Source organism: Dama dama, chromosome 10, assembly GCF_033118175.1.
Source record: "Dama dama isolate Ldn47 chromosome 10, ASM3311817v1, whole genome shotgun sequence".
Lineage (NCBI taxonomy): Eukaryota > Metazoa > Chordata > Mammalia > Artiodactyla > Cervidae > Dama > Dama dama.
This window is the reverse complement of record NC_083690.1, coordinates 39,334,379-39,448,275: the sequence shown is the minus strand read 5'-3', so window position 1 is coordinate 39,448,275 and position 113,897 is coordinate 39,334,379. Positions and strand designations below refer to the sequence as shown.

The window sequence follows — 113,897 nt, the reverse complement described above, 5'->3', positions numbered from 1 at the left end:
CTGTTCCACAGAGCTGTGACTGTGGTGTGCTCACAGGTCCTTATGCTCTGCCATCCTGGCGCACTCCAGCCTGGCCGGGGGAACTCTCTGCACTGACAGACACAGGCCAGCCCCCACCCGGTAGCCACTGACCATGTCTGCCGACCACCATCAGCACCGACAGCGTCGGTGCGGCTAAGGAGGTTCCTGTTTCCTGTAGACTGGCTGATTCGTCTCCTCCCGGAAGTGTCAGCCTCCCTTCAGAGCTGCGTCCCAACACCAAGCGCACCCCGGCCCCCGAAATGAACCACGCCAGACAACCGTACTTTTCCAATTATAGCTTTTTCTTTTTTCTTTTTTTTCTTTTTTCTTTTTATGAAAAAGATCACACAGAATTCGCCAACAAACAAAATTCCAAAAGAAACTTAAAAAAAAAAAAGGAAAACAACAATTCCCCCAAAAAACAAAACCGAAGTCTGGCTTTTCCTTCCCTTAAGATTGTCTGGACGAGGCCTCCCGTCCCCTGGAAGGCGCAGGGGGCTGCTAAGTGCTTCCGTGGGCTGAGCGGGGCCGCTCTGCTCTCCCTAGGTCCTTCTCCATCGTGGGGGCAAGTACAGTACACCTGGGCCGGGGGGTGGGCGGGGGGGTGTGCTTGGGACAGGAGCGGGGCCTGTGAAGCGGGGTGCTAGACACTCACAATCTAACAGGAAATAAAAAATAATATTCTGCACGTCAGAATGTGTTCGCTTTTTTTTTTATAATTTCGTAGCTATTTTTTCACAGTTTTAAAAAGTTTATATTTATATATATTTATATATATTTATCTTTATATATATAATTAAAAAGTTGACTCCATTTAAAGGCGTATGATACAGGGGAGAGTCTCTTGGTACAATAAAACTGTACAGGCTAAGAACTGCCGCCTCCCTGCGGGCATGGGGACGAGATTTCAGCACCATGGGGTTGTCTGTAGTGTGAGGGTCTGGACCGGCGGGTGGGCCCTCCCCGGGGCCTCAGGGCATGTAGCCCCCTCCCCCTGGCGCCTGGCCAATGCTGCTGGACCACCCCCCTGCCTGGCTCTGCTCCCCGAGTCCAGGCCATCCTGAGAGGGTGGAGGGTGGAGGCTGGACCCCAGGCAGGTGCCCGTGCAGGCCCGGCCGGGTCAGTGAGGCTAGGGGCAGGAGGCCACCCTGGCCCCACGGCGGGAGGCTCAGGGTGGGCGCTGTGCTGAGGGGGCTGGGCACCAGGAGGGCCCACCAGCGGCGGGAACCTCCGAGCAAGCATGAGTTTGGTTGCTCAGACACCCCCTCCCACCAAATCCCCAGCTGGCGTCGGCCTGCGGGTCCCGGGGCCTGGCCTGGCCAAGTGCTTACAAGGTGCTGGGGGGCCCCGAGGGGCCGGCAGAGCCATACCCTGATCGCTCAGAGGGGAGGGGGGTCTGGACGTGTGCACATGTGAGCACGCACGTGCATGCATACGGGCACACACATGTACACACTGCCGCGCTGGGGCGTCCACGGGCACACCTGCATGCACACGACCCGCGCACGTGGCCGCCGAGCCCTGGCAGTGGGGCAGGCGGGCCGCCAGCTCAGCAGAGCACGGGCACGCCGTCGGTGGAGAAGATCATGCCCGTGGTGGGCTCGTAGGTGCCCGCCAGGTAGTATAGGCCCTCGCTGTCCTGGTACTTCTTGGTCTTGACCATCTGCTCGTACTGTTCCAGGCCCACCACCAGGCACTTGTGCGACACCGTCTGCACGTCGTTCTCGTCCACGTGCGAGGACTGGTACAGGGCGCGCTGTGGGCACACGGTGGCATAAGGGGGCGCAGGGGAGCCCCGGAGGGAACCCAAGAAACACGGGGGGTGGAGGACGAAGGCGGCCAGCGACCCAGAGAGAGCCCGTGGGACAGGGATCCAGGCAGAGGCGGAGAGAGAGCCCAAGAGACAGACAGATACAGAGACTGAGACACCGAGGGAGGAACAGATGCACCCAGAGACCGAGGGAGAAGACAGCAAGGGTGACAGAGACCGGGAGACAGCAATCAGAGATGCAGGGTCGGGAGAGGGAGTGGGCGGGGTCACAGGAGGCCCCACCCCCGCGCTCCTACCTCCATGAAGTCCTTCCTCTGGCTGGAGGCCCGCAGGGAGGCAGGGAGGCTGCGGCCGGACTTCTGGTCCCAGGGCTGTGTGCGCAGACGAGGGGCTGCTGTGAGCCTGGGCCCTGCCTTGCCTGACCCCTGGCCCCTACCCCAGCCCCCAGCCCCCAGCCCCCAGCCCCCAGCCCCCAGAGCGGGGCAGCCCGGCCCACCTGGCCCTCGTGGAGGCGCTTGCCCGGGCTGGTCTCCTCGGGGTGGTAGAACCACTTGACACGGACCACCATGTTGCTGCCCCAGGACTCCCACATGCTCTGGATGCGGCCGATGTACGGCAGGTTGGGGCGGCCGGCCGACAGGAAGACGGCGCAGTCCCCAATGCGGATCATCTCCTTGCCGCGCACGATGGCCTTGTAGAAGAGCTTGCGGGCCTTGCCCTTCATGCCACGGCGCTGTGGGCGGGGGGGGGGGAGGGGGGTGGTCAGGGCGGGTGCGCCACCCCCACCCCAGGCCCCGGGTTCTGCAGGCGCTCCTGATCCGGAGCCCCCGCTCATCCCCGCGGCAGAACAGGGACTTCACATGAACTAAGGCTCCGCACTGAGGGCCACGTGGGCGACGATGCAGGTGGGGGAGGGCCCCGGGGACGCCCCCCGCAGGAGCCACCGCGCTGCAGCCACACCCACTGCTGGGGTTCTGACACCAGCCCCTGAGGCAGAGCCGGCCCCTGCTGACCCCCAACTTCCAGACAGGGGTGAGGAGGTCGCCTCGGCCCCGTGATCTCCGCTCCACAGGACACAGATTCCACTCAACACACCCAGAGCCCATCACTCTCCCGGCAGCCTCAATCTACACACATCACCCGGAGCGGTCTCGGCACCAGCTGGCCCTACCAGGCGCCAGGGAGGGGGGCCTGGGCAGTGTCAACCCCCAGGCAAGGCTGACTGCCCCCCACATTACCCCACGGAAGCCACTGGCTGAGGTCAGAGCTTGGCCGACAGGATCCAGCCCTGGGCTCGTGGCTGCCAGGCCCAGGCGGGGCTGGATTTCTCTTAATTCTTGCAACACACACTCCCTGACGCCCTCTCAGCGCTCCCACCTCGGCAGGCGCTGGGAGAGACCAGAGTGCAGGCTCCAAGGAGGAAACAGACCAGCCATCGGAGCCCAAACTCTGTCCCAGGCAGCCCCGGAACCAGTCATTGCCCCCAGGCCAACGCTGCCCAGAAGCCAGGCCCGCGCAGCTCTGCTCTGCCCTCCAGTGGAGCCCGCGCGCCTTCCCTCCAAACCGACTCCTAAAACCCGCCCCTCCCTTCTTGGATTGGCCACTAGGCAGCGCCAAAGGGTTTTTTTTTTTTTTTGTATAAACAAGAAAAACCTGCAAGCTTCCTACCTTACCCCCCCTGGCCCTTTTCTATTTTTAATTCACTGAGTCTCTGGTGAGACTTTTTTGTTTGGCCACATCACAGCAAGTAGGATCTTTGTTCCTCAACCAGGGATCGAACCTGTGCCCCCTGCAGTGGAAGCAGGGAATCCTAACCACTGGACAAGGAGGGAAGTCCATGACAGACTTTCTTACCTGTTCTGTAAACAAATTATTTTCAGCTCAAGGCATGGTACAAACTGATTCAAGATGAGATGGATGGCTAAGACCTCTAAGCCAGCTCATCTTTGACAGCAGGTATGTTTTCAGGCCTCCATGGCTACCTTCCTCAAAGAGATGCCCCCTTATCCATGGAGTGCCCAGTGGGGCTGACCCCGCCCCTGTGGCCAACACGGGACCTGATCTGGCCAATCCAAACAGCCCATCCTCCTTCTGGCCACTGTGATTGGTTCAGGTGTGTGCTCCTAAGCCAAAGGAGGCTCCACCTACTTTAGCTGGAACCCTAAAAAAAGATCCTTCCTTCCCACTGTCACTTCTGAGTTAGCAGGTCAGCTGAAAACTATGGGGCTGCCTATTGCGAAGAGGAGAGCAGGACAGAGAGAAAGGAAAAACAGAAGCTGGGAGCACAGGCCTGAGAGGGATCTGAAGACAGCCTTTGGGCTGCTGGACCCAGCTGGACCTGAAGCTGAAAACCACACTTTTCTAGTTAAGAGTCTGGCCCCGTGCTCCGACCTCTGCAGCAGTAAGCGCACTCAGTAACAGTGACACTGGGATGTGCAGAGAGCAGATGCTAAGATAAGGAACTGGCCACCGCCCTGGGGACAGGGCAGTGAGAGTGGGCCTGTCCTTGGCTCAGAAACCACCGCTCCTTGATACATCCCTGGATAAAGTGTCTGTCAGGATCAGCGGTGGGCCTGGTCAGGAATGTCCGCGTGTGGCTCATCAGCAAAGACCCTACAAGAATCCATACACTCTGGTTCGCTGTCTTGAGTAGTGGCCTTGCCAAGAGAGGCGCTTTCAGCCTGGAGCCCGCAATCCGGGGTGGGTGAAAGTCAGATAGCTCACGCCCTGCAGGGTCAAGAAGCAGATCTTCTGCCCCAGACAACCCCAGGTGACGAGTCAAAGGCAGGGACGCTGGAAGGAGAGCACGAGCTGTGGGAGTGGGGGAGGACGCCCCCTTGTCTGACAAAGGGGGATCCCCCACCCTATCCTAAACAGCCTCTGGGGGTTCAGACTGGGGCCAGGTAGAGCTGTCTGCCTCACCCCAGGGGATCCAACCGCCCCAGGGTAGCACAGTGGCTAGCCCTAAAAGCTGCTGCCAAGACAGAAACCCCCAAGCTAGTCTGCATACATCACCAGAGAACCAAACCCCTAAAGCCTGCCTGCCTGGCAGCACCGGCATTACAGAGGCCCACACCCAGCAGGGCGCCTGGCTCCTGCGTGGCCTCAGAGGACCCTGGCTCAGGGCAGCAGATGCTGTGGGCAAACCTGACCTGACCGGTTGTACCCATGGACCAGGAGCCCGGCTCTTCCTGCCCAGGGGCGCGGGGTGGACTGGTGGCCTCTGGGCTGTTCCCCTTCTACATACAGAAGCTTCACGTATGTGCATGTCTATGCAGATGTGTGCCTGTGCGTGTCCAAGTGTGTCTGTGTGTACATACGGCGTAGGGTGGGCCAGGAAGGGTCCTGCAGAACTGACCCCCACCCACTACAGGGGCGGCCATGTGCCTCAGACCCAGTCAGCCAGAACGCTGGGCCTTCTGGGCCACCCTGACTAGCTCAGGGCGGGCAGGGACCCAGCCAGGCCCAGGAGACTCAGCCCTAGACTTCGACCTGCAAAGAGGGAAAGAAGTGCCTCTGCTATGACTGCTAACCTGGCCAGCCCGAAAATGAAGTGAAGACAAATAAACTCAGGCCACGTGGCTTTGAGACCAGCCGCACGGTCACTGCAGGCCTGCCACAGGACTGTGTGGGTCAACCAGGTGCCCCCGAGGGTGGGTCTAGGTCCCTGGGACCAGGGGGCAGCGCTGCTCCGGGACGGGCAGGACTCAGGAGTCACATGGACTCCACGTCTGTGACCCAACCCTCCGCCGTGGGGCTGCTGGGACGACAGAGAAAGACGACCCCCCGCCCCACCTACCTGGGTGGGCTTGCCGAACCACTTCCAGAGCTGCCGGGCGGGCAGGAAGGCGGCAATCTTGGGCCGGTTCTCCACGGAGGGCAGGCGCTGCCGCTTGGCCAGCTCCTTGGTGGTGGGGAGGTGGACACCCTCCCTCTTCTTGGGCCGGCTCTTGGCCCCGGCCTGGGCCTTGGGTGGCAGAGGCGGTGTGGGCTGTGGCGGGGGGGCCTGGGCCGCGGGAGCCGGCGCCTTCTTGCCGGGGGAGTGGGCCGAGGAGCGGGCCTTGCCCGCCTGCTTGGGCGCCTTGCTGGGGAGGGCCGGCGGGGCGGAGGGGCCGGCGGCGGGGGCGGGGGCGGCCTCGTCGTCCGAGCTGCAGGAGGAGTCGTCTGTGGTGGAGGAGGAGGAGGAAGAGGAGGAGGAGGAGGAGGATGAGGAGGACGAGGAGGAGGAGGACGAGGAGGAGGAGGACGAGGACGAGGACGAGGATGAGGACGAGGAGGAGGAGGAGGAGGACGAGGAGGAGGAGGAGGACGAGGAGGAGGACGAGGAGGAGGACGAGGACGAGGCCCTGGAGCTGGAGGCGCTGCAGTTCCGCCCGCCGCCCTGGCCGTCCTCCTCGCCCTCCGTCTCGGAGCTGCTGCTGCTGCTGCCGCTGTCACTGCTGCTGCTGCTGCCGCTGCCGCTGCTGCTCTCCGACTCCTCCGCCCCGTCCTGCTCGGCCTGGCCCTTGTCCGGGCTCTTGGCGGTCCCCGAGTCCTCGAACGCGAGCCCAACCGCGGGCTCCTGGGCCAGGTCACCATCCGCGGCCTTGGGCCGGGCGGCCTTGGGCTCGGGGCTCCCGGCTGCTGGCGCGTAGCCGCCCAGGCCAAGCAGGCCCTTGGGCTCCTCCCGCAGAAGCAGGGCCTCCTTGGCCTTCTTGCTCTTGGGAGACGTCACGCCCTCATGGTCCAGCTTGACCAGCAGCTCGGCCTCCTCCCCCGGCCTCCGGGCGCCCTTGCTGGCTGACTCCTCGGCAGCCCGGGCCTTCTTGGGCTTGGGGCGGGTGGCGGGTATGGTGATGGGCACGGTGACAAGGGGGGTGGGCGCCAGGGCTGCTGCAGGGGCCGGCAGCTCCCCAAAGGGCTCGGGAGCCGGGCAGCTGGCAAAGGTGGACGGTGCTGGGCTGGGCTGTGGGGGTGCCGGGCGAGCCTTGGGGGTCTTGGCCCGCTTGTCCACGGGTTCCGGGGGGCTCTTCTTGGAACCTGGGGTGTTGATGGGCTCCAGGGCCAGTGGGGTACTGGGGACGTCATCTGTTGAGCCCCCCTCCTCCAGGACGGCAGCTCTGTCTGCAAGACAGGGGGGGGAGCCCCGTGAGTCAGGGCTGGGGGGGCCTCTCGGGGCTTCGGGACGAGCAGCTCTCACACCCCACTGTCCCCACGTGCTGGCAGCAAGGTGGCGCTGCCCCGGGCACCCTGCACTGGATTGGGGAAGGACACACCTTCCTGGACCTCAGCTCTGCCTCTGAGAGACTCACGAGTGCCCTGAGCCTGCTTCCTGTCAGCATTTCTGCACAGGCGGGAGGGGGGTCTCTGTGCAGACACCCCAAGAGTGCGGCAGGCCCCAAGTCCTGACGGGCTGGCCCCCAAAACATACCACTCTTGGCTTTGGTGCTGGGTTTCCGCCCGCGACCCCGCGCCTTGGCGCCGGGCTCCTCAGACCCTGGCGCAGCCCCATCCTTGCTCTCCCCGGTGTCTTTGCTGGTCTTCCGGCTGCGGCGCTTAGCGCTGGGCACCAGGAGCGCCGGGGACGGCTCCGCACCTGCGGGGCAGCACAGAGGGCGGCTCAGGTCCAGCCTCCACCCCCGACCACTGCGGGCGCGTCACCGGTCGTGAGCGGCGGGGCCTGGACCAGCTGCGTGGTCGGGCAGGAGGCCCGTCTGCAGGGACGCAGCTCAGGGATCTGCACCTGCGTGCAGTGGGGCGTCCTCGAACAAACGAGCAGGGCGGGGCTGACTGTGGTTTTAGTGGCCCTTCTGGAGGATTCCATGAACACCCTGGAGCCCTGGCAGTTCTGGGTCAGTGTCCCGGTCCTAACTCTGACTAGTCAAGGGAGCCGGGATGAGGCATCTCCCCTCCGAAGCCCGGGTTTCCTACTGGTCAAAGGGCAGGGGGGGTCCCAAACCACCACTCACACTGGATCTTATAGTCGGGTGGCAGGAGGCGGATGTGCGAGAGGGGGATCCTCCCAGTGTCCCCATCGTCGAACTCCACGGTGATGAGGTCCCCATCATCCTCCAGACCCAGCAAGCCTGTTGGAGGAGGGTGGGGTCAGGGGAGGCCCGTGGCCTGGGCCCCCTGGCAGATGCGGGGCAGAGGGAGCAGACATCAGCCAGCGAGCAGCCCCAGGCCCAGGACGCATGAGGGCAGGTGGGCGGTGGAGCAGGACGTGGGCTTTGCGCCCGGCAGGCCCAGAACCGTGGGCTCCCCAGGTCCAGCCAGGCATGTCCACCCATCCAGGGCCCTCCCCAGAGTGACAACAACGAGCGTGGGACCACACAGCAGAGGGAGCAGGCCGCAGGATGGCGGCTGCAAGAACACGGGTCTCTCGGAAGACGACACCCGAGTGGACGAGCGGGACCCCTCCAGGCTAGGCCCGCTGTGCCACAGGGAAGGAAGCCAGCTTTCAAAGGGGAGCCCCGGGGTCCCCTCTCCTGATCGCCGCACACCCCTGCAGGCAGGAGTGCAGGGGTCACTGGGCAGACTGGGGGTCACACGGCAGCGGCGAGCTTTATGCCAGGACACGGCACAGCAGAGGAGGGTGGTGGGCACCATGCCAACCAGGGCGACAGTGAAGTCCAAACCCTGGATGGTGACCCCCAGCCCCACTCCTAGGTGCCGGACACGGAGCCCCGGGCCCCGAAGGATGGCACCACAGGCCAGGCTGGTGGGAGAGGAGCCGCCAGCGCTGGTAGTTGGCACCCCCCGCTGTCAGGCCCTGCCCACGCACAGCTTCCAGTCCCCTTGCTGAGCATCGCCAGTGATGAAAGAACAGCCTCCAGCAGAAGAGAGCAGAAGGACAGAGAGGTACAGACAGGAGCCCGCAGAAAGAAGGGAGGGGGGCTGCAGAAGGAAACAGCTGAAGAAACCTAAAATGGAAACAGTATGTCCTCAGGGAAAAGAGGAATCCACGGAACAAAAAGAGATCACTGAAAAAAGAAAAAATCAAAGAATAAGAAAGAACTTTTAGGAATTTTATAAACAATAGCAGACACATCAAAAGTGCAACAGAATAGAAGGACCAGAAGGCAGGGGTGAGGAAATCTGCCAGAAAGTAGAACAAAAAGATAAAGATGATAATGGGCAAAAGACAGCAGCAGAGGGCCACCAGACAAGTGTGAGACCCAGGGAGAGAGGGCGAATGAGGGAGGAGGCTCTCCAGGAAGAGACATGAGAAAAATCTCCAGGGATTGGAAATCTACTTTCAAACCAAAGCGCCCTTCCCCCAGATACCCAACAAAACACACACAGAGAGACAGAGAGAGACAGAGAGAGACAGAGAGGAATAGAGACACGGAGACAGAGAGAGAGACACAGAGGAAGGGACAGAGACACAGAGGAGAGAAAGAGACAGAGAGAGACAAAAAGAGACAGAGAGGAATAGAGACAGAGACAGGCAGGAAGAGACAGAGACAGAGAGAGAGACACAGAGACAAAGAGGAAGGGACAGAGATACAGACAGAGACACAGAGGAGAGAAAAAGACAGAGAGACCACATGATTCCAGATCTGGGAATAAGGGGATGGTGCCAAGTCTCCTATGACGATTCGGGAATAACCCTGGTGTAGGATACCTCCAACATCAGAACCCAAATAAAAATAGAATGCTGACTTCAGAAAAAGCAATGGAAGGTGATTTCCAATGTAGAATTTATACCCAGATCAACTATCTCTAAAGACCAGGAGAGAATAAGGAGACTCGGACGTGTGTGTACTTGAGGAGTTTCCCTCCCATGGATCCTTTCTCTCCGGAAGCCGTGAGAAGGTCCTCTGCCACAGGAGGGAAAGAGACAGGAAGAGACAGACACGAGATGCAGCACAGGTGAGGTGGAATTCTCAGCAGGGCTGCAAGGGCAGGTCCCAGAAGTGACGCCTGCAAGGCAGGCCTGGAAAGCCGCCAGTCCCTGGGGCTCAGGAAGCTGGAGCCCCAGGAGAGCTGGATGGGGAGGCACGGCTCCTTTCGTCAGGGGACTCCAGCCCAGCGCCCATGCCCCCATCTCCTGGGCACACGGGTGACTTAGGTGGCCGACAGGTGGACTCCCTTGGCCCCCAGGTTTGACTTGGGGCTGTAACACACGCCCAGACTCCTGGCTCACAGATGCGTTGGTTCTGCACTAGCTGTGTCCACCACCTGCCCACCTGCTCGTTCTGTCTGCCTGCATCCACACCCACGTCTTCTGGGCTACTGTTACCCTTTGTCTGCCCAGCTGCCAATCTCTTATTTTGCTCACAAGGTCAGCTTTCCTAGGGAAGCCACCTTCCCATCTCTTCCAGTCCACAGGCAAAACCAGGAAGCTGCCTCACTCATTAGCAAGGACGAGCATAAGACCCGTAACCCAGGTGACCCAGGCCAGTTCAGTGCAACTCCATCCTGGGACTCAGATGGGAAAGCGGGGCATTCCATGAGGACAGGGTCTGTTGAGAAGGTGAGAGAGAGTCCTCGGGAGTGGGGAGTGAAGCCAGCACAGCTGAGAGCTGACGGACACGGGAACCCTGAGTCCTGATGCCACCAGGAAACAGTCCTGGTTCCAACCATGCGCAACGCTCTATGCTTAAGTCCATCTGAGCTGGCCTTCAGGAACCAAATGGATCCATGCTGACACACTGGGAAAGGGGGTGCTGGGAGGGTCTCGAGGGCGGCTCTCACCTCGGACCACGGTACCGGGGTACAGGCAACGGTACTGCTGGCTCCAGTAGGCCGCGATCCTGGTCCCTTGCGGCAAGTAGCGCGTGGAGGCCGGCCTCACGTCGATGATCTGAGGAGGGGAGGAGTGAGCGCCAGGCTGGCCCCGCCCAGGCCCCGCCCTCACCGCCTCCTGCAGCAGCCCCGCCCCCGCCCTCACCGCCTCCTGCAGCAGCCCCGCCCCCGCCCTCACCGCCTCCTGCAGCAGCCCCGCCCCCGCCCCGCAGCCCCGCCCCGCAGCCCCGCCCTCACCGCCTCCTGCAGCAGCCCCGCCCCCGCCCCGCAGCCCCGCCCTCACCACCTCCTGCAGCAGCCCCGCCCCCGCCCTCACCACCTCCTGCAGCAGCCCCGCCCCCGCCCTCACCGCCTCCTGCAGCAGCCCCGCCCCCGCCCCGCAGCCCCGCCCTCACCGCCTCCTGCAGCAGCCCCGCCCCCGCCCCGCAGCCCCGCCCTCACCACCTCCTGCAGCAGCCCCGCCCCCGCCCTCACCACCTCCTGCAGCAGCCCCGCCCCCGCCCTCACCGCCTCCTGCAGCAGCCCCGCCCCCGCCCCGCAGCCCCGCCCTCACCGCCTCCTGCAGCAGCCCCGCCCCCGCCCCGCAGCCCCGCCCTCACCGCCTCCTGCAGCAGCCCCGCCCCCCGCCCCACAGCCCCGCCCTCACCGCCTCCTGCAGCAGCCCCGCCCCCGCCCCGCCCTCACCGCCTCCTGCAGCAGCCCCGCCCCCGCCCCGCAGCCCCGCCCTCACCGCCTCCTGCAGCAGCCCCGCCCCCCGCCCCACAGCCCCGCCCTCACCGCCTCCTGCAGCAGCCCCGCCCCCGCCCCGCAGCCCCGCCCTCACCGCCTCCTGCAGCAGCCCCGCCCCCGCCCTCACCACCTCCTGCAGCAGCCCCGCCCCCGCCCTCACCGCCTCCTGCAGCAGCCCCGCCCCCGCCCCGCAGCCCCGTCCCCGCCCTCACCGCCTCCTGCAGCAGCTGCTCCAGACAGTAGATGTGAGGCCGGTTCCCGCGTTCACCCTCCACCACCACTCGGTATCTGCAAAGCCGGGGCGACGGTGGGGTGACGAGAGGCCCCCCGGGGACCCCGCACAGTCCACGCCAGCTCCACCTCCCGGGCCACTAGGATGGGGTGTGCAAGCCAAGGGGTTGCTGACTTGCTGCACAAGCTTGGGGCACGTCTCCCCACTCTGGGCCCATCTCCTCGACATGACCAGGCAGGGTCACAGACGCAGGGAAGGCCAGCACAGCCTCGCCTGCTCCCCCCCACTGAGCCCTGTCCACCTGGGGGCCACCTGGGAGGCCGCTCTGCCCCCAGCCCGCTCACAGAGTGTGCTTCCTCTGAGCTTGCCCGAGCCCCCATCCTATGGTGGGGGAGCGGGGAAGCCACAGCTCAGAGAGGTGAGGCAAGGCGCCCACAGCGGCCCAGCAAGGCTCTGGGCGGGGGTCTGAGGCTCTGCGCAGGACGGCCCGTCCCCACTCACATGTCTGGCGAGTGCAGGGTCTGCACGTGCCCCGCGTACAGCAGCTTATCGTCCATGGGGATGAGCACACGCAGGCCGTCCTTCAGCTCATCCTTGTCGATGATGCAGGAGCGAGGGGCTGCGGGCGGGCGGTGAGGCGGGGCTGGAGCAGGGGGCGGCCCGAGACCCCCCCCAGGCCCACCTGGCCACCCTGTCACCCCTCTCTGCAGTGTGCCCGCGCGCACGCCTGCCCACAGCGCACAGGCCCCCTCCCAGCATCCGCAAAGACCCCAGGCAGGTGGGAGCCCAGGTGACGCCCATGCAAGGACGAGCGCTCGCTGAGCCTCAGCCGGAGGCTCCGGGCCACCCACTGCTGCCCCTCAGTGGCAGTCCCCAGCCTTTCCCATCAGCTCCTTCCCGACCAGGAACGCTGTCTGTCTGTCTGTTCTGCCGGCAACACCCCCACGGCTGGGCTCCCTCTTCTGACCAGGCCCCAGCCCGAGGCTGCCGCTCCCTTTCCCCTCCATTCTCCTCCAGGCCCACACACACTGCTTCAGCCTCCAGGACCCAGTCTTCTTCTCTGTAGGGCCCTAGACCCAGCCCCTCACTGCCGTCACCTCACTCAGAGAAACCCAGATCGCTGGCTGGGATGGACAGAGTGACGGGCTCAGGTCTCGGTCCCTGCCTGCACCCACATCCCTGCCACAGCCTCACGGTGGCTGCAATGGGCTTCCCACCTCTTGACCTTGGGCATGGCCATGTGACCTGCTTTAGCCAGTGGATGAGGGGAGAAGCACTTGAATCTGAAGGGAGGCCTCCCTCCAGAGGCCTTCTGGTCCCTCTCGAGCCTCTGGCAGCAGGGCCGTGAGAGAACAAGCCCTGGCCAGCCCAGCAGGCCAGGTGGGGCAGACCTGTGTCTGCTGTCAGTGGACCGCTAGACACCCCATTAACACGAGAGTCAGCCCAGCTGAGGTCACCCCACCGTCCTGCTGACAGCCCATCCCAACCCATCACTGAGTATGCGTGCCTGGTCCTTACACAGCAACAGCTGACAGATATGCTCCCCAGCAGACGACAAAGCTTCGCAGGGCTGGCCCGGCTCTTCTCACTGCACATCCCTGGACCCACTCCGCGGTCCACCCACACCGCTGCTCACCCAGATCCCCCAGCAGCCTCCTAACTCAACCTCCTGGCCCCCACTCCCTGCCCCAGCTCTCCAGGTCCCTGTCTACACAGCAGCCAAAGAGCGCACCATGAAATCAAGCTGACCACACTGACCTCCCTCTTATTGTTCAGGAAGAAGTCCAAGCCCCCACCAAGGCCCTCGAAACAGGGGGGTCTGCCCTGCCTGCCCCCAGTCCAAGGCTGCTCTCCCGCCCTGACTGAGCAGCCCAGACTGACGCGGCCTTCCTGCAGCTCACCTCAGGCACCGTGCTCCCGTCTAACCGCGGGGCTTCTGCACACGCCGTCTCCCCCACCACCCTGCCCCCTCTCTGTGCGAGCCCAGCCTGGCCCACTTGGGCCCCGCTGGCAGCTGCCTCCGGGAAGCCCCTGGCACCCCCACACTGCAGGCCGGGGCCCACGCGGCACGGCAGGTGCTCACCTGGGGTCAGTGGCCGCTCCGCCGCCCCGCCGCGGGGCAGGTGCTCGTCCTCGGAGAAGCTTGAGTCCTGGTTGGGCTCGAAGTCCTCCTCAGCGGCCATGCTCTCCATCAGCTTGCTCACGGCTCCCCCCTTGCCCCGGTTCTGAGAAGAGAGCAGGAGAGACCGACGGCTAAGGCCCGGCCGGAAGCCCAGGGTCACCATCAGGCTGCCATGCAGCTTGGCGCAGGGAGCAGCCAGATCCCACCTGGGCGCCAGAGGGAGGACAAAGCGGGCCGAGGGAGCACTTCCAGCCGCACACGGATCTTAGAGTGGGGATGGGGCCATGCAGGGTCGCCCCCATCTGTCAACCAAGCAAAGCAACTCCGCCGTGCCTGGGCCTCCAGGGAACCTCACCTCCTTCTTCACCTCCTTGCCCTTGGCCTTGGCCTTGCTCCTCTTGGTGGAGGCCGGGGAGCTGGTGTGAGGGGCCCGGGCCTCGGCAGGCAGGGCAGGAACACGGGGCGGGGGCAGCGAGGCTCCGGACCCGGCTTCCTTGCCCTTCTTCTTCTGGGGATGAAGCCAGAGAGCAGCTGTCAGAGGGCAGCACGGGCCCAGGCCCCACACTCGCCCTCCCACCCCCGGCAAGCATTTCTGGTTTTAATCTTGCTTTATTACCACTATATATTACTTGTTATATTAAAAAAAAAAAAAAAGAATATCGACATGCATATAACTGAGTTCCTCTCCAACGATCCCACCAACCGCAGAGGTGACTAGAGGGAATAACGGCGTGGCGTGTCCTTTCCAGAACTTTCCGCAAGCACACACAACCATGTAAACTCACAGGCTAAGCAAACACATTTGTGCATACACGGTACTTTCTTGTTTTAAACACAGACGGGAATTTACCGAAAATTCCACTGTGCAACCTTCCTCCCCCCATCCTCTGCCACCTTCCTCCCCCCATCCTCTGCCAAGTGTATCTGGCAGACACAGAGGAGAAGCCTCCCTTTTTATTGTGACCAGCTGCCCAAGGTGCCTTGACATGCAGACCTGAAATTCATCTGACTGCCCGCCTGTTCTTCCCTCTGCTGAATGACGCCAAGAATAACAACAGCCTCGCTCAGTGAGGCAGACACATTCCTGGAAGGAGCGTGCAGAACCGTGCCCGCACTGTCCGGGGCGCTTCTGGGGACCAGCGGCTACCTTCCTCTCACCCCAGCAGTGGGGGACACCCAGCTCAAAGCCCCCAGCGTGGATCTGGGATGCTCCCTCCAATGGGGGCATGGAAAGTGGGCCAGTGCACGGGGACTGTGCAAGGCTCCACTTATCAGAGCCAAGGAGTGGGAACAACCCAGATGTAAAGCAACCCGGCGTGTCGGTAGATACAGTTACAAGCTTCGATCCCAGGGGCCAAAGGCTCTGTTCCAAGGAAGAGGTGACAGCATGGGCAACACATGATGACACTCGGGGCAGGAAGTGGGCTCAGGCCGCAGAGGGGACGGGAGGCAAGGGTAGGGGTCACTGTGTGCATTTCAGAAGTGGCGTGCCGGATACCAATGACCAAGTCACGGGCCAGGGGAGACGGAAATTAAGACAGAGAAAAAAAGAAGACTGGGCAAATGATACCGAGACAGCAGCAGAAGTCCCAGCTTCCACAAGAGACGAGTGGGATTCAAAGCCAACAGGGTTAAAAGGAACAAGTGGGGAATGTTACAAGGATAAATGCGTTCATTTTAACCTCTAATTGGGGGGAGACATATATATAGGTTTATATACATATATACAAGTTTATATATACTGAAGCAACTTGGCACACACGCGCGCGTGCACACACACACACACTCTATTTTCTTATTTCTGATGCATCTTGTAATCCTGTTCCCATTTCTGAAATCAGAAGGCATCTTGGGAGTGGACGGACAGTTTTTCATGTGGTTATGTCTCCTCTTCCACCTGACTTCTATTATTAAATAGACAGCTTGTCTTATGGGGCACGTCTTTGCAGTTGCACACTCAGGAGAAAAGGGAACTCAACAGCAAAAAAAAAAAAAAAAAGTTATCACTGCGTGGAATTTAATTTTCTTCCTTTTCTTTATCATCCAATTACTGTTATAATAAGATAAAACTGGTAACTCTTTCTTTCCCACTAACCAGAAAGCCCATTTCTAAGAAACATTTCTTCTTTTAAAAAAAGAAAAGACCTCCAAACGTGCCAAGTTCTGTAGCCAGAGCAAAGCTGTCCATTGCTGGGATGATTACCATGGCAAAACACCATCATCAACCAAATCACCGATGGCCAGCATGGCTGTTGGCAGGAGATACTGAAAACCATGGGATGGCCAGATGGTGGGATACTATTCCATCACTTAGTGAGTTTAAAAAAAAATGAAAGAAAAATAAACTAAAAAGTTCATGGCATATGGGAATGCACAAGATCTAACTCCAAAAAGCAGGATACAAAAGTGCATCCCACAAAACTGTGAACTCTGGCCCTAGAGCGATTTCCTTTGTGTCTGACATCTTAGACAGTTAATCTGTTCTGTTCCATCTCTGACTGGACCGTCAGAAGGCTGGGATCAGGTGAGCCCCTGGTCCTCTCCTAACGGAAGCTGCCTTTTTGGGAAAGGCTCAGAGAGGCTGCGGGCCCTGCGGTTAAGGGCTCGGGCACTAGACCTCCAGTGTTCTAAGCTCAGCTCTGACGATCATTAGCCGCTAGGCTAACTGGGAAGGTTTCAGGGCTACCTGTGAGGTGCAGTTTGTAAGACTTCCCTACATGGCTTGTAAAACCCGCCTTACATGGCCTTGTAAGGACTCAACTGTGATGTCAAAAGCAGTATGTACTTGGTCTCTCCCCACTCCTTGCTGTGTTCCTGATACAGCGCTTCTATGCGCCCTGGCATTTCCGGGGTCACAGGAGCATCTTCTATTCTAAGGAGGGGACACGTGATGAGCCCATGGATGGCCTCAGGATGAGGCCTGGTCCGCAGAAAGACCAGCCACGACCCAAGCTTGAACCTTGCTGCCTCATCCCCGTTCTTGGAAGAGGAGCGAGGGGCTGGATGGAGCCTGAGTGACTGCTCTCCATCATGCCTCTGGACGAAGTGGCCACGAGAACCCCTCGGCACTGGGGCTCCGAGCACCACAGGACTGGTCCACATACCGAGGAGGGGGCACAGGGCTCAGCGCCCCTTCACACACACCCTGCCCCGCACGTGTCCTCCACCTGGCTGTCCCCGGGCTGCATCCTTCACGATAAACTGGACCAGTAAATCAAGTGTCTTCCCGAGTTGTCATTCTAGGGAATTATCGACCCGGGGGTGGTGGGGAGGGGTCATGAAAATCCTTGATTACAGCCAGTTGGGCAAAGAGCACAGGTGACCACCTGGGATGTGGGCCCGGCCTCGGGGGTGGGGTGGGCTGGGGTCTGCGCCAGCGCGGGGGAGTTGGGAGTCAGATGTGTTTCAGCAGAGGACATGAGCATCCCTCCCCCAGTACATGCAGCATACGTGGCGGAGCGATTAGGACATGCCTGGCCCCCATGTGGATCCCTCGGTATGGTCACCATCATTATGTATTATTCCAGCACCTTCTCTCCCGGGACCAGAAAAGCCCGAGGTGGCTTTGGCTGTGAGGGGTCATGAACAAGGGGTCCCTGCCGATGCCACTCAAATGCAGCCCCTTCCTCACTACCACCCGATGCCGAGTCCCGTCCCTTTGGGTGGCTTTCTCAAGAATGACATTGTGGTGTGGGGGACACGGGGCAAAGGGGCGTGAGCCAGAGACCAGCGTTGTGAGCTGGCGGTGAGGTATGCAGGCAGCCACCCGAAGCGGGAAGGGCAGCAGGCCTCATCAGTACAGAGTTCTCACAAAGCAGGTGTTCCCTTAGACAGGGGGAAAAAAAATCCCATCTCTCTTGTCACTACCTGCTCAAGAAATGAGGCTTTCCTTCCGGGCAAGCCTCTGTCACCGACAGCAGTCACCGCCGCGGAGCGCGCGCCAGTTCCCACAGAGGCCTTGGAGCACCGCCTGAGCCCACCGCTGCACACCAGGCACTTCTGGCCCGGCTGCTGGGTGCCCTCATCAAAGACGCCCAGCGAGGGGCACCCAGAGGAGCGCCCACCACCCACGGAGGTCTCGGCGGGTACCTGCGTCTCAGCAGCACGCTGTCCCCCAGGGTCCCGGCCACCCTGTGCGTCTGAGCACCTCGCTGGGCCCTGAGGTCCGGGGGGCCCCGCCCCGGGCCTACCTTCCTGGGGTCCTTTCTGTCCTTGGCGCGGCCGGCGTCCTTGCGTGGGCTGGGCAGGCCGGCCTTGGCGCAGCGGCCGGGTTTGGTGGCGGCGGGCGCGGCGCTGCTGGGTGCGGGGGGCGCCGAGGCGTCGTGCAGGAAGATCCGCTCACTGCGCCGCCGCGTCCACAGGTCGTCGTCGCTGGCCTCGGGCCCCGCCTCCAGGCCCGGCTCCTTGGGGCCCCGCGACTTGCGAGCCTTGCGCCCCTTCTCGGTCGCCAGCTTGGCCTTGTCGGGGCTGTTGGGGCCGGGGGCCCGCGCACTGGGCGCGGCCAGGGCCGGACCTGGCTCCCCCAGCCCCTTCTTGGGCCGCAGCAGCCCGGCGGGTGACCGCTTCCGCACCTTGACCTCGCTCTCCGAGTCGGTGTACTCGAACTCCGTGCCTGCACGCAGGTGAGGGGGGCGCTGTGGACGGGGTGCTCTGCGGCCCCCACTTCCCACCCTGGCCAGCCCATCCCTGCTGCAGGGACTGGGCCACCCGGGGAGGCTTCCGCCGCTTCCAGGGAGGAGCCCGAGGCCTAAGGTCAGGAGGACTGTGGCCCACTCCCATCCCGAGTTCCCCCAGGCTGCCCAGACTCTGCTCTGGACCCTTCGCGCCTGAAGCACCGTCTGGGAATGTGGAGTCTCCTGCCCGGGGATGTGTGAGCTTCCCGGCTCTTCCTGGGCCCCCTCGGGAATCCCGGAGCCCTGCGAGGGTGAGCCATGGAGGGCCCACACCTGCATGGGCAGCAGCTCCAAGGGAGGCGGGCGGGAAAGTCCACCCAAAATCCCCGAGCCCCAGCAGGGCCTCGCCTCTGCGTCCTGGTGCCACTTCTCACTTGGAGGGTCCTAGACACCCACTCCCCTTTCGAGAGGACAGCACTCCCCAGAACCCACACAGATCTGGGGCCCGGCCCCTCCCCACAGCCAGGGGGCCGCCTCCCTCTGCCGCAGGGCAGCCCCAGCTCCCCCCCAGCTCCTGGGTTCCTTGAATGCACAACCGCTCCCGAACATCTGCTGTCATCTGTCCTTTTAAGCCCCTGGGTCTTTGCTCGTTCTGGCCCCTCTGCCCAGAGCACCATCTCTCCCTGCCCTCCACCTGGACTACTGCAGCCTCCTTTCTGAGAAGACCCACTCCACGCCCTGGGGAGTCCTTGGGCCACCCCTCCTCACCACAGGTACACGGCACACTGCAGAGGTCCCGTCTGTGTTTGTCTATCTTGGCGGGCTCCGCCCCCCCAGAAGTAGATCCCCACCTTCTCCCAGAGGCCCCAGCATTGTACAATGCAGCGCTTGGCCCAGAGCTGGTGGCCAAGAAAAGACTCTAAATGGGGATGAGTGGTGCTTCTCTCCCCATCAGGGGAATGAAGAGGGCCTGCCTCCTCCAGGCAGACCCCAGGGACGAGATGTCTGTGACAGTAGGGGGCTGACCGCCCCAGAGAAGGACTTGCCCTGGGTCAGCCTACAAGCCAGGGCTGAACCTCAGGGCCTACTGACCCTTGGGCAGCCAGCAGCCTGGCCACAAAGGCTCCTGCGGGAGGCTGAGACCCATCACCCCAACAGATGCAGCCTCGGTGGCAAGGGCAGGGCCAGGGGAGGGGCCACACTCCAGGGGAAGGATCCACTTGCAAAGAATAAGGATCCTATTAATTCCTCTTTTGTTAACAGACTTCCTGCTGCAGGAGAGGCAGCTGGGGCTTTCAGGGCTGATTAGGGTGCAGGCCATAAGACACTCTTGGCCCGTGAGCTCTGCTTCTGGGTATGAGGGAATGAGATCCCACCTGATGAGGTCCTTGCAGAAAGGACCTGAAATCCTGGACGCACACAGAACACTGCAGGTGCACTGCACAGAGAGCCGGCGCAGGGCAGGGCGGTGACCAGGAGTGGACACTCGCCTGCAAGGGCGGAGGTTGGAGCCTCTTGGCTCATGGTAAGATCGGGTAGGAAGACAAACAGTTACGAGCCCAGCGGGGCAGCACAAGCAGTGCCTGGAACAGAGGACGCGGTCTCCGTCAGGGCCCTGCGGTGGGGACAAGCACGAGGCCCGCAGAGATGGAAGCATCTTGCCGCAGCCTCACTGCCGGACAGGCCCAAACAGGGAATAGAACCCCCATCCTGGATTCCCAGCCAGTGTCCAGTGAAATGCTTCCTCCCCCCAAAAACAGGCAGAAAGGAGGAAGAAAGGAACAAGGAAATAGGCCGAGAAAACAGACAACAAATAGTAGAGAAAAGAATAAGACACAAATAGGCTGAACGTCAAGGGATTAAAAAAAAAAAGACATATGATACGAATAATAACCAAAGTCGAGCTGCAGCGGCTGTACAGACATGCACCACTTAATCATGCTCTGCGGAAACTGCCCCTTTTTACCGACTCGAGATCTGTGGCAACCCTGCGTCGAGCCAGTCTATAGGCAATACTCTTCCAACAGCATTTGCTCCCTCTATGCCTCTGTGTCACATTTTGGTAATTCTCATAAGATTTCAACTTTCTTCATTATCATTATATTATTATAATTTGTTGTATCTGTCATCAGTGATCTTTGATGTTACTACTACAACTCACTGAAGGCTCAGGTGATGGTCAATGATTTTTAGCAATAAAATATTTTTTAACTGAGACATGTGCTTTTTTTCTTAAGACAGAATACTATTGCATCCTTACAACTACAATATAGTATAAACATAACTTTTATATGTATTGGGAAACCAAAACATTTGTGTGGCTCACTTTACTGCAATATTGGCTAAATGCAACATTGTGTTTGTCTGGAATTAAACTCACGTTATCTCTGAGGTATGTCTCTACTATTATCAGACAAAATAGGTTTTAAGACAAAAATTGAGAAACAAAAAAGGACGTTTTGCAATGATAAAATGATCAATCCATCAAGAAGACATAATTATAAGCAAATGTAAACACAATGCAGAAACATACAGAAAAGATTATACACCATGACCAAGTGAGACATAGGCCAGGAATGCAAAGTTGGTTTGACTCTTTACAAAACCAATATAATATACCACATTAATAGGATAAAACATAAAAACCACATGAACAACACATCAACAGACAGAAAAAGCAACAAAATCTAGTACCCTTTTGTGATAAAAATCACTCAACAAACGAGAAACAGGAGGAAACTTCCTTAACCTGACAAATGAAAAAACCACTGTTAACATTATCTGTGGGCTTCCCAGGTGGCTCAGTGGTAAAGAACCCACCTGCCAAGCAGGGTACTTGGGTTCAAGGAAGAGATCCTGGGTCAGCAAGATACCCTGGAGAAGGAAGTGGGAACCCACTCCAGTATTCTTGTTTGGGAAATTCCGTGGACAGAGGAGCCTGGCAGGCTACAGTCTATGGTGTCGTAAAGAGTTGGACGTGACTGAGCAACTAAACAACATCATATTTAATGGAAAAAGTATGAATGCTTTCTCACAAAGATATCTATGGGGCAGGGAGGACAGGAAAAAAAAACAAAGATATCTCTTCTCACCACTGCTGCTCAGCATTGCACGCAAGATCCTAGCCAGAGCAATTAGGCAAGGAAAATAATGGGAATATACATTGGAAAGGGAAACATAACTACCTCTATTTGTAGATGAGATGATCTTATATATAGAAAATCCTAAGGAATCTACTTTAAAAAAATTATTAGAACAAATGAGTTTAGCAAGGATGCAAGATATAAGATCAATTTACAAAAGCAGTTGCATTTCTATACGTTAGCAGCAAACACTCCAAAAGTGAACAGAATTCCATTTATAATAGCATCCAAAAGGACTTCCCTGGTGGTACAGTAAATAAGAATCTTTCCTATATACCAGCAATGAACAAGTGGTAATCTGAAATTTAAAACATGGTATTACTTACATTAACAATCCCGAAAATGAAGTAAGTTAAATTTAACAAAATATGTAAAAGATACATATGAGGAAAACTATAAAAAAAAAATCTGATAAAAGAAATCAAAGAAGATATTCCATTGTCAGGGACAGGAAGAACTGATACTGTCAAGGTGTCATTTCTTTCCAAATTGATCTATGGATTCAATGTTAATAAACCCAATAAAAATAGCAGCAAGTTATTTTGTAGATATCAATTCTAAAGTTTGTATATTGAGGCAAAAGACCCAGAACAGCCAACTCAATATTTAAGGATAAGAACAAAGTCAGAGGACTGAAAGGTAGCTCATTTCAAGACTTACTGTAAAGCTGGAGTAATCAAGACAGGGAGATATTGGCAAAAGAACAAACAGGTCAATGGGACGGCATAGAGAACCCAGAAACAGACTACCGTAAGAACTGTCAGATGACACTTGACCAAGGAGGAAAGGTGAGACAATGGAAAAGAGAGAATCTTTTCAACAGATGGTGCTGGAGCCAGTGGACATCCACATGCGAAAAAAAACCAGAACCTGGACGCAGACCTCACGCCCTTCACAAAAATTAATTCATGGTGGACCACAGGCCTAAACTTAAACTGCAAAAATACAAGATTTCTAGACGATGATGTAGGAGAAAATCTAGATGACCTTTGATATGGCAGTAAATTTTTAGATACAAAACCAAAGACACAATCCATTAAAAAAGAAAAAAAAGAACTGATAAGCTGGACTTCAGTAAAATTAAAATTTTCTGCTTTGTGAAAGGCACTGTCAAGAGAATGAAAAGATGAGATTTAGGAGAAAATATTTGCAAAAGACACATCTGACTGTTATCTGAAATACAAAAGGAACCCTTAAAACTCAGTATTAAGATTTAAATTAAATAACCCAATTTAAGAATAGGACAAAAACCTTAAAAGACACTTTACCAAAGAAGATATGCAGATAGCAAATAATAAGCATATGAAAAGATGCTCCACAGCATATCAGTAGGAAAAATGCAAATTAAAACAATGAGAATGTCCAGAATCCAAAACACCAAACGCTGGTGAGGATGCTGAGCAGCAGGAACTCGCATTCACTGCTGGCAGGATTGCAAAACCATACAGTTAACTTTGAAAGACAGTCTGGCAGTTTCTTAAAAAACTAAGCGTGATCTTAAGATATGCATATAATCCAGTGATCACACTCCTTGGTATTTACCCAAAGGAGCTGAAAACATGTCCAGGCAAAAACCTGCACACGGAAGTCTAGAGAAGCTTCAGTGAAAACCACCAGAACTAGGATGCCACCCAGATGTCCTTCGAAGCCCTTGAGCAGGTCAATGAAGAAACAAACTGCGGTCCGTCTTGACAGTGGGACGTTTCTCGGCACAGAAAGCACTGGGTTGTCCAGCCCTGAAAAGACGTGGTCCCGGGAGGTGGTGCGGGCCACTGGGAATGGGCTCTGGGTTGCATGAAGTCAGGGCAGCTAGGGGAGGCTGGGGGTCAGGGTGGCAGGGTAGCAAGCAGGGCCCATTTCCCATGCCCCAGCCCCTGCCAGGAGGGCCTCACGTGTACCTCCAAGGCTCAGAAAAGGGCAAGGGGAGCTCACAGCCCAAACACATGTGGAGCCATCTTGGTTTCAAACATCAACCCCTGGTGAAGGTGAGCTCGGTCCAGGAGACAGTCCCAAGGTGTCTGTCCATCCCAAGAAGACAGAGATACGACTGGAGACGCAGAAAGAGGAGGGACGCAGGGCCAGGACACAGCGGGGCCTCCGGTCCGAGTGTTGGTGCCTGCTGCCTCTGTCCGCCCACGCGGGCAGCGGGACAGTAAGCCGGCACCTGGGCACCACCACTAATGACCTCCACTGGGCTGCAACCCCAGGCCAATGAAATCTGCCCTGTCTGGGCCAATGCATCTCACCGAATAAACCGCCCCTCCTAACTGCCCTGAGTATAAAGAGCTTCCCCTTCTTCCAGACCTTTGTGCGGCCTGTTCCTTTCAGATACACCTCCATTTCTCCTCCATCACCTTAGCCAACTCCCATTTTTCTCTCCTGGCTCAGCCTACGTGTTAGCAACCTGTAGTGGTCTCCCTTACCCCCGGGCTGGGTCAGGGGCCTCCTGTGGGCTTCCACAGCCCCCAGGGTGTGTATCCGAGGCCTCTGCAAACCCCAGAGCTGCCTGACACTGGGCACCTGAGGTCCTGTTTGCTGGAAGCATCAACAGTGAAGGTCACAGCACAGCTCTGGAGACCCCTCCCCAGGGAGTGGCAGGCTGGGGGAGGGGGGGGTTGGCCCCATCACTGGGGCCGTCCGCCCAGGCCCAGCCCCAGAGGCAGAGTTCCTGTCCTTCTCTTGAGCCCCACCTGAAGGCCGGGCAGTGGGACCCGCCGCCCCGCAACCCACCACCAGGACTCACCCATCAGACTCTGGCGCTCCTCCTTCTTGCGGGCCTTCTGCTTGGCCTCCAGCTGCACCACGGACAGGGACGGCCCCACAGTGGGGCTGGGCAGGGCGCTGGCTGCAAAGCGCGCCAGCAGGCCCAGCCCGCTCTCCTCCAGGCCTGGCGACATGGCCCGCTCCCGGGAGCCCAGCCTATAGCCGCCGGCAGCCTCGTCCTCCTCCAGCTCATCGTCCTCATCCTCCTCCTCGGAGCTCTCATCTGGCGTGCAGAAAACAGGGCGCGAGTCAGAGCCTTGGCCTGGGCCAGCGCCGCCCCCCACGCCGCCGCCGCTGCCGCGCCAGCGAGGGGGGTGCCACGGCTCCAGCCCGGCTCCGGACTCCTCACCAGCCCAGGCACCTCCCACCCTGCCGCCCCCGGCCATCAAAGCGAGCCCAAGACCTGGGCATCCTAGAGGTGGGCGGCGGCTTTGGGAGTGTTTTCTGCAGGGGAGCACCGACATGCACCTGTGCTGTGGGGGGTGGGGATGGACACACGGACGAGGACTGGAGACAGAGCTCTCCAAGGTCTCACACGCACACACGCGCACACACAACCCGACGCACAACAAGAAAGCCGGGGGAGGAGGCGGGAGGGAGGAGGAGAGAGGTGAGGGCGGGGCGGGGGGTAGGGGGCGGGAGGACCCTGCGGGCACAGACCCCCCAGGGGTGTGGGGGCGGGCAGGGGGTGGGAGGCCTGGGGGTTGGCAGGCAGCAGGAGAAGGTGGAGTTCGGTTTCATCTCGGAGTGGGGGTGGGGGGGGTGCTCCCTTGACGGGAACCCTCAGCAGACTCTGGGGGTCCACAGCTGGGGCCCAGCACCCCGGGGAAACCTGGAGCAAACGTACAGTCCTCTCTGGGCTGCTGTTTCCTTATCTGTGAGAATCTCAGCTCAGCTCAACCAAAGGAGCCACAAGCCGGCTACAGCTCCCAGGCCAGGAAGTGGGAAGGGAGCGCCCGGGCGGGGCGGCCCACTCTGCTCGACATGGTTAGATGCTCAGGCGGCAGAGCGGGACTTGAACCTGGGGCTGGCAGCTCATTGCCCATGGCCTAGTGGGAAAGAGACTCTCAGGGAGCCCCAGCTTGCCTCGCTGGTTGGTGAGACAGAAAGGTGCTTCTCCCCAAGAACTGGCCCAGCTCGGACCATCGGCACAAAGGCAGGGTGGGTGGTGGGGCTGGAGGCCGCACCAGGGAAGGCGACTTTCCATGCACATGAATTAAGTCCTCCGCCAAGAAGAGAGACAGCCTGGAGGTACAGGCCAGCTCCCCCGCCTTTCTCGGGAGATGGCTCAGCTAACCCCACAGGGTGGTGGGTGGGAGGGCGCCCGGCTTGCCTGCCCGCAAGGTGCTGTGGCCAAGGAGGTGCCCGTCTGCCCAGGGGCGCTGGGAGCCTGGAGGGGACTCACCAGCAAGAAGAGGAAGGAGGATTATGAGCTACCGCCTCTCTGCACTGTCTGGGGGCCGGGAGTCTGGGTCCGGGGGCGAGCAAGCCCTAGATGGTGGCCAACTCCACATTCTCCTGCCAACGCCCCCAAGCCGCCTACTTGCTGCGCTGCAGTGAGTGGCCCAAAGAGGCGGCCCCGGGGGTGCCAGGGAGGGCGGCGGGGGGGGGGGTCTGGTCTGCCTGTCCCCGCCGAGTAAGCCCTCGGTGAGGGAGGCAGACGAGAGCTCGAAGAAGGCCTGGAAGGGGCTGAGAGAGGAAGGAGGCAGAGAAAGAGAAGGGCTGTTAGGAGGGGTGAGCGGACGGAGACCCGGCTCCCTGAGCGATGGGGGCAGCGGGATGGAGGCCGGCAGGGCGGGCAGGCGGCAGGCAGGCCGTGCACACTTGCGATCCATTCACATTGCGGACGTCACATGGTTCTGTCTCCGCCCAGTGGGCCACAGCGGCAAAGCAGGCTAAGTGTAGGCAGACTTTTGGCAGCACCTGGGTCCCCTGCTTCGGGCAGGCTCCCCCCCAACCTTGGGGCTGACCAGTCTGAGCAGGGTGGCGGGCAGGGGGGCTGGCTGGGCTGAGGGGGGCGTGGGGTGGGACATGGGGCTGCTCAGGTGTGGAGACTCCGGCTCTCTCTCCCACCCAGGATTCTCAGTCTGGCTCTGGGTTTTTGGCTGTCTGGAATGTCTGCATTGGATCCCAGAAAGCCAGGACTGGCCCAAACCCATCACCGCGAGATGGAAGAATGTTTGGAAAGCAAAAAGCCAAAAGAAAGGGTGTGTCTCCCACAAAATAAATGCTGACTGGGTTACCCTGGTCTCCTGAGACCCTTCCCCACCTCCTGCTCCCGCGAGCCTGCGGGCCCACCCTGGCTTCCTCCCACGGTGGCCGGTCTGCTCAGGCCAGAGCCCAAGGCAGTAGGGGGAGCTGAGAGAGGGGAGGTATCTCGGGACCAAGAAAGCCTTTCTGGAGTTGTCCACACCTGAGGCGATATAGCTTGCCAAGGGCAGGGGGAAGAAAAAGTCCCAACAAAGAAACCCGAGGAAATGAAGAAAAACTTTTTTTTTTTCCAGAGGGAAAAAAAAAACCTGTTGGCTCAGTATGTGGGGGTTGGCTCTGGTCACTTGGTTTTTCAAAACCTGATCCATAAATGCCAACTTGATCCGCTGCTGCCATAGCCGATGGGGGCAAACCCCGAGGGGTGGGGGGTGCAGAGGGGACACAGAGAAAGGGGTTGTGCCTACCTACGGAGCAACGAGCCCGGCTCGCACCCAAGCTCAGTGACCCGCTGCGCGTCTGCCCTACTCCCAGCCTTCGCTGTGCGTCCAGAGTGCAGCGTGAGAGCAAATGCGAGAGACCAAAACAGACATTCAAAGCGTCATGGGAAGGGGTCAAGGGTGAAGGTATGGCCAAGCTGCTGGGGGGAGAAAGCAGACACACCAGAAAAGCCAAGCCAGTTAGGTGTTTTAGTACCAGGCGTCAGGAAGGCCCTATTACCCAAATATCCCTTTCAAGACCTGACCAGTGGTCTGGGTGCAGTGGGGAACCGCCTGCCCCCTATCCGGGCTCTGTCTGATGGTGGGTGGGGCCCTGGCTACCAGATCTGGGATGCTGCCTGCTTCTCTACAGGGTCTGGGCTAGGGCGAGAGAGCTCCAAACCTTGGAAGCTGTAACTCTGGCCTCTGAGGGGGAAGGAGGCGTGGGGACCCAGCCCCGGGGAGGCGAGAGGGGAATGGGGAACCAGCCAGACGTGTCCACAGAGGCCGGGGCTGGGGAGGCCTCACAAGACGAGGCCGGCGGGAGACCTAGTGGCCCAGGCTGTGCTCACTCAGGTGTGGGGGCCACACAGGGAGCCTGAGCACCGAGGCCCCGGCTACATCCTCTCCTGATCATCCAGAACGCCTCCCAGTCAGCATCAGGATGTAGGCTTGGACCCCTGGGATGCTGCGACCCCCCCCCCCCACCTCTGGGGTCCCTGAAAGGGGTCCACCCTGAAGCAAACCCTAAGCCAGGATGGAAAGCCTCACCCCCACCCCAGGACATCTGGGAGTGGAGGTCCTGGGAGACTGAGACAAGGCAGTCTACCAAGGAGCTCACAGGGATCCCTTACACCAACCCTCTCTGCCTAAGTGAGGCGGGGGGCAGACCAGCCTGGGACTCCTGGGGCGACTCTGAGCTCTGCCCCTAACACGGCAATGAAGCCTTTGAATTTCACAACAAACTCGGGGGACGCAGAGTGGTCTTGACCCTGCACTGCCTACATGCCCTTCAAAGCAGAAACATGTGTTAGAAAATGAGTATTTACAAGTGTTTTTTAACCACTGTTGCATAAGAAGCTTTAAGAAAACAAAAGACAAACAAGCAGCTTAACAACAACAAAAAAAAAAAAGGATGAAGCTTGAGGTGAAAGCAGTTGACTTTAAACCTGGAAAATGAAAGGCATGCCAACAGCTACCAGGGATATTTGAATAATAGAGAGAGTGCAGACTGCGTTATTCCATCTACCCCTTCTGGGGTGGGGGTGGGGTGGGGATGGGGGTGGGGTGGGGGCGGGGAGAGGGGAGGGGGGAACAAATGAGGGAAGCGGCAACCTAATGGTCCAGTCAGGACACAGCAAGAGAGACAAGGCACACGGGTTTAGTTAAAAATGAACTCGGTATGTTTAATAAAGCTTGGTATTACCAAAATCGCGGTACAAACATCAAGTCACACGCCCACACGACAGAATTCCATTTACAAAACGTCCCCTGGGAGGCCTCCGCGGCCACGCCAGGAGGATCCACCCAGGCCTGCGGTCCAGGGGGCAGGGAGGCGAGGGGAGGGGGGTGGGCGGGCGGAGAGGGAGAAGGGGAGGAAGACTAAAAACAGTCCATATAAAAGCTCAAAAAGAGCCAGCCAATGGTATTATCACAATGATACAGGTACAAATAAAAACAAAAATGAAAGGACCCAGGCTGATACGGCAGGCTACGCTGCCAAGAACCGGACGGCCGCCCTGGCCGGGCCATCCTGGCGGCGCCTGGCCGCCCTCCCTGCGCTCGCGCCCCGCTCTCGCTCTCGCACTCACTCGCTCGATAGGAAACACGGAAGGTTATTTTGTGTTTGGAGCTAGTAACCTTGGTCAAACGAGTCCTCCGAGGAATCGCTGAAGGAGGAACGGGGCTCGACCTCTTGAAGCAGCAAACAAAACGGCTGCTTCCTGCCTGCGGCCGGCTTGGGCTTCAGAGTCCGGGCGCCCGCCAGGCCCCTCTTGGTCAGCTTGGGGCCACCGGCCGGCTTGCTATTCTTCGCCACCATGCCGCACAGGAGGGAAGGTGTCAGTTTGGAGCTGGAGGGGCCCTGGGCAGCCCACTCGTCCTTCAGGAATTCCTCCTCTTCCTCTGAATCCGTATCTGCAGTCAAAGTAGTTTTTAATAAAGGTAAGTCACAGAGCCGGGGGAGGGAGGGGGCTGGGGTCTCTTCCATTAGCCTTGGCGCCTTTGAGGACACTCTGCCACGCACCAGAACCGAGGTCCAAACGCCCACTGGCTGTGGAACCAGCAGAGCTGCACCACCTGGCGTGCTCCTCCCCATCTGGGCCTCGCCTCTCACCTGGGAGGCCTCTGAGCCACAGGCCCCACACAACCCATCTTGCACGGTTTGGACCCAGACCCTGGCTGGGCCGCTGCTGCCAGCACCACCCACCACACGGCCACAGGGCGAAGTCTTTCCTGGCCCTGCAGGAGGCGGGAGCCCCACTCTTTGAAGGTCTCTGCCCTGCGTGGGGAGGTCACTGCCGAGGCCAGTCCACCTCACGGGAATGCAGCCAGCCCATGGGCTCCTTGTGGGCAGGGAAACAATCTAGGAGGGGAAGGACTCACATAAAGCCCTTCTTTCCTGAAGCACCAACTCCCAGTGGTATTCGGGGCAAACGTGTAAAGACTCACAACCCAGCTTCCTGCTCGGCAATGTCGGGACAGCGGTGTCTGACAAATGATACTGTGGTTCCCAGCTCTACCCCGTTCCTTTTCCTATCAGAGCTGGGTGACCAGCACGCTGGTTCTGGCCTCCCACATGTCTCCAGCCTTGGAGCTGCATGAGGCTTTGGGGAGGAGGCTGTCAAGTGGGCACAGCTCTGGCCCCTTCCAATCCCTCCCCAGGCACACTCACACCACTTTGGTCTGTTCTACACACGAGGCTGGTGAGCAAGATTCCATTGGACAGAAAGGCTCTGCAGCCAAAGGCTGTAATCCCTTCATCTCGTCAAATCCGTCCGAACTGGGAGCATTAACAAACACAGCTGCCCTCCCGAAGTCCAAGAGAAGGAATGAGTGAGAGAGAGTGTGTGTGTGTGTGTGTGTGCGCGCGCGCGCACGTGCGTGTCTGCTTGGGGGCAGGGGTCCTCTGGCTGCCTCCTCCAGCATCTATGCTTTCCACTCAACACCCAACAGCAGGGTGGTCTGGCAACTCTGGGTGTGACGAGGACACGCCTCTGCCCGTCCCCCAGCCACAGCTCTCCCTCCCGTGTGCTCCATCCTGTCCTTCTTGAAGCCACTTGCCGGGCAGGACAAGTCCGTGCGTGACAATGACAAACTTGGCTTCCCACCAGAACCCACCACGCAAGCCACCAGATCCCTACAACCCACAGTGAAAACGCAGGAGGGCAACGTTCTCTCTGCCCATCTCCTGCCAGTACAGCATCTCAAGGCTAGGAAACACCTTGACCTCCTCGTGACCCTGCATGCACGCATTTACGGGGAAGACAAAAAGACTACTGTGAAAAATAGAAGAGACGCACTCTCTCCACAGCCAGCCACTCTCTCCCACACCATAGCCACCAGCTAACTGCAGACAAGTCTTTTGACCACCCTGTGGCAGCATTAACCCACTTCTCTCAACTGAACAGTGCAGTTTTAGACAAGAACGTAACAGAGATGAGCAATCTGGACACTGCTTTGCATGCGTACACACATCTGCCGCAGTGGACGTGGCAGCTTAGAGGCCCCCCCGACCCCTGCAAAGACCTCAGCTTATCTGTGGACTCTAGCCTGAACAGCACTCTAGCCTCATCCCCCTGTAAGCAGGGCGAGCAGAGGATCCTTCTGCCACCAGCCAGGCCACATCCACTGAAAGATCAAAGGAAAAGCAATCCCTACTCTCTCTGTGACATTCCAAAACAAGCAAAGGAAAGCCCTTCCCTTCTCCTGCGGAGCTACAAGTCTCTAGAACTGGCGCAGAGCGGCCAGGGGCCTGGGCAGTGCCGCTCAGCTCACATCCATCTGAATCTGAGGTGTTTCGGCCACCGATCCCACCCAGGGGACATAAGGCACGAAAGCAGATCCTCGCCCCCACACCCATCTGAGCATCAAGGCTAGAGACCCAGGGCAACCAAAACCAGGAACGTTAAAATCCAAAGACACCAGCAGCAGCTTCATCTCCTGCCAGGCGCCTTCTCCCAGCTGTTCACCCACACAGCGAGCTCACGTAGGGCTCTGGACAGCACTCGGGGGCAGTCCATGGCATCTTAACTCCACAGAGACTTTCTTTCCTTAAGAACACACACCATTTCTCGCCTTTAACAGTCATCACCCTCGCCCCCGACCCCATAAACTAGGCAGAGGCGATCAAAGGCCCAGTCGCCCAAATGCACGCAGTCACCAAGGAGAAAGCTTCCTACCCGAGTCACGGCTTGGGGTCCCCCTCAAAGAAGCCCGCGGACAGATGTCAGGAGGCAGGCAGCGCCCCCCGCCCCCACCGGCCTTGCTGTGGCGGCCAGCCCTTGGCACCCACCCATCCTGGGCATTACGTGTTCCGCGCGCAGGTACTTACTGAGCACCTATTACGTGCCAGGCGGCGGGTTCCAGGCCAGCGGACGGGCGTCAGGGCTGGGGGTGGGGACAAGGCCGTCCGGGCTCTGGAAACCCACGCTCCCCCAGTTCCCAGACAAGAAGCGCCAAAGGCCGCAGGCTCCGCGTAAATTCGGTCCCTCAGTACCACCAGCTGTTACGTTTCAGGGGCCCAAAAGCCGCATGGGGCTGGCAGCTGCCATCCGGGCAGCAAACAGGCTGCGCCCATCGTGACAGGCCATCCCGCGCCGCTGAATCTGACAGGCTGGGCCCTGCCTCAGCATCTATCCTTGGAAACAAACCGGGTAACCACGTGGAGGGCCGTCGCAAAGACAACGGGAAAGGCCGCCCTGGTGTGCGCTTCATAGACGCTTTCCTCACAAACACGGAGCTAGAGGACTGGCTGACGCCTGAGGGCCGGAGCGACCGCTCTAGGCTGAGTAACCGCCAACTCTGTACCACAAGGCCTTCACACCGATGGCCTTAGCGCTGACCAATGAAAGGCAGGTACGGGAAGGCTGGCGGACTTCCGCTCCCACCTGCCCGCCAATCACGAGCACCCACCAATCACAGATGGCCGCCCAAAGAACAGCATACATTCATCACAACCACTTCCGTTTCCGGCCTGGTACCGGCGCCAAAGCAGAAAAGAGACCGTCACCAGAGACCATCGAGCGTTCGAGGCCGAAAGAGGAGGAGGAAAGGAAAGAAAGGGAGGAAGAGCAGCCCTGAGGCGGCACGGCCCACTACTTACTGTAGGAGTAACTGCTCACTTCCGAGGCGAAGGGGGAGTGGGTCGACTTGGGCTGGCCTCTGGCCTTGAACCCCACCTCCATCTTCCTGGCTTTGGCAGCCCTTTTGTGTTTACCTTCTCGCGAGGCTTTAAGAGACAGGCTGAGGCCTTTGGCCAGCGCTTTCCTGTCCTTGCCCAGCAGACTGTCGTAGGGCGTCAGGTACCTGCCGCAGCCCCCGCTCGCTTTTGATTTCCCCCCAGAACCGTCGGAGAACTTGAAGGGCGACTTCAATTTGTCCTGCTTTGTGAGGGAGAGGGCTTTGTCCAGCTTGCTTGCCAACTGCTCCTGGTCACTAGCCATCTTCTTCTTCTTAATCTTTAGCTGGAAAGGGAAGTTGGGAAGTCACGGGTTAAGACATTTGACACCCACAGTGGGTCTCAGTGCATGAGCTCGGACGAACCCAGGCTCCTTCTCCCTGCCTCTGTGGCTTTCTGGCACGTTGCTGAATTCCTCTTAGCCTCAGTTCCTCTACTCTGTAAAATGGGGGTGATTACGCACAGGCAGCGCTGGGTTGTACTGAAGAGGAACTGAGAAAAGGCACGTGAAGCACTTATTAAAGAGCTGTTACTGTGGTTACAGTTATCATCGCCACCGGCTGGCTGTGGCGCTATGCTTCCTACGGGGCTGCGCCTTAAACAAACAGCGCTGCCAGGGAGCCAAGGGGGGAGAAAGGTGGCTGGATTAAGGGAGGACGGATGAACCCAAAGATGGAAAACCCAGATCACAGCACAGCTGATCTGCTTATCTCAGCTGCCTAAAGCAGGTGATGAAGACGGCCTCACAGCCTAAACCAGGCCATCCAGCTAAATGGGCTGAAGCTGCCAAGAAAATGCCTCGAGTGTGCCTTGGACGCCTGAAGCAGAAAGAATGATTAGAGATTTCACAGATAAATTCCTGCTTGCGCGTCTCCCGTCAGCTGGAGTCATTTGCTGTTGAAACGTGCAGCTTCAATGGCCCTCATTTGAACATTTCATCGCTATTTTCTCTCTAATCAGGTAACATTTCATAAGGAGAGAAAAAGTTGGGATAGTGTCAATTAGACAACAAGAGTGCCCTTCACGGTTCGAGAGTACAAAGGATGCTGACGTACAAACTACAAACTGGCTCTCTTCCCCTCCCCAAGGACCCACTCTCCCCTATGTAAGTCCTTCTCTCTGACACCTGAGTCAACTGTAACAGCCCCCTCCCACAGGGTTTTTCTGGGAGGGACGACAAGGTATGTTAGTATTCAGCGATGAGGGCCTTCAAGTGGGTGATTTCAGTGCTCTGCAGAAACAAGAAAATTCAAGGCACTGGCGCTCGGCCCTTTACCTCAGGAGAGTTCCCAGAGGAAATTACAATGGCATCAAGCCCTTGTTTCTTCAAACTCCAGAATGGTGAAGCTGCTCATTAAATAATTATACCGTGAAACAACTGAGTAATTGCACTCTTGGGTTAAGAACTTGCAGCCTCTCCTCTGCGCTTCAGCAGAGGGTCACGGAGCACGCAGAGGATGGGCTTTACAGCCTCCGCGCCACCTGGGGCCGTGTTACTTCGCCAGCTCTCTGACCTGCCCTGGGCCTTACTGTCCCGCTCTGCACAATGACCAAGACTGCAGGAGTGGCTCTAGCAGTAAGGCAGCCACCCTCAACAAAAAGCATTCGCGCCTGGGTTACTATTCCATTTTATCCGTAGTGATTCCACACTTAAGTGTAGCTCAAAAAAGAAAAAAAAAGTGTAGCCCAAAAGTGTGTGCGCAACAGGGCCAGGAGACCCGCAAAGGGAGTGTGTGAGCCCCAGCGGCCCCTCCAGACCTTCCACCTCGAGCCGCCAGTATTCCTGAGAGATGGGGCGACCAACCTGACTCATGAAGTCTGACGAGGTTTCGTGCTCGTCCCAAGGCTGGTTCCTCCCCCTGGCTTTCCCCGCTCCGCCGAGGGCGTCGTGGTCCTCCTCAGGCCCCTTGTGTCTCTTCCTCATCCCTGCTCCCAGCTCGTAGTCATCTGAGGTCAGCAGGGGCTTGCTGCTCAGCCTGAAACCCAGACGTGGAACCGGTCAGCGCCCCAGCCAGGCAGCATTCACGGGCCGGGGTCCGCCCTCATGGCCCTGAAGGGTGGGCTCTGGATGCTGAAGCACAGACTGACGAGTCAAGCACTGTGGTGCCAGGACTCTGGGACACTTGTAAAGGAGGGAGAATGAGCGTTTAATGGGGAAAAAAAGAACTCAAAAGCAGCGTCTCTGCTGGCCCCTCTCTCGCGCGCTCCTTCACATACACACACACACAAGTAACCTGTCACGGTCAGAGACCTCTGTACCCAAGCATGCCAAGAACACGGATCAGAAACACCATGGACATCCACCAGGATGGGGCAGGGATTACAATCAAGAGCTGCTCTGAAGGAGGAGCCGCCCACTGTTCTGTACCCGAGCAGCACAGGCAGTCAGGCCACGGTCTCTGACGGCTGCTTCACGCTAAACCCTCACAAGTATAAGACAGCAGTAACTTTTCCCTGGTGTTTACTATGTGTCTCATTCCATGTCTGTGCTTTGTATTTTAACCACAAAACAACACTTGGTTCCACATACTGCTCTTTATAGAGGAAGGCGCTCACCTAGAAGAGCTAACACCTGGCCCAAGGTCACAAGGCGCAGCAGACCCGGGACTCGGCAGGAGGCACACCCACCTCCGGGGTCCGCGCTCCTACGAGGCGGCTCCACGTGCGGGCAGTCCCAGCCTCTGCTGGCTCCTCCAGGAGCAGCGTTCCCCACCCGCCTGTGGCTGGTAACGGTATTTCTCTCTGCATCCTCTGGTCAGTCAGGGACATCCAAGCTTAAGTGCAAGACGGGGGGCTCTTGGGGCTGTCTTCTGAGAAGACCCACAGCCTCTCCTGCGGCTGTGAAGGTACCCTGTGGCTCCCCTGCTTCCTCACCCAAGCCTTGCTGGCCCAGGCTGAGGCGCGCTCTGGAGGCCCGGGGGAACCACAGCATCGCTCCTCTATCCACACCTAACCCAGAGGGAGCGCTCTCGCTCCGGCCACTTGTGGCTCCAAGGAGCCTCTCCCCAGCGTGCGTGGAGGCGGAGGTCCCGGCCACAGGGAGTATCCCGGGAACAACACACCAGGAGACCGGGAGTGAGGCCGTCCAGCACAGAGGGAAGCGGGCCCTAGCCGCGGAAGACACCGGTGCGGCAGGAAGACGGGCCTGACGCTGGGGTGACGCTCGACTTGCTGGCTGGGGTGGGTGTGCCTGTCCCTCCACGCTCGCCCTCCTGGCCGGCCCAGGGCAGCGCGCCGTGCTGCCCGTGAGCCGCCGATCCCGGCGGGTCAGAGCCTGAGGGACGTGAGGGTCCCCGGCGCCGACACAGGCCCCGCGCGGGCCCGCACGCCTCCCCTCCGAGCTCTGTGCCAGTCCCCGACCCACCGAGGGGCCAGCCTTACTTTCCGCTATGGATGCGGCTCTTCCCTCTCTTGCGGGGGGGCGACAGGGCGCTCAGGGCGTGGGTCCGTTTCCGCGGCCTGCCAGGGCCTCTGCGTGCCAAGCTTCTATGGGGTTCCTCGCGCCTGTCCCTTAAAGAGAATCACACGCTGGGCTGTGAACCCGGGGGTGGGGGGGGGCGTGGAGAAGGGGGCGCACAGAGCGCACACGTCACTTGGGGCCACGCACACCTGGCGGCCTGCACGGCGGACCTCCTGAGCGCCGCGCCTACAGAGCCCGGGCCGCGGGCGGCGGGGCGCACTCACTCGGAATCGCGGCGCCTACAGAGCCTGGCTGCGGGCGGCGGGGCGCACTCACTCGGAATCGCGGCGCCGCTGCAGCTTCACCAGCTCGCGCTGCTTCTCCTTGTACTGACGCTGCACCTCTGCCAGCCGCATCCGGAAGTCCAGCTCCATGGCGTCCATGCTCTCCAGGGAGGATTTCATGGCGTACATCTGCGGGGAACGGTGGGTGAGCGCGGGGGCTCGCAGCAGGGACGCCACCCTCCCCCTCACCAAGACGCCCTGTGTGCATGCCAGGATCCGGAAAGCCAACCCTGTGGGGCCGAGTCCAGGCCGAGGTGGCCCGCAAGCACCTCTCGGGCAGGGCTGGCGTCTGTCACGCGCACATCTGCTCTCCCCGAGCCCCCAAGCCATTGCCCACGGGACACACCCTTGACACACGATTAGGTGACACACTGAGGCTGGGGAAGAGGAGACAACTCTCCGGGGACCACCCAGCAAGGTGGTGGCGGAAGCTGGGCATGCAACAGGTTCCCCCGAGCGTGCAGCCTGCCAAGGCCCAGGCCAGGCGGCCTCTCTGGGGTCACCCCGTCCTCCCCCAACCCCGCTTCCCTGAGCCACGCCCGGGACGCCTCACCCGCTCGTCCTTCTTTTGCATCCAGCTGTACTTCTTGTTGGGATTCAGCTCACGTGGAAGCCGCAGGTTCTTGAGTGGATCCACGAAGGGGCCGTCCAGCACCTCCTTCAGCACATGGCTGCTGGCCGCCAGGAGGCTCTCCAGCGATGGCCGCACCGGCAGGCCCCGCTCCGCGCCTGCGGAAGGAGGCAGGTGAGCCTGTGCTCTTGGGGGCCGGGCTCACGGGCACTACGGCCGACCCGCCTCAGACCCCCACCTGGGAAGGGGACACAGGCCAGAGTTCCTGTCCATCACAGCACGTCTGTGCACAGACGGGCAGGAGGTCACCAGAGAACGGCAGAGCGGCGCTCTAACAAGGCGACTCTCTCTCTGCTTATCTGTCCAAAAAATCTTCCACAAGGACTATGCGTGGTTTTCACGATCAGAAAAAACAGAACCTCATGATAAGTTCTGTAAATTGCGAAAGTCACATGTGTACATGATAAAAACCACAAACCAAGCAGAGAAGAGTCATGAAACACACACCTTCCTCTGCCACCAGGCCCCTCCCGGGAGGATGCCTCAGCCAACACTGCGTGGCAGGTGGTTCCAGAAACTTTTACACACATTCAAACATGGGTAACACCCAGGCATCCTTCACAAGCAGAAATCAGCACCAAATCAATACACACCACATCACACTGCTTGTTGCTACTCAACATGTTTCTCATTAGCACAAAAATACACACACGCATTCATACTGTAGCTTGAACCCGAACAGAAAGTGCCGTTTCTGTAAGTCAGAACCACTAGAACATCAGCAATTTTATGCAGCGAAACCGAGTAACAGAAGCCTAGTTTTTCTCTCGGATCGATAAGCTTTAATTTACCTAAACAATCCCCCACTGATGGCATTCAGGTGGCTCCAGATTTTTTTTTTTTTGGTAGCAAACAGACAGGAATTTTTCAGAGACTGTGCCTGTCTGTGCAATTAACATGATCAAGGTATGTGTGTTCATCTCTGATGAATATTCCAACTGCCCTTCAGAAACACTGCAGCAACTCAGGATCTCAACAGTGGTACCTGAGAACCTACTTCTCCATAGTCTTTCTACGAAAATAACATGAGTTTTCATTTTCCAACTGATGTTTCCTTTGTGATCTAACATATGATCAATTTTTGAGAACAGTCCAGGTGTACTCGAGGAGAAAAATATGTTCTCTTTTTAAAAAGAAAGTTTTTGAAAGTATTTATTAATTTAGCTGCACTGGGTCTTAGTTGTGGTACGCAGAACCTTCGATCTTCCGTGTGGCATGCAGGACCTTTAGCTGTGGCACGCCAGCTCCTAGTCGGGGCATGTGGGATCTACTTCCCTGTCCAGGAATCGAACGCGGTCACCCTGCATTGGGAGCGTGGAGTCTGAGCCACTGGACCGCCTGGGAAGTCCCGGGAAAGTATATCCTTCACAACCAGCATGCAGAGTTCAACACGCAGAACTCCCCAACGTCGACATTAACGAGCGTATCGCCCAGATCAGGGCTTCTGAACCCTGGCGCCATTCACATGCTGCAGGGCGGCTCTGGGGCATCGTCCTGGGACACTGAGAGGCGTCCTCGCCTTCACCACTAGGTGTCAGCAGCGCTCCCCTCAAGTCCCAACCACATGTCACCAGGGGCGTGAGTTGAGTCCCTGTTTTGCTTTTCTGGGTCTTTACAGACACCACACAGCAGTGAGCCCCACCAGCCTCAAGCAGCCGGCACTAGACTGAAGCATGTGGCCCACCCCCCAGGTGCCACACCCCACCCTAATCCCTTCCAGGTCCTCCAAGCCGCCAGCTTCTCAGTCACTGGGTAAGGCGGGGGAGAGCTGCTCCATCAGAGGGGACCACGCAGCGACTCCATCGCCTGCTTCACCCCACAACGCACCAGCCTCGCTGGGGCACCCAGGACAGAGAGGGCAGCCTGGTGGCCCGAGGCCAGAAACTGTGTGCCCCCAAGGCCACATGGAAAGCCCTAACACCATCACACCTCAGGAGTCAGAGCCTTTAAAGAGGGCGTCAGGGTGGGCTCTGTCTGATCCAGCGAGACTGCATCCTCATAAAAGGGGACGTTTGGAGACACAGACACACATGGAAGAATTCCACAGGCCTGCTGAGGAGAGATGCCTCAGGAGGAGCCAACCCAACCCTGCTGACCCCTGGATCTAGAGTGCCCAGCCTCTAGAGTCATGAGAACACACTCATTACTCGAGACTCAGCCCCCCGCCCCACCCCGCCGCGCTTGTATGTTTATTACAGTAGCCAGAGCTAACACCCCAGCCCTGCGGCTGTACCAACGCAGAGGTGACTGGGGAACGGGCCCGACACGCACTGGAACCTCCATGGGACCAGGCATCCCTCACAGAGACTATGGTGCCAGAGGGCGGGAAGGACGGCCGCTCGCCTTGGGACACCGGGCTTGCTGCCTGCCGGCAGAAGCAGGAAAGCAGGAGGGCCAGCGGCGCCAGGAAGTGGCCGGGCCGTGGGGAAAGCTCCGGAGCCCGGGGCCTGCCGCATGACCGGGACCACTCATGGCCCAGGCCTGCAGGCACTCTGCAGGGCACCGATGCTCAGGGTCCATCTGTGACTATTGGAGGCAAAGGGCCCCCAGGCCCTCCCCTGTCCGTGTGGTGCCCGCACCCCTGCACACCGGCGTCTCCAAGCGCCCGCTCCAGCCCAACGCCGCCCCCGCCCCGGGATCACAGAGCCCACGCTCAGGCCGCCAGACCCGCACTGCAGAGCGCCCAGGGCAGTGCAGGGCACCACCAGGAGCATCCGCATCCATGCCAGCCGCCGGGCTCCCCAGACGCGCGCCTCCTATTGCTTCCCCGCCTCAGAAACCTTTCTTCTCTTCCAGCAACTCGGGTCAAAACCCTCAGCCTCGTCCTTACACACCCAACCGCAGTCCCTTCGCAAAGCCTGCTGGCTGCAACGTCCACCCAGAACCCACCTGCCCGCACCTGTGCGCCCCTCACCACCCTGGGCCCGGGTGCAGATGGGAGCCTCTACTGGGTCTCCCCACCTCGGCCCTCGCCCCGGCATCGGCCCCCCACACAGCCCCCAAAGAGACTGCAGTTAGGTCTGATCCTATCAGTGCAACTCAAATCCACCTTCCAATGGCCCCTCATTTCACTCCAAGTGAATAAAAGATGACCTCCACCCTCCCCAGTGATCCCACTTCCTAGCAATCACTCTCCCCTCGGGGCTCCCCTCCAGGCCCTGGCCTCCTCACCTTTGTTCTACCCTGGGGCAAACAGTCGCCCCAGGGCCTTTGCACTTGCTCTTCCTTGAGCCTGGCATAGTTTTCCCCAGAAGAATCTCCCTCCCCCACCTATTGAGAGGGGCTTCCCTGGCTATCTGCTATGGGAGACCACCTTACCACCCCTGCCCTGACCCCCTCCCACTGTTTGGGCCTCCCACTTGTCACCCGAACAGTGCTGAGGGCTGCACGCGGATGGCCTGGTTCACTGCTGGTACCAAACACTGCTGGGCATACAGAAGGAGCTGAATGAGTGCATGAATCAGGCAGCAGTGTGAAGACAGGCAACAGCAGGCAGAGGCCCCCAAACTTGGTGACCCATCCTCAGCCCTCTCCTTTCCAGAGGCCCCTTGGCCTGTGTGGTCCCCACTGAAAACCCACCAGCTGGCAGGACATCAAGAGGGATTTGTCTTCTGGGGGAAAAAAAAAAAACTTGTACTCAACTATTTAAATGAAAGAAAAGAAACAATGAACTTGAACAACAGGACTCCCCTGGTGATCCAGTGGTTAAGAATGCACCTGCCAATGCAGGGGACACAGGTTCAGTTCCCGGTCCAGGATGATTCCACAAGCCACAGAGCAACTAAGCCCACGTGCCACAACTGCTGAAGCCTGTTCGCCCAGAGCTCATGCTCGACATCCAGAGAGGACACCGCAGCAAGAAGCCCAAGCACTGCAACCCAAAAAAGAAAAAACCCACAAAGCAACATACGCCTGCAGGGAGGTAGGTGTCACTCGTCCAAGCTTCCAGGAAAGGGGCATTGGACCTTGATGATGAAAAAGATCTGGTTCTGACCCAGCAATTCCACCCCTGGGAACAAACCCCCGAGGAAAGCAGAGGTGTGGGCAAAGATTTTTCTCCAAGAGGAATCATCACATTACTTACAACAGCAAAAGGAAGGAAGGAAAATTACAGAAAAGAAGGCAAATTAAAATGCCTGACAATTGAGGGTTGGGTCTCAACTGAAGGCTGGGGCCTCCACCAGGCAGAAAACTGCATAGTTCCAAAAAATGTTTTAAGAATGCACAGTTTTGAAAATGTTTAATAAAGAATATACTTAGGGGAAAAGAAGGCTGAGCGCCAAAGAACTGATGCTTTCAAACTGGGGTGCTGGAGAAGAACTTGAGAGTGCTTAAGAGTCCCTTGGACTGCAAGGAGATCAAACCAGTCCATCCTAAAGGAGATCAACTCTGAATATTCATTGGAAGGACTAATGCTGAAGCTGAAGGTCCAATACTTCGGCCACCTGATGCGAAAAGCTGACTCATTGGAAAAGACTCTGATGCTGGGAAAGATTGAAAGCAGGAGGAGAAGGGGACGACAGAGAATGAGATGGTTGGATGGCATCACCAACTCAATGGACATGAGTCTGAGCAAACTGCAGGAGACAGTGAAGGACAGGGAAGCCTGGCTGCAGTGCATGGTGTCACAAAGGATCGGACAAAGAATCCGACACAAGGTAGCGACTGGAACGACAACAAAGTGGAAAAGGCAGGTAACAAAAGTTGCTTACAAAATGATCTTAATTTTAGAAACTTGTGCAAGTGTAGAACAAGTTCTAGAGGAAATACGGCTGAACACCCTGCACTGCTCTCATGACCCCCCCCCAGCTGTGCGCCACCCCCGCCCCCGCGAGTGTTCTGGCTGGAGTGCAGGCTGGCCAGGCTACGCCTGACCCTTTGGCGCTTTACGTACTTCGTGGAGCACTTCGATTTCTATGTTGAATGTCAGTGGGTTTGTGCCAGTCCAGAAGTCACTGCAGGCACTCCATTCCTTCTGAGGATGACCACCTCCCTACACACACACCTACATCCTAGAAGTGACTGCTTCCCCATCCAGGGCTGGGCAGGACCAGCCCAGTCCATCCCATCTCCTGTGATACAGGCTTTGCTTCTGCAAAAAGCATGAACCACAGTCAGCCAACTAATGAGTGAATCACAGCATCTTCGCCAGAGCTACCAGCAGAGAGGTGGCCTCTTCTGTGTGTCTGCTGGCTGCAGTCCATGGGCCCGTGGGCTTGGGAGGAAATATCAGTGACCCCCATGAGGAAAGTGGACCCACCCTGCATGAAGCCAGTGGAAGGCGGTGAAGCTATGAGAGGGAGGGACAGGGAAGAGGCAAAAAAGAACTCCTGATGACTTGGCTTGAGCACCTGGATCCAGCCGTACCTGAAACATTCCCTCATTACTGACACACTGTGAATCCACAAGCCAAAAAAATTCCCCCCGACTTTTCCTAAGCCAGTGAGTCTTGTCGCTCCCACTGCAACGCATCCTGCTAATCCACCACAGACAGAACAAGGAGGAGTTTCACCACTAAGAAACCCATAAGCCGGCTGCATGACAAAGTGACTGCATAACACCACTGCCCTGTACGTTTAAAAATGGTAAAGGCGGGGCTTCCCTGGTGGCTCAGTGGTAAAGAATCTGCCTGCCAATGCAGGAGACATGGGTTCCATTCCTGATCCAGGAAGATCCCACAATGCCTCGTCCAACTACAGAGCCTGGAGCTGCCACTACTGAAGCCCAAGCGCCCTAGGACCTGTGCTCTGCAACAAGAGAAGTCACTGCAGGGAGGAGGCCATGCTCCCCAACTAGAGTGTAGACCCCGCTCGCTGTAACTAGAGAAAAACCCATGCAATGAAAAGCTAGCACAGACCCCCCCACCAAAAAAAGAAAAAAAACAGTTAAAGTGGTAAAGTTTACGATAAGTGTATTTTACCACAATTTTAAAGAATTAATTCACAAAGGGAAAAAAGTGAATAGAAATAAACCATATTCTAGAGATTCTGAAACTTTAAAAATCCCACTTTAAAAAAAAAATTTTTTTATAGGAAGGGAAAAAGCAGGAGTTTCTCAGTGGCCTAGTGGTTAGGATTGTGTGCTCTGGTCGGGGAACTGGTAGGGTTAGGGTGAGGGTTCCCCAGTGCGCAGCAAAAATAAATAACAAAAAATAGGCCAAGGGGGGAAAAGCAACCCCCAGAAGCCTCACCTGCCGCCTCCTGGCTCCTCTTCTCCAGCTCCAGCTCGGCGATCTCGCTCAGCAAGGTGATGCCGTGCAGGAAGCTCTGCTCCAGAACGAGGCTCTGCGCGGCCTCCAGTGTCTCCAGGGCCGGAGTTCCAGTGCCCGGGGAGGGCAGGGGCCGGGCCTGGGGCAGCTCTGCGGCCGCCGCCAGGGCGTTCATGCCGGCCAGCGGGTCCTCCAGGCTGGGCAGGAACTCCTCAGAGCCCGCCTCCTCCAGGAAGCAGGCGCCGCCAGGCACAGCGCCAGCCTCGGGGGCCTCCAGGCTTGGGCACTCGCCCTCCCCAACGGGCATGTCACAGTCCGGCAGTTCCAGGCTGGGTTGGGGCTCAACTGGGGCCGCCTGGGCCAGGTCCTCCTCGCCGGGCACCGCCTCCGCCAAGGGCACGGCCACGGGCACATCCACGGGCACCTCCACCGGCTCCTCCTTGGCCTCCACCAGCGGCTCTGGCGTCAGTCGCGGCCCCAGGTCCGGGGCAGCCGCACAGGACTCTGTCCGGCCGGGCGAATCGACCCCCTCGGCCCCCTCGGCAAAGTCTGGGCACCCGGGGGGCTCCTCGGGCCCCTGGCCACCGGCACTCAGTGCCTGGGCCTCCAGCAGGCCGCCCGCCGGGCTCGGGGCCGCCAGGGCATCCTCAGGGGGCAACGTCAGTGGGGACCCCAGAGAGGCCAGCTGGGCGGGTTCTTCGTCCATGTCCTCCACCTCCGCCTTCACCTCCCGCTCCACCAGTGGCTCTTCGTCCGGGATCTCACGCAGCGGCTCTGGGACCTTGGACGGGGACAAGCGCAGGGGCTTGTCCTCAGGGGAGAGCGCCAGGCGCTCGGGCCCATCGGCTGGGAGCGGCACGTCAGGGGCCAGGCCGTCGGCGTCGGCAGCCGCCGTGGGCTGCAGCAGGAACGGGTAGGGCCTCCCATAGTGCGGCGGCAGGGCTTGAAACGGGTACCGGGCTGGGATATCTGCAGAGGACACGCAGGTCAGTGGGGGCCCCCTCCAGCCCCGTGTCCCCGTCAACACCCACCCACCTGCCACCCTCTCTCCTCGGCCGCCCTGCAGGGCTGGAAGCCCTTCCCAATGGCTCCTGATGAACCCCAGGACCTCTCTGCACATCTGGGTCCCAGAGAGAAAAAAATCCGCCACCCTGCAGTCCCCAGGGGTCTTCAGGTCTCAAAGGCAGAACCCATCCACGGCTCTGTCTCTGGTGCCCACAAACTGAGCATCCGGCACAACGCTGGACCAGAAGGATCTGGTAATAAGACCCTACACAGGGGGCTTCCCTGGCGACTCAGTGGTAAAGAAACCACCTGCCAATGCAGGAGACATGGGTTCGATCCCTGGTCCGGGAAGATCCCACATGACACAGAGCAACTAAGTCCATGGACCGCAACTACCGACCCCGCACTCCAGGGCAGGGCAGCCGGAACAACCGCAGCCCACGCACCCTAGGGTCCGAGCTCCGCAACAAGAGAAGCCACCGCAACGAGAAGCACATGCACAGCAACAGAGGAGCCCCTGCTCCCCGCAACGAGGGCAAAGCCCCAGGCAGCACAGCCAAAATAAAGTTATTAAAAAGAAAAAAGACCCGAAACGGTACCCACCCAGCCTGTCCTCCATCCCGCAAGAACCCACCAGCCCCACCTCTTCTTTTTCAGCAGAGCTGGGGACATTCAAGTTGTTAAAAAACTGACAGTAACACTGTGAGGCCGCCCACCTTGTTACCTCTGACCTCCCCCCGCCTCAAAGTGTGATCTCCCGGAGAGCAGGGTCGTGTGCAGCTGACTCTGCAGCATCAGGCCCCGTCAGGGGGGCGGGCGGGCGTGCAAGCAGTAAGAGCTGAACAGGAACCAAAGAGGGGAGACAGATGCACGGAGCACCCCACCCGGCACTGCAGCCTGGCCTGTGCTCCACACTTGACTCGACTGTCAACAAGACATCGGCTCTCCCCAGAGAGCGGCGCGTGCGGCCCAAGACCACACAGCATCCCAGCGGCCGAAGTCTGAATTCTGGAATTCGAGCTCACGTCCTCCCACGGGCCGAGGCCACCCACTGCGTGTCCCCATGGACACGGGACACGGAAGAGGGCGCATGCGTGCCACACGTGGGCGGGGGCACGACCCGGAAGGTACTGTCATCGTCAGTATGACAACGCAGCACCTGTGAGCCAGGCGGCGTGGCGCCGAACACCTTACGGGCGTTGCTTGTTCAATGCTCAGAACAAGGCCTCCTGACCTCAGGACCTACTTCTAACATTACACCCATTTCCCCTGACCTACAACCGAGGGAAGACTCTAGAGACGATGGCTGACAGCTCGTTCCAGAGCTTGACAGCAGGCCACGTACTGGTTTGGCCAAAACACCAGAAGGAATTTCCTGGCTGAGCCAACATGGCAGGCGCTCAACAGGGAAAGGAGGAATGGCCGGCTGAACCGATGAGTGAGTGACGCACGGGACACCCGTTTCCCCAGCTCCTACCTGAGAACAAGGCCTGGAAGGGGCTGGGGGCTTCCTTCTCCAGCTCTAAGTCCTTCTTCTCCACGACGTTCTCAGGGGCCTCCTCCTTGCGGGCAACCCCCGGGGTGGGTGGTGGGGAGGCGGGCGGCGGGCTGCTGGGGTGGGAGCTGGGCGTGGCGGGGTACGCGTAGGCGGGCGGCTTGGACACGTCCTCCAGCTTCTGAATGACTTTGGCCTTCAGGGCAGCCACAGGGGACGCGCGGGGAGAAGGCGGCGGGCTCATGGCCTTGCCGTAGGCGCCCGTGGGGCCGGTGCTCAGGCCAGGGGGCTTCCGCGGCAGCAGCCCCGGGCCCGCGGCGGCCAGACCTGCCTTGCCTGCGGCCTCCAGGCTGCGCTTGCTCACCTTCTCCTCCATCTCCACCCGCTGCTCCTGGGCCTTCAGCCGCTCCTGCTGTGGAGGGGGCCGACAGGCGGGGTCAGCGCGCCAGGACCCATCATCCAGCACCGGCCCCAGGCTACCCCGGCCCACGGAGAACTCCAGGTGGGGTTGGGGGCTGCAGGACCCTGCCAGAGACGGACATTCCGTCCCGGCTCGCGTAACAAGCACAGCATTCCTTGTAGAATTCCAGCAGACGGGGCTGGGGAACCTCTGGTCTAGACCCTGATCCCCGCCCCAGGACCCCCAGAGACAGAGCGCGGGGGGCCAGGCAGAGGTGGGGGGCTCCTGAAGACGCAGGACTGTCCCACCCCAGCTCCACCATGGGACAAGGACAGCTGCCTGCATGGAGGGTTCACTACCTGAGGACCCTCCCCTGCTCTATCACAGCGCGCTCTTAAACACCACCACGGTGAGCCTTCCCGGGCCGAGAGGAAACGGTTCAAGAGCAGCCTGGGCCCGTGGGCTGTCCGCACACAAATACGCCGTGCAGAGGGCTCCAAGCCCCCACCCTCACCGCTGTGAAATCTCAATAAAGAATTCGATGACACAGAAATGACACAGAAATTAACAGCTGCTCCATTTCCACAGGAGGAAACCTGGAGCCCAGAGAGGTGAATTCACTCGCCCAAAGGCACTCAGCCAGGCGTGGCAGAACTAAAGGTTCAAAACCAGGGCCCCATGCGCTGTATGTCATCTCTGTTGAGTCCTTCAGGGCGGCTGCTGCACGAAAAAGGAGGGACGCGGCCGGGCAGAGGACAGGTGTGTAGGAACACCTTCAAGAAGGCAGGAGGGCTGTGGGCTTTAGGGAGTCACTACACAGGGGGACACCAAGTGCCACCCACCTCATGGGACCAGGCAACGTAGGTGGAGGCCAGCCCTGGCCCGAGAGGGGAGCCCAGGCCATCAAGCGCCCAGCTGGGCCAGGCTGGGCTCAGGAAACAGCGGGAGCCCACTGGGATCCCTTCAGCTCCCAGGCAAACACCTCCCGTCCACGGGTCTGCCTCTCCTGCCTCGGTTTCCCCATGGCTCCCTGCACCCCCCACGCCCCCACCAGGCTCTGTCCGCCTCTAGGGCTTGCTCACCCTGTCCCCTCTGCCCAGAGGGCTCCTCCACAACTGACTTCTTCAGGTCTCTGGGCAGATGTCACCACCTCCAGAGGGCCCTCCCTGACTACCAGCCTCTTCTTCTCCCTCCCAGTCCAGAACTGGATTTTCTACCAGCTGACCCCTCTGCCTCGCCATCAGTGGGAGCGGGCTCCCAGAAGGGTCTCCACGGCCCCCACGGCCCTCCTGCGACCACGCGCCCACCCCAACTCACCACCAGCTGGGCGCTCCTCTGCAGCTCCAGGGCCTGGGCCGCCTGCTGCTGCAGGTAGAGGAGTTCCTGCTGCCGTAGGAAGTGCTGCTGCGAGAAGAGCTGCAGCTGCTGGGCGTGGTGCAGGGAGGCGCGGCCCGGCGGGTACAGGGCGGGCCAGAGCGGCGGCACCGCGGCCCGCTCCATCAGCTCCGCTGTGGGCGAGGGGGCCCTGAGGCTGCGCCCGGCGCCCGCCGCCCGCCGCCCCACTCCACAGACGCGGAAGCCGAGGCCCAGGGAGGGGCCGCGCGCTCACACGGCGGCGGAGCGGGCTCAGCCGGGCCTCCGGGGGCTTCCCGGGGGCCGAGAAGCTGGTCCCCTTCTCCTCAGCCACACCCCAGGCCCCGGGGCCCACGCGGGGGTCCCAGAGGCCACACAGCGGGAGTGGCCGACGTGGCGACTCCACACCTCCCCCCGCGACACCCAGTGTTCTGCAAACTGGGCTGCTGAGGGCTGGGGCACCGCGCAGCCCCGCCGTGGCTCTCCACACAGGCTTTCTGGGTAGGAGCTCATCAGAACAGGGACCCCTGCGGCTCCGTGACACCCCCTCCCCACCACAGGAGGCCCATGGCGTTTGGGACAGCCTCACTGTATGAGGCCATCACAGCCCCTGCCCCCAACCATGGACCACCACTTACCAAAATGAGGCAGGTGGTCGCTGGGAATGACCACCAGCTGGCCCGACTGGGGGTCCCTGACGAACTGGTAGGCTGAAGGCAGGGAGCCCCCCAGGCCAGGCGGAAAGGCAGGCGCCATGCCCTGGTGCAGAGAAGGGGGGCCCAAGCCTAGGAGAGACCCAGGCCCAAGTCAGTGCCAGGGGCCACTCCCCACGCGCGCTCCCTTCCTGGGCCTCCGTGGAGGAAGCCGAGGGTAAGGGCTGGCTGGCTCTGAACCCTCTCCCCCTTCTGACCACTGTCCACCAACAGGCTTGGCAGAGGAGCCCCACGAGGCTGAGGCCGCTAATGATGACCAGGGGTCCCCTGGTGGCTCAGATGGTAATCTGCATGCAATGCAGGAGACCTGGGTTCGATCCCTGGGTTGGGAAGATCCCCCGGAGAAGGGAAGGGCCAGCCACTCCAGTATTTTTGCCTGGGAAATCCCATGGACAGAGGAGCCTGGTGGGCTACAGTCCACGGGGTTGCAAAGAGTGGGACACGGCTGGGTGACTAACCCTTTTTCGCTTCGGACAAGCGAGAGAGGTCAACTACAGGGACGAGAGAGGAGGGGTCCCACCCCGCACCAGCGCCCAGGACCTTGCTCCGACGGAAACACCTTGCTCAGGCCTCCGCTATCCCCACCCCCGACTCACCGTAGGGGTGTCCAGCGAGCCACATGGATGTGCTACCCGAGCGGGGCAGCCAGGGGTGAGTGGCCAGGTGGGCCGCAGGGTCGGCGGACCAGCGACCAGAGCCCGCCAGCGCCGGGCCGCCGGTCACCATGAGGTTGGGGTTCAGGCCGTTAGCAGCACAGCTGGTGGGGTGCAGGCGGGCCAAGTCGGCCAGCTCCTTGCTTTCTCTGGAAGGGGAGCGGAGGCGGCAGTGAGTCTGGGACGGCCCCGGGGCGAGGGGGAGGGAAAAAGGGGCGCCCCACGGGACCGGGGGACACCAGGCCACTGCTCGGCACCCGGGGGCAGAAGAGCCGGCTGGGGCTCAGCAGGGGGCCCCAGGCCTTCCCCAGGAAGGCTCCCACATGTGCAGGACCACCCCGCGCCCACACAGGGCCACCCATCCCGCCCCGGGGGCCCCCCAGGCCTCACCTGAGCAGCTTCTCCTGGTCTCGGTCCAGCCGCGCCCCCAGCAGCCTCTCCTCCCGGTGCCTGGCCCGGTCATCGCCACAGTCCTCGTCGGCTCGGCCATGCCCTGGGCGGGCGGGAGAGGAGGAAGTGAGCCCCACTCAGGGCCCCCAACAAGCCCTCAGCGTCTGAGCGGGTCCGTCACCCTGGCCAGACGTCCTCTGTGCCCAGAAACGGCCCTCCACCGCCCTCAAAGAGCCCACCTGTAACTCTCCCAGGTAACCGGGAAGGTGCAGGAAAAGGTCGTAAAACGGACAGCGCTGTAACCCAGGATGAACCGAGAGGCACTCGGGGACAGGGTTTCCTCCTTTAGCGCCGGAAAGGCAGGTGCCGGGGGCGGGTCAAGACAGATGGAAAACCACAACCCAAAGGAGCGGTCGCCATGCAGAGGCGCAGTCAAGCCCGGGTCACGGGGAGCCAGCCGCCACCCGGAGGCCCCGCCATGGTTCCGGCGGTTGCACACGTGTGGCTGATCTCTTCAAAATCAAGACAGAAAACTGAAACCAGAGGACCCTATGCACGTGGGGTGGGGGGGCGACTAGAGGGTGTGGGGCTGCCCCCCGGCTGGCCCATCCCTGCCCTGGTGCCCAGGAGGCACCCCCCAACCCCCACAGCTGGTCACGCTGCACCTCCCCTGGGCTCCCTGCCCCTCCCAAAGCAGAGAGGGCAGGTCCCCAAGCCCTGACCCATTCCACAGGAGCTCAGCCCTCCTCGCTCACCACCTTCCCCAGCCCCTCTTCCCCGGGTGTCTTCTACACCATGAGTCAAAATTCAGAGTGTGCACAGTTGCGGAGGCAGGCCAGGGCCCAGGAGGCGGGTATGGCCACCAGCGGCAGAGACCACTCAGTCGGCAGCCAAGACTTTTCTCAAAAGCGAAACCAAGGACTTTGCTGGTGGTCCAGAGGTTAAGAATCCACCTGCCAATGTGGAGGACATGGGTTTGATCCCTGGGCCGGGCAGATCCCACATGCCACCGGGCAGCGAAGCCCGTGCACCACGGCTATTGAGCCCTTATGCTCCAGAGCCCTGGAGCCCCAAAGACCACGCCCACGTGCGCACTAGAGTCCTTGCTCTGCAACAAGAGAGGCGACAGCAATGAGAAATCAGTGCACTGCAACTAGAGAGAAGCCCCAGCTAGTCACAACGCGAGGAAGTCCACAGGCAGCAACCAAAAATAGAGAGAAACCCACTGAGGCTAGACTAATTCCTTCCCTAGGATCAGCCACCCTGGGGCCAGTGTCCACCCACCCGGGGCTCCAGAGATGCACTCGGGGAGGAAGCCGCCCCCAGGCCCGCCAGCACATGGACCTTGTCAGTTACTACTCTGCTGCAGACCCGTGTCCTGGCCCCCTCTCCGGGGTCCACCAGCAGGCCCCCCACCCCGGCACAGCCCCCGGGGGCAGGGATCCAACCTGGCATGCTGCCATCAGCCTCTCCCCTAGTTTCTTCCCTCCTGCACCCCTAACACCAGGAACTCCCAAAGACCTCCTGAGAACTGTTCCCCAGGAGAGGCTCTGGGTGGCAGGCAGCTTCCCCTTACTTTCAGGAAGGTGGGAGCCCACCGCCAGGAACAGGAGGCGAGCGGGCAGGGAGGGACAGCCACGAGCCCATGTGCCCGATGGACCAAGCAGGTCGGGGAAGGGATACCCCTCAAGAGACAGCTGGAGATGGGCTGGGGGCCACCAGGGGCAGCCCCAGGAGTTCCAGAAGCCCCTGGGGCAACAAGGAAGCAGCATCCGCGGTTAAGCAGAGAAGAACCAGCGAGCTGGGGCACCAGGCGGGCGGGGTGAGAATGGGTGAAGTCTTCCCCACCGGCCCCCGTGGGTCACAGAGCCAGGCCGCCCGCCACCTCACTGCATGCAGGTGCAGAGTAGACCCTCTGTGTGTGCCAGCGCCCCGTCCCCGCGACTGTGCCCGGCTCGTGGCAGGAGGCCAGGAGGCAGAGGGGACAGGTGGGCAGTGGAAGAGCAGGTGAGACCCAGCCAGGATGCCCAGGCCCAAGCCACCAGAGTCAGTGTGGTTCCCAAGTCAAAGGGGACCCCGCGCCCACCCTCCCGCCCACCCCTTCACCAAGGGCTGGAAGGGACCCTGCTCGTGGGCCCCACCCCGGAAATGAGGCCCTAAAGGGCGGCCACACTTCTGGGCAGGGCCACTCAGGGTCCTGCAGCTGGACTGAGAAACCAGAGCCACAGCTTCCCCGGGGGAGGGCCGCCCAGGCCCACAGAAACCCCCAGGGCCCTCCGTGCATGGGGCCACGCTGCAGTGGGGGACAGGTTTTGGCAAAGAGCTCCTGGTGATCCCAGAGCACACAGCTTCCCCAGGGGAGGGCCGCCCAGGCCACAGAAACCCCCAGGGCCCTCCGTGCACGGGCCCACGCTGCCGTGGGGGACAGGCTTTGGCAAACAGCTGGTGATCCCAGAAGGGTCACAGGCCTGGAGTGTGGCCTGTCCCCAAGAGTTCAGTCCTCAGGCCTGACACCTCTCCATTGCCCTGGTTGTCACTGCATAGGCCTCAAGGGCTTCCCACTGCAGGCCCCACCAGAAACCTGCAGGCAGGCCAGCCCAGCTTGAAGAAGCCACCACCCGCAGGGTCCGTCAGGTCAGAGCCCCAGACTGCTCCTTCCACATTCAGCTGGTGTCCAAACAAATGTGACACGCCCTCCACCACGGTGGCCCAGCGGCCCAGGCACCATCCTGACCTCCTGCATCAACCTGTTCCCTCTAACCCCTGCTCACCCCATCCCTCCTACTCCAGGCTGCCCAGCTGTCCCGTCACCCGTGCACCCCCAGCCACACTCAGGGCCACACACACGGTTCCCTCCGCCTAGAGTGCGCGCGCCCGTCCCCTGTACTCCTCAGTCTCCCCAGTAAGACCTCAGCCCATATGCTGCCTCCTCCAGGAAGCCCTCCCAGACCACCGCTCCTCTATCACGCTCCCTTATTCGTCTCCCTCACTGCACTGAGCGCATCACACAGCCACTCTGCCTGGTGGTTATCCTTCATCTCTGGCTTGAGCAGTTCCACTCCGAGGTATCTACCTCTGCCCTAACCCAAGGCCTGACACAGGAAGAGCTCAGCATACATACGGGGAGTGAATGAAGGAATTCATGAGAACATCTAGAGGGCGATGCAGAGAGAACAAACAGCAGGTGCAGAGGCCCTGGGGCAGGAGTGTGCCTGCCTCATCCAGGTGAGAATACCAAAGAAGAAAGCACGCAGGGGAAAGAGGGGGGTGCAGACCGCACTCAGGGCCTTGCGGGCCGTGGAAGGGAACGTGCTTGAGATTCCGTCCAAGGTGAAAGGAGAAGCCAGAGGAAGTGCTGAGCAGGGATGAGACATGATCCGACTAAGGCTTTGAAAACCGCCTGGGAACAAGCAAACCAAGAAGGCCCATAGCTTGTCTCTGCTGAGGTCCAGGTTGGCGGGGGGCCAGTTCCTCCAGGAGGCAAGTATGTGGGGTGGAGGGGAGCCAAGCCCAAGCTCCCACACACACAGAAGACCCTCCCTCCCCAGCCCTCAAGGCATGAACTCTGGTGATTTTCAAGCCACCCCTGTGCCCAGCAGGGTCCGAGGGCCGCTCCATGCACACATTCATCCAGTGGTCATCAAGTGGGAGGGGGGTTTCAGCCCTCACCCCAGCTGCCCCAGATGAGGAAACCGAGGCACGAGCAGGCAGAGGAACTGCCCAGGTCACACTCCTGACTGCCGAGGAGGCACCAGGCTGGCGTCGGGGTCTGAGTGAGTTGTCCTGCCCGCCTGCCCCGGGGTGCATGGCCCCCAGGCAGAGAGCCCGCACAGGGTGAGCACCCGGGAGACGCAGCCCTACAGCCACTGCCTGTCTGCAGCCCCGCCCCGGGGCCCGCGTCCCCAGCAGTGACAGCTTCTCTGAGGGTCACAGACTCTAATCCCAGCCATTATTGCCCAGGCTGAGGCCCGGTTCCCATGGCAACCTCCTCCTGGACTCCGTCTGTGCCTCTCCAAGGCTGCGGCTGACGACGTGCTTGTTCGAGTCTGGGGTCAACAGCACTGCTTACAGCCAGCGCGACCCCGGCTCTGCCGGGCGATATGGGCAGTGGGGCAGGGTTCGGGGGGCACCATCACAGCCCCCCAGATCTGGTCCCCAGTTTGACGCCACCGCAGAGTTGACAACGGGCAAGGGGGAGAGGCAGGAGGCACAGCCCTGGGCTTCGGGTGCAAGCTCAGCCCGCCTGTTCTGGCCCGAGTGACCCAGGGCACGTCACTCCAGCTCCACAGGCCCTGCTCTCCCGTCTGGAAGCTGAGGGATGAACAGATCCTCCGCTGGGGGCCGTGGGAGGAGACGCTGGCTGGGGCTATGCGGGGCTGCCTGCACCCACCCCCGGCTAAATGGCAGGGACAGTGCTAGTCTGCTGGCCTCTCAAGCATCGGCAGTGCCGTCCAGGGCTCACAGGCATACACGATGCCGTCCTTCAGCCATCTCAGGGTCCGAGACCCCTGAAGCCAGACCAGACCCTGAGGGAGCCCCCTTGGGACATTTCTCAAAAAGGATCTCAGGCTTAGGGCAGAAACTCTGAGCCCTGAAGACTCTGAATGTGAGCAGAGAAAAGGCAGACCTGTCTATGAAGCACCTATTACGTGCCCATCAGCCCACCAGGCACCAGGGAACGAGGCAGCCCTCCTAGCGCCACGCAGTAAATGCAGACACCAGGGCTCAGAGGGCTTAGGCCTCTGCTTCAAGGTTGCATCGCTGCAAGAGGCAGAGCCTAGACTTGAACCCACTGCCAGGGAAAGGGCTCACTCCACCAGGAGGAGCCAGGAGGCTGGGAGGGCCCAGCGGCACCAGGCTGACAACTACCACTCAGTTAGGATGATGCCAACTCCTTCCTCCCTTGAGGCCATCCAGATTAGGGGGAAACCCGCTTCTTAGGGGGACTTCTTTTTAAGGAAAGTTGGTGGCTCAGTCAGTAAACAAAAAATTGCCTGCAATGCAGGAGACCCTGGTTCCACCCCTGGGTCGGGAAGATCCCCTGGAGAAGGGAATGGCAACCCACTCCAGTAGTCCTGCCTGGAGAATCCTATGGACAGAGGAGCCTGGTGGGCTGCACTGTCCATGGGGTCACAAAGAATCAGACACGACTGAGTAATCAACACTTCACTTTTTTTCACATCAAGGTTCCAATCACCTACACTCCAATTGTCATCAGGAAACAGGAAAACAGGCTCAGCCCCAAGATTCCTGAAGCCCTCATCCCCAGACCATCCCCTCCTTGCTCCCGGCTCCCACTCTCTCACACTGTCTCTCTCTCTCTCTCTCACACACACACACACACACACGCTTAAACACACATGTTCTCACCTACACTGACACGTTCTCACCTACACTCTCTTATACACGCACACACATTCCCTCATACACATTCTCTCACACACACATGCACATTCTCATCTACACTCTCTTACACATTCTCACACACTCACACACACATTCCCTCATACACATTCTCACACACACACCCTCATACACAAATTCTCACACACACATTCCCTCATACACATTCTCACACACACACACGCTCCCTCATACATTCTCACACTCACATTCCCTCATACACATTCTCTCTCTCACACACACACACATATTCCCTCATACACATTCTCTCTCTGTCTCACACACACACACACACACACACACACACACACATTCCCTCATACACATTCTCTCTCTCACACATACACACATTCCCTCATACACATTCTCTCTCTCACACACACACACATTCCCTCATACACATTCTCACATACACACATTCCCTCATACACATGCACATTCTCATCTACATTCTCTTACACATTCTCACATACACACTCACACACACATTCCCTCATACACATTCTCACACACACACATTCCCTCATACACAAACATTCTCACACTCACATTCCCTCATACACATTCTCACACACACACATTCCCTCATACACATTCTCACACTCACATTCCCTCATACACATTCTCTGTCTCTCTCACACACACGCACCCCCTCATACACAAATTCTCACACACACATTCCCTCGTACACATTCTCACACACCTTCCCTCACACACGAACATTCTCACATACACACACTTAAAACACACATTCTCACCTATACTCTTTTACACACATTCCCTCAGACACATTCTCACACACACACTCACAACCACAGACACAGATCCCGGGGGCACAGACAGGTACGCTGGATATCAGGAAGAGATCCCAGCCGGAGGGCCATTATCGCATCTCATGAGCATTCTTCTACAAAAAGGACCCCCAAAAGGTCTTTTCTTTCCCAGAAGGATCTACCTAGTAAGAGGGCTTGTCCACCACCCAGCCAGCCACCTCCAAGCCAAGGGCTGACATCCAGACTTTTGACTGCAGACTAGGTCAGGCAAGGCCTCAGCGAGCTCCGAGGGTCTGAGGGCAGGCCTCTCCGGCTCCAGGCAGGGGTGCTCCACACAGAACCGCGGCTTCAGTCAGTCATTCAACAAAGGTTCCCTGAGTCTCCCGGGCTCTGAGCCCAGCTGGCCACGCCCACACCTCCACACGCTAACACACCTGGGCCAGCAGAGCGGGCCGGCGCCCGACCTGCAGGTGGGGCCTTTGGCTCAACGCTGGGCGCTCTCTCGGCTTCCCTGGTGGCTCAGAGGGTAAAGCATCTGCCTGCAACGCGGGAGACCTGAGTTCAATCCCTGGGTTGGGGACATCCCCTGGAGAAGGAAATGGCAACCCACTACAGTACCCTTGTCTGGAAAATCCCATGGACAGAGGAGTCTGGTAGGTACAGTCCATGGGGTCGCAAAGAGTCGGACACGACTGAGCGACTTCACTTTCACTTGGGCTCTCTCTGGGCAGCCCAAGCCCAGAGTTCCACCAAAATGCCGTAAGTATCAACTATGCAAAATTCCAGGAAGGAATCCAACTGGGAAAATATGCAAGGGACAAAACTAAATGTAACCAATCAACCCCCTTCCGACAAGATATTCAACTTCACCAGTAATTAAAAGAAATGTACCATTACTCCCTACCCAGCTTAACGACATTTGTTTTTTTAATAAAACACAACTCTGAGTAGTCTAAAATGAAACAGACTGCAAACAAGCATATAAAATCTCTAGCAACCTAAGAAGTCACAAAGGCATCCATCGTCGAGACCACAGGGATGCTGGGGGGCCCTGACTTCCATCGGTCACACTCAGTCACTCATTCCCCCACTTATCAGACACCTACCATGCACCAGGCCCCATGCTAGTTATTGGGAACACAGAACTAGGTAAGTAAGGCATGATTACCTCCCTCAAGGACTTAGAATTGAAAGCTTAAAGCTAATCTATTCGTCGGAATCTATTCTTAGAAAATGACTCAAAATATCAGGGAGGCGCAATGCACAAAAATATTCAGAGCCACTTCCTAAACACAAAAACATCAGAGGGAAAACTGAAATGCCACTAGGGAATGGCGAGGGTAGCTATGGTGAGTGCTCTGGATGGAACAACAGAGGCCATTAAAACCGCTACTTATACAGAGCTTGCAAAAGCAGAAGCCTACCTACCTGGGCCAAAGAAAAAAAAAGCAGAACCCAAGATCACAGTGCACTGCGGATCAGATGGGAAAATGAATCTGGCAGAAGATCTCTAGGTGTTCAGGGTTACGGAAACAAATGTAACGGTCCCTTTATGTCCCTCTCTTTTCCTGCATTTTACACCTTCTTCTATGTGCATAACAGAAAAAGCAATAAACCCTAAATAGCAGCCACAGTCCACAAGGGGGATAAAGGACAAATACAACCAGGACGGCTGGGAGAGAAGGGTGTGGAAGAGGGATGGGCAGGGAGAAAGGATCCCAGAGGTGGGGAGGTGACGGGGAATTAAAGGTGCGGGGGTGGGGGTGGGACTCAGGACTCACCTTTGACGTTGCTCAGTGACAGGGATCGCTCCTGGTCCGCCAGCCCAGGTGCCAGCCGGCCACTTCCGCCACTGTCCTTCTGCCGGGCCACAGCCACCGCGATGCCCACAGGCGGGTGTCGCACTTCCGCCTCACCCTGGGCCCCGGAGCCCTCGCGTCCAAAGGCCTTGGCGCTCTCGGGCCTCTCTGGGTCTCGCTTCAGCTGTCGGCCGCCGGATGCTACAGGGCCCCCCGGGTGTGGGAGGCGCGTCTGGGCGCGGGGGGCAGCTGTGGGCGCCGGCTCGGGTTTCATGGTGCCCAGGCCGCCAAAGGGGCTCTTCTTGCCGCAGCCGCCTGGGCGCACGGTCACGGCCTCGCGGGCGAAGCTGCCGCTGTACTTGATGAGGCTCTGCATGGCGGAGGCCTCTCCGGGCCCATGGGCCGCTGCATGGATGTCGGCACCTGGCCTGGCGCAGGTGACTGCGGCGCGGGGCAGCGTGGCCCCGGGGTCCAGGTAGGCCTTCTTGGAGGCGGCAGCAGCGGCCTCCTCCTCGGCGCGGCTGGCGTGGTGGTGCTGCGCAGCCAGCACGGCCATCTGCGTGGTGGCAAAGTTGCCCAGCTCGAAAGGTTTCCACTTGTGCTCAGGGCCGGCAGGTGGGGGCGGCCGCCCGGGCTCCAGGCCGAAAAGCTTGGCGGCCTGCTGGGAGGCGGTGGCGGCGGCGGGGCCGCGCAGGGCGCGCTCGCAGGGCCGCTGCTCGGCCTCAGGTTTGAGCAGCTCCTTGGCGGGGAGGTAGGCCCGGGAGTCCGGGGAGGCACGCGCGGCCCGCGCCGGTGGGGCCTCGGTGGGCGGCGGCCGCTTGAGCGAGCGGATCACGGAGCTCTTCTCGCGGAGGCTCTCCGGCCGGTCCAGGGGTGGCCGGGGAGACCCGGGCGGGCCCTGCAGGACCCCGGGCCGGCCCACCTCGCGCTCCCGGGCCCGGGCGTCGCGCGCCTGCGACGCGATCTGGATGGGCCCTGGGCGCTCGTCGAAGGCCTCCACGGAAGGCACGAAGGTGGGTGCCACCACGCGGTGCTCGCGGCCCGGCTCGCGCGCGGCCGCCGCGGGGAAGATGGTGTAGACGCCAGTGGGGGTGGGCTGCGGCGCAGCGAAGGCCCCGGAGGCAGCGGGGGGCGCAGGCGGACCCTTGCTTGGCGGCGGTGGCGGCGGCGGGAGCGGCGAGGGGCATGGGCAGGGCCCGGGCAGCAGGGCCTCTGCGCGCCGCAGCCGCGCGCTCTCGTCCTGGCGTGCAATGTCCTTGGTGCCGCGGGCCCCCTCAGCCACCAGTGAGGGGAGCCCCAGGTCCCCGCTGCCGTTGCAGAGGCTCAGCGGCAGTGGCGGCGGCGGGTTTTTGCTCTTGGACTCAGCGGCGGCCGTACCCGGCGCCCGCGGGAGCCCCGGATCGGCCAGGAAGGGGGACAGGCGTTCGAGGAGGCGCGGGGGCCCGCGGTCCTGGCGGCCTTCCGCCCTTGCCTCCTGGGTCAGGTCCACCACGCCGCGCGGCCCCGCCGCCTCTTCGCGGGCCCGCGGGTCCTTCTTGCCAAACAGTGGGGGCGGCTCCCCGCTTCGGCCCGACCGCTCCTTGGCTGGACCTTCCCGAGAAGAGCCTTTGGTCGAGGCGCCCGAGGAGTGGCCGCCGCCGGAGGTTCTGGAGGAGGGCGTGTGAGAGTGCAGGGCGCCCGGAGCCCCCGGGGCGGGCAGGTAGAAGCCGTCTGCAAAGAAAGAGCGCAGCCGTGAGCCAATGCCCCCACTGCCTGGTCCAGAGCCAAGGGAGGCCTGAAGGACTCCGGGCCCTGGACTCTGGGGCTCGGAGGCAGGGCCCGGAGGAGGACCACACACTGCTTGCAGTGTGGCTCAGGACAGGGCAGCTCTGGAAATGGATGAAAAACAAGTTGAAACCTCCATCTCGGCCCCCTACTAACCTTTCTGAGCCTCAGTTTCCTCATCTGTGAAAGGGGGAGAGGCCAGAATTAAGAGCTGCCCAGAGGGCCCAACAGGATTAGATGAGGACCCAACAGCTAGGAGGTCCCAGAAGGCTATGGGTGGGCCCCAGGAGCCTGTGGGGGCCTCTCGGGGCTGGAGTCTTGGGAAACACAGTCAGGGTGGTGGTCTGGAGTGCTGGGGTAGTGGTTGCCCCCCATCCCATTCCACAGCCCACCCCCAAGTGTCCCCACCACTCCTGCCGTCTGACCTTTCTGGGTATCGAAAATGCTGGGCTGGCCCAGCTGGCTGAGGAGGGGGCTCCCGCTGCTGGGGGGCTCCAGGTGGTTCAGGTGGAGGTAGGACGGGTACAGCCCACTGGGCAGGTGGGAGAAGCCTGCAAGAGAGAGAAAAGACCCCCTGAGACCCCTGTGCCGCCCCCCAGGGGGCTCCTTCCATCCTCTCTGCTGCTCGTGGCTGTCAGGCCCCGCGCCCTGGTGCTGGAAGCCCTGAGGTTTAGCGCCAGCTTCCCACAGCAAGGACTGCCCCCTCCCAGTCCTGGCATGCCAGGCCTCCTTGCAGTCCCAGGCAGCCACTGGGACTCCTGCATCCCCCGGGAAGGGAATCAAATTGGCTCCAGGGGAGGGCGATGATGACGATGATGATGCAGGTGGCAGTTCTCATCAGAGACCAAAAGCCCTTTCAACTGCTTTGCCTTTGTCCAATTCCCATTCACATTTCAGAGAAGGGGAAAAAAAAAAAGACTTCTGTGAGGCAGATACTCTTAATATCCTCATTTTACAGATGAGAAAACTGAGGCTCAGAGTGGCCCACTTGCCCAAGGTCCCCTTTCCCCCACCCCACTGAGCAGAGGAGCCTGCCTTTGAACTGAGGTCACCAGGACTCTTAACCTCAGGCCAACGTGGACCTTGTTTGAAGGGTGTAATGGTTAAACTTCTCTGCTGTGTAACCCCAGCAAGTCGCTAGCATTCTCTGAACTTCAGCCTACCCAGCACAATCTCCAGCTGCTGGGACTCCCAGGCAGGTGTTGCTAAGAAGGAATTCCTCCTGCCGGGGGTCCTCCTAACCTCTCAAGCCCCCTCCACTCCCACCCATGATGCCCAGAACCAGGGCTGTAAGTTACAGGGCACAGAAGACAGAGAAGAGTGGCCATGGAAAAAGAAACAAGAGGCCTAAAAGGGTACACAAGAAAAGGAGGCCCAGCAGGCAAGCAGGTGGGCAAGTGCTGGGGCCCTGGGGGCGGGCCCAGCCTCTCCGCCTGGGCTGTGGGTGATACAGGACCCCGGGCCCACTGGCCACCCCTGAGGTGCTTGGGTCTCCTATGCCCCCTTGTTACACCCTCCTGAGGCCAGGGAGGCAAGACTATCCCCGGCCACACTGGGCCCGCCTCTCCTCCCGCAGCCCCACCGGCAAGGACACTGACGCATCACGAAACAATGAGGGACATGATACAGGTCATTTCATCACTGAAACAGCGCTTGGTCCTGCTGCTTTTGCATCTGTAAAATGGGTATAACGGTCCCTCCCTCACGGCTTGTTCTGAGGATGAAGAGTTCAAGTGTGCTGTGCTCCGTTCATAGGAAGCACACTGCGTGTTCGACAGCGTTACTATGGTTACTGGTATTTGTTGGCAAAGGAGAAAAGTGAGTCAGGGAATGCAGTGCTCAGTCACTTCAGTTGTATCCAGACTCTTTTCAAACCTCTGGACTGTATGTAGCCCGCCAGGCTCCTGTCCAGAAGATTCTCCAGGCAAGAATACTGGAGTGGGTTGCCATGCCCTCCTCCAAGGGATCTTCCCGACCCAGGTATCAAACCCGCGTCTCTTATGTCGCCTGCGTTGGCAGGCGGGTTCTTTATACCACTAGCACCATTTGGGAAGCCCCAGGGAAAGCAGGGGGCAAGCAGATAGCAGAAGGCACCAGAGGTAGCCCCCACCTCACCTTCACCCCCACTGCCCCAGGGCTGGTGGAGACAGGAAGCTCAGATCGGACCCCAGCCCGGAAGGATTGCCCAGCGTCCCAGACCTAGAGGCAGATGGCCCCTGTGTGTCAGGACAGTGACGGAAGCGCTCAATGACAAGGCACAGAGGAGGAAGCGGGGAGACAGTGGGTGGTGAAAGGCCCAGGAAAGCCTGAACCTGCAGCAGCTGCTCCCAAGACCCCAATCTTCCAGGAGCCGGGAGCACACCCCAGGGTGCCCAGGAGGCACCAGGAGCCAGTGAACACCCAGCATGTAAAATCCACCCGAGCACCAGGGCAGGGAGGAACGCAGCGTCCCCCCAGGCCCATCCCTTCAGTGACAGAGGGGAACCTGAGGCTCTAGGGAGGCCTGGCAGGGAGCCAACCGGTAGACAACCCCCCCACGTTTAGGGACATCACTGCAGAACGACAGAGAGAGCCCCGTGGCGCCTGGCCCCACTGCTCCCACAATTACAGTTACTGTTGAGCTACACGCCAGGCGGGTAGGGAACACGGCGGTGAGCAGAACAAACTAGGCCCTGCCCTCAGAGCTCGCCCCGCTGGGAAGACAGGTATTTCATGAAAAAGCACACAGATAAAATGTGTGGTCACAAGCGAGTAGGAGAACGGGAATGGGGGTGGGGGAGGTGAGCCAAGCCCTGGAGAATGAACAAGAGACAGCCCCTGAGCTGGGGTGAGGGGCTGCAAGGGAACAGCACCTGTAAAGGCCCTGCGGCAGCAGCCGGAGGGATCGCTGAGCGCCTGAAGCAGGGAGCGGAGGCCAGAGGCTCACGGCTGGGCCCCACAGGCCACACGCAGCACGGAGGGGTGACCGTGGGGCGAAGGGGAGAGGGCAGACTGAGAAGTGCTGGGGACAGCGGCCCGGGCCCGCCCGCCCGGCTCACTCCTTACCTTCGTGGGCGTGCGTGGCCCACAGCTGCACCATGGGCAGGTTGCTGGGGGTGGGGGAGCGGAAGGAGAGGTCAGAGGGCAGGGGCACCGGGCTCCCATGGGATGAGGCCGCCGGCCCCATCCCGCCGGCCACAAAGCTGCCCAAGAAGGCCTCGCCTGCAGAGAGAAGGGGGCCGTCAGGCAGCCAGCTGGCCCCCGCCGCCCAGCCCACAGCCCCAAATTCCCCGCCTCCGCCCCACCCCACCCCAGCGCCTTGGAATTTAGCACCAGCCTGGGTCAACTCAGCAAGACTCCGGGCTGGAGAAAGAGACCCCAGGTGCCTCCAGAGCACCCAGCACTCTTGGCAGAAGGACATTTTCTTCCCCAGACCCCAGGGGGTGTGGTTCTCCTCATCCGCAGCTGAAAGCTGGGGCCCGGCGGGGGAGGACCTCCAGAGGACACAGAATGAGGAGGTGGCAAGGGACTCAGGTTCTGAGTGCCTGGACCCAGGGGAACCCCTGGTTCAGTTGGAGCAGGACCTCCGAGGACCCCACGGCAACCCTGGACAGGCGCCGGGATCAACTCTCAGCCAACCCTGTATGGGAGGAACAGTGTGCCCTCTTAACAGGTGAGGATGCTGAGGCTGAGGCTCAGAGATGGGACATACCTGACCCCCACGGCCTGTGAGTAGGGACTCTGAAGGCAACCCAGAACCACAGGAATGAGCCAGTGGGTCGGGGAAGAAATGAGAACAGCAAGCAAGGGAGTCCCGGGAGCCCTCCACTGGGGTCCCTCCTGGGGAGGCAGGCGGGACAGCCAGCCAGCCCGGGTGGAAACCACACCCACCCTGGCCACGCCCCTCTTGGCCAGGCCCCCGCCCGCAGGGAGGCCTCCTCCTTCCTGCCCCACACCCGCCTTTAGGGAGAGACCCTGGCAGGCCCCCTGCTCACAGCCCAGGGGGATTGCCTACAAGACCTGGGCCGGGGGCTACCCTTCTCTGGCCTTGGTTTGCTCATCAGCAAAATGGAGAGAGTAAGACCTCCCTTGAGAAGCACAGTCAAGCAAGAAGGGTGCACTTAATAACTATAATAAACAGCAGCACTGCCCACGGAAGGTACCAAGCGCCAGCTCTGGCCGTCCGAGATGAGCGCTCCCCATGTGCCCCCCAGGTAACCTCTCCAAGCCCGCGGTTTACATCGGCCCAGAGTGAAGTGGCCGTGGGGACCCAGGCAATGTAAGACTAGGGGTACCCAGGGGGCCCCAGCCCAGACCCCATCTGACCTGAGCCCTCAACCCACACCGAGGGCCTCTGGACCCCCCTCAGCACCTCCTGGGGGGCACAGGGCACCCTGAATGGCCACCGCATCCCCCCAGGGTGCAGGGGCAGGGCCTCCTCCCCGTCCCCCAGAGCCACGGGAGGACACCTTCTGACCACACGTGGCGTGAACACCTCCCCATCGGTGTCCCCAGTGCCAGCCCCGCCGGCCCCTCACCGGACTCCAACGCCAAGCCCTCGGGCCCCAGGGCCATGGTGGCCGGTCCGGTGGCCCGTGTGGCCCCAGCCTGGGCAGCGGGGCCTCGGGGAGCCCAGGCCCCGGCTTCCTCCTCGGCAGGTGGGCGGGCAGCCAGCTCCGGAAGGGGTTTGCGCAAGGGCTTACATCAGCCCCCAGCTCTTCCTGCCCCTGCCCCAGCTTGTGAAACCCGCCCAGCGGCACCCCAGGCCCGGCAGGGCGTTGGGGCCCGGATGCCACCAACGGCTCCTGCCTGCCACAGGGCTCAACGGCGCCCCGAACTGCCTCCCCGGGGGCCCCCAGCCCGGGGACGCGGGCAGGCCTGTGTCCCCCACCTCCCCAGAGCAGCGTGCAGCTCTGTAAGACGGGCTCACCAGCCCCGGACACTGGCCTTCATCTGCACAACTCGTGTCCCCACCCGCTGCCCCAGTGACGCCCCTGAAGCAGAGGGTCAGATCTCAGAGCCCACAGGAGACAAACCCGGCCGCTACCTCCTTTTCCACCGGACCCTCTGCTCATTCCCACCTCGGGGGCCTCCCCCCGGGCCTCGGAGAAGCCCCCTGCCCAGGACAGCCTGGCAGTGGAGATGCTGTGAGCCCAGGGGAGGATGCCCTCCCGAGCGAGGCCACAGGCTCTCCAGGGGCGCCCAAGGCCTGGCACATAGCAGGCATCAACTCTTGGCCTAGGGGGCCGCGTTGTATGTAATCCACTCAGGGCCAAAGCAGACAGACACGTGTTAGGGTTGGGGGAGAAGGCACACACAGCCCTGACCCCCGAGGACACAAGTGCCAGCTTGGACATCCTGCTGGTCCCCCTGGGGTCGAGGTCAGGCGGCTGACCCCCACCCCACCCCACGAGCTTCTCCAGACTGCCTCTGAGCTCTGCACACACCCCCCAGCATTACCTTCAGCTCTCCTGAGAGTCTAGGCACGCGTCTTCCACTCCTCATACCCACCCCCCTGGGAATACAGCCATGGCCTCCTGGGTTCCCCGAAAAGGTTTGGGGGATCCCCCAAGGCTCCGGAGGGGGGTGGGCAGTGAGAGTCAAACAAGAGCCCACTGATTCCACCAGAAATCCTCCAGCACAGCCTGCAGTGGGGGGCTGGGGGGTCTCCACCGCTCTCATCACAGACTGAGGTTGAGGGGGGCCTGGTCCCCAGACGCCCCCTGGTGACTAGAGGCCTCTGTGCCACCTGCCCACCCATGCAAGCGTCTTAACTCCAGGCCTGTGGCACACGCAGGGCACCCATCATGAGGTATCATCGTTCACAATCAGAAAGAGGAACCCAGCCCAACTCCAGCGAACCCCAGGCTTCACGAAGATGCTGAGTCTCCTCCCAGGCCTTCCACGGGGCACAGAGAACAGCCCCAAAGACACACAGCCCTGGGCCGGGGGGCAGAGCCAGGGCTGAACCGGAGCCCTGCAGCCCATACCCCCTCCTACAGGAGGGCGGCCACTCGTGGCCCCCAGGACCCCTGTGGTAGAGCCTTCCCGCTGGCCGGCCCGCCACCCCGGACAGACCAGGACCTGGGCAACCAGTGACACCTGCCGGCCAGTGACCCACAGGACCCGCACCTGTTTCAGATCTTTGCTGGACACTCAAGGGCCACCGAGCCCTCGAAACACGTGGCTGATGAGACTGAAGAACTGCATCTTCAATTTTATTAAATTTTAATTAATTTAGACTTAATTTAGCCACAGCCTGGGTGGAAGGCTTCCTCCCTGCCAGAAACTGGAGCAGGCCAGGCCCCCACCAGAACATGGAGTGACAGGGGGCCCCCCCAGGAGACAGTGAAAGGCGAACCCTGGCCCCCACGCCCAGGGCTCTGGGACTCTGCCTTTACCTCCCCAGGCTGAAGAACAGGGTGATGGGAACCTCGCCCCCTCCAAGGGGGCATGCAGATTAAATGAGTTCACATTTGCAAAACACTTTTCATGAAGCGCCTCATTATTTATAGTACACAACCTGTGGCGCTTTTGAACTGTGGTGTTGGAAAAGACCCTTGAGAGTCCCTTGGACTGCAAGGAGATCCAAACCATCAATCCTAAAGAATCAGTCCTGAATACTCATTGGAAGGACTGATGCTGAAGCTGAAGCTCCAATACTTTGGCCACCTGATGCAAAGAACTGACTCATTGGAAAAGACCCTGATGCTGGGAAAGACTGAAGGCGGGAGGAGAAGGGGGCAACAGAGGATGAGATGGTTGGATGGCGTCACTGATGCAATGGACATGAGTTTGAGCAATCTCTGGGAGTCGGTGATGGACAAGGAAGCCTGGCGTGCTGCAGCCCATGGGGTCACAGAGTCAGACATGACTTAGCAGCTGAAGAGCAACAACCTCGGGTTCAGAGAAGGCCAGCAACTGCTCAAGGTCAGGGTCTGGGGACTTCCCTAATGGTCCAATGGCGAAGACTCAGTGTTCCCAACGCAGGGAGGCCCAGGTTCCATCCCTGGTCAGGTCACTAGATCCCAGATGCTACAACTAAGACCCAGAGCAGCCAAATAAATATTAAAATAAAAAGGGCAGGGTCTGGGCACAGAACCACCACCTCTACCCAAATTCCATCTGCCATTCCTTAAAATAAGATTTTAATTCTGAAACCCGAGAGAACTGGTGGTCGCCCTTTATGAATGCACTAACTTCCACAAAGCCTCCCAGGTGGTGCAGTGGTAAAGAACCCGCCTGCCAATGCAGGAAATGCAAGAGACACACATGTTCAATCCCCGGGTCAGGAAGATCCCATGAAATAGGAAATAGCAACCCGCTCCAGTATTCTTGCCTGGAGAATCCCAGGGACAGGGGAGCCTGGAGGGCTGCCGTCCACAGGGTCGCAGAGTCGAACACGACTGAAAGGCTGAACACACACACAGAGCTACCACCGAACCACACGCTTTCAAGTCGTGACCTGCATACTGTGTGAATTTCACCTTAATTTTAAAACACACACACACATATATACAAAAGCTCCTCTCTGCCTCTGAATCCCGCCCTGGGTCTCCCTGACCCTGCTGCCCAGACCCCACTGCCCAGGGTGCCTTGGGGCTCAGGGGTCCCCAGACGGGCACCTTCCAATCCTGGCACACCCTCCCACAGACCTCAAAGTACGGGAATCTCATTACACCCATTTTACAGACTAAGAAACTGAGGCTCAGAGAGAGGACCCAGCATCACCAGTCCTGGGCAATCAAGTCCCTCGGGTGACGCTGCAAGCACACCGTCCACCAAGGCCTCAGCTCAGGAGTCCCAGCTGGACCCTGAGAGAGGGAGCCCCCCCCAAACACGCAGGGCCTGGCCTTCGGAGGTCTCCTCTTGTCCCGTGAGAGAGGAAGGACGCCCCGGGGGCAAGAAAGGAGACACTGAGGCCTGGCTATGGGGCAAAGCGCTCCTGCCACTGCCTAGGGAAGGGATCCAGGGTCCCTCTGGAATGTGGACAGCAGGGAGCTGGGCACTCCAGCCAGCCTCGGTGCCCCCAACCCCGTCTGTGTCCCCTCCAGCACTGAGCTAACAGCCCCGCCCCTCGCTGGGACCCACCACCATCCCAGCCCTTCCCACCCCAGGCAGTGCACTGTGGGAACACAGCAGAGAGCCATGAGTGGGGGGGTGACCGGCCCCCCCTTATCAACACCCAGAACACAGGGAAGACTTCAGGGCTTTGCAAGTCCAAGGCTGGCCCAGGTCACCAGGAGACAGAACTCGAATCCCGAAAAGACGCTTCCTTCCTCCCGTCACAGCTCAGGCGGGGCGGCTCCTGGATGCTCGGGGCTGGGGAGCAAGGCCACCAGGATGCACCCCTTAAGGGGCTGCACAGTGCTCACCTGCCGGCAGTCCCCAGAGAGGACGCCGGTGAGGCCACCCGAGCCGGCCAGTGGGATCGTGACTCTGCAAGGCATGGAGTCCCTGAGGATCCTTCCAGAAGCTGACTATATAACAGGCACCAGAAGTCCTGGCTGGTGGGGGCGGGGAGGGGACTCAATGAGATCAGGGTGGGTACAAGAGGTCTGGTAAACAGAGAAGGGCTCAGAGGACTTTATCATAGCCCAGACTGGAACATGGAACAGCAAAGCCCCACAGCCCCAGGGCCTTTGCACCTCAGCCCGGAATCCATTCCTCCTTCCAGATATCTAGAAGTTTATCTGTTTACTCCCATCTGTACATGCCTCACCCCTTCTCTTACAGTCTAGGTGATGCCGCCTTCCCTAACCAGGGCTGTCTTAAACTGCAACCCACCCCGCCCTCCACGCCCTTTCCTGAATTATTTTTTCCCTCATGCTTATCACCACTTATCAGACTATATCCATGCTAGTTCCTTCTTTACTGTAGTTCCTTGTATATTGTCCCTCTCCACCCACTGGAACAGGAGTCGGCAGGCTTTTTCTTGAAAGGGCCAGATAACAAAAACTTCAGGCATTGCAGGCCTCTTCTGCCTGCCTGACAATACTTAAAAGGACTGGGCTTTGTCCCAATAAAACTTTATTTACAAAAACCAGGAGATGGGCCGGATTTGGCTGCAGTTTGCAGACCCATGCATTACAGTGAAGGTTTACTCCATCCCCGGAACCCCCCTCCCGGACCCCCCACTGTACACAGTAGGTGCTCAATTAATATTTATGGGTGGGAGGGGTGGGCAAGGTCATGATCAGCTAGGACTGAATGAAGGACGAAGAGGAGACTTTCTCGGGCCCCACTGTACAGCCAGAGGACAGTTTCCACCCTTCATTTGATTCTGTCTCTAAGCCACCCCCCCCAGCCCCACCATCAACTCTGGGGGTGGGGGGTGGATTCTTATCCCTTTTATAGAGGAAGAAATAGGCTCTGACCCCGAAATCTACACTTTTCCACTCAGCCACACCACCCAGAATCAAGACCCTGTTTTCATCTTTTTACTCAAGAACCCTCCCCAACCAAACACAGAACAAACATGTTTCTTTTTTCCCCTTCCTATCTTAAAAGGTTTTGGCCTCACAAAGGAAATTACATCCCTTAAAGATGTCACCAAAGGCTATCTGAACATCTCATGAGCCCGTTCAGATCAGGGTTATCATCTGAAAAAAAGAGCCCGTTCTAGCCCAGAGCATGGACATGTGACTTAGCCGTTTCTATGACAGCGGTGGAAAATAGTTTGAGGACCCTCTGGATAAAATGACCTTCAGACTCCCATTCACCCAAGAGACTTCTGGAATATCTAGGCGGGAGAAGGGGTTAATGCTCTATCTTATAAAGAAAAAGCCTTATCATTCAGTAAAAACCCCGAGCAAGTCACAGATGAAGAACAGTAAATAACATCAGAATTCAGGTAAAGGCATCGCTATCGAGACAGGATGACATCATATTTATCTACCAAATCAGCATATTTTTGGTTCAGTTGTGGGGAGGGTGGGGGTGGAGGTGAGCAACCCAGGGGGAGTAAGGAGGGAGCCAACATCCTCAGCTTTTGGAAATAAATCAGCAGATTATCAAAAGCCCGGACCCATTTCCGAGGGCCCCTCCTGAGAATGCCCACTGCAGCCAAACTGACCCAGAGATGTAAAGCAATCCCAATCCAAACCTCAGTGGGGCAGAGGGGTGTGCTGGGTGGGGAAGGATGGAAACCAAACACCTGTCTCTAAAATGACATAGAAATTGAAAGCAGGGTGAAAATTTGTAGAGATTCCGGCGTACCCATGTTCATAGGAACATTATTCTTACAACAGCCAAAAGGTGGAAGCAACCCAAGGGTATATCAGATTAAAAATTTTTTTAAATGTGGTCTATCTTTATTCAGCCTTAAAAACAAAGGAAATTCTGACACCTGACCCCACGTGGATGAACCCTGAAGACAGGATGCTAAGTGAAATAAGTCAGTCAGGCACGAAGGGCAAATATTGTTACAATGATTGCACGTCTAGGAGGTCCCTGGAGGAGTCAAATTCATGGAGACAGGCAGTGTGTGCCAGGCACTGGGGGAGGGGGACTGGGAGTTAGTGTTTACGGGGGAGAGAGTTTCCATTTGGGACGGGAATGTCCTGGAGATGGATGGGGTGACGGTCATGCAACAGTGTGAAAGCCCTTAATGCCACTGAACCGTCCACGTAAAGATGGTTAGAATACTAAGCATTATGTTCTATGTACTTTACCAGTTAAAAGAGCAAGTGATACAGAGACAAAGTCAAGAAGGCAACGCTGCCTTCTGGATGAAGGAAAAGGCGGGAGGACTTCGGTTTCTGCTCTTGTTCATTCGCTCAGTCAAGTCCCACTCTGCGACCCCATGGAGACGTAGGTTATCAGATGCCAACAATGCAGCCGTCGTGGCGTGGGCATGTGGGTAGGGACAAACGGGACTAGGGGACCGGAAACAGGCCCCCAGCACACGAGGTGGAGAAAGATGGTCTTTTCGATAAACACGGCCGGGCCCCTTGGCCACCCATCTGGGAAAAGCCATGAATCCCGACCCCCTCCACACCATACATAAAAACCCACTCCAGGAGCACAGCAGAGCCACACAGGAAAGACACAAGCTTCCAGAAGAAAACACGGGACAAGTCCTTCGTGGATCAAGGGCAGCCAAGGCTTTCTTAAAGACCCCAGAGAAAGCACTGACCATGAAGGGAAGACCGATATACTGAAGTCTATGAAAATGAGGAACATCTATTCGTCACGTCACACTATTGGAAGGATGAAAACGTGAACCACCTCGTGGAAAAAGACCTGTGCCCTGGGGATTTCCCCTGTGGTCCAGTGGTTAAGACTTCGCCTCCAATGCAGGGGGTGCAGGTTCGAGCCCTGGTTGGGGAACTAAGATCCCACATCCCTCATTGTCAAAAAACCAGGACATAAAACAGAAGCAATTATTATAACAAATTCCATAAAGACTTTAAAAATTGTCCACATTAAAAAAAAAAAAGACCTGTTGCCCCCAAGGAAGGGCTTGTATATATAAAGAGCACCTGCAAATCAATAAGCAAAAGACAGACAACTCAATGTAAAAACTGGTAAGCTTCAACAAGAGGATGGCAAATAAGTATGTCTGAGTTAACAATAAATCCTCAACAAGGTACTCAGCCTCTTAAACCATGGAGAAAGTGTGAATGAAAACTTCTACACACCCACCGGAAGGGTTAACATGTCAGAAAAGTTAAAATGGACAATATGAAAAATACACAACCAGAGGGGACATAAATTATTAGTGCAACTGTTCTCAAAGAGTTTGGCAGACTCTAGACACCTTTCTGACCCAGCAGGGCCCTCACAGGTATGTAGAGAAAAGATTGCAAGTTGGAATTCAGAGATCTTCCCCACTAGTAATCACCAAAACTGGGAAATAACCCAAATTCCAACAATGAGCTGGGTAAACTGTGACAATGTCATAGGAGGGAACCCGTTCAGCGAGAGAAGCCACTACAGCAACCAGAACAGGATAAAGCTCACGACCTCACAGGGAAGAGAACACACTATATGCTTCCACAAACGTGAAGGGCACCGGTTTCAGCCACAGTAAGGGTCACCTTGGGACAGGACGCCTGGGTTTCTTTCTTAACCTGTTTCCGTTGGTGAAAAAACTAACTGAACTGTACATGTATGATCCCTGCTTATTTCTGTGTGTCCCTTAAGCCCCAATAAAAAATACCCTTTAAAAAATGGAGGGCAGAGGGCGGATCCGAACACAAGCGTGCAAAGTGCTACTTTCTGAGTAATTTCCATGAAACTCTGACATGCACAGAACTTGCAAAATCCAAAGCAAACAAATAAATAAAAAATGAGCCCCGAAAGGAAAAGGGGAAGTGAAAGAAAAATTTTTTTTCATACCCACTACCTCTGCTACCCTGGTGGTTCAGAGGTTAAAGCGTCTGCCTGCAATGCAGGAGACCCGGGTTCAATCCCTGGGTAGGGAAGATCCCCTGGAGAAGGAAATGGCAACCCACTCCAGTATTCTTGCCTGGAGAATCCCATGGACGGAGGAGCCTGGTGGACTACAGTCCATGGGATCACAAAGAGTCTGACACGACTGAGCGACTTCACTTTCACTTTCACCTCTGCTAAGCCCCTGGCTCTCTTGCCAGAGAGCTCAGGTCTGGCCCCTAGATCCCACACTTCCTGGCTGTGTGACCTTGGGGAGGTGACACAACCTCTCTGAACCTAACTCTCCTTCAAAGTAAAACGGGGAGTTCCCCTGTGGACTAATGACGCCAGGCTTCCACTGCCACGGCCTGGGTTCAATCCTGGGTCGGGAAACTGAGATCCCGCAAGTTGTGCAGTGTGGCTAATAATAATCATGCAAAGCTCTCCCCTTCTAAAAATGAAATTAAAAATAAGTAAAATGAAGGGCAGGCAGGAAAGGAAGGAATCTGTGACTGGGGCCATGCCTGTCTCCTCCATTTGGCGTCACTCCCCTTTCCCGGAGGACGGTGACCCCAGACAGACCAGCAAGGCTTGGGGGTCAGAGCGAGAGGGTAGGGGGGGACTTACCCTGCACGTTCTTGCCGCTGTGACTGGCCCACAGGACCCGTGGCCACGGCCGACGTCCCCAGGCTCCCATCCCTACGGTAACTGGCTGAGAACCGTATTTCTCCTCTAATCTAAGCAGAGGCTTACAAGCCAGGAGATCAACCTGCCCCGCCCCCTCTAGGTAGGGAGGGGTCTGGCTGGGCCTGAGGGCTGGCCCGAGGGAGGCAGGAGGGGCTTTATTCATCCAGCTCCCCGATCCAGCCTCCCTCCCCTCCAGCTGGAACGTGCCAGGACGCCCAGACGGTCAGATCCCCAAGGGCACCTTTTAGTCGCTCAAGACCTCCCAGCCCCTCCCCAGCAAGAGTAGGGCGATCTGGGTGGAACCCCAGCCCCTCCCCCAGCCCAGAACCCACCACAAGCCCAAAGTAGAGGCTCAAATCTAAATAAGGGAGTCCCGGGGCAGCCGAGTGGTCCAGGCCTCAGCCCGGCCAGTGATATGCAAATATATCCAGCCCAGCCTCGCCCCAGGGCTCCAGACGTTCCCAATTCGAAAGCAATTACAGAGGATTTCCCCATTGATTTCTCTTCCCCCCCAACCGAGGTCCCAGCCGAGAGGAAGTAGAGGCAGGGATGGAGGGAGGGCATTCTAGGAACCGTGGGGGCGTCTGTCCCAGCTGGGACGGCGGAGACAGAGAGGGACAGGGTCTCTTGGGCACCCAGGAGGACAGGGGGCTGGCTCCCACGGAGACCGAGCAGGACAAATTCTGTCCCAGGCTCTTCCCTGGCCGTCCAGGGGTCAGGACTCCTGCGCTTCCCCAGCAGGAGGCAGGGATTCGTATCAGGTTGGGGAACCGAGATCCCTCCCTCAAGCGACACAGCACAGCGCTCCCACCTCCAAAAAAAAAAGAAAAATCCCCTCCCTAATGCTGGAAGGTCACAAAAATAACAGTAACAAAGTTTAAAAAGAGAACATGTTGATCACTAGGGAGCCCTTGAGGGGCTTGGCTAGATTCTCAGGGCTGGTGTGGGGACCAAAACACAAATGCAACCAGAGTACAACTCTTCATCCTTGAAATGTACACTCAGTTCTTGGAAGAGGGGCGGCCAGTGTTCAATTCCCTGCAGCCAGTTAGGGCTCCTGCCTGAGAGACGGAGAAAGACAGCAAGGACCTGCAGACTCCGTCAGAAAGTTCCACAAAGGTCAACGAGTCCCACACTTGGATCCCAGTTCCATCAGCTTGTTAGCATTGCTCGCTTTTTTTTTTTTTTTTTTTATGATGTACATTTTCTAAAATATTTTATCTATGTGGCTGCTCCGTGTCTTAGTTACCAGAATCTCTGAACTTCATTGTGCCGTGCAAGATCTAGTCCCCAGACCAGGGATCGAACCCGGACCCCCTGCATTGGGAGCTCAGGGTGTTAAACAATGGATCACCAGGGAAGTCTGGAGCTCTTGTGCTTGACTATTATGTGGTTCTAAAAGATTTTAAGTACTTGTAAAAGGGAAGACTGAAAGTTCACATACAAAGAACAAGAATCAAAATAACATCACACCCTCAAAGAGCTGCACTGGAATTTAGGAGGTGGCATTGTAATTCCTTCAAATAATTTCCAAACTGCCAGTCAAGTGTGAAAGTAGAGTAAAGACATTTTCAGGTACATGAGGCCTCAATAAAATGGGCCTTCCGTGTACCCTTTCATAGAATGCTACTGCAAGATATGCTCCAGCAAAACAAGGAAGTAAAGCAGAAAAAAAACGGAGGAATGAAAATCAGGAAACAGGAGATGCAACACGGCACAAAGGGACAGTGAGTTTGAACAGACCTAAGCACCAGGCAAACCAGACTAGAGCAGGAAAACAAAGTGCAGAACGGAAATCCCAGGAAAAGAAAGAGGCGGTTCATCCAACAGATCTAACCAAATGAAAAGTACGCCAAGAAACGAGGAGACAGAGATTCCAAGAAAGCTCTGCAAATGAGGGGTGGGGGTGGGGATGCAATTAATAACTCAAGGAAATAAGAAATGAATTTTATCATACCACTTGACTCAAATATCAACAATATTTACAAACCCAAAGCCGTAATAATAAAACTGGTTTAAACAAAATTGTATTTCACAAATATTGGGAGGAGAAAGGAAGTGGAGATGGAGGCAGGGGAGATGGTGAGGCAACAAAACAATAAACATTTACTAAGTGCTTATTATTTCCCAGATACTGTTCTAATGCTTTACACGTATTAACGATTCATGATGTAGATACTATTATTATCCTCATTTTACAGATGAGAAAACCAAGGTAGGAGAGGCAAAGAAACTTGCCTTTGGTCTCATGCTAATATTAATAAATGGGAGTCAGAAAAGAAATTTGGACAGTCTATGCAAAATCCTCATCTTCCATAGGAGTCAGTAAAGAATCTCAAACTCTAAAAAATAACCAGCAGTAGGTTATTACACAGAAATATGGATGAAAAGGCCAAAAGAAATAGCCAAGAGAATTAAAAGGGGGCACCAGGAATGGGGAGGCAGAAGGCAAGAGATCGCTGGTTTTCTTTATAATCCTAACAACACTATATGACATTTTCTTTTTTTTAATATTTATTTATTTGGCTGCACTAGGTCTTGAATGCAGCACCCAGGATCTCTGATCTTCTCTGGGGCATGAGGAATCTTTCTAGTTGCGGCACACATGATCTTAGTTCCCTGACCACGGATCAAACCCGGGCCCCCTGCGTTGGGAGCACAAAGTCTTAACCACTGGCCCACCACGGAAGTGCCCCCATCTGACTTTTCAAATGATACCTAACCTTTACTCCAAAGTTTATACCAAGCATAACGCAGAAGTATACTCTTTTACTGGGTGAATTTCATAGGGTGCAAAGTATTCCTCAATACAAATACAGAAAAAAAAAAATTTAAGATGCATGCACAATTAGATACTACTACTGAGTCACCAGAATGAATAGAATTTAAAGCTACTGACAATCTCACCGGCTGGCAAGACAGGGAATGGATCGTACAACAGTGCAACCATTGGAAAGCTCACCGATACAAAAGCTGAAGTCACACACACTCTGTGACTCACCAATTCCAGTTCTAGACAATACACACACACACACACACATATATATATCCAAAGAAATGTGCACCTATATGAGCCAAAAGGCCATGCTCATACCAGCACTATTCATAGTAAATACTGCAAACAACCTAAACGTCCATCAGCAGAGGTGTGAGTGAATACTATACAACAACCAGAAATCAATGACTGCTTCACGCCACAGATACGGGCGAATCTGACACACCCAGCATGAGTGAAAACAGCCAGAGATCAAAGATGACAGGTTGCACAATTCCATTTACAGAAAGTTCAGACACAGGCAAAAAAAACTAAGGTACAGAAATGAGTCTGGGGGTGGGAGTGGAGAGTGACTGGAAGAGCGCAGAGGAGAGCCTCTGGATGTAGGAAATGTCTTGACCTTGAGCTGGCTGGTGGTGAGGTGGGTGTGTTCTACACACCCATTTGTAGGATTTGTGAAAGGACAAGTACTGACTATTGGAGACTGAAGCGTTTTACAGAATGTTCACTACACCCAAAAAGAAGAAGAATAAAAATGATGTGTTCCAGTTGGGACCCTGGAGTCTAAGGAGCCTGTGGAGCATCCAGAGGGGCCAACAACACCCTAGAGGCCCTCGGGGAGGACCAGACTAGAGTTGGGGATTCACTGGTGAATGACATATTCTAATTACAGCAATCACTTTTACTGCCACTTCTAGAAGCAGAGGGCTATTTGTGTGCTAGGCACTTCAGAGCCACTAAATGAACCCATTTCATAGATAAGAAAACCGAGGCTTAGAGTCATCACCCAGCAAGGGGAGGAGGAAAACACCGAAACTCCAGCAATCCAACCTCGGTCCCTAGGCCCTCCAGCCTTCAGCAGTTATCTGGAGATTGCAGAGCCCCAGCTGGTGTATGAAGACCCAGACCATACACAACTATTCATGACAGTGTGCAAAGCAGGTTTTTCACTCTGGGCTGAGGGTCCAGCTCTTCGTTACCTGGGATGCAGATGGTGAATGCATTCGTAGCCTGCAGCGGTAGTAAGCTTTTATGATCCCCACTAAATGGCCTTGACTTCCTCTAAAGTCAAATGCCAGGCCTCTGCGGGCAGCTGGTGCAGCAAGGACTCTAGCCCTGGGGGGCCAAGGCTGACCACTGGTCAGGGCCCCACCCCACCCCCAAGCCCTTGGGCAGGCCTAAGGCCTATACCCTCCAAAGTTGGGCTGGGAAGCAGACAGGGTAGGTTCATGACAGGACCCCATGTGACCAAAGACAAGTGTTAAGGGACCTGGTGGCAGGTCAGTAAGATCAGACTGCAGACCGGTCCACACCAGGAGCCAAGAGCAACCAACCTGGCCACGTTCAAATCAAGAATGCTCCATCACTGCTATCTCCTCAAATCCGCTCCTCCCCATTCCTGCAAAAGCAGCACTGACCAAAAACCCCTGTCTGTTGTCCTTCTTATCAGCCCCTCCACATCTATCTCCGAGGCCCCACCTTCCCAAGGCATCACACCACAGCCCTCCCCTCCAACCCCCCTCCTGGGTCTCCATCATCGTCCTGATAGCCTCCTCATCACTGACAAGTCCCCGGCTTCTCTCCGGTCTACCAGTCTCCAGCAATCCAGACTAACTTTGTTAAACGACTCCCTGGCAATAATTTCAAAGGAAAGTCTGAACTAGTACAGCGAACAAACAATCCAACTGCCCTATGACCTCCCTGAGGTTCAGCAACTATGAACCACTTTCTCACCCGACGTGTTATCTGAAGTCATCTGACTTACCGTCGTCTCCCACATCTCAACGTTTAAGATGGTTTTTTTTTTCTCTTCCTGAGCCTACGCTGCAGCCCTCACACCCCCTGCCCCTGAATGTTTCTCCTCCGAAGAGCAAGGCCGCTCTCTTACATAATCACAGTACGACTTCGTGAAACGTGATCCTGACTGGGTGCTATGGGCTAATCTACAGTCCATATTCCAATTTCGTCAATTGCCCCAGTGATGTCCTTTAGAGCAATGTCTTCCCTGATCCAAGATCCCATCGAGGGCCACACACGGCCTCCTGCTGTCGGTTTTTCGTCTCCTCTAACCAGGAACAGTCCGCAGCCTTCATCTTGCCTTCCACGACGTGTTTTGTTTAAGAGTCCAGACTGGTGCCATAAAATGTCCCTCAACTTGAGTCACTCCCTCCATTTAAAACCCTCCACTGCCTTCTCACTCCTCACAGTTTGAAATTCCAAGACCTCATTACTGGCCTTCAGGGACCTGCAGGGTCCCATCGCCTCCTCTTTCCCTCCTCCCATTCCGCACCCCCACCAAGCTCCAGCTATTCTCAGAGCTCCAGCCAGTCACCACTCTGGCCAAAAAGAGACCCTCGGCATTTTCCTTCTTTCACAGCCTCTATCTCTCATTAAAATGACTTCCTTGGCTGACTTATGTTTACTGCCTGGCCCCGCACATTAAGACGGGAGATCCAATGACAGCAAAGACTTCTGTGTCTGGTCACCACGGCCGGAGCGGTGCCTGGCACGCAGGAGGCCCTTGGAAATCCCTCTGCAGAGCAAATGAACAAGTGTGGAAAGAAGAAAGTGTGGGGTTGAGAGCTAAAGAACCAGGGGGCTCAGAGAGGAGGGGAGGGCTGCAGAGGCCCTTCCGGATTCTAGAACCTCCCTCAGGCCTCCCTCGGGCCTCTGCCCAGAGGAGGATGCACCCAGCAAATCTCCCTTATCTTGGGGATCACATCACTCCACCAGCCAGTCCCACTGATTAAGCTTTTTAAATTAATCCCAGTAGGCCGACAGGCTGGATTCCAGAGATAGAGCTGATCAGACCCTGGAGAAGGCCCACAGCCAGCTATTGTCCACCGATCAGTCCAAAGTGCAGGGCCTGATCCTGGGTTACTACCTTCACATTCACATAGCCTCCAGGGGCCAGGCCCAGGTGTGGGGGCAGGGAAAATAAACATCTAAACACAAAATCCTGCTAACAGCTCTTTAATTGCAATGGTGAGGAGGACTGAATCCAGGCCTCCCAAACCCAGAGCTGAGGGGCTGGCCGACCAGGTGTTTGTCACTTACTTGTCCATTTCACCAACTGCTGTGAACATTTCAGGGCTCACACACCTCACAGTACTCAAGGATACTGGGAAGAGAATCGGGACTCTCTATCCCAAGCCCCATCTATTCCTGATTTCACCTCCTCTTGAGCAGAACAAGGAGTCACCCCTCTCCACCCAGACTTCATCTCCTCCCTGATGACCCTCCCTCGCCACAACCCCCCTGTCACTACCTGCCTGAATGGGGTCCCAGCCACCCCCACCACCCCCCAGCCAGGGGGCCCTTCCAGCTCTGAGCTCTCCCCACTCGGCCAGCTCCCTCTTGCCTTGGAAAGCTGGATGCACCCGGAGTTCCCACCCACAAGGAGTCCAGAGGTAATTCGGCCTCTCCGGCTGTGTGACCCCGGGCAAATAGCTCAGCCTCTCCAGGCTTCCCAGCACAAAAATAAACAAATAAAGATGAGGCAGATAACGCTGGCGAGACTTGGAGAGCTGACAGCCAAGAAGGTGATGCCCGTTGAAAGAGAAAATTTAGCACCTGCACCCCGCAAGAAGGGCGGGGACGGTTCCCGGTGGAGGAATTTGTAATGCGGCCCCACCCCAAACAGTGAATGGGGAGCCGCTCCCCACCGCCTGGCTAATGGGATTAGCCCCGGGTTTGCTCTGGGCGTTGGCTTGGGGTCCCTAGGTCTCAGCATGGCCACCGTGCTGAGACGGTGCGGGGAGCGAGAGCCAGCGCCAGCCAGCCAGCCACCCTTCCCTCCGCGGCCGCAGCGGCCTGAGCGGCGGCCTCCGCACCCTGCCCGGGCCGCGCTTCCCGCGCCGGACTGTTTCCTCCATGACCTCAGCCGCCGAGCACGCAGAACTCAGGCCGCTCCTAACGTACAAGGCGCCGGCACAAGCCTCTGCAGCCACCTCCCGCTGGACTTCCCCGTCCTGCCTGCCCCTTCACCAAGCCACTTCGCCCCGTGCCTCAGTCTCCCCATCTACCTAATGGGCACCCAATGGGTCTGTCTGGCTGCTACTGCGGTTGGGCTCAGCGCGCTAGCCTGGTGCGCGCACGCAGGGGCCCCCTGGAGCCGCGGCTATTTTCCCTCGGCTTCTGGTTAAAAGACTTGGCGGCTGCCAGGCCCGGCCCAGACTGGAGACCAGAGGCTTGCGGCGCCCTTTCCCAAGCCTCTCGGAAGGCGAGGGAAGGCCCCGCCCGTCAGAAAGACCCCGTGGTCTGATTCCAGCACCCTGCCACCTCCCCTGGCCGGGCCAAGCGACCCCCGGAGCGCAGACACAAAAATGACCGCGGCCTCTGGGGGCGCGCGCAAAGGGGGGCAGCCCTGGCCCTTCCTCTGGCTAGGGTCTCCGGCACCCCTCCCTGGCCCGCAGTGCACCACTTGGGAGAAAACCCTGGCCCTCATTGTGGCAGCTCTTGGGGGACACGCGCGCCCCAAGGCCACGACCCCGTTCCTTGCCCCCCCCACACACACACACGTCCCCCGCCCCCCGCAGGCAGGAATCTTCGCGCGCGCGCCCCTCCCCCGCCTGGTGCCTCACAAAGGCCCTTTGTCCCGCCGAGCCCTGGAACTCAGGTTCCTGAAAAGTTTCAAGAGAAAAATCAAAGAAAGAGGCAAAAAAAAAAAAAAGAGCGCTGCGGAGCGGGCAGGGTCGGTGGGGCAGGGCCACGGCGGCCCAGGTGTCCCTTCCAAGACCCCAAGGCCAAGGGAGCGTCCTGGGGTCCCGGAGAACTCACAAGAGTCCTAGACTACACTTGGTGGTAGGAGAGGTGGGGTTTTTTTTTTATTTAAAAGCCGAAGCGTGGGACGCCAGGCACAGAGGCTGAAGGCAGCGGGGGAGCAGGGTCTGGGTTTCCTGCAGCGGCCGAAGGCAGGTCTGGGGGTCCCGGCGTTTGAGGTCCCCCTGCCAGACCGCAGCGGCTGAGGCAGGCTTGCCCCTCTCCCGCGCGGTCCCCACCGAGCCTGGGCAGCCCCGCTGGGGAAACGGCAGGATCCAGCGGGCCTTCTCCGCCCGCGCTTCCATATCAGACCCAGGGTGTTCCCGCCGCGGATCGTGCCGGGCCGATCGGCTCCCGCGCCGCTTCTGTCCCGAGCTTCGGGATGGCGGCCGCCCAGTGTCTGCATCCCTGCGGCGGGGCCGCCGGCCTTGCTGCTGGAGAATAAGGGGTCTCCAGGGCCCGCCTTCTGCCCTCTTCCCGGGGTACGGCTCCTGCCACCGTTCCCCGGGGACGCGGGGTCTTCTCAAGGGCAGCCGGCCCGCCCGCTGAAGGCCGAGTCCGCAGTGTTGGGGGTCTCTGTTCTCTTGCCCATCCACACCCCACACACACCAAGCGCCCGGACTAGCTGGAGACCCCACAGGAGAGACCAGAAGCTAAGGCCCGACCCCGGACGTACGGCGCCTGAAAGGACATTTGCCAAGAAAAGCATTGCAGCTCTGGTGCAGACGTCTCCAAAGGGTGTGGAGCGGGGTTTGTTCTTTTCTCGCCCAGATTTTGAAAACTCCAGTCCAGGCTCCAACTGCAGGAGCCCCGGGTTTGGAATCGCCCCTGGGGGCTCCGATTTCGGCCAATTCGACTGCCTCGGGAGAGCCGGACGCGCTGGGGAAGGCTACAGAGTCCAGCGCCCCTGTGCGTCAGGGCCTCCAGACTGACCTCTGCCCGGGTCGAAGAGACCCCCTGGGCCTGCCCATACCCCGTGGGCAACCTGTGTACCGGTCGGGGGAGAAGGAGGGGCCGAATCCCCAGTGCGAGCGCGGGGATGGGGGAACAGACCTGGTAGCTTCCCCGGGGCCGGCCTCCCCCGCAGGATCCCGAGGGGACAAGAGGGGGCGGGCACTCATAGGGCACTTACCCGGGTGCGGGTGCAGGTTGAGGCCGGCCATGTACTTTCCGGGCGGCAGCGGGCCGGGCAGGCCTGAAGCGGGCAGGCGTCCGGCCGTGGCCGCGCCCACGCGGTGGCTGTCCATGGCCAGGCCGGACAGCAGCGGCGGCGGGGGGCCGTGCACGGACCGCGGGGGCCCGAAGTCTCGGCCATCCATCCTCCGCGGGAGTGCCGCGGCCAGCCCCCCACCCGGCCCGCGGGCCTCGTTCAGTGGGACCTAAAAGTTCGGCGTCGGCGTAGTCCCAGAGTCCTCGGGCGGCGGGGGCTCCGCGGCGTGCATGGCGGCGGCGGCGGCCAGCGGGGCTTGCGCTCGGCTGCGGGCCGGCGGCCCGAGGCGCACGGCCGGCCGGCGATGGGGCCCCTCCGGGCGGCCAGGCGGAGCGGCGCGAGGCGGCGCACAAGGCGTCTTGGCGGGGAGAGGAGACGGGCCACGGAAGAAAAGAAGCGGGGGAGAAAAGAAAAAGGAGGGGGAAAAAAAAAAAGAAGTTCAGAAAGTCGTCTTGCCGTTCGGGACTGGGGGCTACCGAAGAGGCCAGAAATGAAACCGGGAGGAGCCCCTTTTCCATAAAAAGTTCAATTCCATGCTCCTTCCTCCCGCGGCTTCAGGCTCCTGCGCACCCGGCTCAAAAAGTGCCCAGCCCGGACTCTGCTTCGGCCGCTCACGGGTGCTCCCGAAACTGGGGAAGGCCCTTCGGCCGCGCCCGGAGCGCCTCAGTACAAACCTCCGAAGTGTGTTGGATTCCTGGGCGTCACATGCTCCAGGGTTTCACACCGTGAAACCTTCCCGTGAGCGGTGCGAAATGTCTCCCTAAACACTATGTCACTATCTGATCCGAAAAGTTTAATATTTAACCTTTGGGGACCCTTGTCTTCCTTTTCTGAGTTTGGCTTCCCTGAGCTCGCCCCAAGCCGCGGGATTAGTTTTTTTCACGACAGAGGGTACTAAGTGGGTTTCTTATTTTTAAAAGAGATTCATCGCCCCCTCTCGCCACCCCCCTCGGGCCACTGAGTCGTACAGTCTAAGTCCGAGGACCGGAGACGTGGCATTCTCGCCTGAGGACTGGAAAGAATCCTTCAAAACAAGCTTTGGTTTCATTTTCCAACGCCCTGGCCTGGGAATCTTGCGGCCCTAGGACGTGGCCTAGCGCAGGGGATTTGGGGGGCATCAGAGAGGAAGGGAGGCATTCAGGGGTCTCGCTCCTACCCTAGCTTGCCCCCGACCCCAAAAATAACCTACAAAGAAAACCTTGGCGGCGCGGGCCGATGGAGGGGCGCCTCCCCCAGCGTTGGGCAAATCCCCGCGTAGTTCCAGTTTAAAGCTGTTTGTTTAAAAGATTTGCCGATTCCCGTGGGGGCGGGAGGGGGTCTAGGAGCCAACCCTGCCCTCGCCCTCCGTCTGCTCGCGGCAGCTCGGATTCCTGATTCCAAGAGGCTGGGACACTCCTCGAGACGCCGATCTCGCCAAAGCCACCGGGCTCACGGCTGCCCGCCCTGCGCCCCGCGACCGGCTGGCTCCCAGGCCCCGGACCTGCAGACCCTCTCAGCCACAAACCCTCCGGGGTCCTCCAGACTCCCTCCCCAAGTTTGCTAAGGGTGCTTATTTTAACCCGGTTTTGGTTACAAACACCCGCTCCCTCCCTCGCTGCCTCCCATCAGGCTCTGGTTACCAGATCCGCGTTTACTTTGGAAAAAATCTAAGATCGCCACATCCGAAGATACATGTCTTAAGGAGGCGATGAGCTTTCCGTGATTTTTTTTTTTTTTTAATGTTCTTTGTGTAGCTTTCCTTTAAAAGCCAGCGCTTCGGGGCATACCCCAGCGCCCCACTTTGGGGAAGTCGGGGTGAAGCCCCCCGCAACACCCTTGCTCTGGCAGAGAAGCTGGTTCGGCCATCTGCGGGCTCTGCTGCGTTCTCCCTACTTTTCTCCCCCTCTTAAATGCAGTTAAAATGGCTGAATTCCGGCTTTTAATTAAAAACAGCCTATAATCGAAAACGTCTAGGCGTCCCTGGCTCCCCCGCCGCCTGCCGGGAACCGAGAAGGGAACCGACGCCCCTCGGCCGGGCTGGGGGCTCAGGTGGGTGCCCAGGGTTCAGGGACTCGCCCCCACCCCTCCCGGGGCGCCCCACCATGCCGGCCCTGGTCCCCCCGATTCTGTTCTCCGGAGCTGGAGAGCTGCGGGAATCCCCGGCGCACCCCGAGGGAGAGGTGGGGTGGGGGCCATCTGGAGAAGTTTGGAGACCATCGTGCCCGGCCAGGGGCAGGCGGGCGGCCCGGCGGCGTACCTGGCGCGGCGGGGCTCCCAGATCCGGGCTCCGGCGACGCTGACTCTGGTGGCGGCCCCGGCTCCCGGCGCGGCTAGGCGCCCGTGCTGCCCGCCATCCCGCGGCCGCAGCTCCCCTTCGCCACCCGCAGCCGCCTCACACTTTTTGCCCGCCTTTCCTTTTTTTGGTAGAAAACCGCTCCCCGGGCCGAGCGCTCGGCGCGCCAACTCCTCCGCCCTCCCGCGGCCGGGCTCCCGCAGCCCCCGGAAAAGCCAGCTTTCCTCCCGCCGAGCTCCCCGCTTTTTAATAAAATCCAGGTAGCGCTGGTTTAAAGAATCCCAAATCTCCATATACAGCCCGGGATTGGAAAAGGTACATTACACAACCCCCCTTTCAAGTTCCTCTCGCTGGATCTAAAAAAAAAAAAAAAAAAAAAAAAAAAACAGCGGGGGGGGGGGAGGGGACGACTGGGGGAGGGGAACACTCTCGGGCGAAGAAACACGCATTGTTCCCGGGTGCCCGCCTCCCCGCAGGCCGGCCCCCGACCGCCACCCATTGGCCGCGCGCGCCGCCCATCACGCGCATGTAAACACCTTGGCCCTCGGCCATTCCTATAAAACCAATTACGGACCAAGGGGCTCCAGCAGTTTCCAGGCTCCCCTCGGCGGGGCTGAATGATCAAAACTGGTGGTGAGAATTTTTCCGGGCCGTTTCTAGGCAGCCCTCCCCCTCCACCAGCTCGGACCCCCCCCCTCTCCTTTCCTCCTCCTCCCTTTTCCTCCCCCCTCCCCCAGCGTCTGGGCTGAGTGATCAGAATAGAGGAAGATGGTTGTCGCCACAATCCTGGGCTTTGCAAGGCGCAGTTTAATGGGCCGACTGTCAGCTTCCTGCTCGCGGGAGGAGGTGACAAGCCGAGCGAGCCGGCAAGGGCCGGGGTCCGGCGGGCTGCGCCCCGCGCCCGGGGCCCCGCGACTCCCCACCTCCCCCGAGGCGCGCCTTCTAGAACTCGCGGTGGAAGACGCCAAAACGGACAAGGGCGGCTTTTTCCCTCCTCCCCCCACCTCGCTTTAAAACAAAGCAGCGATTCATTCCCTCTCCCCGAACAGCGCGGTTGGGTGGGATGGGCAGGCGAGAAGGCCGTTTTCCTAGCCCTGGTCTGCGGGTTCCTCCCTGAAACGCGGTGTCAGATGGTTACTGATTAATATTTTGGAGAGGCCGCGGCGGCGGGCAGCGGGTGAGTTTCTAATCTTCTAAAAGGGGTTCCTATAGAAACGCGGGCCAGGGCGCGCCCCCCGCTCGCCCCGGCCGGGGCTGCGGCGCTTTCCCTCGCGCCCCTCCCCAAAGAGTCTCTTTGCGTGGGCGCTCCCCTCCCTTTCTCTCTCCCCCCGACCAAAAAAAAAAAAAAATCAGAGCAGAAAAAAGGATTAGATCGGCTGAGCGCGAACTGACTCCCTCTCGATTCTGACATTTCAGCCTATTAGCATTTCTCCACGGGGCCTTCTGAAACCTATTAAAGTGTAATATTAAAAAACCTCTTGGCTGGGGGCCTCTCTCGCCTTCCATCCGCCGCGCCCCCTCCAGGGAGGGCGAGACCGGGAAAAAAAAAAATCTGTTGAGCTCAGAGGAAGCAGCAGCCAAGCCCAAAAAGTGCTTGGCTGGCCGCAGCGGCCGGAGGGGGAGGGGAGCCCCAATCCCCCAGACTTTGTACTTTTATTTTGCGCTTTCAGCAAAATCTTTTCTGGGTTGAGTAGCCGGGAGCTGCCCGCGGCAACCTACTTGGCTGCAGGCGCGAGGAGTGCGGACGCGGTCGTAGGGGCCGTCCTGGGCGCCCGCACCCTGCGCGGCCCCGCAGGAACCCGTGCCCGGCTAGGCATTACGTACCCTCGAAAGGAAGCTTGGAGGGGCAGAAATCCTTTCCGATCCTGCCTCAGAGACCGACCGCGGTGATTAGATTTTAATTAAAACAAGAGAAGCCCGCTCTTTCGCCCCTCGCTGCGGACTCAGCGTTTTTGCATCGTTCGTTCTTTTTTTTTTTCAATCCATTTTTAAGGCAACTTTTCTGGAGGAGGGGGATAATGAGCTAGTTCGCGCCCATTCGTTCTATTTTCTTTACTCCACTTTTAGAAAAAGAAGGGGGTAGGCTTGGAGAGCGAACTGGGGGTGTCTTAATTTAATTCCAGTATAAATTTTAGGAAAAAAAAGTTCAGCCTCTTGAGGGCAGTTTCAAGTTGCCCTTCCTGGAGCCTCCTGCGCTGGTTTCTAGGCTGCCCTCTTTTGGAAGCTGGAGCTCTGCTGGGGTGGGGGGCGGGGGAAGGAGGGGAGAGAAGGAAAGAAAGCCTCGAAAATAGCCGGAGCCGAGGGGAAGGAGTGGCGGAGCAGGGCACGCAGGTCTCAGGGGCGGCCGGAGGCTCCCGGTGCAGCCCCGGGACGGCCGGGAGCACAGGCCGAGAGGAGAGGGGGGTTAGAGAAAGGAGGTATTGTGCTGTGTGCCTTGGGGGAGGGGGGTGATGCAGAAGTAAAGTAAATGCAGCTGAACTGCGCGAGGCTGCTGGAAGCCAAAGCCGGGGAAGGGGCCCTGCGTGGGGGCGCAGCCCGGGTGGGCGCCGAGTGTCTCCAGTCTTATCCAGAGGCCTTTGTGGGTTCCTAGTAAACCCTCCCACTCCTGAAACCCCCATCGCTCAGTATTCAGACCCCAAACACTGATCCCCCATCCCAGTACCCCCGCCCGGGATCTGGAATGTTTTTCTTTGTTTTAATATAGCTCAAGAAAAAAAAAAAAAAAAATGTCCAGAGAGTAGGGGTGGGGAATACAAAGGGCTTACGGGGGTGGAAAAAAACAAAAGCCTATTTTTATAAATGTTTAATGTTTTCACCCCTGGATGCTCCAAGACGCCGTAATTGTGCCGGCGCGGTATATGTGCCATAAATCATTTAGTTGCTAATAAAAATTGTGCGTTTGCCCTGGATTTGCCAATGGCGTCTGCATTTTCCAAGTGTGCGCCTGGTCGGCGTGGCGAACCAAGCCTGCATTTCATTAGGGCCGAGGTTCGGGGGGCAAGCGTAGGCCCCCTCCCTCCCCATACCCCGGACCTTTGTGGGCTGCAGCCCCCCTAGTGCGGCCGTCCCCGCGCATACCGGCAGCCCGCTGAGCCCCTGGCCAGCGCTGCCCGGGTGCAGGGCCTGGGAACCCAGAGGTGGCGGCGGCTCCTCCTGGCTCGCCGGACAGACCGTGCCGGGCAGTGCCGGGTCTCCGAGCTACAGCGTGGTGGGGGTGCGGGCCGGCCGGGCCGACCTGCGTGCGCCCCGATCTTTGCCCCTCTCCGCCGGCGCCCAGCCGCCCGCAGTCGCCGAGTAAACAGGCGGCCGGGAGCCATCTTAAGGGCGGGGGACGGATCCCAAATGGAGAGGTGGGCGCAGTCCAGGCTGCTTTCAAGACCCCCCACCATTCGTAGGGGGCCTCGGGGGCACCCCCGGCCGGCCCTCGCGGTCTGGGAAAATACGCTCCCCGCTCTGGTGACCACACTCAACATAAACCCGGGCCTGGGCGCCCCGCGTGGATCGGGTCGCAGCGCGCGGACTCCGCAGTGCTCCCGGGTCCAGCCGCCATCTTCCACCCCTCCCCCCGCATACTTGTGTTTACTCGGCAGGATCCGTGGCCAAAAAAAGAGTGTGTTGACGCAGTGTGTGTGTGTATGTGTGTTGTACTGGCTGGGCGGAAAATCGGCTGAAGCGGGGAACCTCCTCGCAAACCCAAACCTCAGTCCCCGGAGAACCCGCCCAGGCCCTGGGCGCTGTTGTCCGCGGTCATCCCCGGGGGCTCCAGAGCCGAGGCCTTTTGTAAGTTCCCTGATCTCCAGTTCCGTGGACGCAGCCCGACTGACAAAATTCTTTCGCTTTGTTTTAAAAACCAAAGGACAGGCCAACCTTGGACTCAGCGCTCCCTGGCCGTGCCTTTGTCGAGGCGCGGGCTCAGCGTCCCGCGCTTTTGGGCAATCCTGCCCAGTTCAGGGTCAAACCCTGCGCTCCCCGGCATCCTCGTGTGGCTGGCCGCAGGGACGACATTCTCCCCCGACCCCTCTCCCCACCCTACCCCCGAGAAGAAACCATCGTTTCCTAGGCGAGGACACCCAAGCCATCTCCACCACTTGCCCCAAGCCGCCTTGTGCAGCGGGGACCGAAACCCCCGCGCTCCACCAGCCTCTCCGTGAAGGGGGCCCCGGGAATTCGCCGGCCTCCGCTGCCCGCTTGGGAAGCCGTGACGCGATCTTTTAAGCGCCCGTTTTCAGGTTCCAGGTCCGACAACCAGGGAGCTCCTGGCCCGGGTGCTGCTAAAACCCGGAGAGGGCCCGCCCGGGAAAGCCAGGCTCGCCATCCCCTTGCAGGGACTGGCCCAGTCACGACTCGGCGCCGAGCCGAGGTTCGACCAGCCCCGCCGAGATCAGTCCCGACTCGCCAGGAAGCCCAAGGGCGCGGCGCCGGAGTCCGGGAAGCCGCAGGAGCCGGGCCGCACCGCACACAGAGCCGGGACCCCGGAGCGTCTGGCGGGCCGGGTCCCGCGGATCCCTGCGGCGCTCGGCTCCGCCTCCAGCCCTAGCCTCTTCCCCAGGCCAGGCCGGGTCGGGTCTTCCACTCGACTGTTCGGCTCTAAGGGGACGGAGACAGTCTCCGGCGCTGGGGGCCGGCTGGGGCCATAAATCTGGGCGCAGGGGAGGGCCTCCTTCCTACTGCCTGGGCCAGTATTCCCGGTGAGGCCGGCATCTGGACTGCCCTGGACACCCTGTCCTCCAGGTCAGGGCGCGGGGTCCCCGAGACTAAGCAGGGAGTCAAGTCAGAAACTTCCCTGTTGGCCAGAGAGAGGGAATGAACAGCCTTGTCCACTGGGCACCACCAGCTTCCATCCCTGCGGCCGCAGGACCCTGAGGGGGCCTGGGCATCCCCTGACGGCTCCCTGGGTTGGGGCGCCCAGCCACGCGCTTACTACTCAGAAGGTGAGGTGAGGCTCTGGTGGGCACGTGCCGCCACTTGCCTGAACCCAGTTCAGGCTCTGCGCGTGCCATCCAGGGGCGACGGCTAGGTCAGAGTGACTTCTCAGAACTCAGCCTCCCAGCACGGACTCTGCGGCCATTCTGGGCCACCCTTCGGCCCTTGGAGCGCGCCGTGGGTGCACCATGTGGGGAGGGGGCCTTTTGTGTGCATCGAGGAGCAAACGGGGTCTCCAGGTGCCTCGCCTGTAGGCGAGGGGCTCCTCTGGTCTCCACCCCTGCCAGCCCCATCTCCTCCTTGCCAGGACCTGGGCTTTTCCCCTGTCTGGACCCAGTTCAGCCCTCTTTGTCGGCCACCCTCTTTGTCGCAAACAGGCGAACCAGCGGGAAAGCAGGTCCAGCGCTGGAGGCAGCCTGGTAGGGGCGGCAGTCTTTCCACCCCAGGCAGGAGCGGGGCGGGTAGAGGGGGACTGATCCAGATGGGGTGGATTTGCAATAATAACGCTTAATGTCACCAGCTTTGTCTGTCTCTTTGCCAGAGGGGCGGGGAACAGGCCTTCACTCCAATGCCCTGCATCCGCCGACAAGCAGGCAGTGCGCGCTCTTCATCAGGACAGCCACCTCCGGACAGCCTCCTGGACTTTGGTGGGGACAGCCGCCAAAGGGGGAGGCATTCACACACACACACTCACACACACACTCATACACACACACTCACACACTCACCGTGCCTCCTGGGATCCACCCTGAGCCAGTGACACGACAGCAGACTGGCACGTGGAAGATGCCTGAGGCGGAGGGTTTGGAAACCTCGCTGTGAAATACTCACCCGGGGAGCTTCAGCTCCTTCCTAGAATTTCTAAAAGCACAGGTGAAGGGACCGAGGCCTCCGGGCAGAGCCCAGAAGAATTTGAGCGCTCCCCTCGGCGGCGGGAACGCAGCCTGGGAGTGGAGAGGCGGCCGAGCCGCATTCCGGCCGCGCCTCCCCCGGCCCCAGCCCCAGCCCCAGCCCCGCGGCGCCCCAGGAAGCACCTCCGAAAACAAAGCGCTGCGGTTTCAGCCCAAGGTTAAAGTCCACCGCGAGTGTGTCCCCCCCCCCCCCCCCCCCAGAATCTAAGAGCGATAGTGTTTCTCCAAATAAACCGCCAATAAATCAGCCCGGGGCCGCCTGCTAAGGAGCTCTGCTGACCTTGGGGACTGGATCTCCTGCTAGACCCGTCGGGGGACAGGCACGGGGAGGGGCCCCGCGTGCCAGCCGAGCCCCCCTCCCACTCCGCAGAGGAGCAGAAGAGGGACTGGCCAAGGGCATTCAGGGGCGCTTATTGGGGTGCTAGTGTGCCCAGGGGATGGGGCAGCTGTGGTTATTTGCGGGGGGTGGGGGGGGGGCTGGCAGTATTTGGAGGGTGAAGCTGACCACGTGTCCATTGAGCGCCTAGGGTCCCTGCACTGTTCTAGGCACCCAGGGAAGGGACACGGGGCACAGACAAGGCCTCTGTGGGGGCCTTCTTTGTCTGGGTGTGCCTGGGTGTGTTCCACAAGCCTGTGTGTGCGCCTATGACTAATGGGATTTATGTATGTCAACGGCCAGGGTGACTAATGGAGGCCTTGGCAGCCGGTGTGCTTGTTGGGGGGGGGGGGGTGCCAGGGGAGGGGCGCTGCACTTCTCGGTGGGGAGTCGGTGCCCCCCGAGGGGCCGCCCTCCCGTCTCCTCCAGGTCCTCTTCTGCTGCCGGCTGGCAGCTCCATTTGGGCCTCTGAACCCCCGCCCGGCAGGCCTGTGCAGGCTGAGAGCTCCGGAGTAAATTCCATGGGCAGCCTGGCCCCCCAGAGGCGTCTCCGCCCCTGCCCACCGCCCTGACCCACGTGGCCCCTGCACACCCAGCCCAGCCCACCTGCGTCCACAGCAGAACGCTCGGGCTTCCTCTCTTTCCATCTGAAAATTCCTCCTGATGCGAGCCTCTGCTCCATGCAGGCTTGGACCGCCCTCTGACATGGGTGCTGTCGGGCCCGTATAACAGACCAGAAACCCGAGGTGCAGAAAGCAGGGCAGGCCCACAGGAGCGCGGGGCGATGCGGGAGACCGACGGGGAGTCCCAGCACCCAGGGAGCCCCCAGCCTGACCACGGCTAGCTGAGAGAAGGTGCACAGCTGACGGAGCTGACCCAGCCCGCCACCCCCCTCCTGCCTTGCCTCGTCCACCCTCTCCACCTTTGCCTGGGACGGGGAGGCAACAGGGGTCAGAGGTTAATGGGAGCCCATTTGGCCGGGCCTGGTAGGGGAGGGTAAGGTCAGGCTGGCTGAAGGAGCCTGGCCCTCATTCCTGGCTGGGAGGGCTCTTTGGTCAGGAGTTCAGGGGGCCTGGGGCTCCGTTTACCTGGCGGAGCTCGGGCGCAGCATGTCCCTGGAGAATCCCACCTCCCATCTCCCTTGGGGTCTCCTGGTTTCTGGCACACCACCCCCGTCTGGGCGTTCCTCCAGGTATTCGTTCTGCTCCTTAACACACACCTTCTGTTGCACACGTCTGTGCCCCTGTTAGAGACACACTCATCCAAAGGGTCCCCGGGAGCCACAGAAGTGAGACGCCTTCCTAAGATCGCCCAGTCTGGGTGACAACAAGCGAGCCAGACAGGTTTCAACCCAGCTCTGCGTCTTTGTGCTCCTCACCCGTCCTCCGAGGCCCGTGGTGGCCTCTCTAGGGAGGGGACGGCAGGACCAAACCCTGCTTCCCAGGCCTCCCAGGAGCCTCCTACCCCCACAGGCCTCCAGGATGTGTATGCGTGCGTGCGTGTGTGTGTGTGTGTGTGTGTGAGTGTGTGTATGAGTCACACACGAGCCTCTCTTACTCTACTCACCCCCTCCCGCCTTTTTTTTTTTAATCCTTCTTTGGCATTTTTCTTTCAAGCAGAAAATAAAAACATTTCCCATGGCTACAGCTTTGAAAGCTTCCCTCGCTTTCCTGCCTCTTTCTCACCCCCACCCCTGTCAGTCCATTTTCAGAGTCAGCAGAAAGTCAAAAACAAACCCACAAAGATCAAGCCTGACAGGCCCCCCCTTCCCGCGCCCCTCCACTCTCTGCCTGTCTTGGTCTGTCTCCACCCGGAGACAGAGACGAGTGCGAGGCAGCCCCACCCCCACACACGCACGCATGCACTCACATACTTTCTGCAGCCACAGGGAGTCTCTTAAGAACCTTCTAGAGCCACCCTGCCAGAGAGGCCTGCTTACGTGATTTCTTCTGCTGGAAATATGTGGCTTCTTCCCCAGCCTCCTCTGTCCAGCCCAGCTCACCAGGCCCAGCCCCCCTGGACCTTCCTCATGGAGCCCTTCTGCTGTGTGTTGAATACCTCCCCACCAAAATTCATGTGTTCAAGTCCTGACCCCCAATATCTCCAAGTGTAACATTACTTGGAAATAGGGCCGTTGTACCTAGTGACGAGATCATACTGGAGTAGCTGCTGCTAAGTCGCTTCAGTCGTGTCTGACTCTGTGTGACCCCATAGACGGCAGCCCACCAGGCTCCCCCCGTCCCTGGGATGCTCCAGGCAAGAACACGAGTGGCTTGCCATTTCCTTCTCCAGTGCATGACAGTGAAAAGTGAAAGTGAAGTCGCTCAGTCGTGTCTGACTCTTAGTGACCCCATGGACTGCAGCCTACCAGGCTCCTCCGTCCTTGGGATTTTCCAGGCAAGAATACTGGAGTGGGGTGCCATTGCCTTCTCCGATACTAGAGTAGGGGGGGTGTCCCTGATCCAGTAGGACTGGCGTCCTCATACGAACGGGACCCAGGCAGAGGCAGAGGCCGGGAAGCCATCCTGCCCCTTAGTCCAGAAGGAACTGACACGGCCCGCACCTTGACCTTGGGCTTCCCGCCCTCAGAACTGAGACAGAATCCATTTCTGTGGCTTCAGTCAATGACCTTTTGTTATATCAGCCTTAGCAAACTAATACACCAGCCCAGTTTTCCTTTTTCTTTTTTTGACCAAGCCACACAGTTTGCAGGATCTTGGTTCCCCAACCAGGGATCGAACACACAGCCTCGGCAGTGGAGGCACAGAGTCCTAACCACTGGACTTCCAGGGAATTCCCATACCATCCCAGATTTAAGGGTCCACGAGAGTCAGGCGGGAAACACGAATGAACAGAAGTGGGATGGCATCTAGAGGGGGGAGCGGGTTGCAGCCTGGCCAGTAGCCCCCAGGGGGTCAGATCGCCTGTTGTTCGTGGTGCATCGTCAGAATGGGCTAGGTTATGTTGCAGTGACAAAAGTCCCCAATATCTCAGTAGTTCAACACAGCTCATACAAATGTGTTCTCCGCAACACGTGGTCTGCTCTGAGCCTGGGCAACCCTCCAGGGCAGCTGAACTCCATGTGGTGACTCAGCATCCCAGGGCACTTAGATTTCCTGAGTTGTCCACCTCCATGTAAGGTCATCCCGGGGAAGAGAGGATCATCACAGAGGACTCTCGCTGCCAGAGCATTTATCATTCCTTGTATTTATTCCCTTGTGTTTGTTTAACAAATACGTACGCGTCAGGCTCTGTGCTAGGGCCTGATGATAAAGTGGTGAGCACAATGAACCAGAATACGCCTCCCTGTGGGGCTTCCAGTCCAGAGAAGGGGACAGCTGGGTAACAGAGAACCATGAGCGTGGTGAGCGCTGCCAAGGAGAAGGCCCAGGAGCAGCAGGAGCAGCCACGTCACACGGGGCCTCCGCCTAAAACAAGAGAGGTTTTAAGTGGGCCCCAGGGACTTCCCTGGTGGGTCAGCCGATAAAAAATCCGCCTGCAATGCGGGAGACCTGGGTTTGATCCCTGGGTTGGGAAGATCCCCTGGAGCAGGGAATGGAAACCCACTCCAGTATTCTAGCCTGGAAAATCCCCATGGACAGAGGAGCCTGGCGGACTACCGTCCATGGGGTCGCAGACGACTGAGCGACTAAGCGCTGGGACTTCCCTGGTGACCCAGAGATGAATCCACCTTCCAATGCCCGGGATGTAGGTTCAATCCCTGGTCAGGGAACTAAGATCCCACGTGCTTCGAGGCAACTAAGGCCACACACCTTAACTACTAAGCCCACATGCTACAACGAAGATCCCTCCCGCTTTCAACTAAGAACCGACGCGGCCAAAAATAAATAAATTGATATTTTTTTTTTTAGTAAAAAGGGGGCTTCCCTGGTGGCTCAGTGGTAAAGAATCCATGCCAAAACAGGAGACCCAGGTTCCCTCCCTGATCTGGGAAGATCCCACATGCCACGGAGCAACAAAGCCCATGCAGCCCAACTATTGAGCCTGTGCTCTGGCGCCCAGGTTGGGCTCTAGAAGCCTGGAAGCCTCAAGTACCGAGCCCATGTGCCTCAACTACTGAAGCCCAAATGCCCTAGATGAATCAAGGACCCCCTCCCTCCCTCTCAATTTTTAATTATCTTTCCATTGGCCATCCTCTCCTATGAACCTCCATTTTCTCTATGTGGTAGGCTATGGCCATGTGCAGCAAGAAAGAGGCAATTCCCCAGCAGCTTATCCGGAAAGATGGAAACGCTGGACAGAACACAGACCGCCAATGACCTGTCTTTCCATCACACTCTTCTCTAAGGGCAAGATCTAATCAGACCTGAGGAATGGCTGATGGATGAGATTTTTTTCCACAAAGCCTTGCCCCAGAGGCAGAGCTTCACCACGGGCGGGGCTTGTACCAGCCGCAAACCTGGAGGCTTTCTCCCGTCCCTCCCCGGCCGCCTTCGCCTCCGCCTCCTCCGGTTTCTCCTCTCTGGTTTTCTGTCTGCCAGTCCCTCGCCACACCCCGCCCACACCGGGTCACCGGGTCACCGGGTCACAGTTCCAGCTCCAGATGATAAAATGCCACGGCTGCAGGGGCCTGGGGCCAGGCTCCTCGAGTGGCTGTCATGACACATTGTATCCTCCGAGGATGTGTCCCCTTTCTACACTGTGACCTTGACGTTTCTCCCAGTGGAGGTGGAATCTTGCGTCTCTCACCAGACACGTGAAGTGACACCGCGACTTCCAGAGCGAGGTCAGAAAGAGAAGACGCGGTGTCGCCCCTTCCGTGGTGGGGTCTGAACTCAGCGCTGCCTGTCCCTAGCCAGGCCGCCCGTGCCAGGGGGCCGCTGACGGAATGACCCCGGAGGGAAGCAGGAGAGATCTGAGGAGCCAGCCGACCTGGGTTCAAGCCCGATTCTGCCATTCACTTGGTATGTGACGTTTACAAGCCGTTTCCCCTCTCCGAGCCTCAGTTTACCTGGCTGTAAAGTGGAGCTCCTTGCCTGAGATCAAGCAGGAGGGCTGTGCTTACAGTCACCATGCAGATGGTCCTGAGACGCACACGGTTCTGAACGCTCACAGACACTCAGGTAGCCAAGGGGCCACAGAAGACCCGTGCCCCGGGTGACCTCCGCCTCACTCCCTCTACGAGCAGCTGGGTTCTGGGCAGGTGCCCAGGAGAGGATGGGTTCCCAGCTGGCACCGCCTGGACTGTGGTCAGCCCTGTCCCCAGGTCGCTGCCCCGGCACTTGTTGCCCAGGACACGACTGAAGCCAACCCTGTTGCTGGCCGGGGCCACAAGCTAGGTGGCTGCTGCTGCTGCTACTCAGTCGTGTCCGACTCCTCGCGACCCCGCGGGCTGCAGCATGCCAGGCTTCCCGGTCCTACACCGTCTCCCGGAGGAGACTCACGTCCCTTGAGTCAATGATGCTGTCCAGTCGTCACCCTCTGTCACCCAGACAGCAGAAATGGACTCGCTCACGGCTCAGGCCAGAAGTTCAAAATCAAGGTGTCAGCAGAGCTGGTTCTATCTCTGGGGCCGCGACGGAGAATCTGCTCTGGGCCTCACTTCCAGCTTCTGGTGGCGGCCAACGTTCTTGGCATTTCTTGGCTTAAAGCTGCTTTACTCTGATCTCTGCCCCCGTCATCACCAGGCCGTCCACCCTCTGTCTGTGTGGCCTCCCCTGGCATCCCCTCTCTGCGTGGTTCTGTCCCAGGCTTTCTCCTGCTTGTTTGTTTATTTTGGCCGCGCTGGGTCTTCCTTGCTGTGCACGGGCTTTCTCTAGTTGCGGCGAGTGGGGGCTCCTCTCTGGCTGCTGCTCGGACTTCTCATTGAGGAGGCTTCTCTTATTCCGGACCACAGGCTCTGGGTGCACGGGCTTCAGGAGCTGCAGCTCATGGGGCTCTGGAGCACAGCCTCAGGAGCTGTGGCGCACGGCCTTCGTTGCCCCAAGACATGTGGAATCTTCCCGAACCAGTGATCGACCTCATGTCCCCGGCATTGACAGATGCATTCTTAACCACTGAACTGCCAGGGAATCCTTGCCTCCTCTTTTTTTATCATTTTATTTATATATTTTTGGCTGGGTCTTTGCTGCGGCACACAGGCTTTCTCCAGTTGTGGGTGGGGACTGCTCTTCGCTGCCATCACAGGCTTCTCATCACGGAGCTGGCTTCTCTCGGCTCGGCTCAGGTGCGGTAGTTGTGGAGCACGGGCTTAGTCGCTCTGCGGTACGTGGGATCTTCCCAGAGCGGGGGTCGAAGCCATGTCCCCTGCAGGAGGCTTCTTAATCACTGGGCCACCAGGGAAGTCCTCGTCTCCTCTTCTCACAAGGCCATCAGTCGTGCTGGATTAAAGGCCCACCCTACTCCAGTGTGACCCCCCTCTTAACTGATGACATCAGCAATGACCCTGTGTCTAAATAAGACCGCATACTGAGGTTCCAGGGCACAGGACTTGAACGCATCTTTGTGGGACACAGAATCCCACCCACAACGCCGACCTTGGGCCCTTGACCCCCGCCTTATCCCAGAGCCAGGACACAACTGGAAGCCCCTCCTGCAGAAGGACTGGGGTCCTCCAGCCGGCCACGAGGCAGGAGAGGAGACTGAGGTCTCGAAGTGTAGGGGCAGCGCACACATTCCCCTCCTAAAGGGAGGGTCTGCAATCAGAAGCTGCCATGACTTGGGGGGCTTCCCTTGGTCAGGGCAGGCAGAAGGGACAGGAAGTTGCCCACCCAGCAACCCTTGACTAGAGGGCATCCACGCCCCCTGCTGGGTTCTACACAGTCTCCAGAGTCCCCGGCAGGCTGAGCCCTGGTCGGGGGCAGGAGAGGGAAGGACTGGGAGTTTGGGGCTGGTTGGTGGATGCAAACAGTCTCATTTAGAATGGATAAACAAGGTCCTCCTGGACAGCACAGGGAACTACATCCCATCTCCAGAGAGAAACCATAATGGAAGAGACTATTAGAAAAAAGAATGAGGACGTCCTTGGTGGTCTTGCTTCTTATGTGGCCACAGATAACAGTGGCTAAGACGCTGCCAATGCAGGGGGCCCAGGTTCGATCGATCCCTGATCAGGCAGTTAGAATCCCACATGCTGCAACTAAGATCCGGCACCACCAAATAAGTAAAAATAAATATTAAAGACTCAAGAAATAAATTACCACTCTTGAAAAAAGAATGTATATATGTATGTAACTGAGTCACATGACTGTACAACAAAGATTGGCACAACATTGTAAATCAACTATACTCCAATTTTTTTTAAATGATAAAGTACTTCCTGGTGGTGCATTGGTTAAGAATTCGCCTGCTAATGTGGAGGACCCGGGTTCAATCCCTGGTCCGGGAAGATTCCACAAGCCTTGGAGCAGCTAAACCCATGAGCCACAACTACTGAGCCTGCATTCCGCAACCTGAAACGCCACTGCAGTGAGAAGCCTGCAAGTCGCCACTAAAGACTGTGTGCAGCAGCAAAGACTCAGCGCAACCAAAAAAATAAAAATAATAAATAAGTAATTTTTAATGATTAAAAACCCAATTGCACACCTTGTTCTGGCTGTGTTTCCTCGCCTGTATCACTCCTCTATCTTTCTTGGGCGGGCCCCCAAATAAACTGTCAGCGCCCACATCCTAATTGCAGGGATCCGCCTCTGGGGGCCCTTCCTATGGCCACCTGCTGCTGACCCTGCTTCAGTCACATCGTCTCCAACTCCAAGAGGCCAAGAGGGGCTCAGAAAGGGCCACCTCTGCCCGGGTCGCCCAGGCCGCAGCTGGCAGGCAGAGGTCCTCCTGCACGGCCTTTGCTGGTCTGCCCGGGTATGGTGTGGGCGACCACACTGCTAAGCCTTGGAATCTTGTTACGACACGGAGACGGAGGCCCAGGTTGGGGAAGGGACGCGTCCAAGGTCCCAGGGCAGAATGGTGATAGACGATGGAGGAGGGACTTGAACTCGGATCTCTCGGGAGCTCCAGTCAAGATGAGAGAGTAGGGGCTTCCCTCGTGGTCCAGTGGCTAAGACTTCACCTGCCAACATAGAGGGTGCAGGTTCGATCCCCGGTCCAGGAGCGAAGACCCCACATGCCTTGTGACCGAAAAAACCAAAACATAAAACAGAAACAATATCAAGACTTAAAATGGTCCACATCAAAAAAATCTTAAAAAAAAGATGGTGGAGTAGGAGGAAGTGAGTTCCACATGGACTCACCTTCTCCCACAAATCCATCAAGAATACATTTATGAATGAAACAGTTCTCACAGAACACATACTGAACACGCAAAGACGACCTCAAACACCTAAAGGAAGATCTCTACATAACCAGGTAGGACGAAAGGCAGGGCAGGGATAAAGAGGAAGCAGGATGCAATCCGTGCCCCTGACAGGGAGCTGAAAAACAGGTCTCTGACCATCTTGTTCCCTCCCAATGGTCCCCATCACCCTTCCTGCAATTGTCTACAAGCCTTAGAGGCTGCTTCAGTCCCCTTGGGCCACCACAACAAAGATATTCATGCTAAATCGCTTCAGTCGTGTCCTACTCTTTGCGACCCTGTGGACCCTATGGAGCCCACCAGGCTCCTCTGTCCATGGGATTCTCCAGGCATGAATACCGGAGTGGGGTTGCCATACCCTCCTCCAAGGGATCTTCTCGACCCAGGGATCAAACCCGAGTCTCTTATGTCTCCTGCATTGGCAGGTGTGTTCTTTACTACCTGGGAAGCTCCACAACAAAGACAGGACAACTTAAACCACAGAAGCATGTTTCTCACACTTCTGGGGACCCGCCGTCCAAGGTGTCAGCAGGATTGGTTTCCTCTGCGGTCTCTCTCCTTGGTTTGCAGGCGGCCGTCTTCTCCCCGGGTCTTCACACGGTCTTTCCTCTGTGCAGGTTTGCGTCCTGATCTTTTCTCGCAATGACACCAATCCTGTTGGATTAGGGCTCACCCCGATGACCTCATTTTAATTGGCTCTTTAAAGTTCCCTTCTCTTGGGACTTCCCTGGGGGTACAGTGATTAAGACTCTGCCCTTCCACTGTGGGGGCGGGGGACACAGGTTGAATCCCTGGTTGGGGAACTGAGATCCTACATTCTGTGTGGTGTGGCCAAGATAATAAATAAATAAAATAAAGGTCCCGTCTCCAAATACAGGGCTTCTCTGGTGGATCAGACAGTAAAGAATCTGCCTGTAATGCAGGAGATCTGGGTTCAATCCCTGGGTCAGGAAGAGCCCCTGGAGAAGGGAATGGCACTCCAGTATTCTTGCCTGAGAAATCCCAAGGACAGAGGAGCCTGGCGGGATACAGTCCATGGGGTCACAAAGAGTCAGACACAACTGAGTGACTAACACACAGACACACACACACACATTCCAAAGACATTCTGAGGCACCGGGGCTAGAATTTCAACTTATGAATTACGTGGTGGAGAGGGGAGGAAATCAGCCTGTCTTAGTTCATTTGGGCTGCTGTAAAAAAATACCATAGATTGGGTGACTTAAACAATAGAAATTTATTTCTTCCTAGAAATAGTTCTCTGAGAAGGCAATGACACCCCACTCCAGTACTCTTGCCTGGAAAATCCCATGGACGGAGGAGCCTGATGGGCTGCATTCCATGGGGTCTGGAAGAGTCAGACATGACTGAGTGACTTCACTTTCACTTTTCACTTTTATGCATTGGAGAAGGAAATGGCAACCCACTCCAGTGTTCTTGCCTGGAGAATCCCAGGAATGGGGTTTCACAGAGTCGGACACGACTGAAGTGACTTAGCAGCAGTAGTAGAAATAGTTTTAGAGCCTAAAAGTCCGAGATCGAGGCATCAGCAGATTTGGTGTCTGGGGAGGGCCTGCGTCCTGGTTCACAGCCGGCTCTTCTCCTCTGTGTCTGCTTGTGGGTAAAGGGACAAGGGGGCTCTCTAGGGTCTCTCTTACAAGACCACTAACCCCATTCATTTGGGGTCTACCATCATAACGTCATCCACTCCCTAAGACCCCCACCTCCTTATCACCTTTCAAGGTTAGGAGCTCAACATATGAATTTGGGGGGGACCACAGACATTCAATCCATAATGCAGCCCAGAGACTTCCCTGATGGTTCAGTGAGTTCAATCCCTGGTCAGGGAACTAGATCCCACGTGCCACAAGTAAAAGTTCACATGCCGCAACCGGAGACCCCACAGGCTGCAGCAAAGACTCAGCACAGGCATACAAATACAATGCATAAAAATGATGCATACAGACATATATCCTATAGCCCATCCCAGAGGCCCTATGTTTTATTATTACTCTCGCCCCCAAGCCCAGCCCAGTAGACTGCAGTGAAATATCCACTCGATGAATGAGTGGAATGACGTCATTCTGGCAGGTTTTCAAGGATGAAGAGAAGTTTGCCAGGCAGAAAAAGCAGAGACAGGCATTCCAGGCTGGAAGGTCAGCCTCTGCTTAGGTCAAAAGGGTCCCAGCAGGGCCTAGGGGAAGGGAGCGAGTTGAGCAGGCCTCCTGTCCCAGGCAACTGGCTGTCCTGGGCCAGCACAGGTAATAGTGGCCCTGGCCTGCCCACCGTGGCCCTGCTGACCACCTGCCCACGAGCCGTGTCTTGTCCCCAGGGAGCAGGACCCTACCACCTCATCCACAGGAGCTCAGCTCCCATGATTCCAGGCATCTCTCTTCCCCTTCACGCCTGGGTGGGCTGAGTGTTATTTATTCAAACGCTCCTTTTATTGGTGTTCTGTCGAGAACACAGGAATTATTCATGGTGGGTTTCGGGTCTCTCCTGGTGACAACCGCATCTTCGTAGATTCAAGGTACAAATTACGGTGTCAGCTCAGTTCACCATCAGTCGTGGATGTCCCCCAAGCTTCAGGCAACAGAGGCTCAGAATGTTCTGGAAGCCCAGTCTGGCTGGAGGCAGCAGGGGCCTAAGTGAACAGGGACGGGGCTGTGGATGGGTGCAGAGGAGGGTGATGGGGGAACAAGCCCCACCTCCATCCATTTGTCCTCTGTGAGCCTGGTCAGCCTCAGTCTTCTCATCTGTCAAGTGGACACCGATGTGAGTGTTTCACACCGGGAGGCATCCACACAGCCAGCCACTGCCCGGCCGAGCCTGGCACCCGGGAGCCCTCCTTCAGGGAAGCGGGTGGGGAGCCAACTCGCTGCTCAGTCGCTAAGTCATGGTCGACCCTTGGGAGACCATGGGCTGAGCACGCCAGGCTCCTCTGGTCGCCAGCCTTCATCCCCAGGGGTCACCGTGGAGGTGGGTGCCCAGCCCCAGGACATGTCCCAGCAGACCCCACGTGGGGCAGGGGTGAGCTGACCCCGCCGAGAGCTGCCCAAGCTACAGATTCACAAGGGAGATGAATGCCTGTCCTGGTGAGCCACTAGCATTGGGATGGCTTCTTACGCAGCCACAGACAACTGAAATGTGGGGTTCAGCTGAGAAGCGCTTCTGAGGATATGCTTCATAGACCCCCCACCGGAGGCCTGCACCCCAGGCCACCCACCTCCAAGACTTCGTCCCGTGGATACCACGGCAGTGGGTGCTAAGGGCTGGAGAGCCTTCAGCACAGGTTGGACTGGTTCAGAGCATCTGCTGATGTCTGTGCCTTAAACACTCCCGGCTTTGAGCTGCCACTGAACGCGGACTTGGACAAAGATGGGCAGTGACCTACCTTTATGTGGTGTATTTACAGACACAGTAAATGGAAACGACCTCAAAAGCATAACAAAAAGGAAATGGTGGGGATTTTCCTGGTGGCCTGCCAAGGCAGGAGACATGGGTTCAATCCCTGAGCTGGGAAGATCCTACTTGCAGCTAAGCCTCTGCCCCATCGCTCTTGAGCCGGTGCTCTAGAGCCCACGGGCCGCCACAAGGAAAGCCGCTGCAATGAGAAGCGACCGCCGCAACTAGAGAAAGCCCACACACAGCAACAAAGACCCGGCACGGCCAAAAAAATAAACAAATAAAATTATAGAAAAAAGAAAAAGAGTAAATTGTCCTACACTTCCCTGGCGGGAAGTAGTTAAGAATCTGCGATTCCACTGCAGGGGGCACAGGTTCTATCCTTGTCAGGGAAGTTCTGCATGTCTCACTCTGTGGCCAAAATGGGGGAAAAAAAAAATGTAAACTGTGGGAAAAGAATTAGAAAGCAATGAGTTTTGAGTCCTCACCATCTTTGTTTTCCATGTAATTTGTTTAATTGGAAGTTTTTATTTTTTAACTTTCTGGGGGGCATTCGGGCCATGAGGGATCCTAGTTCCCCGAGCAGGGATTGCACCTTCGTTCCCTGCATTTTGAGGTGGATTCTTAACCACAGGATCGCCAGAGACGTCTCCCTAATCTCTTTTGAAAGGATACCGGTCATGTTGGATTAAGGTCCACCCTAAGGACCTCCTTCCACCTTGTGAGTAGGCTCAGTCACTTAGGCGTGTCCGACTCTTTGCAATCCCGTGGACTGTAGCCTGCCAGGCTCCTCTGTCCATGGGATTCTCCAGAATAGAATACTGGAGCCGGTTGCCATTTCCTCCTCCAGGGGATCTTCCTGACCCAGGTCTTCACCCAGGCCCTCCTCCAGCGAGCCATCCTCCTGGAGGAGCCTGGCGTGTGCCCGGGAAGGTAGGCAGGGGCCCAGCCAGCCTGAGTGGGGACCGGTGCAGACAGCCGTCCACATCTGGGGAGGTTCTTTGTGACCAGTGTCAGCTTTAAAACACGCCCCCACCAAAAGGTGGAATGTGCGTCCCTGCTCTGAACCAGGGCAGGCCCGAGACTTCTTTGACCAAAAGAACAGGGTGGAAGCGTGGCCTCTGGGATCCGAGGCTGGGTTGGGAGAGACCACATGCTTCTGTGTGGCTGTCCACGCATTGGGGACAGGCAAGAGAGGGGTCCGAGGAACCTGGGGCCACCAGGTTGGTGGCAAGGAAGCCCCGGCCACATGGAGAGGCCATAAAGCGATGCCCCCACCCAGAGCCTCTGCCGGGCCCCACCTCCGCCAGCGTCACCTGCCTGCCCCGCCGGCCTTCCCGGTCCAGCTCACCGAGCTCTCAGATGACTGCCAGAAACTGCCCAGCATCTTCCTGACTTCCTGACCCACAAAATCCTGAGCCCAGTGAAGACGGGGCTGCGTGCCACGCTTTGTGCCGACCGGTGGAACAGCCATCGCAACCAGAGAGACCGCTGTGCCCAGTGTGGGATAAGGCTGGAAATGGGGTGAGGGCGGGGCTTCCCTGGTGGTCCACTGGTTGAGACCCTGTGCTTCCAACGCAGGGGGCACAAACAGGTTCAATCCCTAGTCGGGGAACTAAGATCCCACATACCACTCAGCCAAGAAAACTGGGTGAGGGTGGCCCAGGGGCCACTAGTAGTAAAGAACCTGCCTGCCAATGCAGGAGACATAAGAGATGTGGGTTTGATCCCTGGGTCGGGAAGATCTCCTGGAGGAGGGCATGGCAACCTACTCCAGTATTCTCGTCTGGAGAATCCCTTGGACACAGGAGCCCGGTGGGCTACAGTCCATGGGGTCTCAAAAGAGTCAGACACAACAGCATGAAGGCAGCCAGGCCAAGTCAATTGCCTTGCTGCCACTCCCTGGCTGGGTGAATCCACACCAATCTGATTTGCTAGCATCCTGGAGAGAAAGCTGGCCAGAAGGCTGACACCTGCAGGGTGTGGGATCTCTCTTGGGTCTCAGCGGGTGCTGCTCCTGGGAGAACGACCCCACCCTCACCCCAGACAGGGCCTCCTGGGAGCCAAGGAGCCTGTTGGGCAAGCGACCACCCCGGGTTCTCTCCACGTCCGCGCCCACCGCCGCCACACCAACACCCGCCCGGCCCACAGCGTCTCAGACGCAGGGCGGTGGGGCCAAGGAAGCCTGGCCAGGGGCCCTTGCTAAAAATAGCCGTCACCAGGCCTTTATTGTGTCTGCAGCGCGGCTCTGCCTGCCTGGCTCCTCTCGGGCTGCTTTGATGTTGGTATTTAAACATCACGCACAGAACCTGAGCCTTCCCAGAGCACGGCTGAGACCCACATGCACACATGTGCGTGCACACACCCCCACACACACCTGCTCCTCCAAGAAGCCAGTAGGGGTCACTCCAGAGCAGCCCCCACCTCTGCCCAGCCACCCTGCACATCTGGGCGGGTGTGGGGGGCCGTCGTAACTCAGCCCCACACTAGGCAGCTTCGAAGGACAGAAACAAGCTCCCTCCCAGTCTGGAGGCCAGGAGTCCACGATCAACGTGCCAGCAGGGCCTGCTCCCTCTGAAACCTGCAGGGGTCCGTCCCGGCCTCTCCCCCGGCTCCTGGGGGTGCCCGGCACCCCTTCTGTGGTGTGAAGTCACTCCAATCTCGGCCCCGGCCATCACACGGTCTTCCCGTGTTTCTGCCTCCTCCTCTTCATTTAAGGATACCGGTCACACTGAATTAGGGCCCACCCTAACCACCTCATCTTATCCGGATGGTCTCTTCGAAGACCTGACTCCCCAGTAAAGTCATGCTCCCCGGTAATGGGCTGCAGGTGGGGCATTAGAACTTGACTAGATCTTTTCTGTGGGGACACAGTTCAACTCACAAAAGCATTCTTCAGGGACTCCTCTGGTGGTCCAGTAGTTACGACTTTGCCTTCCAGTGAAGGGGATGAGGGTTCAAACCCTGGTCAGGGTGCTAAGATTTCACATGCCTCTCGGCCAAAAAAAACAAAACATAAAACAGAAGCAATATTACAACAAATTCAAAAAAGACTTTAAAAACTGTCCGCATCAAAAAAATCGTAAAATAATAAAAATAATAATAAAACAAGAGACATTCCTCGGATGGTTCTGAGTCCAGGCTCCCCCTCCTTGGTGGGTGCCTCTTCCTGACTCCTAAGGCTCCTCAACGCCCAATCCCAGCCCGGACTCAGGTGTCCCCTGCCCAACTGTAGGAGTCTTGGGGCAGGAATGGCCGTGTTCCTCTCTGCCTCCAGCTGCTACATGGTACCCAGAAGTGCTCCTGGTTGGGGAGTGGGGGTGGGGAGGCAAGTTAGCTCAGTAGCTTTTTCACCTTAGACTTTAATGCTATTCTCTTTGCAACTGCCTCACAATCGCAATATGGTTGCTGAAGTTCCAGACCTTCTATCCCACATCCTCTTATCTTTACCATTTTGGTGTATATCGCTCCAGTTGAACTTTCAACTTCCAGCATCAGTACATCTGAGGGATTTCTCAGCACCCACAGCTTGACTGGGAGAGGATTAAGACCCTGTCGGATGGGAGTTAGTGGAGATCAGTGTTTTGTTCCCTAGCCCTTAGGTGGCAGAGCTCGGAGGTATGTGACCTTTGCTATCTCCCAGGGGGCTTGAATGCTGGTTGCCCATGGTGGTCACCTGCTCACTTACACTCCTTCCCATTCCTATGTCACTTCCCACTTTCCCACAGGGGTTCCCTCACTTTCCCTCAACTCCTCAGCCATAGTCTGCAAGCTGTCCCTGCAAAGGCCAGCCAGGCTGTGGAGGAAGGGATCTGGGCCTCTGCTCCCCTGGGGCCTGGTTTCCTCATCTGTAAAATGGGGCTGAAGGTACCACCTCTCGGAGGCGATGTCCAGGAACCGGCTTGCAGGAAAGGTTGCCGAGACGCAGGGCTTCTGGGGAGCGGGGCATGCGGACCCTCCCTTCCCTCTCAGGCCCCTGGTCTCAGCTGAGGCTGTAGCAACGTGAACACATGAATGAAATGCATGATTTTAACAACTTTGCCGGTTCTGGTTCTGTCTTCCTTCCCTCCCACCTGCCCAACCTCCTACCTGAGAGCTAACTGGAGACAGTGGGGCAGGGGGAGCAATGAGGACCTAAGAGGGTGGCAAGGGCTTCCCGGGGGGCTCAGTGGGAAAGACTCCACCTACCAACGCAGGAGACGTGGGTTCAATCCCTGGTCCAGGAAGATCCCACATCCCGAGAAGCAACTAAGCCCGTACAGCTACTGAGGCAGTGCTCTAGAGCCTGGGGGCCACAACCGCTGAGCCTGCGTGCCCAGAGCCCACGCTCTGAGCGAAGGGAAGGCACTGCAGTGAGAAGCCTGCACACCTCAACTAGAGAAAAGCCCCAGCAGCACTCCCCCTCCTCCCCCTCCTCCCCCTCCCTTCCCCCTCCTCCCCTCTCCCCCGTCCCCCTCCCCCCTCCCTCCTCCTTCTCCATCCTCCTCCTCCTCCCTCCCCCTCCTCCCTCCTCCCTCCTCCTCCCCACTCCTGTCACTCCTCCCCTCACCCTCCTCCTCCCCTTCCCATCTCTAAAAATGCCTTCCAGCTGCCTCTCCTGCCTGAAATTCCATCTTGGCTCCACCCCAGGGCCTAAAGCTCCGGTGCCAGGGCTGCTGGGCTCTGGGCTCACTGATTTGCCTGCAAGTCGCCCCACATCTCTGGGCCTCAGTACCCCCGTCTGTAAAGTGGGAGCGCCCCGGAGTAAAGGAACTCCCGAGTCAGTCCGCCCGCAGCAAATGTATCTCCAGCTCTGGTCCCCACTGGGAGGGGGTGTGCTGCGGTGAGCAGGACCCCACGGCTCTCGCCCAAGGGGCCGTGGTAGGCAGGGAAGAACCATGGGAAGCGAACAGTCACAGGGCAGGTGTGTTTGCAGAGGCCTGACCCCCACACCCCACCCCCAGGCCTCAAGGAGGCCACTCCCTGCCCAGGAAGGGAGCAAGCCGGCTCCCTGAGAGGGAGAGGCTGGTTAAAGCCCTGAGACCTAGAATGTCCAGACCGACCGACCTTTCCCCAGATGAGGCCCGCGCCAAGCCTCCCTGGTCCCTGACTTGTGTACACTCAGACGCCCTCAGCTCCCCAGCCAGCCACTGGACAAGACAGGCCAGGGTGGGGCTGCATGCCAAAGCCTGCTTTGTCTGCGACCCAGGGAGGGCAGCCCCCATACCTGGCTCAGGAGACCCCCGAGGTGGGGGGACCTTTCCAGCGGCCTGGCTCCGCCCCAGGGCCGAGCAAGCTGCTGTAACCTAGGGGCAGGCCTCCGAGAAAACCGCAGGCGTCACATGGATCGCAGCTCAAACTCATGAAATGGGCTGGAGGTGACCTGGGGCTCGGGGGAGGGCGTGGGGAGCTGTGGTTTCATGGGGACAGAGCTCCACTTTGAGAAGGTGAAATTCCTGGAGATGATGGTGGTGATGGCTGCCCCCAGACTGCACACTTGATGATGGCTCATTGGTGAGTTTTACATTACATATATCTTAGCACCACTTTTTAAAATGTAAAAAAGATGGCGGGATCTCAGAGAGTCTGGGTGGGCACGGACACCATCCACGACAGAGACTCTGCCTCTGTGACACCGCTCCACCCCACACCCCACCAGCATCCCATAATGCCCTACGCAAAATCTCATCGGTACCCCCGGCCAGCGTCCTGGACACCCCCCACCCTGTCCAGGCCTGCAGCCGGCAGCCTCCAGGGCCTGGAGAGGACGCCGGCTGTGCTAGCCCCACCTGTCTCTGCCCCAGGAGTCCCCGGCGCACACACTGACTGACCTCAGCCCTGGTCTGGCCCCCCACGGGGCTAACATGTGGGGGCAGGGTTAGCACCTGCAGAATCCGGCTGCCTGGAAAGGGCAGCGTGGGGACTTTAATTTGGCTCTTTTCCTCCTGGAATCAGTTGTCCCTGGATACCTAATCACCCCTGGGGCTCTAAAAGCATCCGGCTTGCCAAGGAAGAGGCCAGCTCCTGGCCCGAGGAAATGCCAGCTTCCTACTTTAATTGGGGCCGTTTTTAGCCCCGAGGGGAGGCTCCCGAAACTCCCGGGCGTCTCCCGCCATGCCCGCAGGAATGATGGACGTGTACCTGCCTAAGCCTGGGGCTACCGTTCCCCCAGCTCTGACCTCCAATGTCCCCACCGGCTGCCTGCTCTACAGGTGGGGAACCCTGGACCCCAGTGGGTAAGCATCCACAGTTCACGTCCCCCCTTGAGGGGCTGTTGGGAAGGCAGGGGGCCACTCCTCCCACCTGGAGCCCAGCCCTTTACACTTGAAGCCCACAACTGATCAGATCGAATCTCAAACCCGGCCAACGGGATCTACCCAGCTAGTCAGCCAAGACCGTACCTCTTATCTCTGAGCATCTCACACCCAGGCCACCTCTCAACCTGGGCCAACTTGGTCCCCCTGCCACCCTCAGCCAAGCCGGCAACACGTCAAGTGGTGTCCCCTCAAAGGACATGTCCACCTGGAACCTCAGAATGTGACTTTATTTGGAAATAAGGTCTTTGCAGATATAATTAAGATAAGGATCTCAAGATGAGATTGTCCTCGATGAGGGTTGGCCTTGAATTCAATGATCGTGGGTGCGTGCTGAGTCGTGTCCAACTCTTTGTGACCCCATGGACTGCAGCCCTCCAGGTCCCTCTGTCCATGGGATTTTCCAGGCAAGAACACTGGAGTGGGTTGCCATTTCCTTGTCCAGAGGATCTTCCTAGCCCAGGGATCGAACCTTCCTCTCTTGAGTCTCCTGCTTCAGCAGGCAGATTCTTTACCACTGTGCTACCTGGGAAGCCTGAATTCAATGATGAGTGTCCTTAAAAAAGACTCAAGAGACAGAACACACACACATACATACATGGATGTGTGCAGACAGGGGCTGAGATTAGTCATACTGCCACAGGCCAAGGGTGCTGGGCATCACTGAAGCTGAGAAAAGGCCTGGACCAGATCCTTCCTAGAGCATCTAAGAGGACCCAACCCTGCCACCACCTGGGTCTCGGACTTCGGGCCTGCACAGTGCGAGAAAACAGACGTCTGTGGTTTTAAGCCACCTGGTTTGTGGTCATGTGTTACCGCAGCCCCAGGAAACCCCAAGGGGCCCCCCCTCCGTGCACCATGCATCCAGGCTGACCCCACGGGGGCGGGGAATGGGGGACAAGGGTCCCGGCACCTCCTCCCGCCCCAGCCCCAGGGTTCCCCGGACTGAGCTCCCCACTGCTCAGCCAGTGCTGGGCACAGAATCTGTTTTCCATAAACAGTCTTTTGAACCGAATTTCATTTTTCTCACCCAAGAAAAGAGTCTGGAAGAGAATACGCAGACGCTGGGGCTGCAGCGCGTCGGGGTGGAGGGGTGTTTTGTGGCCAGCTGAGGGTTTTTCTTACTTTTTTACTGGCATTATCTGTCCTTTCTGATTTTCCTCTAATACGGGGGTGGCAGCCTCTGAAAGTGGGTTCCTGCCCCCTCAGGGGGTTCTGAGATCAGGGGGATGGGGCAGGGGGCAGAGGAGAGAGGTGGTAAGTTCCCCCAGGGCCTCCCCTTCCCGGGCCTGACTGGGAGGGGCATGCAGGGGCTGCCCCAGGAGCTGCCCTGGGCACCCCCAACTTCCTTCCCCCCGCCCCCGAAGGTGCTCTGGGAATGCGTCATGGGAGACCCGTTTCGCTGGCAGTTTCCAAAAATAAAACACCTTTCAAGAGCATGAGCCTGAGACTTCCCTAGTGGTCCAGCAGTTAAGGATCCACCTTGCAACATAGGGGACGTGGGTTCAATCCCTGGTCAAGGAACTAGGATGCCACGTGCCACCGGGCAATTAAGCCCGTGGGCCGCGACAAAGACCCATGCAGCCAAAAAAAAAAAAAAGAGCACCAGTCCTGTGCTGCCCTGGCCGGCAAGGAGTCTCTGTCCGTCCCTAGGTCTGTCCCTCAGGACATCCCGGAGGCTGACGGCCATGCTCTGGCCCCTCCACCAGGGAGGGAAGGACTGGGGCCTGCCTGGTGCCCACTCTGGAGAGGCGCCCCCAGACCACCCAGTCCTACCCAGGTAACCCACCCCCCAGCATCACCCAGCACAGGCCCTGTCTCTTCGTCTCCTGCATCAGAAGGTGGGTTCTTTACCACTAGCGCCACCTGGAAAGCCCTTAGCTGGTAAAGAATCTGCCTGAGATGCTGAAGACCTGGGTTCGATTCCTGCGTTGGGAAGATCCCCTGGAGAAGGGAATGGCTACCGACTCCAGTATCCTGGCCTGGAGAATCCCATGGACAGAGGAGCCTGGCGGGCTCACAGTCCATGCAGTCGCAAAAAAGTCAGATATGACTGAAGTGACTAAACCACCACCGCCACCACACAGAAGCTGGGAGGGGCCGGAAGGATTCTCCCCGGAAGGCTACGAAGGGGCGCATTCCTGCCAACACCTGGATTTCAGACTTGTAGCTCCAGAGCTGTGAGATCCATTTCTGTTGTTCCAAGTCGCCTGCTTTGTGGTCTTTTGTCATTGCGACCCCAGGAAACCCCTACAGCCAACCATGGACTAATAGGAGGTTTCAAAGGCTGCCCAGTCTCTGAGCACGAGGCCACTCACGATCCAGAGCTCCCCGGTGAAGACAGGAGGCTCCAGTCCAGGTCACATGCTTGCTGGGCATTTCCCCTGCCTGGTCCTGCCTCCCTGAGAGCCCTCCCGCACTGGAGCCCTTGCAGAAAGTTGACCTAAGGCAGTAGATGTCCGTCAGCCTTGGATGGGTGAGTGCGTGGAAGCAGAGGAAAAAGGAAGGAAGGGCGATGGATGGATGGTGAATGGGTTGGATGGGTGCGGGGTGTTTGGACCAGTCCTTTTTGCCCAGGACTGGGCCTGCAAGCACTTCCAGGACTGAGTGGAGCTGTAGGTGACCCCCTGCCCCCAGAGCCCCCTCCCTGGCAGGAGACAGAGGAGAGCCCTGGAGTCTTTTTCACTCCCCCGCAGCCTCCCACACACGCCATGATCTGGAGCTTCAGGGAGGGGCCTCCCTCCAAAAGCTACAATGTTTCCACCCGCTGAGGTCAGGGAGAAGAGAACACTGGTGCTCCCACCCGGCTCTGCTGGGGCTTCAGGCAGCTAAAGGGTCAGGAAAGGGGGGAGGGTTCCCTCCAGAAGCCCCTGGGCCCCCTCCCACCTCACCCAGGCACAAGCTGTACGTGGCAGGGGAGGACACAGCAGAGTCCACTTTCCTGTGCGGACGTGTCTCTGCTGGTTTAGTCGCTAAGTCATGTGTGAACTCTTGCAACCCCATGGACTCTAGCCCACCAGGCTCCTCTGTCCATGTGATTTCCCAGAGGAGGATACTGGAGCAGGTTGCCATTTGCTTCACCAGGGGATCTTCCTGACCTAGGGATCAAACCCTGGTCTCCTGCAGGCAGTCTCTTGCATTGCAGGCGGATTCTTTACCAAATGACCTTTCTCTCTTTTCCAACATTTCTACAATGGAAGTAGTCGCCTTTATAACCAAAAAATTAGAGTCTTGGAGACAAGGTCTGCACCCGGAGAGATTGATACTGCGCTGGGGAGGAAGCGGGACCTGGAGGGGCGTGGGGTGGGGGAGAGGGGAGGGGGCACTCCAGGCCGGTGACAGCAGGAAGCCTGAGGCCCCCAGGCACTCAGACCCCTGCCTGCCGGGGAGGGGAGGATGTGGTCCTCTGAGCCCTGGGACTCTGGCCGGGGATCCAGAGGTTGGTCCACATGGCCAAACCGGGCCAAGCTGGGCCTCCCCGCCCCAGACGGGTCCCAGGTGGGTCCCAGGGAACACAGAGGCCCTCAGGCCCGCCGTGCCACCCCCCACAGGGGCAGGGACTCGGGGGAGCCACCCCTACCCATCCACCTCCCTCCGCAGCCTCTTTGATTTGTTTCCGTATAAAATCAGTGAATGGAGGCAGGCGGTGGTTTAGGGAAAAGAGCAAGAGCGGGCCTCAGCACTTCGCCACCTTGGCAGCATTGGGGGGGTCTGGGGGAGGGGCGAGAGGGGAGCAGAGTGGGGAGACCCCAGGATTCACCCAGTTCCAGAGGGAAGTGCGGCAGGGCGGCTCCCCCACCCCCCACCAGAGGCCCTGCCTCAGTTTCCCCATCCATCGGTCACGCGGCCTTGGTCCTGTCGCCGGGCTGGCAGGAAGGGGTGGGTTTCCGGAGCCCCTCCCATGGAGCCCCTGGGCCGGAGACCCGCCTGAGGCTCAGCGAGGGCACAGCAGGGGCAGCAAAGCCAGGCGGCCCCCAGGCCTCAGTGACGGGCGCTGCCGTACAGCAGGGAGCCTTGGAAGTGAACGGCCGACCATGCCCATGTGGCCGCCCGTGGGTGTGCACAGGGCGTGTGCCCTGGGTGTGCACCCCCTGCACCTTGCTTCCTGGGGCAGAGTGGCTTCTGACCCAGAGGGGCCTCCAGGCCCCTCGAGAGGCAGTGAGGGCAGACCCTCTCCAGGCCCTGCTCTGGGCAAACCCTTGACCACCCTCCTTGGCACCGCTCTCCAGGTGGGCAAACTGGAGCGGGGCGCTCTGCCCAGGAGCCCTGGTGGAGCCTGGGTTCTCACCGCCCTGCTGCAGGGAGACATTTCTCCCAGCTGCATCTCCCAGGGGTGCCGGGACCCCACCCCCAGCAGATCACCCTCCCCACCCCACGGCGATGGCGGGACAGCTGTGCCAGGCTCCCACAGAGGTGACTCTGAGGGCCCCCCCAGTGCCTGGCAAGGTTGAAGGGGTCCCTCCTGGCACAGTTGGAGGAGGCCCCTGGGAGAGGCCGTGGGTGCCCCCACCCAGCCACACCTGCTCCTCCCAGTTCTACAGGCTCTGCTGACCCCTGCTGGCCACTTATCCCATCACCATAGCAACCCCAACCATGCTTCCCAGGCCCCTGGCAAGGGGCCAACAGGGCAGGGATGCCCAGGCCAGGTGGGGAGGGCACAGAGGCCCAAGAGGAGGGGCTGCCAGCAGGACCTGCCTCTTCCAGGGAGCCCCCACTTGTCCCATTAAATGCCGGCTGCCTCCCCAACCAACCCCCACGCCCGGCTCCCCGCCCCCACCTCCCCCTCCCACAGCTCAGGGGGACTGCACCCCGACTCCTAACTGGGACCCCCAGCTGAGTCACCACCTCCTCCCGCTTCCGGGGCTGCCTCTCAGGCACAGTGACCCCTCCCACCCTGCTTGGACCCCCTCAGAAGGCGGCCTCCCCCCTCCCCGGGGTCCCATCTCCTCTCTGACGCCCTCACCGGGGTGGCGGTCACTGCCCGGCGCTGGCCCCCAGCTCCTCTGTGGCCCTGCAGCTACACGTGCCCCAGGCTGGGCCACGCCCGCCACACTCCAGACGGCTTTCCCAGCTCCCGCTGGCTCATCAGCTAAGCCTTCCAGAGCATCCCACCAGCTGTGACCTCCCCGGGTCGTGCACTGTCTAGGGACTGTCCCAGCGCCTGCCAGGTGCCCCCTGGCACTGTCGTGACTGTGGCGCCCCTGCCATGTCCGAGCTGCGCCCTGGATGGCACGCACCCTCTCAGCCCCTTCCTTCTCCCAGGCCCACTCCCACCTTCCCTGGCCCCTGCCCCTGCTCCGGGGGTCTCCCTGGGCCTGCTGACCCGGCCCTGTGGGATTACAGGGAGACGCAGCCTGCCCTGGCGTCAGCCTGACCTCACGCGCCCTGCACGGCCACCACATTGACCAGAGCCCGCTGTCCCCAGTCCTTGCGCTGGACCTCAATACCCAGAGAGGAGGAGCCTACGGGGTCGCTCTGGAGACCCCCGGGGGGCTGCTCAGAGAGGCAGGGTCTGCTGATGGACGGTGGGCCGCCTTCTCCCTCGAGGTGGAGCTGGGGCCAGAGGGGTAGAGAGGCAGGGGCAACGCCATGAAGCCGGAGCCCCGGTCCCACCCCAAGGCCCCCGGGGTCTCGGGCTGGTCCACCATCTGCACTTGTCCAGTGGGGCCCATCTGCAAGTGATGAGTCAGTGATCCCTGGAGAGACCCTGGAGGTGGAGGGAGGACCACCCTTCCTCTGACGGCCAGCAAGCCCCGGGACCCCTCAGCAGTGGGGAAGCCCAGCCGTCCTGGGGGTCTGGCCCGCGCCTGCCCCGGCCGCCTGGTGGTGGCCCCCGCACCGGTGCTCAGAAAGGCCCTGGAAGCCTCCAACTTCAGTGGGCCCCAAAGAGGAGGCTGGTCCCCCGGCGGAGCGGGAGCAGGGGCTGGGACCGGACCCACCCCGGTCATCGTTCAAATGGGTGTCCCTGAGCATAGCCAGGCCCCCCTCCCTGTCGTCTCCGCCCAGAGAAGCAGCCGAATGTCAGGTGAACCCAGCCAAGTCTGGCCACAGCCACGGCCATATAGACAGCGCCCACACGTCAGGCCCGGAGCCACCCCGGTTAGCAGCACAACCCGGCCGACCAGGCTCTCCTTCTCACCTTCTCTCTCGCTGTGGGCCTCTGTCCTCCTTGCTCGGCCCCTGTCGACCTGTTAATCTGACGACCTGTTCTCTCTGCCTCCTGCTTTGTCTCTCTCTGCCTCTGGCTCTCCAGGCAGAGGGAGCAGCCTGTGCAAAGGCCCTGTGGTGGGTCAGGTATTGGAAGACCTGAAAGCAGACAGGCATGGTGGAGGGGGGCATACAGGGTGGGGTGTGCGATGAGGCGTGAGGCTCAGAGCAGGGCTGTCCCCTCTGAGAACACAGAAGACTTGCAGGTTGACGGTCAGAGAGCAGCTCATATCAGCTCCACTCCAGTCAGACCCACAATCGTCATGACGCTTGTGTAACAGACAAGGATTCAGGGAACACTGTGTGATCCAGAAATGCAACCGGTCCCACCCCCATTCTGTGGGAGCCCCAAGGTTCGGGCGGGCCCTGACTGGTCCGGGCAAACCAGGGCATTCTCATCCGCCTGCCCGCAGGCTTGGTTCAGGAGTAGGAATAACTAGGGAAACCCATGGCCCAGTTTGCCAGTAGCTATCCCAAACTGGGTCCTTCAGAGATACCATCTGAGCAGCTGGATCAATCCTGACCTGAAGTTCTACCATACCATTTCTTTATTACATAAATTCCTTTTATTGTGACGCCATCTTGAGCTCGGATTTTCTATTGTTTGCTCTCAAATGCATCCTGACACAGAGGGTGGGAATGAGCTCCCCCAGAGACTCAGCATACAATGAGACCACCTCAGAAGCCAGACAGCAAA

General features: G+C 58.7%; 1 protein-coding gene across 6 annotated transcripts; it reads right to left on the bottom strand.

Moving 5' to 3' along the window:
* Positions 1 to 302: 302 nt before the first annotated feature.
* TNRC18 (trinucleotide repeat containing 18) lies at positions 303 to 88,685 on the bottom strand. 6 transcript variants are annotated; one of them, XM_061153689.1, is made up of 29 exons: positions 88,574 to 88,685; positions 61,586 to 61,741; positions 58,966 to 59,091; positions 56,759 to 58,486; positions 48,802 to 48,904; positions 48,355 to 48,560; positions 47,684 to 47,830; positions 47,010 to 47,200; positions 45,275 to 45,704; positions 42,775 to 43,761; positions 36,507 to 36,682; positions 35,946 to 36,082; positions 35,591 to 35,719; positions 34,014 to 34,185; positions 32,135 to 32,495; positions 28,672 to 28,947; positions 24,105 to 24,347; positions 17,796 to 18,217; positions 13,961 to 14,113; positions 13,567 to 13,708; positions 11,985 to 12,102; positions 11,464 to 11,539; positions 10,472 to 10,580; positions 7,741 to 7,857; positions 7,203 to 7,367; positions 5,592 to 6,895; positions 2,289 to 2,525; positions 2,089 to 2,163; positions 303 to 1,777 (listed from the first exon to the last, which is right to left on the bottom strand). In XM_061153689.1, the coding sequence occupies exons 2-29, from the start codon at positions 61,704 to 61,706 to the stop codon at positions 1,571 to 1,573; spliced, it is 8,658 nt and encodes a 2,885-aa protein (XP_061009672.1). In that variant the 5' UTR covers positions 61,707 to 61,741; positions 88,574 to 88,685; the 3' UTR covers positions 303 to 1,570. The 6 variants fall into 6 exon arrangements, with proteins under 6 accessions (XP_061009672.1, XP_061009668.1, XP_061009667.1 ...); XM_061153685.1 differs by lacking the exon at positions 88,574 to 88,685 and adding an exon at positions 80,470 to 80,675 and having other exon boundaries at positions 45,275 to 45,701; XM_061153684.1 differs by lacking the exon at positions 88,574 to 88,685 and adding an exon at positions 80,470 to 80,674.
* Positions 88,686 to 113,897: the final 25,212 nt, after the last annotated feature.

Coding starts and splice junctions, on each gene's coding strand:
- TNRC18 (XM_061153684.1), bottom strand. CDS start 80,656: ATGGATGGCCGAGACTTCGGGCCCCCGCGGTCCGTGCACGGCCCCCCG. Junction 61,742..80,469: donor CAACCTGCACCCGCACCCGG/GTAAGTGCCCTA, acceptor TTCTCTCTGCAG/GCGAGGCCTTCTTGGGCAGC. Junction 47,831..48,354: donor GCTCGCTGGACACCCCTACG/GTGAGTCGGGGG, acceptor GGTCTCTCCTAG/GCTTGGGCCCCCCTTCTCTG.